Source organism: Hyaena hyaena, unplaced genomic scaffold (genome assembly GCF_003009895.1).
Source record: "Hyaena hyaena isolate Hyena2069 unplaced genomic scaffold, ASM300989v1 scaffold_467, whole genome shotgun sequence".
NCBI classification, from domain to species: domain Eukaryota; kingdom Metazoa; phylum Chordata; class Mammalia; order Carnivora; family Hyaenidae; genus Hyaena; species Hyaena hyaena.
This window is the reverse complement of record NW_024081100.1, coordinates 1-143,265: the sequence shown is the minus strand read 5'-3', so window position 1 is coordinate 143,265 and position 143,265 is coordinate 1. Positions and strand designations below refer to the sequence as shown.

The following is a 143,265-nucleotide window of genomic DNA, read 5'->3' as shown; positions in this document are numbered from 1 at the left end:
GAGAGAGAGAGAGAGAGAGAGAGAGAGAGAGAATCTCAAGCAGGCTCCACACTCAGTGTGGAGCTAGACACAGGGCTTGATCTCATGACCTGAACCAAAATCAAGAGCCAGATGCTCTATGTTTTCACTCACATGTGGATCATGAGAAACTGAACAGAAGACCATGGGGGGAAGGGCAGGGAGGAAAATAGATACAAACAGAGAGGGAGGGAGGCAAACCATAAGAGACTATTAAATATAGCGATCAAACTAAGGGTGGATGGGGGCATGGGGGAGAGGGGAAAATGGGTGATGGGCATTGAGGAGGGCACTTATTGGGATGAGCAGTGGGTGTTGTATGGAAGCCAGTATGATGATAACTTATATTCATAAAAATAATAAAAATAAATATTTGCCCAAACCTATAAAATGAAAAAAAAAAGAAAAAGAAAAAGAGCCAGATGCTCAACTGGCTGAACCACCCAGGTGCCCCAAGGAACTCTGAAATATTTTGACAGATATTTCAAACTACACAAAAGAAAAATAACTTAATTACAACTAGTCCTGTGCTTCTTACATTTCTTCACCCGAAAAATCACACGTATAAGAGGTAGAGTAGCTTTGCATATATTTGATGGCTGCATGCACAGTACTTTGTAGGAACGTCTCCCTTGCCCCAAGTAGGGGAGAGGGCATGAAATAAGGAATTAGAAGGCCCGCTGCCTACCAGTTGTGTACAAAGCTTGGGCAAAGCTACTCACCGTCAGGACTTCCATTTACATCTACATAAAACACAGATAGTAACTTGCCTCATGGAGTAATTCGTGAGCATGACACGAAACGTAATAAAGTGAGGGACCTTTATAACGACAAAGTGTTATACAATTGTAAAAGTTGGTTTTTATACATTAATAAAGATTAATGCTGTGGACCACTGAGCATTCCATCTTTAGTTTGAAAGAAACTTCAATGGATTGTTTTCAGTTCCCTCTTGCAGGGTCAGGAGAGAAAGCCAATGACAGAGAGAGGCTTCTGCTTGATCCCAACACAACCCAAGGGCAACAGGTCTGCGCTCCTGTTGGCCAGTTAACGCGGTTGGTGTAGACAGACCCATGTCCTAGCTAGGGCCCTCTAAGATTATTTTGTGGGCTTAACTGATGCAAATAGGCTCCACACATGGATCAAACTGACTGAGTAATTACCAAGTGCCCAGTTTAGGATTCCAGTTGTGTGGAGAGACCGTTGAAGGCGGTCTGGTTTCCCAAATGGTGCCTGGTTGCACATTCGGTGCATTTCTGCAACGTCACTTCCATACGTAGCAGGCATTCTTCGATGACCTGCTTGAGCACAGCATCCGTGACAAAGATGTGGCCACTGCCCCCCAGGGCCTCACACCTGAGCCTGGGGGTCAGACAGGTGACTTAACGCTGTGGTAGACAGCAGAGTAGACTAAAAAGGCGATAGGGAAACTGAGCAGGGAGAGATCAATTCTAACAGGCAGTTTAGGAAGCTTCTTTGAGAAGGAGATATCAAGTCAAACTGGGTGGCTAAGAAGGAAAAGAATTCAAGGAGAGGAATAATCTGATGCAAGACACCAGGAGCCCACGAGGCAGTTCCTGTGCAGGCTACACGGGACTGGAGATCAGGGAAGGGTGAGAGAGCTTTGAATGCCAGCCAGGAGCTGAGGAAGCAGGGAGATCCTAAAGGCCTCCAAGCAGGAAAGCAACGCCTCAAAGTCACACAAACCACGACGGAGGTCAATTCTCTAATTTAAGGGTGGGGGGCGGGGAGATAAAGGAGCCTTTCACTCGGCAGTGATACAGGAGCCCTGAAATGCAGACATCCTTCAAAGGAGATACTTTGGTAGCGTCCCCTCCCTTAGGAAAAAAACAAAATTAAAACTTCCAGGCAACCCTCATGACCTTGCAACAGGAGACGACTTAATTAGACTATATGTTTGTGTGTTATCACATATGGGAGACAAAGAATATATATATATATATAAGAACTACACCACCTGCCGTTCGGGGCTCGGTTCTTTGGGTACGAACCCAGCTGAGCAGCGCGGGCAGGAATAAAGTCGCTTCCTAGAAAGAAAAGCCTGAGTGTCAGGAATCTCTGCCGAGAATCCTGCTACAATACACTGACCTAAACTGTAAGTTCCCTGAAGGCAGGGTCAGGGGCTTAGTCATTTTTGATTCCTTGTCAGGCACAGTGGGTGGTGATTACAAAGGAAAGAGACAGAGGCGCCTGGGTGGCTCAGTTAGTTGAGCGCTGGACTTCCACTCAGGTCATGATCTCACGGTTCATAAGTTCGAGCCGGGCACCGGGCTTAAACGGAATGAGCCACCCAGGTGAACGGTGGGGTTTTTAAAAGCTGCGCCCCTAGTCGGGGCGGGGGGGGGGCTCCCCTCCAGCCGGGAGAGGGGGGGTCCGGGCCAGGGCCGCCTCGCAGCCTCGAGTCACTCTCAGAAGGAGGGAACAGCGCCTACCTCAGCTCTGCCGGAAGAACTGAACGTGACGACCCAGGCACAGGGCTCACAGTCCAGGCAGCCGCACGAAGCTGCCGCTGAGTGAAGTCTGGGGGAAACCTGCGTCCTACGGGGTGGCCGACTCACAAAGCCACAGAAGGCACTTCTAGGGCGGCTGGGGGGCCAGGAGGGCGCAGCGTCTGCGGAGCAGGAGTCTCGGGTTGGCCGCCGCCACGCCCCTGCGCACAGCCCCCGCCCCCGCTCGCCCCGCCCCCGCTCGCCCCGCCCCCGCTCGCCCCGCCCCCGCTCGCCCCGCCCCCGCTCGCCCCGCCCCCGCTCGCCCCGCCCCCGCTCGCCCCCGCGGACTCCGTGGGGCGGGGCCCGACACGCTGGGGGCTCTCCGGGGGCGGTGTCTCTTCCTCACCCCGCCCCCCGCCCCGCCCCACCTCCCCCGGCGGCCTGCGCAGCTGGAGGGCGTCCGCCGGGCGGGAGGGGTCCGCGCGGAAGGAGGCGCGCTCCCGGGGCCGCGTTCCAGGCCCGCCCGGTCCCAGCCAGCGCGCCCTGCTTTCGCGGTTGCTGCGGCGGCCGTTTGCGGTGCTGCGGGTTGCGAAGGGGGCACCGAGAAGGCAGAGGGCTCCGACCGGAGCCGGCGCCCTTTCCAGCCTGCCCTCGACCGCCCCCGCCGTCCCGAGTTCAGTCCCCTCGTCTGCGCCACCGCAGCCGCGCAGCCTGGGCCGCTGTCCCCGGAGACCCTCCTTTCTGTCCCCTAGAAAGCGGACGGGAGGGGGCTGAGCGGGGGATACCGACCCCCACCGCACCCCGGAGAGTGTCTGCTGCCCGCAGGGCCCGAGCTACGCCCGGAGGCGCCAGTGGTGGCGCAGCGGGGTCGGTGGTCCGGGGAGGGGACCGCGCGTGGGGCGCCTGCCAGCGCACGCCCCAGGGGTTCGCTCAACCCTAAGAACGGGCCTGGCAGGAGAGGGTGACTGCAAGAAAGGAATTAATCTGCAGGTAGCTGCGTTCTTTTTATATTAAGCAAATCACTGCGTTTCCCTCTGAATAAATCAGAGAAAGTCAAGTTTGACGGAGAGTTAGATCCTGCTTAAGAAACCTTTTCTACCGCCTCCCCAGCTGTTTCTGTGTTCTCAAAACAAAACCTACTGTGTGCCTCTCTACACAGCTCCCGGAAGGTTAGGATACTTAAACAGATCATTTCCTTGCCAGGATTCTCCTAGCATCCCATGTTCTTTGCAATTCCACATAAATTTTAGAATCAGTTTGTCAATTTCTGCCCCCAAACGAGCTTGCAGAGACTTTGATCAGAGTTGCATTGGATCTGTTTTGTCAAATTTATTCCTAAATATTTCATGTATTTGGTCCTATTGTAAATGTTATTTCTTAATTCATTTTCCCAAGTGTTTATTGCCAGTAGATAGAAATACAGTTGGGAGAGCCTGGGTGGCCCAGTCGGTTGAGCATCCTGCTTTGGCTCAGGTCATGGTCTACCGGGTTTGTGGGCGGAGCCCTGCCTCGGGCTCTGTGTTGACAGCTCTGTCTCTCTGTTTCTCTCTTAGAGATAAATAAACATTTAAAACTTAAAAAAAAAAAAGAAAAGAAATACAGGTAATTTTTGTACACTGATCTTTTATTCTGCCAAATCTTGATACTGGATTTTTAGCTCCCAGAACTGTGACAGAATATAGTTCTGTTGTGTTAAAATACCCAGTTTGTGTAAATTTGTTACAGCTGCCCTAGGAAATGAATACAGAGATATTGCAATCTCTAGCTCTAATTGTGGATTTGTCTATTTCTCCTCGCAATCATATCAATTTTTGTTTCATGTATCTTAAAGCGCTGTTTTTAGAAAAACATACAAAATTGTTATGTGCTCTTGAGACACCAACCCCTTTCTCCTTATAAAATGATCTTTTTCACTCCTGATAACCTTCTCTCTGTTACAGCTTTTTCTATCTTTTTATTTTTTAATCTATTCGTGTCTTATGTTTACAGTGCATTTCTTGTGGCAGGGACATACTTGGGTCTCGCTTGCTTTTCCCATATGACAGTGACTGCTTTGACTTCATTATTTTTGCCTACTATTTTGAGACTTCACTTGTATGCCTTTTTAAAAGTAGGGAGACCCCTCCTTTGTTTCCCCTTAGTGTACTATTGCCAGGTTTTTAGTAAAAATTAGAGACCTGAATAGGTACTATTTTGAGAATAGCTACATGTGATCTCCCCCTAGTGGCTATATTGAATAATGTTATGAAATTCAAACATGTTATTCCAGAGCACAACTTCTCCATGGCAAGCTATGTATATTTAACAGCTGTGGCAATTCCTTATTAAGTTGACCTTAGTGCTTCCCATAGCAGTGAGTAAACTGCCTCATGGTCCCAAGAGATGTCCAGAGCCTAATTAAGCCAAGAAAGGGAACTTGGCAATCTTGAAACCTGACAAAATCACAGCCACCCCAAATAATTAATAACAGTTACTGTGTTTGAATACATTAATAATTAATTAAGAAACATATAATGGTTGACATAGGATAGTCATGGAAAGTACGTAATGTGAATGATGACTTTCAAAAACAATCAGAAGGAAGACAAATAGAAAGCATCAAATAAAGTGACAGAAATAAACATTTTAAATATGTATAGTAGTTCCTTTGCAATTTCCTTTGAATCCATAATTATTTCAACATAAAATTTAAAACATATTAGTGGTCATGGTAAATGGAAATGGATCCAAACTCTTTAGCTAAAAGAATAAAACTTTTAATTTTTATTTAAAAAAAGGAAAAAATAAAATATGGAGTTTACAGGGAACATACATAAAACACACAGAATGGTTAAAAGTAAAGGGTTAGAAAAAAATAAACCGGGAAAATACAGACTAAATGACGGTAGGCTTTGCTCTGTTCCTTTATGTGGAGAAGACTTTATGGCAAGAATTACTGCAGATAAAGAAGACCACAACTTAATGATAAAAAGTTAAATTTACCAGAAAGATATAACAATTCAAATATTGTATTCCTTTGAAATTAAAGTCTAAAATGTTTAAAGGAAAATTTAATAGAGCTACAAGGAGAGATCGAAAAAACAACCATTAAAGTGGCTGAATTTTATATGGCACACAATTATTACAATCGTATTTCTGCTGTATAATTATATTTCTGAGTATATAATTACTCCTACTTTATACAATGAAATTCCATATGCCTATATTTCATAACGCTCCAGAAAAATTATGGTTGGGTTACATGTGCTCCATTATTGGAAAAAGTTGAGAACTATTGCACTAGAAATTGAGGCACGTCATTTTCTATTCATTCATTCAACATCATTTACTGAGCAACTATTATGTTTAACTTATCCTGGAATGTCTATGCTAAAAGAGTAAGTTGTACTTATTTAGTTTAGCCATTTAAATAAGGCATAAGCTGGAGTTTCATAGAACTTTAAAGGGAAATCTGTAGTTTTCTATAACTATGATTATAGCCCTGAAGTCCCTTCACCACCATTCTCTCTCTCTCTCTGTGTCAATTAAGTCTGTATCTACTTCTTAAATAAATGTGCTTGATGGAACAAACAGCTGTAAAGAATTTCCAAAATTATCATATGTCTTCAATATATTTTCTTTTAAAACTAAGAAAATACTATAGCAAGTAAGTACAAATACTGGCCTAGCAACTCAACTGTATGAGGTACCTTAATCTCTATTAAGAGATTCCATTCTGCCAAGTAGGGAGAACGATTTGGGTCCTTTACTTTCTCCCCTTTTTGCAATGATTTACATCTAAAATCCAGGGATTGCTGTAGTACTAAGGGTAGGTACCACCGATCCATGTCGGCATCAGAGGCCAGGTCCTTATTGCCTCTGTTCTTCAGTCCCTGCTCCATCAAGGTCACTCAACATTTGCCTCATTTACAACCATGAAGCTCTTCAGGTCTGGCTTGTTTTCAGCCAACCTTGACCTTAGTCTGCAGCTCCCACACCACCTGGGCCCGGAGAAACTTCATGGAGGCTATCTGGAGTCCTTCACACTGGGAGACTAACCTATAAGTGCTGGAATTTGTTCACCACCTCCCTTATTCTACTTGGATGGATTCTGTAAGGCTGTCTCTGACCTGTGTACTAAAACTTCACCAGCCTTTTCTCTCCTGGCTTCTTGCTGCCTCTCTGAGCCAGGGGGAGAGTATAGGGCCCCTGTTTCTCAAAGACCCCCACTAACGTCTCTCTCCTTGCTTTCTCTCTCACATACTTCCTTTCTCTCCAGGCTTGGGAAAACTTGATATAATCTTTAGAAGGATGAGGTGGGCACGAACATTCACTTTCCTTCAGGCGTTCCACCAAATCTACTGTTTATACTTGAAATCCTTCTCTTCTTTTGGAAATTGTAATGCCAAGAATTGTTTTTATTTTCTCTGCTTCCTGAGTGTTTTCTTTTTCTGAGGCAATGACACAGAATATCTACCTATCTGCATGAGAAAGGGGTCACAGGCTACAAGCAAACATATAGGAGAAAAAAACCTCGTGCATTAAAATAGCAAAATATTATTACTACCCAAAGCAATCTACACATTCAATGCAATTCCAATCAAAATTGCACCAGCATACTTCTCAAAACTAGAACAAACTATCCTCAAATTTGTATGGAACCACAAAAGACCCCGAATAGCCAAAGTCATACTGAAGAAGAAAACTAAAAGGGGAGGTATCACCATCCCAGACTTTAGCCTCTACTACAAAGCTGTCATCCTCAAGACAGTATGGTATTGGCACAAAAACAGACACATTGACCAATGGAACAGAAATGAGAACTCAGAAGTGGACCCAAAGGTGTACAGCCAACTGATCTTTGACAAAGCAGGAAAGAATATCCAATGGAAAAAAGACAGCCTTTTTAACGGATGGTGTTGGGAGAACTGGACAGCAACATGCAGAAGAATGAAACTAGATCATTTTCTCACACCATGCACAAAAATCAACTCAAAATGGATAAAGGACCTGAACGTGAGACAGGAAACTATCAACACCCTAGAGGAGAAAGCAGGAAACAACCTCCTTGACCTCCACCGCAGCAACTTCTTACTTGACACATCCCCAAAAGCAAGGGAATCAAGAGCAAAAATAAACTGTTGGGACCTCATCAAGATTAAAAGCTTCTGCACAGCCAAGGAAACAACCCAGAAAATTAATAGGCAACCAACGGAATGGGAAAAGATAGTTGCAAATGACATATCAGATAAAGGGTTAATATCCAGAATCTATAAGGAACTCACCAAACTACACGCCCGAAAAACAAACAACCCAGTGAAGAAATGGGCAGAAGACATGAACAGACACTTCTCCAAAGAGGACATCCAGATGGCCAACAGACACATGAAACGATGCTCAGCATCCCTCCTCATCAGGGAAATACAAATCAAAACCACACTGAGATACCACCTCACGCCAGTCAGAGTGGCTAAAATGAGCAAATCAGAGAACTCTAGATGCTGGCGAGGATGTGGAGAAACGGGCACCCTCCTACACTGTTGGTGGGAATGTAAACTGGTACAGCCCCTCTGGAAAACAGTGTGGAGGTTCCTCAGGAAACTAACAATAGAACTCCCTTATGACCCAGCAATAGCACTGCTAGGAATTTACCCAAGGGATACAGAAATGCTGAGGCATAGGAGCACATGTACCCCAATGTTCATAGCAGCACTCTCCACAATAGCTAAAACATGGAAAGAGCCTAAGTGTCCATCAACAGATGAATGGATCAAGAAGATGTGGTTTATCTATACCATGGAATACTCCATGGCAATGAGAAACAATGAAATCTGGCCATGTGTAGCAACATGGATGGACCTTGAGGGTGTTATGCTAAGCGAAATAAGTCAGGCAGAGAAGGACAAATATCATGTGTTTGCACGTATAGGAGGGTTAGGAGGAACTTAACTGAGGAACAAGGGGGAGAAGAAGGGGGGAAATGGTGGGGGAAAGGGGGAGAGGCAAACCATGAGAGACTCTTGAATGCTGACAAAAACTGAGGACTGATGGATGTGGGTGGAAGGGGGGATGGGCATGGAGGAGGGCACTTGTGGGGATGAGCACTGGGTGTTATGTGGAAACTAATTTGACAATAAACTATTTGTAAATAAATAAATAAATAAATAAAAATAAAATAAAATAAAATAAAATAGCAAAATATTGTTATTCACCAGTACAGAGCAAAAATGGTCTCTCTGATAACACTTACTAAACATTGATTTTGATATTAACAGGGATTATCCTGTTGATGAAATGAAAACGGAGGAGCCCCTGAATCATAAAAAAGATGGTGTGGTGGTTTAGTATACAAGTCAGAGACAGACTTACAGAGTTCACTGAAGTGTTTTTAAAATGATTGGTAGCGGGGATGCCTGGCTGGCTCTGTAAAAATAGTGTGTGACTCTTGATCTTGGAGTCATGAGTTCAAGCCCCATGTTGGGTATGGGGATTACTTAAATAAAAACTTTAAAAAACACAGTTGGTAGGTTGTATGAAACACTAACTACTAGGGAAGCCAGTTCAAAATGTACTTAAAAATCAATCAAGTCAACTCCAGGTGAGTAATGGCTTTATTTATAGAGAATGCAAGTCAGAAACGAGAAGCGTCCACATGGAAGGTAGATAGATAGTTCTAGTCGGAGGTGTTATTTTATCCGTAAAATTAAGCTTACTTGTGCCATAAAATACTGAATATGCTTGTTGGAGTCTTGGAAAAAGTAAGGAGGGGTGCTAAGATTATGAATGGCAGAGAAGTTACAGAACTTTCTTTAGGAAGGGGGGAATCTGCCTGTGTTAGTTTAGTTGGGGGGTGGGCCGCCAGGCTCCCCTGCCTCCAGCAACCCATTGAGCAAATTGCTCCAGGGATAAGGGCTTTCCAGGAAAAGGAGACCCTCTGACTATTTATTTATTTATTTATTTATTTATTTATTTATTTAATGATTCAGGGGCTCCTCTGCCCCCCAGAAATCACATCCTTAAAATAATGGTGTTTAAAATCTTTCTAACAAAACTTGTTTCATAAGCATTCATACAATGTTAAAAATGTAACCTCTGGGGTGCCTGGGTGGCTCAGTGGGCTAAGCGTCCGACTTCGGCTCAGTCATGATCTCACGGTCCGTGGGTTCGAGCCCCGCGTCGGGCTTTGTGCTGACTGCCAGCTCAGAGCCTGGAGCCTGTTTCAGATTCTGTATCTCCCTCTCTCTCTGACCCTCCCCTGCTCACGCTGTCTTTCTCTCTCTCTCAGAAATAAATAAAACATTAAAAAAAAATTTTTTTTTAAAAATGTAAACTCTGAGGTACCACACTGAAGGTCATTCCCCTGGGAAGACAGCAAGGGCCCCAGTTGGACCCTGTCACCCCCTGCACGGGAATGGCCTTGTACACACCACAGGCGTGTCTGTTCCTGCCACGTGAGCTTCTCCGGGCGACAATCTTACCTTTCTGATTTTCACATCACCAGTACTCTGCAGAGTGTTCGTGCCTGAAGCGAGGATCTGATAATGCTTGTTGAGAGATGAAAAAGAAAAAAAGTAAATGAATGAATGAATGCATTGGGCGTTAATGGTTCAGATCATTTCTGTTTTGATGTGGAAGAGTAGGAGGAAAACACAAACCCTAAGGGGTTGATCACTAAAGGATAAGAAGCTTCTAGAATGAACAATGGGTTTAAAAAAGACACATTTTTGGGCGCCTGGGTGGCTCAGTCGGTTGGGTATCCGACTTCAGGTCAGGTCATGGTCTCACACTTTGTGGGTTCGAGCCTTGCGTCGGGCTCTGTGCTGACAGCTCAGAGCCTGGAGCCTGTTTCAGATTCTGTGTCTCCCTCTCTCTCTGACCCTCCCCCACTCATGTTCTGTCTCTCTCTGTCTCAAAAATAAATAAACTATAAAAAATTTTTTTAAAAAAGACACGTTTTGTAGTTTCATACTTTTTCTTGGCATTAGCTAAAATAGGGACTGGTGGTTGAAGCCTTTTGTAGGAAACCTCACTACTTACGAAGGTATGTGGTGTACATGTGCACTTTGATAAGGACTTCACTATAATGGCACCTGATTATAAAGAATTTGTTAATCAAGATACTGCTCTTAAGAGATAAGCTAATGAGCAACAGTTGTAGAGAAATATTGCATGTATTTTGTTTTACCTTTTTGAAAGCAATGCATCAATGTGAATATTTTTAATGAAATTCAGAAACTCATATGTGGTCTTAGGTTATCAAAAAATACATTTTCAGAATTCATTCCTCTTTGCTTAATGGTGAAATTTACCATGTGAACAAATAGTTTGGTATGTTCTAATCACTTACTGTTTTAGATACATACTTATACACAGCCTCTGCATTATCACCACAATCAACAAACCCTTAAATATTTTTCTTTATTTCTTGTACCTTTCACTCTTTAGCAGAACCCATTCTCTATTCCTAGTTTGGTAAAAGATCAAAGATTCTTTAAAGTTTCCACTAAAAATAAAAAAGATGGGGCGCCTGGGTGGCTCAGTTGGTAAGCATCCGCCGCTTACTTTTGGCTCAGGCCATGATCTCACAGTTGGTGAGATCAAGCTCCACATCGGGCTCTACGCTGATGATGCAGAATCTGCCTGGGATTCTCTCTCTCCCCCTCTCTCTGCCCCTCTCCTGCTCTCTCTCTCTCTCAAAATAAAAGAAATAAACATAAATTTAAAAATTAAAATAAAAAAAAGACTAGCTCAATACCTTGCTCTCATTTCTATATTGCCCTCCCCCCCCCCCCCCCCCCCCCCCCCCCCCCCCCCCCCCCCCCCCCCCCCCCCCCCCCCCCCNTCCAGCCTCCAGGACTCTACGCCACATTTGAGAGCAAAGTTGTCTCTCTTATCTCCTAGGTACCTTGTCCATTCTTGTGCTGGCAGAAAGCCACCAAGTGCTGAGACTGGCAGGTGGACACATATTCTGCTGAGCGCCATTCTCTGCCCTGCCTGTGTAAGTGATACCGGGATCTTGTGACCGCAGGCAGCTCATGCTCCTGAGGGCATCTGAGGCCTCTCTTTTCTGAGAAAGCCCATGGAGGGCGAGGACAGTGTATGAATTTCCGTGGAAAAACTCATGTCAAGGATTCCAGCTATCGGTCACCCGACACGACAGGACAATTGGACAGAAGCCAAGGAGAAATACGATATCCTCCACTTAGAGAATATAAAAAATTGTGATTAGTAAAATCAAGTGCAAAAAAATTATAATACTTCCTGAATTAATATGTTAATATTTAATTTTAACGTCTATTAAAATCATCTAGTGATATTTAAATAATTGGACAACTTGATAGTAAAGACAAATCCAGACATATTAGGCAGACAAAAGTTTTTCTTTATTAAGCGGTTGTAGAATCACATACAAGTTGTTTTATTTTTTTAACGATCAATGATCAGATAAATGTCATGATGTGATTTCACTTATTAAAACTACTTAAGAACTTCATATATGGCAAACTGGGATTAGTAATCTAAGACAAATAATGGAGAGAAGGAAGGATCTACTTAAGAGTTAGTGTTGAGAATGGTATGGTATGAAATGAGGTCAAAGAAGTAGAAGGAAATGAGCTAGGAGGACAAATAGACTAAAATATCTGCAAAAGAGATACATTTATATCAGAACATGAAGTATATCATCTAACAGAGATTGTATTTAAATATATAGCACTATTAGATCAATGTAATAAAAAGTATCAAAAGAAAAAAATTTTTTTTTTTAAATATAAATTGGGGCGCCTGGGTGACTCAGGCGGTTAAGTGTCCCCCTTCAGCTCAGGTCATGATCTCCTAGTTCATGGGTTCAAGCCCCACGTCGGGCTCCGTGCTGACAGCTCAGAGCCTGGAGCCTGCTAGGGATTCTGTGTCTCCCTCTCTCTCTGCCCCTCTCCTTCCTCATGCTCTGTCCCTCTCAAAAATAAATAAACGTTAAAAAAATTTTTTTAAGTATCAAAAGAAAAATAATGTGAAAACCGCTCAACACATATTTATTGCTCCAAATATATAAAGAATTATAGATACAGAGAAATACTCTGCTTTCATGCCATAGGGAGTCACTGAAGATTAAAAATTTATACAAAAGGGAAGCAACAATAATATAAAAACAGGAAGGGGGACAAAACATAAGAGACAAACACAGAGAACAAACAGAGGGTTGCTGGAGGGGTTGTGGGAGGGGGGATGGGCTAAGTGGGTAAAGGACATTAAGGAATCTACTCCTGAAATCATTATTGCACTATATGCTAACTTGGATATAAATTTAAATAAGTAAGTAAATAAATAAATAAAGTAAAATAAATAAAAATTAAAAAATTTTAAATTCAAAAGAAATTTATGCAAAAGGAAAACCCTGACAAGCTAAATGGAATCACATGGACTATGTACAGTTCCGTAGCAATTAAAGAGGGGCAAATTAGAGCTCATTAAGCTGCACATATAACTAAAAGATGCTTTGTTTTTAAGGCAGTGGTGCAGAAGGATCCATAACCCATTGACCCTGCTGGGGGGCTGCATTCTATCTTTTTTTTTTTTTAATTTTTTTTATGTTTCATTTTTTTCTGAGAGAGAGATAGAGAGAGAGAGCATGAACAGGGGAGGGTCAGAGAGAGAGGGAGATACAGAATCTGAAACAAGCTCCAGGCTCTGAGCTAGCTGTCAGCACAGAGCCTAATGCAGGGTTCAAACCCACGAACCGTGAGACCATGACCTGAGCCGAAACTGAGCCACCCAGGCGCCCTGGGCTGCATTATTTCTGAAGAACAATTTTTCAATATGTAGCAAAAGCTAAAAATCTTTTAAAACATTTAATTGATTCCATTTTAGGAAGGAGAAAAGAGAAGGAAAAAATCACAAAGGGGAAAATGAACTTTGTACAAGTATGTAGCAGAATTATTTTTCATAGTAAAAATAAGAAACATCTCTAACGCACAAATGAAAATGGTTTAGGTAATGCTCAATATTAGCAGAATGGAATACAGTAGACTATTATGTGCACTATGTTGATCCATGAAAATCTATAGGTGAAGCTGTAATAAAGCTGAAGAAAGGATAAATATGTCCATTGCCAAACTTTGTTCCTTGCGTTATTGAACCATCTCTTTTTTGAATCCACAGGGTCAAACTTTGTTCCTGGTGCACAATAAATGCTCAAGTGATTGGTGAATGAACGCATAGATGGCTTTTCTGTTTATGCTGAATTCTTGATCTTCTGCCTGCTCTGACCTTGGTAAACGTGCATTTGCCAGCTTTTGTACTGCTCACCTAGATTTCTGGACTGTAGCCTGCCCAACCTCAGATAAATGCATACCCTTTGTGGTCCTGGCACCCAACTGGTGACCTTTCTCTACTGAAGTTTCCATACCCAGGGCGTCAGACATCTGCAGTTCAATTAACACCAACGTGATGTCTGCATTCATCAGCAAGCTTGTGAAAACGTGCATAAACTTTGTCAAGTTTTCAAACACTGGAAGAAACCTGAGTGAAGAGTTTAGAGTTAAAAACCAATTGCAATCATTCTAGGGGAAGGAAGAGCTGTATTTGAAATCCTGCATGATTGTATGAACTGCCTACAAAAAAAAAGTTAAGAAAAATCAAAGTTCATAGTAACGCATTAAAAAACAACACCACCACCCAACTCAAAGTTGCATTCAATTTCCTAAGACTAGATAGCCTATGTCCCAGGTGCCTATTGAAGAGGCAAATAACAGCCGGGGATTTGACCTTCTCTTCCTTGATATCCCAGTCACCCAGCAACTCTAATGGAAAGGCTAACAGCAGTGACCCTCAAGAAGCCTACAGCTGCCTGAGAACATCCTGCCCAAAATATGTCCTGAGATTCCGTCGACAGCAAAGTGGCACATTTAGACCTTAAGGGATTTTCAAAAGAAGTGTCCTGCACGGCCCCCTTGCGCTCGACCTTGCCTAGTGGCACTGAATGCCAGGACTTAAGTATTTCATGGTAGAATCAACGAGTCAATGACTGAATGGAGGGAAGAGGGGATTTGGCAGGTTGCCAGATTACGAGGCAATCACAGCATCAAGTGACGTTAGTATTTATTTTGGAGGATCCTGATTTATTTTCGAGAGCACGCAACTCTGAAGGGGCCCAAATCCAAGCAGTGAGCCTGGTGAGGGACACCGTTACAAGGAAGGGCGGGGGACAAAAAACGCAGCCTGAAATCCCTTGGCTTGGAGCGGTCGCGTGCAGGCCCGAGGTTAACGCAAGCCCTGCTTGAGGCATCGGTCCCGTGTCTGTCCCCAGGTCGGCCCCAGCCTAAGCCTCCTTGTGCTATAAATACAGCGGCCCACATGCTGCGGAGACATGGTGTTCCCTCGGCTCGCCGGGACAGATAACATGAATTTGCCCTTTAAACGTCCCAAGCTGAAGGCACAGCCCCCGGCCCACCCCTGCCTCCCGGAAGCGCCTTCGCCCCGGTTGCCCTCTGCGGAGGAGGGGGACGGCGAGGGGGTGTCCAGGCACCTGCCCAGCCAATGCGCACTGCGCGCACGGCCCCGGGGTCCCTCCTCCTCTCGCGAGAGAGCGGGCGGGGGATATAAGGAGGGCTGCGGGGCGAAGCGAGCGGCCCCTTCGCGTCGCGCAGGGACGGAGAGCTGGTGGCCGTGCCTGGCCGGGCGGAGGCGAGAGCGAGAGCGCGGCTCCCGGAGGCTGTGTGCGCCCGGCTGTCAGCATGACCGATCAAGCCTTGAGCTTCCTGAAGGATTTCCTGGCCGGCGGCGTCGCCGCTGCCGTGTCCAAGACCGCGGTCGCCCCGATCGATAGGGTCAAACTGCTGCTGCAGGTAAGGACGGCGCGGGCGCGGGCGCGGCGAGCCTGGTGCGGGCCCGGCGGGGCGCGCGGGGCGCGCGGGGCGCGGGCGAGCTGCAGCGGCTCGGGGGAGCGGGGCGGGCGCGCCGCCGCCAATCTGTGCTAGGCCACAGGCCCCGCCGCCTGGCCTGCTGGAAGGGGAAGGTGCCCTCTGCGTAGAGACAGGTCCCGCGTCAGTAGCAGATTCCTGGTGTCGGGTGGCGCCCTGCGTTCGGGTGTCTATATATGGAAAGCCACCCCGAGTGGGTTACCGCCAGCCAGATCCTGCTCCTGGGACAGCCCTGACACTCCGCTAGGCCTCGTAGGTCGGCCTCACCTTTTGATTTTCAGTGTTCTTGCATCTTTTTTTTTCCCCCTACGCATCCACTTTTTACAATAAAAACCTCAATGTAATTATTACTCAGAAACTAGCTTACAGTGACCCATGCACTGTGCTGTAGGCTGACATATATATTATTTATCTTTGCATAAGCTCTGTAAGATAGGTATTATTCCCTCCATTTTGCAACGGAAGAAACAGGTTTTGAGAGATTGAGTAACAATTTTTAGAATAAATTCGGATTGTCTCACCTTGTCCCCAGATCTTTTCCTCTGCAGCCTGATCTCTGGTTTATCATCATCTCCGTTGTGTTTTTCTCTACTTGCCCCAAAGGCGAGGGGCCCTCAGTGAGAAACTGGGTCTCCTCAGTTTGGGGGTCAAAATTATCATAAAAACCCCCAGCGAATTGCTCACTTACAGACAGCAAGGAATCCCTCAATAATTAATTACTGGGATAATCTGCTTGAAAATTTTCAGGCTCTGATGTCTAGTGGATTTATTCTCCTTCTGTTAGAGACCATTTTTTAGATCCTGGTCCGCAGGGAGACTCCATCATGAGACTGAGGAATCATTAGCTCCTGCCCATCCTGTCTTTTAAATTAGAGCAAGTGCCCTTCAGGGCAGGGACCTTTACCTCCCTTTAAGCCCCTAATACGGTTCTGGAAGCTAGGGGAAATGCAGCGCATGCATGACTCTCTTTACAATTAAATCTTTTCAGTTTATTTGGGGAAGAACCGTTTGTCTCAAATGCAAACTTGATAACTGAGGCAAAATTGGATTGATTGTTTTGGCTTGTTATGCAAGTAGCCGACATACTTATTTAGATTTAATATCTGATTTCCCCATTTATTTAAGAAAGAAAATCAGGGAATGGTAAGCGTTCATTTTCTCCTATCCTGTTTCGTTCTCCCCCTGCTCTTGGCCATCGTCACCCAATTTCTTCTGCCCTCCCGCCCCCCCTCCCCCCAGGTCCAGCATGCCAGCAAACAGATCACTGCTGAGAAGCAGTACAAAGGGATCATTGATTGTGTGGTGAGAATCCCCAAGGAGCAGGGCTTTCTCTCCTTCTGGAGGGGTAACCTGGCCAACGTGATCCGTTACTTCCCCACCCAAGCTCTCAACTTCGCCTTCAAGGACAAGTACAAGCAGATCTTCCTGGGGGGCGTGGACCGGCATAAGCAATTCTGGCGCTACTTTGCTGGTAACCTGGCTTCCGGCGGGGCAGCTGGGGCCACCTCCCTCTGCTTTGTCTACCCGCTGGACTTTGCGAGGACCAGGTTGGCTGCCGACGTGGGCAAGGGTGCCGCCCAGCGTGAGTTCAGTGGTCTGGGTAACTGTCTCACCAAGATCTTCAAGTCTGACGGCCTGAGGGGTCTTTACCAGGGCTTCAGCGTCTCTGTCCAGGGCATCATTATCTACAGAGCTGCCTACTTCGGAGTTTATGATACCGCCAAGGGTGAGAGAGGGGCCTCGGGGTGCAGAGTGGGGAGGAAGAAGGTGCCTAGGGGTCTGTAACTCACAAAGGACCTCATATTTATTAATCTTGTTTTCTTTCCTAGCCCCTGGGCTAAAGTGAAGCTTGTGACGAGGTGGTGGCACAAAGGATTCTCCTTGTCCTCTACTGAAATGAACTCTAGCCTGGAGTTATTCAGAGAGGAAGAAGGGGAGCCTGCTTCCCCCCTGCCCCAGCTCTGTCAGTTACCGAGTTGAACTTGGGAACCTCTTTAACATGCCCTGTACCCTGGGCAAAACTCTGGGTTCCCTGGATCCCGAGGGCATCCCCCAGCTTTGGCTGGCTGCCTGGTTATTTATGAGGCACCCCACAAAGGTCAGGTTCTTCCGGAAGGGTGGGGCATGGAGTTGGAGGTTACAGCGGCCTCTTCTCCATCCCTTCTTGCTTTTTGCTGAGCTGCTGAGAGAAATCACTTCATAGCCATTTGGCTTCTTGCCTCTGCACACAGGGATGTTGCCTGACCCCAAGAATGTGCACATTATTGTGAGCTGGATGATTGCCCAGAGCGTGACAGCGGTCGCGGGGCTGGTGTCCTACCCCTTTGACACTGTCCGCCGTAGGATGATGATGCAGTCTGGCCGGAAAGGGGGTAAGCCTGACACCTACGGATCTAACTCTTTATTTCTCTGCCCAACGAGAACGCCAGTCAGCGCTCTTTCCAGTTTTCACTATTCTGGTTGTTAACATTTTTATAATTAGTCCCCCTTCTTACTGTCAATGGGTCCTTTAGAGAAGAGAATTTGCTTCTATTAAAGGGGTAAGGACATCAAAAATGAGATGTTGAGAGGTGAACTGAACTATCTAGTGTTTTAGAGACCTTAAGCCCTTTTCCCTTAGGGCCTGGGTACAGAAACACAGAAAACTAACTAGCTAGTTTATTTAAAAATAATTCTTGCTTTTGGTATCTAGCTACGACAGGTGTCAGTGGGAGAGGATGCTTTTGTTGGGTGAGATGGCCTGAAGTTCTGGCTTCCAGAGGTTGAAACATGAAATTGGCCATTTTAAAGTTAAAAAGTCAAATCTTAGTTCCATATGGTTCAACTTACTAGTTGTGTCTCTCTTAACCATGTCATCTTGGGCAGTAGAATCTGAGACTCCACCTGTCTTCTCCCTCATCAAAAGGGGGACCATCCAGCTTAATACCTCTTCACCCCATCCCCCGATTGCACAACTTGACCACGTGTGGGTTAGCTGGTTAACTACCCCAGTTACTTGATTTTGGGTTGAACGTGTAGGATTGACAAAAGACACTGCCTGACAGTTATGCAAGGAAGGGGGTGTTTAGCTAGATGCCTAGAGCCGGGGCCTGGAACTGAAGCAACTGACTTTTCTAACACCGTGTAGATGTCTTTCAGAGTAAAAGCCTCTTTCCTCCAGAATTCTGGAGCCCTTACCAACATTTGTTTCCACAGCGGATATTATGTACACGGGGACGGTGGACTGCTGGAGGAAGATTGCAAAAGATGAAGGAGCCAAGGCTTTCTTCAAAGGTGCCTGGTCCAATGTGTTGAGGGGCATGGGCGGAGCTTTTGTATTGGTATTGTACGATGAGATCAAAAAATTCGTCTAATGTAATCGAAACTCAAGTTCATTGGTTCCAGATCCATCGTGTGGTTTAATAGACTTTTCCTACGGGAAGTAAAAAGATAGATCTGGGATAAAACCAGACTGAAAGGAATACCTCAGAAAAAAATGCTTCGTTGAGTGTTCATTAAACCACAGATGTATTTTGTATTTATTTTACATTTAAATTCCACGTGAGATATAATAACTTATCATACTTGTACGATTAACTGAAGAACTGATCATGAAGAAAACCTAATGTGACACCCCAATAAAGACCACTTAACACACCTTGTTTTCTTGAGTTCTTACTAACTGCTACGTGGATTTAAAAATAAGACCAGCAATGCAGATCTTGCTGCATGACTCATTTATAACTCTGTGGTCCAGCTCCTGAATGTCAGATGTCATACTATGTATCCTTTGAGTACCTACAATGCTTCTGGTTGGGCCTTCACACTTCAACATCCTATGCGCTTTCTGTCTTACCTCATACCATGGTGCTTGAGGCTCCAACATGGTGGCATGGATCATAGCTTTCAGCATCCCACCTGATTGTATGCACTTTCTTGCAATCTGCAGGGACTCTGAGGTTTCACTGAGCAATTTCAAGAATTTTGTGAGATTAGCGAATGTTCTGTCTTCGTGCCTTTAGAGAACTGTGATACTTCGATCTGACCAGCAGACAGCATTCACTGAAAATCAGTTAGCAGCTAGTATTTAATATGTTAGGCTCTGTGGAAGATACAAACAGACGGGGACTCATCCTGAAAGAAGTTTACATGAGGTTAGGGATAGGAGTGAAATGGCCATTGTTAAATAATGTAATGTTTAATATAATCTTGGTTGAGTAGGACTAGAAGGGGTTAGATGAACTGTGGGCAGTGGTGGGAGGTGTGGGTCTGAAAGAAAACAGCCAGAGTTAGAGACGTGGGCATAGGAAGGACCTGCCAGCAGTCTTCTCTGTGACGACTTATCAAGACCTGGAGGCAAAGACAGTTTTTTGCATTTGACTCTCATAAATTTGTGAACAAGAGAAAATGACAATTTCTAGTTGTAAATTACCTTTGGTTCAGAAGACCAAATAGTTGATGTAGCTCTAGCTTGTTAGTCATTGATTGGACACGAGTCCCTCTATCCTAGGCCAAGCTTGAAAGGCAGACAGGTCTTGTGTGTTTTTCCTGGTGGGCAGTTTGAGGGGTGCATGACTGTGTACCTTCTGTTCTGTTCTTTACCCTCCTTCCCAAGCCCTTCTGCCTACTCTTACCTCCACAGGAAAAAAAAAATCCGCTGCTTTGTTTTGCCACAATAACCAAGGTTACATCTGTCCTAATGTAGTGGATAGCGATGCCGATGGAAACAGGCTAAGGAACTGAAAAGAAAGTCTCTCAATCCCATCTCCAGGCTGGGTCACAAATATGTGGTGTTAGGGGCCTTCTGGATACATTATCCTCATGTTGCTTTTCATCCTAAGGATGATATGAACGGTCCAAATTCTGTTGCTGACGGAGAGGAAAGAAAAGCAGGGCAGGCTAGTAGGGCAGATACGTTTGTGGAGTTACCTTAAAGTAAGGCCAGCAGCCCTTGCAGTATTTTGAAACCTAAGAGGTGACGGAGGAGTCATGAAAAACAGCCAGGAACTGAAAGCAATGAATGAATAGTGAGTCTTCCCAGACCAACCGAGAGCTAAAATTGTTTTCTACTCTTTAACTGGGTCTTCCCTGGCCTGGGGCAGGAAATGGAGAAGAGGAATCGATGTTTATTACACAGTAACACATCTGCCTTCGGCTCGTGGCCCACAGGTCGGCCTCCCCATTTTGCTAGCGTTACCCCTGCTGCCCTGGGGGAATGGAGATTTGCCAGCCTGAGTCCCTTCCTCCTTCCAGCGACTCCATTCACCAGGAACTCCCAGAGCTGAGCCTCTGTCAGAATTGCCTGTCATGTGGCCGGGGACATCCTGTCTCTACAAATCCTCTCACTGCACTGTCACTGGACAAAGCTGTCACACTTGAATGTCTGGGAAGATGAGAGGGGTTTAAACTAACAACTCAGAATTGAGTGTCCTGCCCCCAGGTATGTCTTGCAAGCCCCCTTTCCTGCAAAACTACCTCCCTCAATGCACCCCTCCTTTTGCCACCCATGCCCCAGTGTGGAAAAAAAAACCCAAAACCTTTCCCTTTATATTTTCTCCCTTATAGCCTCACCTATAGGTATCTTCTTTTTAGCCACCTTATTTTATATTTTGAGTCTATGAGAAAAACCATGGAGGATGATAGAGTTTAGCCCATAATGGTAACAACATTTACAAACTTGCCTCAACTGTCTCCTTCCCATTTTGCTTTGTGTAAAATACGCAGCACACCTTGTGCTGAGGCAACACGCAGGGCCAAGAGGGGAAGGAAGCTCTCCAAGGGCAGTCATCCTTATTTCACTGCCATGTGCCTGGAACCCGAAAGGGTGCCTGGGAACAGATGCTCTGTAGTGTTTGCTGAATGCAAGAATAAATGAGGAAAACATGCACCTAAAACTCACAGCACCAGGAGACTATCTGGGGAAGAGCAAGTCCTCCAGTCTGGGGGGAATCCTGAACATGCATAGCGAAGGGACAAGCATGTTGGGGGCATATAATGGATGGAAATTTCTGGTTGCCTTACATTCAATTTTCAAGTTTAAAAAAACATACAGTTTTACAAAGTCCATCATGCCATGAATTCCTTTTAAGTTTTCTCTTGAGTGTCAGTTTTTTAAAAAATTTTTAAAATATTTTTGAGAGAAAGAAAAAGAGATAGCTGGGAAGAGGCAAAGAGAGAGGACGACACAGAATCCAAAGCAGGCCACAGGCTCTGAGCTGTCAGCACAGAGCCCCATACGGGACTCAAACCCACAAACTGCAAGATCATGACCTGAGCCGAAGTTGGATGCTCAACCTACTGAGCCACCTAGGCGCCCCTTGAGTGTCAGTTTTTAATCAATCCATGATAAAGTACAGTGGACCTTCACTGAAGATCGCGTATTTGCAAACTGGCCTCCTCTTTAACCCCTGTGTGTTCATTCTTGGGTATGCAGAGGGGCGAAAAACAGGTCAAACAAGGCCAGTCTTGTTTCAGCTCATACTCTTAAGAAAGAGACCTTTACATGGGGGGCCTGGGTGGCTCAATCGGTTGGGCAGCCGACTACGGCTCAGGTCATGATCTTACAGTTCGTGGGTTTGAGCCTGTTTCAGATTCTGTGTCTCCCTCTCTCTCTCAGAAATAAATAAAACATTTAAAAAGAAAAGAAAGAGACCTTTATATTTTTGTGTTTTGTTGATAATTTCATTGTTTAAAATGCCCCCCCAGCATAGTGCTAAAGTGATGTCTTGGGTCCTAAGTACGAGAAGGCAGTGATGTTCCTTCTGGAGAAAATATGTGTGTGAGATAAGCTTCCTTCAAGCATGAGATGTATACAACAAACTATAAAGAGCCACTGAAGTGGGGGGGGCACCTGGGTGGCTCAGGTGGTAAGCACGTGACACAATCTCAGGGTCTCGAGTTGAAGTGTCATGTGGGACATGGAGCCTACTTAAAAAAAAAAAAAAAAGCTGCTGAACTTTTTAGGCAGGGAAGCGGCATGATCAAATTCCCACCTCAGCGCTTTGGCAGCAGGGTGGAGAATGACTGGAGGCAAGGAGACAGCAGTGGAGACAGAGCAGTAGCCGTGGGACTGAAGGAGCTGGAGTACCAGATAAGCGGGATAGGGCAGGAGTGAGGGAAGAGGCTGGGCTTACCCTCAGGCTCTGTCACAGGTGTGAGAAAAGACAAGCAAAGACAAGCGGATCCTGTTAAATCACCATCCCCCACCCTGGAAAGGACAAGGTGGGGGGAAGGAAAATTGGGCTGCTTCATTTGACAGTTGCCCAAACACCTTCAGTTTCCAACTGGCATAACTCATTTGGCAATTTCACTGTAAGATCTAAGAATTCTCTTCAAAAACAAAGTGTATTTGTGGCTTATTAAAGATGCCCATATTGGCAGACTAGGTAAATGCAAACCAGTGCTCCCTCTGAAAACTACTAGAAAAGGGATTCAAACTAATATTTGTAATAAAAATCTGCTTGAAGGCCCTGGAGAACTAATAAGGCATGTGACACTATGGGGCCAAGGCCACGATCTGAACCCACAGAAGCGAGCCTAGTATTTGGGGGTGTTTTCCCCATGGAGTATCTTCAAATTGTGGAAAACACAGCTGCAGGGCTAAGGAACCAGAAACAGTTTGAACAACCTCTTGGGGCAAAAGGGACAAAAAGCAGAATCCAGGTCCTCCCATGAAAGGGGAGCCTTGGTAAACACCCATTTGAACTGGACTCCAAAAGGTGACACTGTGACAATAAGAGAATGGGAATAGAGCCCCTGCAGAGACTGACGACCGTTCAATCTGTTTTAATGTGATCCAAGATTTCACGCACCCCTGCTGCCTGCCAGAAGCAAAAGTAAATCCTGTCTGCAAGAAAACACCATCCAGAGCAGTGTCAACAAACTCCTTCTCTGAAAGACAAGGCAGTAAATATTTTAGGCTTTGTTGGCCAGATGGTCTTTGACACATTGGCTTTGCCATATTGCAAAAGTGGTTTGGACGAGGAAAACGAGTAAGCATGGCTGTGTTCCATAAACCTTATGTACACACTGAAATGTGAATTGAACATTCACATTACAAATATTCTTCTGACTTAAAGAAAAAACACTGAAGAAGGCAAAACCCACAAAACCAAATACTAGGCTGCTTGAGGGCTCATGGGCTTTAAACTTGCAGACCCATGATCTAGAGTTTCCAAGATTTTTCTATTTTTCATATGAACCAAAAACACAAACCTATCTTTAAACCATCCTATTAGAGGGGTGCCTGGGTGGCTCAGTTGGTTAAGCGTCCGACTTCAGCTCAGGTCATGATCTCACGGTTCATGGGTTTGAGCCCTGCCATCGGGCTCTGTGCTGACAGCTAGCTCAGAGCCTGGAGTCTGTTTCAGAGTCTGTGTCTCCCTCTCTCTCTGACCCTCCCCTGCTCACGCTGTCTCTCTCTCTCTCAAAAATAAATTTAAAAAACATTAAAAAAATTAAACATAACATAAAACATCCTATTAAAAGTATATTCTAGGGTGCCTGGGTGGCTCAGTCAGTTAGGCAATTGACTCTTGATTTTGGCTCAGGTTATGATCTCATGGTTCGTGAGATGGAGCCCCGTCATATGTCCGTCTCTGGGCTGGGCATGGAGCCTTCTAAAGATTCTCAATCTCTCTCTCTCTCTCTCTCTCTCTCCCCCACCTCCGTCCCTCCTCCACTTGTTTACCTATGCACTAACATAAAATAAATAAAGTAAAATAAATAACATTTTAAAAGAGCACCAACTACAAAAGACTGATAAAGTGGACTGAAGTAAAATTAAGCATTTCTGTTCACAGACATCATTTATAGTGAAAAAGCAAGCCAGACTGGGAGAAAATATTTGCAGCATAACTCACACTGGGACTGTATTTTGTTCAGAAGACATAACTCCTGCAAACCAACAAGAAAATGACATCCAACCAACAGGAAAATAGGCAAAAAACTATGAAAAGGGACTTCACAAAACATATAGGTCATCAAAGGAGTGCGAGTAGGTCACAAGCTAACACTACATACCCACCTAACTAGTTATATTGGTGAGGCTGTGGAACAACAGCAATTAATATACTTCTGCTGGAAAGTAAACTGGTTCACTCACTCTCGAAAACTCTACATCTGTAGACTCTATCACCCAGCAACTCCGCTCCGAAGTATATGCCAACCAAATGCATGCACATGTAATCAAGGTATGTCTACAAAAAATCTTCATATTAGCATGATTTGTAATAGCCAAAAACCTGGAAACTACCTCAAGTGTCCATCAACCACCTTACAGTCATATGCTGGAATATTATACGGAAATGAGAACAAATGAATTATAGCTACATGAAACAATATGAAAGAATGTCAGAAACATAAATACATTCAGCAAAAGCAGGCAGACACAAAAGAATCTAATTCCATTCATAGGACATTCAAAAACAGGCAAAACTACACAATAGTCTTAAAAGGTAACATAGTAGTTCCCTTTTGGCAGGCAAAGAGTGTCATGACGGGTAGGGAGCCCCAAGGGAACTCCCAAGTTCCGGCAATATTCCAAGTCTGGATCTGGTTATGGGTGACACAGGTGTTTGCAATCTAACAATATATGAGGTGCACATTTATGTTTTGTGCCCCTTTCTGTACTTCTGTAGTATTTACATAAATGGTTAACAACAAAAATCTTTATATCCCTCTCACATTCCCCAAAATATTATTAAAAATTAAATCTTCCTAAATTAATGGTAAAATTTGGTTTTTCTAGTTGGTATACATAACTACATGCGAAGACGATATATTTACCTAATACTAGATATTTTCTTCATGAAATAAAAAATTCTCAGAGTGAAATAAAACAAAGCTTCCTTCAAGCTTGGAGATCAGCTATAATTACCAAACACATGAAATGAATGTGTGATTTTTGGTGAAGACTATCATTATAATATAAATACTCTAAGAATTCAGAACCATAGTTTTTAATAGTTTTTTTGGTGGCTATCTAAATTCTTTTACCATAGTGGATGTCAAATTAGGTTCATAGCAAAAAAAAAACACAAAAAATCCAAAAAAAAAAACCCTGTGTCTCATTATAGTAAATTAATGACAGGTTACCTGGTGAGTTTACTTTGTAAAACAATAAAACCTTAAGAACATCATCTAGAACAAAGCATGCAACTTACCTGAACTTAGAGAGGCATAGAACATTAAGACTGTTATCATGGAGGCTCCAGAAATCTCTCTCAGTGGCTTAAAAAACCATCACCAGAATTTTTAAATCAAATAAAACTTTCTATTACGATGTAATCTTATTTGCTGTAAGTATCCTTGAACTTTGTAGTTGTGAGCTCACATTTACTATTGCGAGAACTACTCAGTGATTTATTCCAATGGCATCATTATTATTAACCCCTCTTCAAAAAAATTCCTAAATTGAAGTTTTAGCAGCAAGTTTTAAAAAGGGAATTTCTTATCATTCATAATGCATGTGAAATGTTGCTGTGGACACTTTAAAAAAAAATTCTATGAGGCTATAAGGGTGTCTGTTGCAGCATCTTAACAATTTTACAGAACAAATTAGATGATGTGGTTTAAAGAGATGGTGACCAGCAAGATAATTTTAAGCAAACCCTTTCCCACATAAATGTCATGTTATCAAATATATAAATAACTAATACACTCCTTCCAACCTCATTCTAATTCTTAGACTTGTAAGGTGCATCAAAGTTATTATTCTAATTTTTAAAATGGGAACAAGAAAATGCATTTGCCACCTATGAACTTATGGAGGGGAAAAGAAAATATATTTGAGAGATGGGTACAGGATCAAAACTCAGTTATCTTTTGTTCTTGTATTTCTTTCTTCACTATGTTAAATTCTTCAGGCCTAAAACCCATAACAGATCGGGAAATTTAAAAAAGATGTTGATTTTTTTTAAGTCTATTATTAATCTTTATTCATGGAAATAAAGTAGCCATTAGCATTAAGTACATTTCCTAGGATGGTATACAATCATTTATAGGTTAAGATTTTGGCATTTAAGATATTAAACATTTTATAAATTTAATTATTAAAATATAATAATTCCAACTTGTGTCTTCAACTTTATATCGGCCATAATACTCTGCACAGCATGCAGTACCTGAATCCAAAGCAGGGAAGTGCACAAGCATCATGATAGCTTCTTTCTAAAGTTGCTCTCATACCCATTTTTGGACACTGAGTTAATGGTTTGAGAACTGCATTACACTGCATTTATAAGCAAACCTGAAGACTTTTATTTAGAGTAGCAGCTATGAATGCAGCTTTTTGATGGAGACTGAACAAAGTAGGGAAAGTTTAAGATAAAACAGTTATCTCTTAGGAAACAATTTTAATAGTTCAAAATCTCTCATAAAATCTTATTAAAATGGAGGCAACATTAGTTGAACATTTGACTGGTATGAAAATAACTCTCAGTAAGAATCTTGCCTAATAATTTGAGGTCCTGTATTATAATTTCTAGTTGCAGATGTAAATTTTGAAAGTATATGTATTAGGTCCAAGTGAACCAAATATGTAGTAGTTAGTGAGCGCTAGGTGATGCTTCACCTTTAAGTTCTTGAAAATGGAAAGAGTATACTTATGATTCCTTCATAAAAGTGTCCCTTAACCCTTCAAAGTAGCTTGGCTTATATCAGAAAGTTGCATATTCTTCAACTCCTATCCTTGTATTTTTACTTATCGTATCTAAGTAATCATGATGACAGTACTGTCAATTCTGCTTTGAAAAGATGAATATTGCTGCTCTTTGCAACTTTTACCTCAAGTTGAATCCTAGCTATCAGCAATACTTAGATGAACCCCCTCCCCGTCAAAGCAGTAAAAACTGAAGGCATTAAATTAGTATCTAAAATCAAAGTATAGCTTGATCTATAAAAATGATGTGTTGTAATCCTGACCTATGACAGCAAAGGTCGTATAAAACATATTCAGAGACTAATGTTATTATGAACATAAAAGGTTTAAAAGTTTCATATATATATATTTTTCCCTAATAACTTAAAAATCAATTTCTAAAAACTGGCTTACAATATCAGGCAGGTATCCAAATGCTGAGTTTTAAATTCAGCATTACCTTATCTCTTTTAAAGATAAGTTGTTATATAAACATTAAAAGTGCAATAAGCTAACCACAAAAGAAAACAAAACACCCTTGGTTTAGTATAACTAAAGTTAATAAATAAAGCAGAGCACTAAATGATGTAAAAACAGTCACCAGAATAGAGCTTCAAATAACAATGAATGAAGATTATACTGTAGCCCAAAGAAAGCAGCAGAAAAATCTCAGTAGGTTGTGTTCAGAGAATTTTTTTTTAACACCACTGTTCCACACTTCACAGGCCCTATCCTTTGACGAAAATCTATCAATACTAACTTAAGACCAAGAAACTCTGAATAGGAATTTAGCAAATGCTGTTTGGCTTAAGCCCAAGGTGATTAGGAAAGAAAATTCAGCCCACATGCTACAAAGCTTGAGTTAACTTGGAAAAATAAACACAATTATTATTGTGGCTACAGATCAAGAATTCACATTAAAAAAAGAAAGATTTGGCATTTAATATGGAAAGTTCCCTGTACATTCTAAAGGTATACTGAAAAGGCCAGTAAAGACAAAGTGATAATGACACAGTGATGGCTACAACAGCAGAAGCGGCGGTGACCAAGATGTACTCAGCTGTATGACATGACAGTCCACAGATGGACAGAGAAATATTCTGATTTCAAGAGTCAACTATATGACACCCTATTTGCCATCAGTCATTCAATTAAGATCACCAGGAAGTGCAAAGTGGGACTGGCAAAAACAGTTCTGCCAGGATTCAACTCTAAAGTCTTGACCAAACAAGAAAATTAGCTGACATTTTAAGTAGCCTCAACAAAGTGAAATGTAGGGTATTTCTCCTCTACCATTCATATTTTAACTTGCTTTCTCAGTCCTTAAATATAGTAGCTGGAATTTCTAAAGCTTCAAGACCATGCATTTCTTATTTACCTCCTCTCTGAATACAGTAAATACTAAACGTAACACAACTTGTAACAGTATCCCTTAAAACACTGTTCTGACACAACTCAGGATCTGCTTCTTGGCTTTTCAAACTGGTGGTGCTTCCGTGCTCGACACATACCTGCTTTTGCTTGTGGTGATCCGGTCCTTGGACAACCTATTCACAATGTAGTGGACTGTAGCTCTAAAGTCTACCTCATTTCTTAGCATCATTAGTGGTACTTTACCTGAATGTGGAAGAGGAGCTTCCAAGATGAACTTCCTAATAATACTCACAGCTGGAAATGGTTTGGAATGGTTGCTCACATTTTTAAGATCTAACTCAGCATACTTACTTACACAGAGGTAGTAGATGCCTTTGGTGAATCACAAGGACCACCCTAGTACAAGCTTCTCACAATGTGCTCACCAAATCTGAATCCGCTCCACCAATGAAAACAAATTGCAAGTTTGTTTCATAATAAATATACAATCAAATCTTACAATCAAATTATGAGTTATACCACCTAAATTCTGGAACAAAGATTTTGAAAACAAAGTTATATTTAGGAGCTATGTTCATGGTTTAAAAGTCATAAAAAATTTTAAAAACACATGAAAGAACAACAATGTAGTTAACATCTTGGTCCAACATACAGTGATATTATCACAACTCTTTTGTCACTGTAAGATCTGAATCAATTTCTATGTTGAGAAAACATGCATGCATCTACCATTTCTCTATCAAATACATACACACCTCATAGAAATACATCCTCATAGGAAACACTGATTTTACATTAAACTGTCTTTTTGAAGAAATTTTGCACTGAATTACAATAAAATTGGAACTCACTGTTAAAAACCTTAAATTACAGATGTTTATACAGAGAATTATAGTAATATACAAGAGCACTTCAATAAGACCTGGATGAACAATGTTTGAAGTAAAAGAGTTTTTATAACCAAGCTGTACGAACATTAGGGGGTTTAGGTCTTAGTAGCAGGCCACTGGATGTGTCAAAAACTGGTCGCTCGCTCTTACAACTGAGACCACTGGTGGCACTGGATGTTCTAGAAGCTCCTCCTGAAATATATGAAGAATAAGAAAGAATTTTATTTAAACTAAATACATCCATCATCACCTGATAAACTTCCTCTCCTAATTTAAGTCCAGAATAAATTTTTCTTCCCTATCTCATATGAATTCTTAATAGTTCAGTATGATTCTCAACCAGGAATGCATGTCAGAATTCCCTGTGGAAATTAAAAATATAATAATAAACATGCCCGGACTCTACACTAGACGGTTTGGTTTAGATTTGGGATGGACACGTGTTTTAAAAAGCTGCTCAAGGGGCACTTGGGTGGCTCAGTCGGTTAAGCATCCGACTTCGGCTCAGGTCATGATCTCATGGTTCGAGGGTTCAAGCCCCGCGTCGGGCTCTGTGCTGACGGCTAGCTCAGAGCCTGGAGCCTGTTTCCGGTTCTGTGTCTCCCTCTCTCTCTGACCCTCCCCTGTTCATGCTGTCTCTCTCTCTCTCAGAAATAAATAAAACATAAAAAAAAAAAAAAAGCTGCTAAAATGATTCAAGCAAAAAACCAAAACACTTTATATAATGATTTATACGTTTATGTAGGAAATAATTTACCACATTCAAGGCATAATACCAAGTATGAATTATTGGATTAAGACCCTATCTTAGTCACTGACTATACCATGGAAGTGATGCTTGAAGAATGAAATGAATGAATGAACTCACTAGTCATTTGAGTGTTTAAGACTCACAAGAGCACTGGAAGTTGGGACATCACAGGTGGTTCCAGTTTTCTTCTAATATTGGCTTCTGTTTTTTATAGTTTAGAACGTACACATGGAACATCAGCACAGACTTGCTGTGTCACACACCTTAGCACTAAATGGCCGTTCCATGCTACATTCTGTGGGACACACCACCAGCTGGATGTGTGTTGACCACAGATCAAGCATTAGGAGGGCCTGTGTCTGATGGCTCTACAGACTGCTGATTCATTGGTTTTAACCAGTGAGGAAGACAAAGCACATATAGGGTCTAGAAGATATTACCAATAATTAGCTCATTAGGGGGAATGTTCTGGCAACTATTCAACAGCATTATCTATTCATTCTTCCTTTTAATAAATGTAATAAAATGCCTATTACCGAAGACAGTACTGATATTTTCCATTATTCTATCTTCTTGTTTTTTTTCCTATGCTACCATTACATGCTGTGAGTGAAACCTGAAGTTGAGTGAACACGAGACAAAGCGCACTGGTGAAAAATAAAAGAATGCATTCCAGAAGTCAGCTATTTTAAACTCTATCCAAGTACCTAAGTTATTTATTTTTTAAAAAGGATGAAATACACAAGTACAAATCAATTCTGAATATGCTTACTTAGTGGGGTATACTGGCCAAGAGTTGATCTCACTCGTCTGGAGGATGGAGATGAGCTGAGATAACCCATATTGCGATGGTAGTCCATCAGTTGTTCAGAGCGTTTCATACCAACTGTTGGTTTCACAGATTCAAGCCTTTTCAATAAAGCCTTCATTTAAAGACAATCAATTTGAAAGTCAATGTTAGATAAGAATAAGTTCTAGCAAGAACTCAGCAAAACCTCAGTTTTTAACAAGACAAATACTTAAAATTTTTCATTCCAGTACACTTAACCATAAAGTGTTCTATTAGTTTCAGGTGTACAATATAGTGATTCACCTATTCTACATGTTATTTAGTGTTCATCATGATAAACGTACTATTAATCCCCTTCACCTATTTCACCCGTCCCCCAACCTCCCCTCAGGCAACCATCAATTTGTTCTCTATAATTAAGAGTCTGTTTTTTGCTTGTCTCTTTTTTCCCTTTGTTTGTTTGGTTTCTTAAATTCCACGCAGGAATGAAATCATATGGTATTTGTCTTTATGTGACAGACTTAGCATAATACTCCCTAGCTCCATCCATGTTGCAAATGGCAAGATTTCATTATTTTTAATGGCTAAGTAATATTCCATTGTACATATAACACACCTTTCTTATCCATTCATCTATTTGATGGGCCCTTGAGCTGCTTCCATAGTTTGGCTATTGTAAATAATGCTGCAATAAACACAGGGGTACAGATATCTCTTCAAATTAGTGTTAAATCAGTAAATATTTGAAATTTAGGAAATAAAGATTTTTAAAACACTTTTGAAATACTGTATGAAAAATATTTCAAATAATATACTTTCAGAAAAATCCAAGGGTTTGGGGCACCTGGGTGGTTCAGTCGGTTTAGTCTCTCTGACTCCAGCTCAGGTCATGATCTCATAGTTTGTGAGTTTGAGTGCTGCATTAGGCTGTGTAATGAAAGCTCAGAGCCTGGAGCCTGCTTCGGATTCTGTGTCTCCCTCTCCCTCTTCAAAATAAATAAACATCAAAAAAATTTTTTTAAGAAAAATCTAAGGATTTCACCTATCCGATAAAAACAGTATGGTTTTAACGACTGACCACAGGCACATCTCTTTTTTACGTCAGGTTACAATCTTCAGAAAGGTACTATAAGTGAAAATACATTCAACCTGATTTTCTCAGAGAATGGACCTATATTTACTAATATAATGCTAAAAGCCCAGTGTGTTCAACCGTGGGTTCAAGCACAAACCTATCCAAGCTACTATAAGCTCTATATATGAATACAGAGCACTGGCTTTCAAGCTGTTTACTTTCCAGCTGTGCCCCAGCTGGACACTGAGAGAGGTCAAGTGGGCAGGCCTCTCAGGTCCCTGCTCCCAGTTTCTACCAGTCCATCTATGCTTTCCATGTTTCCTGTTTCATATACTAAAGATTCTTCATAAAATCTAGTTTGGAAAAAAAAAAAGTTTTTACTCTTAAGAAATCTGAAAATCACCTATTGTAACTTTTATTTTATTAAAAAAATTTTTTTAAATTTATTTATTTTGAGAGACAGAGAGAAGTGAGGAGGAGAAATCCCAGGCAGGTTCCATGCTGACAGCACCGAGCCTGATGTGGGGCTTGAACTCATGAACTGTGAGACCATGACCTGAGCTGAAACCAAGAGTCGGGCACTTAACCAAGTGAGCCACCCAGGCGCCCCTACTATAACTTTTAAATGGATATATAAACCAACTAGCCAAGACAACATAATACCCAATAACATGGTGTTTTCTTTAATATGATTCCCTAACAGAATCTAATGTGTAACATTCCTAATTTTATTTTCTTTCCTCATATATTTGAAGATAGGAAGTTTCTTGTTTCATTTTCACAGGCATTGTTGAGAAGGGAATATTTAAGCAGACCAAATGGATCAAGGAATTGATCCATGGATGTTTTATTATCTCCTTATTGAGTTTAACTATCTCTGTAGCAAGTCGATCTTCATTTGAAAAGAGAATGCTTGTTCAGCACTCAGATTCCCATTAAAAAATCAGCCTCCTGAATTCAGTCACAAGACAAATTTTTTCTGCACAATCTTTTTTTTCCTTCTGCCTCAACTTAGTTTTCTTTTTATTATGGCAAAGTATCCATAAAATTCACCATTTTAGGCATACAATTCAGTGGCGTTTAGTATATTCACATCACTGTGAACCATCACCACCAACCAAATCCAGAACTTATTTTCAACTTTGTGTTTGCTCTAATCAGTTTCACCCGCACCCTTCTATTCTGACTGGTGTCCCGATTAATTCCAGAGAAGTGATAGATGGTAGAAGAACAAGTCAAAATACTGCAGAGAGCTGTTAAGAAAAGGGAGAAGGAAGGTGTCACAGAAATAAAGGGAGCCTGGAGACAAATGGCAGTAGTCTAGAGCACATGAAGCAGGACACTGACCGAGATCTCAGCCTGCCAGCTCTTTTCTGCATGAAATGACCTTTCTCAGTTTTTACCTTCCAAGGCCACAGCAGACCTAATTCCCTCAGAAAGCCAGACTCAACTAGAGTTAATGCAAATTTTCTTTGCTAAGCTGACACTTATGATTTAAACATAGTTCCATCTGTAAAGTCTATGGTCTTGCCATCAGAGCATGTGGTCTTTCTCTCACTGTACATAGAGAAGCTGTATAATTTAGGGGCAACCCCCCCTAAGATTTTATCTTTTCTACCTACAGTCTGTAACTGCTCTGAGCTAATGTAAAACACTGGAAGGATAGAAGAAAACATAAAATACTGCCCTGTAATTTATAGTTTGGATAAGAAGATAATACTACTGCATGCCTGAGTGAGAGATTTATAACTGAGTAAGAAATTTCCTATGCATCACACTGTGTATTTTGCTAGGAAGGTATCATTTGCTGTCATCTGATTATCCTATTAACTACCCTCTGAGCTATGGAGGGGGAGGGGGGAGTAGACAGGACAGAAAATTTGATATTTTCAGTTAACTACTAATTCTGTTTTTTGATAGTAGAAGCCTATCTTTTAGATAAATTAATTTCCTAAATTTATTTATTTGGCTAGATGTTTCTTTTTAAAATTTTAATAAAATTGCAGTGCTTATCCACCAGATGTAAAACATAAAGTAATATGATCACAATCAATTTTGAATTTGACAATAAGGCAAAGAATAAACCCATTCTGTTGTCCTGATATGTCACTTATCAAGTTTACATGCAGAAATTTTGGGTCTTCGAGAGAGAAAGAGAGAGAGAGAGAGAGAGAGAGGGAGGGAGGGAGGGGAGTGGGTCAGCTTTCCAATCACATGGAGCCATACCACTGGTGTGTCATGAATATAACAAGCTAAGCAGAAGCTACAGGGATGATTTTAAATAGAAATAGCTCTTGCTTTTAGAAACTATGAAAATATGAAGTACTGATAACTGTAAACTGTAAAATCAAAAGTAGATTCATTTTAATATAGTAAACAATTGAGAACTTCTGGGTAAAACTTAAAAATGACAATTCAAAATATTCTGACATTCGTATCAGAATGAACAAATATGTAAGCTATCTAATCAGAAAAACCTGGATTTAAATCCTGGCTCTGCCCCCGATTATATGACCATATGACTTGATTTGGGTATTAACAATGAAATAATCTCTAAGAGTCAGTTTTAAGCAGTAAATGAAATAATGTGTATAGAATGCTCACAGCAGTACCTGGCATTTGGTACAGATATATTAAACATTAATGCTATCATTGACATTGCTTTGTATTATTTTCTAGTTTTCTAACATGCAATAGTATTATCTTCCTAAATTATAAAGTATATGACATGGCAGTATTTTTAGATATTTTTATATTCCTTCCAGTGTCTTATAGATCATAGCAGACATTAAACATGTTTCACGAATTGAGAAATGGTAAGAATGGCTACTTATATTCCAATTTGTGTTTACAAAACCTTAGAACTTTCAATCTTAGAATCTACTACTCAAATCAGATTCTTTTTTTTCTTTTGTAATTTATTGTCAAGTTGATTTCCATATAACACCTAGTGCTCATCCCAAGAAGTGCCCTCCTTCATACCCATCACTTGCTTTCCCCTCTCCCCCACCCCCATCAACTCTCAGTTTGTTCTTAGTATTTAAGAGTCTCTTAATGTTTGCCTCCCTCCCCTCCCCCATGGTCGTCTGTTAAGTTTCTCCTATTACACATATGAGTGAAAACATAGTATCTGTCCTTCTCTGCCTGACTTATTTCACTTAGCATAACACACTCGAGTTCCATTCACGTTGCTACAAATGGGCAGATTTCATTCTTTCTCATTGCCGTGTAGTATTCCATTATATAGATAAACCACATCTTCTTGATCCATTCATCAGTGGATGGACATATAGGCTCTTTCCATGATTCAGATATTGTTGAAGTTGCCACTATGAACACTGGGGTACATGTGCTCCTATGCATCAGCACTCCTGTATCCCTTGGATAAATTCCTAGCAGTGCTACTGCTGGGTCATAGGGGAGTTCTATTGTTAATTTGAGGAACCTCCACACTATTTTCCAGAGGGGCTGCACCCGTTTACATTCCCACCAACAGTGTAGGAGGGTGCCCATTTCTCCACATCCTCGCCAACATCTAGAATCTCCTGATTTGTTCATTTTAGCCACTCTGACTGGTGTGGTTATCTCAGTGTGGTTTTGATTTGTATTTCCCTGATGATGAGGGATGCTGAGCATCGTTTCATGGGTTTGTTGGCCATCTGGATGTCCTCTTTGGAGAACTGTCTGTTCATGTCTTCTGCCCATTTCTTCACTGGATTATTTGTTTTTTGGGTGTGGAGTTTGGTGAGTTCCTTATAGATTTTGGATACTGGCCCTTTATCTGATATGTCATTTGCAACTATCTTTTCCCATTCTGTTAGTTGCCTAATAGTTTTATGGATTGTTTCCTTTGCCGTGCAAAAGCTGTTTATCTTGATGAGGTCCCAATAGTTCATTTTTGCTCTTGATTCCCTTGCCTTTGGGGATGTGTACAGTAAGAAACTGCTGTGGTTGAGGTCAAGGAGATTGTTTCCTGCTTTCTCCTCTAGGGTTTTGATGGTTTCCTGTCTCACTTTCAGGTCCTTCATCCATTTTGAGTTTATTTTTGTGTATGGTGTGAGAAAGTGGCCTAGTTTCATTCTTTTGCATGTTGCTGTCCAGTTCTCCCAGCACCATCTGTTAAAGAGGCTGTCTTTTTTCCACTGAATACTCTTTCCTGCTTTGTCAAAGATTAATTGGCCATACATTTGTGGGTCCAATTCTGAGTTCTCTATTCTATTCCATTGGTCTATGTGTCTGTTTCTGTGCCCATACCATACTGTCTTGATAATTACAGCTTTGAGGCAGAGGCGAAAGTCTGGGATTGTGATGCCTCCCAGTTTGGTTTTTTTCTTCAATATTACTTTGACTATCCGGAGTCTTTTGTGGTTCCACACAAATTTAGGACTGTTTGTTTTAGCTTACTCAAATCAGATTCTAATAATGAATCCCAAAATAGTTTGTCCAAATATTTTTTTCTATTTCGGAAGTATCATTCTTTTTGGAAAGAAAACTAACCCAGCCTGAATCCTGTCCATCTCTGGAAATAGAAAAGTTAAAACAAATGAATGAATAACGTGTTAATGATTTCTGCAGTTGTCAGCAGACTGGAAGTGCTTCATTATTTCTAAAGTGATAAAGCAAAGACCTTGAAGGACATTAAAGAGTAACAAACATCCTATAGTCTCTTTTGCCACTTGTGCATGAATTAGTTTTTGATTTAGAGCTGAAATGTCCAAGGCTACTATCCACTGAGGCTACACAGCATTTGAAATATAGCCAGTCCAGACCGTGATAAGCTCTAAATGGAAAATGTACGACAGATTTCAAAGACTTAGTACCCCTCCAAAATAATTTCATCATTAATTTTTTTATATTGGTTACACTTTAAAATGTAGTATTTTGAATTTATTCAGTAAATAAAATAGTTTATCGGAATTTCATTAAAAAAATTTTTTTAATGTTTATTTCTGAGAGACAGAGCACAAGCAGGGGAGAGGCAGAGAGAGAGGGGGACACAGAATCCAAAGCAGGCTTTGGGCCCTAAGCTGTCAGCACAGAGCCCAATGCAGCGCTCGAACTCATGAACCGTGAGACCATGACTTGAGCCAAAGTCATGGTCCTAACTGAGTGAGCCACCCAGGTGCCCCAAAATCTCATCTTTCCTTTTGACCTCTATTACTAGAAAATTTTTAATTATACATGTGACTCACATTATATTTCTACTGTTCTCAAGTATACTAAGTAAGATCTTCCTATGAAATGGGACAAAAATACTGCTCACATATACAAACTACTATGTATACAAAGTAAAAACAGTAAAACAATGGTAATTTTCCATTGTTTATTAAAATAGCTAAAATGTACAACTGATTTCAGGGATGACAGAAGCTGTAAAAAGAGGCTGCTAATAGTTTTCATCCTAATCATATACAGAATAGTCACTATACACTAATGGTTTCAACTGTTCAAAAGTAAACCCAGGTTCTGCAAAAAGATATACATAGAATTGCCTTATGATCCAGCAATTCCACTCTTAGGTATATGCTCAAAGGAACTGAAAGCTGACACTTGAAAAGATATTTACAATATCAGTATTCATTACAAAATTACTCACAAACAGCCAAAAGGTGGAACTAACCCAAGTTCCCATCAACAGATGAATGGATATTCAAAAGGTGATGCATACATATAAGGGAATATTATTCAGCCAGAAAAAGGAATGAAGCTCTGGTACATGCTACACATGAATGAACCTTAAAAACATTATTTGGAGTGAAATAAGCCAGACATAAAACCACAAATTATTGTCTTATTCCAATTATATGAAGCCTAAATTAGGCAAATTCAGAGAGACAGAAGGTAGATTAGAGGTTTCTTGAAGGGAAGGGGGGAAAAGAAGGTTATTAATAGGTACAGGGTTTCTGCATGGGTGACGATAAAAGTTTTGGAAATAGTGCCACTGAAGTGACCACTTAAATCAGGTAAAATGGCAAATTTTACATTATATCTGTTTTACTGTAACTTAAAAAAATTAACAAGACACCAGAACCCTAAATGATTATGGTATGTGCACTGTATCTCGAAAAGCTGTTAAAAAAAAGGTAACCCCAAAGCTAGGTAACTTGCATATGACTCTGCTACCTGCTAGCTGTCTGACCTTGAGCACTCCCTGTGTCCCACTGTCTCATTTGTTCCTCCATGACAACAGCAATTACGTCATTAGGTTGCTATGAGGATTAAATGACCTAAACTTTGTAAAATAGTATGTACTATGAACTACTGTTAAATAAAATGGGCTCCAGAGTCATGTGGGAGAGTAAAAATAAACAAAAAAGGTAAACCCAAATGTTCATGACATAATTTCAAAATTTCCTAAGTCATGAATGAATCTTAAACAATTGCCACAGTCCTGTGCAGAAAGCTACCATGTAGCTCACTGCCCACAGCCTCATTTCAGCTTGCTCTGTTGCTACCTACTCGCTGCCACACGCAGGGTAACCCTCCCCAAGGGTTTAAGACTTTACCGGTCCTTGTAAATACACCATCCCAGCTCCCCAGCTCTTGGGATTAGTGATGGAAGTAAAAATTTTTACCAGGGTTGGTACAAGTTCAAGTAAGCACATGGTCAAATAGGACTTTATGGGTGACAAAATATAATGAGGCTGAATTCTGCAAACCGTTTTAGTAATTTTAATAATAGCTTTATTAATTATTTTAGCTCTGAATTTATGACACCACTACGGTCTAATTTTGGTTTAGGACACCACCTGTATTTAAAGTCTTTAAAGTCTTGGCTCAGCCATTTACTCAGTAGCTCTGTGTCCCTGGGCTAGTTATTTAATCCCTTTAGGTCTCAGTTATGTCATCAGTAAAATGTGGATAAAAACAGTACCTACCTGAAAGAATTATTGTCAGAATTCAATACGCTAACATTTGGAGACACTTAGAACAATGCCTGGCATTTAGTTAAATGCCCAGTAAACACCTGCAATTGTTATGAATGGAGTTTTATGAAGAAAATGGTATGTTATGAATAATAGTTTTAGTATGAAGATTTTCAACAGTCCATATACTCCTCACAAAATCACAGTTTAGTTAATGATTTTTAATAATCAATGTCTTTCATACATTCAAGTAGCAGATTACCAAAATTTGACCTCTTTGAGATGTATTTATCCTTTAAAATAAATAATATGTAAATTATTTTGACTTCCAAGGCTACAATAAAGTGAAATAGATTTAGATTGTGACTTAATACTTCACAAAAGATACATGTATCTGATCACTGAAATACCATTTCCTATGCTACTGCAGAGATTTAACACACCTAGCCAAATATATATAAATACAGCTTTTCAATAATTTCATCTAACATTCCCTCAAAATCTAGCTTGATGACCAAAAGAAACCCACAGAAAAACCAAAAACCCAACCACCTACTGTATCTTCCAGCTCGTGGCTCATTATGTATTTCACTCCATATATATCCATGCTTACCTGTATATAATTAAGTATGAAAATGTGGCTGTATCTGGTTTCCTGTAAGTTGGTCTTATAAATCATTACCATTTATTTTCTTTGATGACTAAAAAATTTTAGTTACTTACCAAATTTTCTCTTTCAATCCTTTGCTGTTCCCTCTGCCTGTTGAGGGCACTGTGATATAACTTAGGGGGATGAACAATCGATCTTCTAGGTATTGTACTTCTGCTTCCTGACTTTTCAGCCTGTCTTGAGAGTTCTTTCAAAAGCCTCTGATTTTCCCTATCAATTTGTCTCACCTCCTCTCTTGTGAAAGAGTAGTTTTTCCTTGGTGCTACTGAAGGCTGATCAAAGTGGTGTCTCTGTGGTCCTTTTTTATCTAATTGCAGAAAAGCTAAAGTGAACAAGGAAAGAGAACTGAACAAGGCACACGGCAACATGATGGCACATACTATACACTAAAGCTGTAACTCTCAGAAATGGAAACTATGTTAAGTCATGAAAAGGTATGTATGAAATAGTGTTAATGATATCCACACTACAATTATGTAGAAAAAAAAATCACAGGCAGTCTAGAGTTTCACATTCTGATGGTTCTTTGGAAATAAAACCTATACATTCAACTGTGAAAATATTTTAATAAGAACTGTAGATGGCATGAGTTTTAAGGAAGGTATAATTTATGGACAATGCCCTTGTCATGTCCATTTTATGTTTCCCTAAAGCAGCTTAGTAGTTGGGGAGGTCAGAAACCTCTGGTTGAGTGCACCAAATACACTGTAATACAGTACTTCAATTGAGGCAGTTTGTGGATTACAGGGCACACTTAGAAAATAAAATGTCCTCAGGGTTCCTGGCTGGCTCAATAGGTAGAGGGGATTATGACTCTTGATCTTGGGATCAAGCCCCACACTGGGTGCAGAGATTATTTAAATAAATAAATAATCTTAAAAGTAAATAAATAAATAATAGATAAGATAGGTAGACTGTGTACTCAGCAATGACTGACGGGAAACAATGGTTAAAAACTGGGGAAAAACAAACCCAGAATATTCTGAAACTTTCAACTTAATGTGAAAATACTTTATGATCTTGATATTAAGACAAATACAGTAAGTCAAGTATTTCATTCATAATTAAACACATGCCAAAATAAACACATTATATAAAAGGAGTTTTAAACCAATAAAAATATTTTGCACAGTACTGTTACCAAGTGAAATTTTATCAACATGTTAAATTTCCATATTTTAACAATTTTCTGTAAGTGACAATTGTTACTAAACATTTGTTATAAGTTTCTAAAAATATTAAGCTTGCTAAATGTTTCGGCTTAACTCTGTACTAGCCATGAGTAAATTATATCAGATTAACTGACTGGAACCTTTGATTTTTTTTTTTTACAGTATTTTTTTAAAGTAGCTGTTATTTATTTTTACTTGAGTACCTTTAATTCTTTAACTTCCTCAGCATTTTACACTGTTAAATGCACAGTGCTATAAGAGGAAAAGATATTTTTTTAACACATTTTAAAATGTATCTGGTGCAGAAAAGTCAAATTATTTGAACATGGTCAAAAGAACTAGAAGTCTACTTCCTACATTTTAACTAAAGACTATCAAAGATTACAGAAACTTTAAAAAAAAAGATTAACAGTGGCTTTCTGATAGGAAAAAATTGTTGAAAATCAATCATACCAAGTTAATGGCAAACCTTGAACATATTTAGAAAGATATAGGTACACTGTACATATTATCTTGCTTCCAAGAAATGTACATTTTTTAGAATTGAATAAGGTTTCTAGATTAAATATGCCACACATGAAAGCTTTTAAAATTAAATGTGAAAGGGAATTAAAAGCTATTGTCTGAATGGCATTTAAGAAAGTTGTTAGGGGGCACCTGGGTGGCTCAATCCGTTAGGCCTCTGACTTCTTGCTTTTGGCTCAGGTCATAATCTCGCAATTTCATGAGTTCGAGCCCTGCCATGGGCTCTGTGCAGGCAGCATGGAGCCTGACTGGTATTCTCTTTCACTTGCTCTCTGCCCCTTCCCCACTTGTACTGTCTCCGTCTCTCTCAAAATAAGTAAAACTTTAAAAAAAAAAAAAAACTCTTAAAAGTTTTTTAGAAGTAAAATAAGGTAATAGCAAAACAATAAGTAGAAGAAAGGAAGTTCAATCTAATGCATTAAAAACAATTGTGCTGTAATGCTCCATGATGGGAAAAGTATTTATGGAGTGCTCATAGCTCATATACTCATACTAGTTATCACTAGTACATTTTTTTAAAGTGGCTATATATGCTTTACTATGAGACAAACTCAAATACTTGATCCTTTTTCTTTTTTTAAAATTTGTTTAATGTTTTATTTATTTCTGAGAGAGAGAGAGAGAGAGAGAGAGAGAGGCAGGCAGCATGAGCAGGGGAGGGTCAGAGAGAGAGGGAGATACAGAATCTGAAGCAGGCTCCAGGCTCTGAGCTAGCTGTCAGCACAGAGCCCGACATACGGCTCAAACCCACGAACCGTGAGATCATGACCTGAGCTGAAGTGGGATGCTTAACTGACTGAGCCACCCAGGTGCCCCCAAACAGCATTTTTTAAAATTTTACATGTGATGCTATCACTGGAAATTTTATTCCAACCATATTAAGTCTTTACTCATATAATATTAGTTCTTTAAAAAAAAAATCCTGTGGGCATATTCATGACCCCTATTAAAAAAAAATGGTATTTTCTTTTTAAAGTTATTTTTTAGGAGTGCCTGGGTGGCTCAGTCTGTTAAGCATCCAACTTTGGCTCAGGTCATGTTCTCAACAGTTCGTGAGTTCAAGCCCCACATCAGGTTCCACACTGATAGTGTGGAGGAGGCTTTATATTCTCTCTCTCTCTCTCCCCCCCCCCACCACATGCATGCAATCTTTCTCTCAAAATAAATAAACTTAAAAAGATAAAAGTTATTTTTTAAAGGTTTAAAGAAAAATCCAACACTTGTAGCTGAGAGGTCACAATTCAAAGAATAAAAACTGAATTTACTAAATTTCTTTGTCTTCTTCATGAACTTGTCAGATGAGAAATTCTGTGACATTCTTCCAGTCCCCTTCTTTTGAATCTAGGCAGGCTTGTGACTGTGTGGACCAGAACAATACAGCCAAAAGTGTGGCTTCCAAGGCTAGGCAAAGGAAGAGATGTACCCCCATCAAACCCCCAACCTGGTTTGCTGGGACACTTTTACTTGGGGCCCTGAACCACCCTCTGTGTCTAACTAGCCTGAAGCTGCCATGTTGTGAGGAAGTCAAACCACATAAAGGGGCCACATAAATGTGTAGGCATTATGATCCTAGTCTTTTAACTCATCCTAGGTTACTGCTTTTACACATCTAAGTTTTGTGTTTCATTAGCAGAGCAATAGTAACTAATACAACATTTAGTACCAGGAATGGGAGTACTACTACAACAAAAACCTAAAATACTAGCTTTGAGACCAGCTGGCATTAGAGCTGGAAGAGTTTGGAGATTGTTTTAGCAATACTGTTGCCTGTGATGACAAGGAAAATGGAAAAAATACCTGCCACTGGTGGATTTGGCTAAGTAGATCCCCACACAGGATGCTGAAAGTTATCAATGGCTTATCTTATCCATAATAATGAAAAAGGAGAGAGATGAGCTAAAAACAAGGAACCAATCAGTTTGGAGTTAAAACATACAATATAGGGGCGCCTGGGTGGCTTAGTCAGTTGAGCGTCCGACGTCGGCTCAGGTCATGATCTCATGGTTCGTGGGTTCGAGCTCCGCGTCGGGCTCTGTGCTAACAGCCAGATCAGACCTGGAGCCTGCTTCTGATTCTGGGTCTCCCTCTCTCTCTCTGACCCTCCCCTGCTCTCGTTGTCTCTCTCTGACTCTCAAAACAAACATACAATATAGAAGAACTAGGCCTTATGGGATTCAAAAATACAACTACCACTCCTTCCTAATCTCTCCTGGCAGAATACCATCCCAGTACTCAAAGAGCTATGACTAAGGAACCACGAGTGAGGTTCAGCTGCACCTAGACCTGATTTAGACCCTCGAAGTCAAGGTTGGGCATGGAGGATCTTTGAAAAGGGGGAATGTATTTTTTTATGTTTAAAGTAATGTAAATCAACGTGTTGGATTGAAGAGGTTTTCAAACATGTCCATAGGCTACCTGACAGTCCTCCCATTAGGAAAGAGGGTATATGTCCCTCCCTCTTAAATCTGGGAAGGTTTATAACCATTTAAACTAATGGAATATGGAAGAAATGATGCTGTATAAATAGTATGATCACATTCTGAGGCTAGGTCATAAAACGTGATGAGGTTTCTGCTTTGTTTCTTTCAACACCATACTTGGAGCCTTGAGTCACTGTGTTAAGAAGAAGAAATCTAGCTACACTGAGGCTGTCATATGTGAAGAAGCCAGGACATTTGCAAAAGCTACACAGGGGCCTGGTCTTTCAGTCACTGCCTAGCACTCAGCTGATTCTAGTCCCCAGCACTGCCTTTGAGTCTCTCCACACCCCAAGTGCTGGGGTAATTTGTTATGCAGCAACAGTACCTCGTATTTCATCACTTTAAATATTGTGTAATAGGCAAGATACATGTGGACCATGTTTAGCCCATAAGCAGGCAGTTATGTTTTTTGTGTGCAGGATGTAATTAATCGATCAGTCTTTCACAGCGATTATGGCTCTGTCCATTTCATGATTCAGTTCTGTTTTGCTTTTTTATCAATGTTTTTGGTATATTTGATCAGTTTATTAATGTAAAACACTTTTCTGTCCCTGTAGTGCTTTTCATGTGTTGAGTTCTATTTTGTATACTGTTAGGATTGATACTTCTTTCATTCTCCTTGTCAATACTGCCTTGACTTTCATTCTTCCTAATATTTAAACTGTCTTTTTACGTTGTATTTGATTTAAATTCTTAAAGATATTCTGAAAATATCTTCTGGTAAGTTAAAGCCATCTACTTATACTGATTGATCTCTTCCTACAATCTTTCTTTTTTGTTTTTTTTAAAGTTTATTTTGAGAGAGTGTGCAACTGAGCAAGGGAAGGGCAGAGAGAGGGAGAGAGAACCCGAAGCGGCTCCACACTGTCAGCACAGAGCTCAACGCGGGACCTGATGTCATAAACCACAAGATCATGACCTGAGACAAAATCAAGAGTCCAATGCTTAAGTGACCAAGCCACACAGGTACCCCATCTTCCTTTTTTTAAATGCTTTGTTATTTTTTCCCATTGTTTCCCCTTTAGAAACATTGACTATGTTAGGTTTTTTTTCCTCTAATGTACCGCAAACCATATATTCTAATTACATCCTTTTAGAATAAAAGTTATGTTTTTTGGTTTCAGGACCCCTTTACACACCTAAAGATTATTGAGGACCCCAAAGAACGTTTATGTGAGCTACATCTATCAATATTTACTATGTTAGAAATTAAAAGTAGGGGGCACCTGGGTGGCTAAGTCGGTTAAGTGACGCTTGATTTCAGCTCAGTTCATGATCCCAGGGTCGTGGATCAAGCACTGCATCGGGCTTGGCACTGACAGGGTAGAGCCTGCTTGGCATTCGTTCCCTCTCTCTCTCTGCCCCTTCCTGACTCACAGCTGCTCTCTCAGTAAATAAATAAACAAACAAACATTTAAAAATATTAAAAGCAGGGATGCCTGGGTGGCTCATTCGGTTGAGGGCCCCAACTCTTGATTTTGGCTCAGGTCATGACATAACAGGCATGAGACAGAACCCTGCATGGGGCTCCGCACGTAGTGTCCAGCCTGCTTGAGAGTCTCTCTGCTCCCTCCCCTTCAGTCTCTCTCAAAATACACTTAAAAAGAAGAAATTAAAAATAAAAAATGTAAAGATATTAATTTATCTGAAAATAATAAATCAGCGATAGGTTAATACCTAGTCTTTTATTTTAAAAAAATGAAAAAACATTAGCAAGGAGAGTGGAAGATTTAGTTCTCCTATTTTAACGCCTGCCTTAATGGGAAACCACTGGATCCACATGTCTGCTTCTGCACTCACTGCAGGGCGCAATCACTGTAGTGCAGCCCCTGCAACAGCCATTGTGCACACGAGACGGAAGAGCAGGTATAAAAGGCAAATCATGCCTTCGTTTTATTAGAGGAAATAGTGTTGTCCTTGCAGCTCCTCTCTAAAAAATCACTGAGCTCTGTTTCAAGTATTATGCCCTTCATCTAGGAGTCTGGTGCCTCTCGCTGATTTTAGCTTTTCTCCAAAGTTCAGTAATGGCAGTGATCCGAGGATGTCTGAGATTTCCTGCTCACCTATCTGAACCCTGCTTGCTGCAGCCGGCCAGGAAAGGGATGAGCGGTGCTGCCAGGGAGGATGGTCGGCCAGGAGCTAATCTCAGGAAGGGCAGCCCCTTCCTCAGGGAGTGTACCAGGGCCACGCCCTCCCCTACAGTTAAGGCACTTCTTCATTCCCACCTGTGGTGCTATCAGCTGAACAGTGTCACCACTTTCTGTACTCATCAGTGCCACCTTAATCTCATTTCTTTCTCTTTCATTAGTTTTTCCTCTCAGGATACATCCTCTAATGATGTATCTAATTATTTCACATAGAATATAGGCAGTAAAATTTGAGGTGGTGCATTTCTAAAATGTGTCTATTCTGCCCGCCAGATTCTTCCTAAACTGACCTAATTTCACCTGTACAAAGTATGAAAAATACCTTCAAATGTGGTCATATCAACTTATTCACTGTTCTCCAAACATGAGAGATTCATGCCAAAACTCAACGCATAAACTTTTGTTTACTCCACTTTAAAAATGTTCTGCCTGCCTATTCAGTGCTTTACAGCCCAATGTCAAAGAACTAATTCCAACCACATCTTTTCAACATTTAAATAGCCAAGGCAGGCTTGGGGTGGGGTGGGAAGTCCCCGCCAAATCAGACACGTAACAGAGCTAAAAGAGGCTGGAATATTTAGAAATCCTACTAAACTTTCCAGGTCTACCATAAAGATATATAAAATAAACAAATAAGAAAATAAAGTCAGACATCTAATAATGCGAGTCCACACTAATCTTCCCTTCTCATAGTTCTCAAAGAACCCCAGAACTCTGAACTTAGAATACACCTTAGCAACCTATGTCAATGACCTCATCCTATAAATGAAGAAACTGGGGCACAGAATAGTTAACTTTTTATCTATTGTCATGTGGATAAAACCCAGAAGCTAAAAATCTTCTGATTCCACTTCTAGAATTTTCTTCACCTCACTTTGTAAGTTCAATATTTTATCACTGTTCTCTGGCCTATAACTGGGATATTTGATTTTACATTCTTCAATTAAGCTTTGTTTCACAGGCTTAATATTTTATAGTTCAAATTTACAAACTTGTTAACAAGTTTATTTTAAACCAATAAATAACATTAACACTGTTAGCTCTGCAGGCATCCCTCACTATCTGAACTCTGGCCCAAGAGTTGTTCTAATAGCTCACTAACTTTTTTACTGAAAACAATAAACTATTTGAATGTAATGTTTACACCGAAAGGGTGTAGAGTATGCTGTGTTCCCATCTCAGCTGTTCTCTGATAGCATCACATCTCTTGCTCACAATTTCTAAGATGTGGTATGCACGACCACTATTGTCTTCTTCACTTGAAGTGGAAAAAGTTAAGAAGAAATTAGCTGAGCCAAAGAGACCTAGAAGAACCCATACAGTGTAAATTGAGTGATAAAGTGTATTGAGAAATGAATGCAGAAAAGGCATAAGCTGGCCATGCACACATCTCTATCTTACCAGTTCCAATGTTTTAGTTTTATGGGGAAAAATCAAGAAATCTTATGAAAATATTCTTGGATCTGAAAAACAGTGGATCAATGGAGCATGAACAATAATTTTAAAAGACAGAAGAAGTACTTCATGCAATAGGCTGTTAGCCATAATTAGTGTTTAAAATCTTTTTCTGTTAAAGGGGTGCTTGGGTGGCTCAGTCATTTAAGTTCCGACTCTTGATTTAAGCGCAGGTCATGATCTCACAACGTGAGATCAAGGCTGGCATCAGACTCTGTACTGACAGCTCAGATCCTGGAGCCTGCTTAGGATTCTGTGTCTCCCTCTCTCTCTGCCCCTTCCCTGCTCACATGCTCTCTCTCAAAATAAGTTAATAAATGTCAAAGAAAATTTAAAAGAAATAAATAAAATCTTTTACTGTTATAAAGGAACCCTTGTGTATTAAGGGCTCCAGTAACAGATGTACCAAGTGGCAAAATGCCACCTTCGTTCCTGTACCTCTAAAAGCTCTGAGCACTACTATAATCAGGTTACTCAGATCAGGATTCCCTACTGTGTAGCAGTATGAATAAATTTTCCTTCTACATTTAGCTCAGTTTCTGTGTTTAAACAGTATTTCAGTGCTTCAATTCTATTTAGAGGAACTGTTTAGGGATTTGTGGTGGGAAAAATGTTTAGGCTTTCCATATCCAACTAAGTTTAAAAAATGAATTAGAAAGGAATAATGATAGATACCTGTATTGTTTTTCAATGAAACCAAATAGTTTTTTTGTGTCTTGAATCTCAACACTATGGTCCTTGGATCAGCACTAGTATCACCACCAAGCTGACGAGAAAGTTTCTACTCCAGGGGTGCCTGGTGGCTCAGTTGGTTAAGCGTCTGACTTCAGCTCAGGTCATGATCTCTGGTTCATGGGTTCGAGCCCCGCATCCAGCTCTGTGCTGACAGCTCTGAGCCTGGAACTTGTTTCAGATTCTGTGTCTCCTTCTGTCTCTGACCCTCCCCAACTCGTGCTGTCTCTCTGTCTCAAAAAGTAAAATATTAAAAAAAAAAAAAAAGGTTCTACTCTAGATTTAATGAACCAGAATCTGCATTTTAAGAGGTTCCCAAGGACTTGTATGCATAGTGAAGTTTGAGAAACCTTGGCCTAGCAGATAAAGTTGGATGCCCAATTAGCATACATTTCTACTTTCCTACTTTAAAAAAAAAAAAAAAGTATTTATTTTGAGATAGAGAGAGCAGGTGTGCGCGAGCATGAGTGAGTAGGGGAGAGGGGAAGAGAGAATCCCAAGCCAGCTCTGTGCTGTCAGTGCAGGGCCCGACACAGGGCTATATCTCAAGAACTCAACCATGAGATCCTGACCTGAGTGGAAATCAAGAGTCGGCTGGACACTTAATCACCCAAGTATCCCTCCTTCTTTTTACTTCTTAACAAGTCTTCTCACCCCCACTTCCCTTTGAAAGGCACCTACCTATCCCTTTCCCAGGAAGCCATGTCCTTAAGGGGAAGCTGACTTTCCTTCTGACTCCTACCCCTAACTCCAGGGTGAGTGACTGGCCCACAATAATCCCATTCCTCTTGCCAATGAATGTTTTAGGAATAGGAGTGTTACCCAATTCTGGGCAATAAGACATCAGTGAGTCAGCTGAGAGTGCTTCTTTAAAGTTTCCCCCATCCTGAGAAAGCCAGAGGAAGAAACCGTTTCCCTTTCTCTGGCATCATCATGTCTGGGTATGAATACTAAAAACTGTTGCAGACATCTCCTACTAGCCTTAGAATGAAACCAACACCACACAGCTGGTTAAACACAGTGGTAGAACTTGGGTCTCTGAGGACATTTTTGAGCCAATGAATTGGTCAACTCTCAAGCGTGATTTATTTCTAGAATTCTTGTTAGGTGAGAAATATTGTTTCCAAATTCAACCTAATATAAACAGATAATTAACAGTCGTGAACAAAAAAGCTCAGTCATCACAAACTATTTTCCATTAGATGGGTTTTTAAAATCTGGCAATTCTTAAGAGTCATGGGCCTTCTTCCTAAAAGAAACTTTTTTATTGGATGTGTCCCCCACCCCACCAATTCCTAGGATAGAGTAGTGCTGATAATTTGTGGAATCAAAAAGTACTTATAAAAATAAAAAATGCAACAGTGGGTCCTTAAAATGCAAATTATAACTTAAGCAAACAGTATTTAGAAAACACTATAAAACCTACAAGTTATATTATACATTTTCATTAATCTTCTGTAACATTTCTTTCTAATATACATTCACACTTTTTTTATACCTAACTTTTAAGAAAATTTTATGAGATATTTTATATGCCAAATGTTAGTTTGATACATATAAAAATTTTTTTCTTTAAAAACTTTTAAATGTTTTTTATTTTCAACAGAAACAGACACATGTATGAGTCGGGAAGGGGCAGAGAGAGAGGGAGATACAGAAACCGAAGCAGGCTCTGAGACTACACAGAGCCCAAAGCAGGGCTCAAACTCATGGACCACAGATCATGACCTGAAGCCAAAGTCGGAAGCTTAATCAACTGAGTTACCCGGGTGCCCCTAGTCTGCTACTTTTAAACACACAAATCACATTAGAAATTAAGAATAATGCAGCATTAGGAATAAGACAGAAAAAAAAAGCAAATATACTAAGATGCATGTTATTAATACAAAGCATTAGTGAGCAGTCTGCATTATCTCATCATAGAAATTTTTATGATTTAATTTTAACTACCTTCCAATTTTTGCATTACAAATGTTACTTTTAACTTTTTAAAAATTATTTATCTTTGAGAGAGAGAGACAAGAGCACGAGCAGGGGAGGGGCAGAGAAAGAGGGAGACACAGAATCCAAAGCAGGCTTCAGGCTCTGAGCTGTCAGCACAGAGCCTGATGTGGGGCTTGAACCCACGAACCGTGAGATCATGACCTGAGCCAAAGTCATATGTTTAAGCTTAACCGACTGAGCTACCCAAGTGCCCTTGCATTACAAATGTTAACTTTTAAAAACAATTCTGTGGGGATGCCTGGCTGGCTGAGTAGTCAGTAGAGCATGTAACTCTTGATCTCAGGGTTGTGAGTCTGAGTCCCATCTTGGGTGTAGAGTTTACTTAAAAAATAAAATCTTATAGGGCGCCTGGGTGGCTTAGTCGGTTAAGCGTCCGACTTTCGCTTGGGTCATGATCTCGCGGTTCGTGGGTTTGAGCCCTGCGCCGGGCTCTGTGCTGACTGCCAGCTCAGAGCCTGGAGCCTGTTTCAGAGTCTGTGACTCCCTCTCTCTCTGACCCTCCCCTGCTCACGCTCTCTCTCTCTCTCTCCTAGAAATAAAACATTAAAAAAAATAAAATAAAATAAAATCTTATAAATAAATAAATAAAATTCTGTCAACTTCAGGGAAAACAATTCAGAGTATTTTTTTTGGTGATAATAAAATCTGAAATGTTTTAGTAAAAATTATACTTTTGGTAAATGAGTTTGAAAGTTCTCAAAAGCTTTCTGATTGATGGGGATATTAACAACTATAATTTCTATACAACGTATTCTGAAATATGTCATTTGTAAGATCAGTGAGTGAATATTTTCAAATAATCTATACCTCCTGTTATACAAGGTTAAAAGACACATTCAAGATGTACTATCGATAAATAAATTATAATGTAAAGACTGAATTAGTCTCAAATTTCACACTGCAACTCACACTTAAGAAACTAATACCTGTGGAATTTTAGTATGGTATCAAAGAATATCTAAAATTAATTGAAAAGGCTACTAAAATACTCCTCCATTTTCCAAATAGATCTGTGGGAGACCAGATTTTCTTCACATACTTCAGCCAAAACAACATATCAAAACAGTTGTATGCAGAAACCAATAGGAGAATCCAGGTATCTTCAATAGTCAATCTATGACAAAGATGGCAAGATTACAGAGTGGGGAAAAGACAGACTCTTCAATAAATGGTGTTAGAAAAACTGGACAGCTATACGCAAAAGAATGAAATTGGACTATCTTACACCATATACAAAAATAAACTCAAAATGGATTAAAGATTTGAATGTAAGACCTGTAGAATGTAATTCCTAGAAGAAAACACAAGCAGTAAGCTCTGTGACATCAGTCTTTGCAGTATTTTTTTGGATCAGTCTCCTAAGGCAAGGATAATAAAAGCTAAAATAAACAAACAGGATTACATCAAACTAAGAAGCTTTTACACAGTGAAGAAAACCATCAACATAATGAAAAAGCAGCTTACTGAATGGAAGAAGATATTTGAATCACACACCTGATAAGAAGTTAACTTCCATAACACATGAGAACTTATACTCTCAAAAAACATAAAAAAATAGCTTGATTAAAAAATGGGTAGAGGAGGGGCGCCTGGGTGGCTCAGTCGGTTAGGCATCCAACTTCAGCTCAGGTCATGATCTCACGGTTCATGAATTCGAGCCCCGTGTCGGGCTCTGTGCTGACAGCTAGCTCAGAGCCTGGAGCCTGTTTCGGATTCTGTGTCTCCCTCTCTCTCTGACTCTCCCCTGTTCACGCTGTCTCTCTTTCTCAGAAATAAATAAAACGTAAAAAAAAAAAAAAATTAAAAAAATGGGTAGAGGAACTGAATAGACCCCCAATGAAATATTACTTCATACTTGTCAGAATGGGTAAAATAAAAAAGATAAGCACTATTGGCGGGGATGCAAACTGGTGCAGCCACTGTGGAAAACAGTATGACAGGTTCCTCAAAAAATTAAAAATAGAAATACCATGTAATCCAGTGATTCCAATATTGGATATTTATCCAAAAGAAAATAGAAATCATTAATTTGAAAAGATATATCCACCCCTATGTTTACTGAAATATTACTTACAATAGCCAAGATATGGAAACATCCATAGATAAAGAAAACGTGGTAAGTGTATGAATGTGTCTATATACATATGTATACAATGGAATACTACTTATCCATAAAAAAGAATGAAATTTTGCCATTTACAACAACATGGATGGACCTAGGGGATATAATACTAAATAAGTCAAGAGAAAAACAAATACTATATGATTTCATTCATACGTGCAATTTTAGAAACAAAACAAAGGAAAAAGAGACAAAAAGACTCTTAAATACAAAAGGAACAGTGGTTGCCAGAGGGGGGATGGGTGAAATAAAGGGGATTATGAGTACTTATCATGATGAGCACTGAGTAGTGTACAGACTTACTGAATCATTGCACTGTACACCTGAAACTGATAACCCTGAATATTATACTTTAATTAAAAACTAAAAAAAAAAGTACACAAGACCTGTAGAGCTTTCCAAAGATGACATATAGATGGCCAACAGATACATAAAAAGATTCTCAAGATAACTAACATTAGGGAGATGCAAATCAAAACCACAATGAGATATCACCTTTCAGAATGGCTAAAATCAACAATACAAGAAACAACAAGTGTTGGTGAGAATGTAGAGAAAAGGGAACCGTCTTATACTGTTGGAAACATAAACTGGGTGCAGCCAATACAGGAAACAGGACAGAGGTTCCTCAAAAAACTAAAAACAGAAATGCCCTATGAGCCAGCAATCTACTTTTGGGTATTTATCCAAAGAAAATGAAAACAATTTGAAGAGATAATATACACCCTTATGCTCAATGCAGCATTGTTTGCCACAGCCAAGATATGGAAGCAACCTCAGTGTCCACCAACAGATAATTGGATCAAAAAGATTTGGTATACGTATACAATGGAATATAAAGAGAGAGAGAAATCTTGCCATTTGTGGCAACATGGACCTAGAGGGTATGATGCCAAGTGAAATAAGTCATACAAATACCATACTTGTTTTTCACTTGTATGTGGAATCTAAAAAAACAAATGAACAAACAAAATGAAACAAGACTCTTAGACACAGGAAATAAGTTGTTGCTAGACTTATCATGGGGATCATTTCATAATGTATAAAAGCATCGAATCATTAGGATATACACCTAAAACTAATAGAATATTCTATGTCAATTACACTTCAAAAATTTTTCAATCTTAAAGGAAATGAAACTTGAAGTATGCTTTTTTGTCAACTTGGTAATTTTTTCAAATAATGCTCTTTAACATTTAACTTAAAATCTGAATAGTTCCCTACAGCTCATTCTGAGTTCTTTCTTTTTTTTTTTTTTTAAATTTTTATTTATTTCTAGGAGAGAGAGACAGCGCGAGCAGGGGAGGGTCAGAGAGACAGGGAGTCACAGACTCTGAAACAGGCTCCAGGATCTGAGCTGGCAGTCAGCACAGAGCCCGACGCGGGGCTCAAACCCATGAACCACGAGATCATGACCTAAGCGAAAGTCGGACACTTAACCGACTAAGCCACCCAGGTGCCCCCTGAGTTCTTTCATTTACCAGCATTCTCACCACTTTCTCTGAGGTGAAGACAACAGGTTAGGTTATTTAAACTTTAGTGCTGTTGCCTTTCTAAAAGAAGAAAGTGCACTGTATCTTTTTTTTTTTAATGTTTATTTTTGAGAGACAGAGACAGAGCATGGACAGGGAAGGGGCAGAGAAAGAGAGAGACACAGAATCTGAAGCAGGCTCCAGGCTCTGGGCTGGAACCCATGAACAGTGAGATCATGACCTGAGCCGAAGTCAGACGCTCAACTGACTGAGCGACCCAGACACCCCAAAAGCGCATGGTATCTTATGCCTACATCCCTTTCAAATGTGAAAACATCTGGGTCCACCTCTCCCATTTATCTTATCTAGCTGTTCCCTCTAGGTTTTATGACTTTGTAAGACACTAAAACAAAATTTAGGGTGGAGTAGTTTCTAGAGTGAGTTAATTTAGCTTCTCAGTAGTATAAATGATGTTTGAGATATTTTTATGGTAAAACAAGATAATTCGTAAAGTTACTATACTATCAATTATCCAACAATAAAATATATCTAGAAAAATCTATGCAAATTAAGTGTTTGATATTTAAGCTCAATATACCATGAAGTTTAATAACTAAGTTCAATACATTCAGCTTTTAAAAAGAAAAGAAACTTACCTTTCAAAAGATGATTAAGGTCCATTGTGTCATGTACGACTTTTTGTTTATATCTGTGGTCTAAACTGGAATCTAACACTGAAGATTTTGGAGTGAGATCAGGTCCAGTTTTTTCTTTTCCCTTTCTGGTGGATTTCAAACATTTTGAATTATTTTTTAAATCCTCAACATTTCCATATACTTCTTGACTCACGTTTTCTTGCCTTTTAATTTTTACTTTTTGATCATTTGATGCTCCCAGTTCAAAAGACTGAATAGGGCTGATGTCTGGAGTTGAGAGAGGAGTGACATCTGTCACAGTATCTTCAGATTCCTCAGTGCAGTCACTGACTTTTAGTTTAGTACTTGAAGGCCGTGTTCTTGCTGATTTTATTCCTGATTTATATTTCTGTTTTGGTGACAAGTGGGTTACACCAGACAGTCGTTTCTTTAATGATGGAGATGAATCAGAAATACATTTATCAGACCCTGTATCTGAACAATCTGTACCTGAACTTGAAGATGAGGAGGACAATGAGGAAGAAGAGGAAGAGGAATTACTTTTGGAATACTTTTTACTTATGTTTTTTTTAAGGTTATTTGGTGGTTTAGCTGTCTTGGACCTGACATGCTGCGTTTTCCCATCATCACTGCTTTCCTCTCCATCTGTATAATAATCATCTTCACCTTCTTTTACAATTTTGGGAATTCTACTTGGCATGGGCAAGTGCATTTTATGCCCTGTTGTAGCATCCCACAATTTTTTTGACCTTGAAGTGGTCAATGATAAAGAATTTCTGGTTCGCGTATTATCATTTTCTACGGGGTATTCTTCTGGAGGAATTTTCTTTTTTATTTCATTTTCTTTTCTTTGTATTCCAAATTTCAAGTTTACATTTTCTGTATCTTTATCTATTCTCTCTTTAGGGTCATCATTTTGCATGTCAAAAACTGAGTTACTTTCACATTTCTTTGCTTCTTCAAAATCACTGTCAAAGAAAGAATGGTCCACTTCACCTTCTGATATATCTCCAAACCGATCCATGATGGTAAAAATATATCTGGAAAAAGAGGCCAGTGTTACCATCAGACTAAACAATAATTACTAATGCTTTTCTTATTTTTTTTTTTACAGTAATTGCATGTGTGAAACTGAGAAGTTTGGTTATAGACAAACATGACACAAAACGCCCAAAAAATAGTAACTCAGTGAAATGATAATGGGGCTATAGTAGTAATAACAAATTGTACCAGTGATTTGAAAAATAAATAAGTCAGTCTAATAGTTCAGTTCACAAGTTTTCAAGGCAAGCATATCACAAACATATACCTAGGTGAACCCTAAGGAAAATCTGCCTTCTAGAAGTACAATTAGTTTAGACTAAGAAAGGATGGTATTAAAACCTCCTAAAATCAGCTAAGCCAGCTTGAATTCAGAATTTGACTTTTAATGCTATTCTAAAAAAACAAACAAAAAAAAAACAAACCCAACAACAATCAAAAAACCATAATGACTTGGAAGGTAACTGAGGTAAAGAATTCTGGAGGTAAAGAAAAAATAAGGGCCTAGAGTATCTTACTGTTCTCAGAAGGCACAATATTCAAATATGCCTGATATAATGGTAATATAACAAAGTTTCCAGTTTAAAAGGGCCTCCTCTGTCCAGGTTGGACAATTTAACACTGAAAACCAAAGCACACAAAACTTAAAAATGAAAAAGTTCTTCTGTGGAAAACTATTAGTCCATGACATTCAAAAGAGCAAATAATATGAGCTACATTAAAGGAACGGCACATATAAATTTCTAATAATATACAGCCAACAATCCAATTTTGTGCTGAGTATCAAATTATGATTAATTCTGTTATGTCAAATCAAACAATAAAAGATTATGTAATCTATATTCTAAAGTAATCACAATACTCTGGAGTCTTTAATTGTTGAAGTGATACTGCAAACTATAAAAATAAGTACAAATATGATTTAAAAGTCAACCAAACTTAAGCTATTAATACTAATGCTATAGGTTAATATGATCGATTAGAGGTATATGTGGGAATACATTTTATCATCATGGGTAATTTTCTTTTGCCTTTAAGGTTTTCAAGAATTTAAGAGTCTGACATATTAAACTTATAAAAATTTATTCACAATCAACTTGTACACACTTAAGGGAATCTGATTAAATTAATAAGGTTAAACTTATTAGGTTTATTAAAAATGTCTAAGTGCTTACTAAGACATCCTTTATTAGATATGTCAATATCCCTGGTCAAGAGGTCAAGGTACATAAGAAAATCAAATACACTAAAATTGAATTGTGCTATTAAGCAAGTTTGCAAATGGTATACAATGTTCAGAGAAATTTAAGCTAAGTCCAGATTAATAAAAGTACAAATAAGTTCCAACTTCGGCTCAGGTCATGATCTTGCAGTTGGTGGGTTCAAGCCTGGCATCAGGCTCTGTGCTGACAGCTCGGAGCCTGGGGCCCTCTCAGGATTCTGTATCTCTCTCTCTCTCTCTGCCCCTCCCCTGCTTGTGCTGTCTCTTAAAAAAAAAAAAAAAAAAAAATGAATGTGAAAAAAATTTGTTCTGGGGCGCCTAGGTGGCTTAGTTGGTTAAGCGTCCAACTTTCGCTTAGGTCATGATCTCGCAGTTCGTGGGTTCGAGCCCCGTGTCGGGCTGTGTGCTGACTGCCAGCTCGGAGCCTGGAGCCTGTTTCTGACTCTGTGACTCCCTCTCTCTCTGACCCTCCCCTGCTCACGCTGTCTCTCTCTCTCTCCTAGAAAGAAAAAACATTAAAAAAATTAAAAAAAAAAATTTGTTCAAAAAAAAATTTCTAACATACTGGGGCACCTGGGTGGCTCAGTCAGTTGACTGTTCAACTTCAGCTCAGGTCATAATCTCACAATTCATGGGTTCAAGCCTTGGGTTGGGCTCTGTGCTGGCAGCTAGCTCAGAGTCTGGAGCCTGTCTTCCGATTCTGTATCTCCCTCACTCTCTGACCCTCCCCTGCTCACGCTGTCTCTCTCTCAAAAATAAATAAAACGTTAAAATAAATAAATAAATAAAATACAATTCTTAACATATTATTAGAATTAAATTGATTTAAACTGAGATAAGATGTCTAAGATCTTATAAAGTTAAAAAAATTAGATAACTTATACCTAAATCTTAAATATAAGAAAGATTATTTCCTAAAAAAAGATATTATTTCTCATAGCATAGATCAATGCCCTCTTAAGTTTTAAAACTCAAATCAATAGCCTCCTCCACAAGTCCTCGAATAATATTTAATAAGGTTTTAGATGTCATATTTATCCATTGTGAAATTAAAGTCTATTCTCCTTTTTTTTTACTCTCTTAATTTATAAAAATTGAAACATGTCCTTTAAAGGAATTTGGCAATTAATTTTCAGAGTTGTAAGAAAGCCTTAAGCCTTCTGAATCAGTACCTTCATTTCAGAAATTTATTCTAAGAATATAATACTAAAAATGAGGAATGGAATTCATATTATTTCAGTAATACTGAAAAAACTTCAAAAGAGGAATATTATAATTCCATTAAAATAACTATTAAATCAGGAGTCAGCTAGCTACTGTGCATGAGCCAAATCTAACCTGCCTTTTGTTTCTGTAAATAAAGTTTTACACACGACAGCTGCAAAGTTGAGTAGCTGTGATTGAGACCATATAGCCCACAAAGCCTAAAATATTTACCAACTGATCCTTTACTGAAAAAGTTGTGGATCTCTGATTCAGGTGATATATCAGCACGAAAAATGCACAATACAAAACTGTTAGCCATATTGGGTTAATAATACAATTTACACACTTAAAAACTGGGGCGGGGGGGGAGGGCAAAATTAAGTTTATCCGTTAGAAGAAAAACCAACAACTCCACTGCATTTTTTATATTTCCATTACTGTTATAATGTCCTTGCAATAAACTAAGCAAGTAAGTGATAACTGGGAGTCCGCACAATGAAAAAGAATGACTTGAGTCAGACACACTCTCACTCAAACTTGGTTCTGTGACAACTGTGTATCTGGGTACCTGTACAAAGATGTTCATGACAGCTCTATTGCTTGTAATAGCAACAAGTTAGGGAAAAACTCAATGTCTAATAAGAGGAAAATGGATAAATGAAATGTTGTATGTGATATACTATATGTCAGTCAAAAAGGGTGAGCTGAAAGCTACAAAAATAAAGTTTACTAGAAGAGCAGAATTAAGTGAACAATACAATTATTTAAAACTTAAAACATACACAATACTAAATTCCTCATGGGCACAAAGTTACATAGCATGGACTGGAAGACCATACATTAAACAACTATGACGCTGTGAAGAGAGGCGAGGAATAATGATGAGGAAGCAGACGGTTGTGGGGTGGGGGTGAGGATAAAGAACTTGGCAGAAGCCAGTGATCATGGATTATCACTTAACTAAGGAGTATGATTGAGGGGGTGCCTGGCTTGGCTCAGCTGGTAGAACATGTGAGTCTTAATTTAAGAGTTGTGAGTTTGAGCCCCACAATTGGGCTAGAGCCTACTTTTTTTTAGTGTTTGTTTGTTTGTTTATTTTGAGAGAGTGCAAGCAGGGGACGGACAGACAGAGAGGGAGACAGAAAATCTGAAGCAGGCTCTGCACTGTCAACACAGAGCCTGAGGCAGGGCTCAAACTCAAGAATCGTGAAATCATGCCCTGAGCTGAAATCAAGAGTCAGACACTTAACTGAACCACCAAGGCGCCCCAGGGCCTACTTAATTAGGAAAAAATTAAGGAAGTAGTATGATTGATCATTATCAATCCAATTCTGCCCACCTGAGTTCAGAAAGAAAAACAAAACAGCCACTGAATGGTGAGAAGCTCTTAAAAACATTGTCATTAAATTCTCCCCGAAGTTACCCTCTTTTGTAATGTAATTAACACTTTAACCCAAAATGTCAAAACATGGACTAAAAGGGAGTTATTGTTACTGGTTTTTTTCTTTCTCACTTTGTTACATGGTTAAGAATACTTTTGTGATTGGGACTCCTGGGTGGCTCAGTTGGTTGGGCGTTTGACTTCAGCTTAGGTCATGATCTCACAGTTCCTGGGTTCAGGCCCCGTGCTGGGCTCTTTGCTGACAGCTAGCTCAGAGCCTGGAGCCTGTTTAGGATTCTGTGTCTCCCTCTCTCTCTGCCCCTCCCCTGCTCGTGCTGTCTCTCTCTCTCTCAGAAATAAATAGAACATTAAAATAATTTTTTAAAATACCTTGTGATTAAAACCAAAAATATTTTTTAAGTTTCTTCAAATTTTCAAAACAAATGGTTTCATGGCATAGCCCAAAGCAAAAATTTTCCAGGTCAGTTTAAAAAATAAATCTTTCAGGGGCTTCTGACTCTTGATTTTGGCTCAGGTCATCATTTCACAGTTCTTGAGTCTGAGCCAGGCATGGGGCTCCACACTGACAGTGCAGAGTCCGCTTGGGATCTCTCTCTCTCTCTCTCTCTCTCTCTGTCCCTTCCCCTCCCTCTCTCAAAATAAATAAACATTTTTAAAAAGTCTTTCAAAAACAAATCATCCAAATGATTGTCTTCCATCCCTCAGAAAAATTTATTTACATTTTTCAGGAAATAGACAAAATGAACATAACTAAGTTCCATTTATATTAGTGCTATTATTCTAGTATCTAACAGCTAAAATGTATCTAAGCTTAAGAAGTTTTATTATTCTTATTTACCAATGAGAAAAATGAAGCAGAGCAAGAACTTGCCCAGAGTCACACAATTAGTAAGTGGCACAGCCAGGATTCTAAAGCAGGCTTAGTTTAAGGATCATGTTATTAATCACTGTTCTATTCTGCTTCAAAGTATAGTCTTTCCAAAGGAACTAAGATCTGTTTGTTTGTTTTTTTAACCTTTAAGATACATTGCTGTGATTATCTATGATTTATATGATGGTAAACTGTGGGCAAGATAACAAGATTTTCTTCTCATCATTGGGATTTTTATTTTTTAAGCATTTAAAAAAATTTTTTTTAATTTATATTTGAGAGAGACAGAGTGTGAGCTGGGGAGAGAAAGAGAGACACAGAATGCGAAGCAGGCTCCAGGCTCCTAGTCATCAGCACAGGCCCTGAAGTGAGGCTCAAACTCAGGATCCATTAGATTATCTGAGCCAAAGTCGGAAGCTTAACCGACTGAGCCACCCAGGCGGCCCTGTGATTTTTAAAGCAAAATGGAACCTGTTTAGCAATATGGTTTTAGGAGCAGTTCTCTGCAGGAGAGGGTGGTCTGTACAGTTAAAATTAGATACATATGCCAGTGATTGCCATGCATTTTGCTGGATTTATCTGCCATGTAGCAGTTTTCCTCTAACAAAGTATATTGGAACAAATCTCACTGGCATCACATTTTAAATAAACTAGTAGCCTTAGGTAAATTAAAAAATGTTAATCTAAGTAACAAGAATCCAGAACTTTGTATTAACTTGTGACTCCCTAGAATCCAATATGAGCTTGTGACCAAACCAAACCCCCTTTCCAAAGCGAATAGTGAATGGAATTTCTGGCAAGGAGAGTCACAATTCTGGAAGACACTAAACCTGAAATGTTTCCAGCAAGCCTCCTCTTTGTGTATTTGGCATTTCAAATCAAATCTTGTGATTCCTGATAACCTTGAGGGAGACTTACGTAAAGTTCCTCAAGATGGTACATGGCAAAATAATGCAAATTAGAGCTAATACCCTTCCTGTACCCTCAAAGTTCCCCACAGTCTTGAAAGGAAAAGATTTTACCCCTACATTAGAACTAAGGCCTAGCAAATTTAAACGGCTTGACCAATTATAAGCTATTAGTTTGTTTCAAGTACGCTTCTTGTGATTTCAAGCTTTATCAAATTTGTGAATAAAAAAACCTGAGATGGACATTTGAAAATAAGGATTCAGAAGCTTCTAGGTAAATGGAAAAGAAGCCAACATTCATATAGATTATATACTAAACACTTTCTAAGCACTTTTTCATTAATCAATTCATTTAATGCTGGTAACTACTTTGACGTCAGAGATGAAGAAACTGAAGCACAGAGAGGTTAACTGACATTTTCAACACCACAGGGCTTGAAAGCTTTAGAAAGAGTCAGGATTTGGATCCAGGCGGTCTGGCCAGACAGCAGCCTGACTGATTATGCTGTACTGAAACAACCAGAGGAAGAGTAATAAGCTAAAAATCCAATGGGGAGGTACGCTCTGAAACAGCCAAATAATAACACAATTAATAGCACGGGCATAGAATGAGGGAAGGTGCACAGAGGACCCCCACTTAAAAGGTTCTTTGAAAAAAAGACATGGAGCTTACCAAGTGGCAAAAGCATGACTCAGAAACCAAAAGACTAAAATGCTCTTAAATCATACGGGGATAGCAATATACAGTCTAAGACAACATGCATTATATGCTGCTTATTAAACTACTTCTTGAATGAAGCATTCAGTTTTGGGTGCTATGGGGAAGAGTCTAGAACCTAAGTCATGATCAATGGTTTACAGAACAAGACATTCACAAGCTAGTAAAAAAAATGGCTAAGAGAAAGGGGGGATTCAAATCCTCAAAAGACTGTGATATGAAAAAAAAAAACATTTAGAACTGTTTTCGGTAGTTCTGGAGATAGGACTTGCATCAACAGATGTATAATGTATAAGGAAGCTGTTCTGAAATGAACATAAGAACTGCCCAAATGGAATGGGCTACTTTCTAAGATTATGAGCCACAAGTCACTAGATAATGTTGGAGTAAAAACTGCATGTCCAATTGCTGGGATGCTACAAAAGGAATTCATGCATTAGGAGGATAGGATTTTCCCAACTTTAACATTTTATGAACTAGGTCTAAATTCCAACATCAGTCTGTAAGCCAAATGACTGGAACTTCTCTGAAATCCCTGAATAGACATATAGCTATTTTTCATAGCTAACAGTTTCCTGCCTTATCTCCTTACCAAATGGGGAATTCTTCGCATCTTGCTCATCTTTATACCCCAGTGCCCCAAGTAGGATCTGACAAACATTAGACGTTCCAAGAGTGTTTATCCGATGAGGGAGTCTGGAGTTCGGAGACTTAAGACTGAACTGAGTTCTGCTCTTTGCTCGCTAGCTATGTGAGCTGAAAAATCAATGCTTTTCCAGACAGCTTCCCACAATCGTCCCCCACGAACCGCCACTCCACTCCCCTACACACCAGAATTAACTATCCCCTTATCTGTATTTACGTGGTTCATGGAGTCCTCAACAGTTTTAAGGACTCACCTTCCTAGGTAGTCACAGTTTGCGAGAGGTGGCAGTGCATAAACCATGTGAGATTTTTCAGGCATAATATCCGACAGACAGGGTTATTGTAAGGATTTAAATACTCCAGTGATTTAAACTTAATTTACAGAAAAATTACCCAGTGATCCCATCCATCAAGCAATTTTTCTGATAAACATTTATGTCCAAGTTAATGAGATTCAATTTACATTGGGAAATAAAAATATACATTTAATAACGCGGCAAAGATTCTCTTCACCACATACTGGGAAAGGGTAAAAATTAAAGGGTAGATCACTTAAAAACCCTTCTGCGGCTCAATGAAAACCAGTATTTGTCAAAGCTGACCGGGGGTCCTTGGACCCTCAACCATTTGTCTAGCTCTTACAGAGCCAGCAACAGAAATAATGCTCCTTCAAAGACATCAGGAAAACACACAAGAATATGGCAATTTTTAAACTATCATTTTGCTACTGTGACATTACACTGTTTCTATAATTATATGTATAAAATGGTCTAAAGAAGGTAACCCGTTGGGTACACGAAAATCTCGGCCCCAAGTAAACACCCCTTTTCCAGGAACTCGAGGTTCCGTTCACCACCTCCTTCGAACCACTATCTTCCCCGCCCTCAACACCCCCTCTCCCGTAGAAGAAGATAACTGACAGCCCCTCAGGCCCCGGGGTTCAGGGTCAAGGCCGCGCGGATCAGGGCGGCGGTGACTCGACTCCGGCTCCCGGTTACAACCACTTCTTAACTCCGGGCCGACCCCGGCCCCGACTCCATCCCCGAAAGCGACCGGAGGGCAGGCCGAGCGGTTCCCACAGGGACCAGGTGGGGCTGCGGGCGGCCCCACAGACCAGCCGACCGCGGGCTCGGACGTCTTTGTTGTGGTTACACCCGCCACCTGAGGGGGCGGGCCGGGCCGGAGGGCTGGCGGAGCCGAGGGCTGGGGGTCCCGGCCGGACGGCCTTCCTAACCTCCCGCGCCGGCTTCCTCATACCGACCCTGCGTGCTCGCCGCAGCCGGGGCTCCGGAGAGGGGAAACGGATCCCGAACGGAGGGGAGGGTGGCGGGCGCGGAGCGGGCGGGGCAGCAAGGGTTGCCCGCGCGCCGCTTACCTGGGCTCCTGGGCCGCCGCTGCCACCTCGCGCGCCTCCCGCGGCGTCCCAGGCTCGTGCGCAGGCGCCAGCGCGCGCGCGCGCAGTGCCGGCTCGCGGCTCCCAGCAGCGTGGCCGGAGCTTCCGGAGGCGGAGAGAGTCGAACGGGAAAGGAGGGCGCGGAGCGAACGCTGCGAGTAACGCGGGAACTGGGCCGCGGCGCGGCGGGCGGCGCAGCGGCCTCCTCGAGGCTCCTCGCGGCGGGCGTCACAGAGCGCGGCGGGCTCGCCGGCGGCCTAGAGAGGCTCGACGCGTCGCGCCCTCCTCTGGGTGGCCGGGACTGGGAGGCCGGGCCCGCCACTCTGCAGTGGGAAGGGACACGTGAAGAAACTAATCTTTTAGGTCCTGAGTTGCCCGGTGCAACGTCCAGGTATTACCGCTGTGGCCCCTGCTGTGAACAGCAATGTCGGTGGACCTAGTTGCTAGGGTGGCTACTTTAACTGTGAAAGTGGCTTTAATGGTCTTGCAATTCCTCACAAAAACAACAGGGTAAACATGGGGGCAGCCGTGACTTTGTGATTGTTTATATCCGCAAAGTTCAGATCAAAGAACTAGTTAGTTGTGTGATTCTAGAGCACATTAGAGAGTCTTCTGACTACTGGTACATGAGGTGGGTAATTAAGAGAAAAATGTCTATGGAATATGTTGAATTTCATGGTTTTTTGTTTTTTATTTTTTATTTATTTCTGAGAGGGAGGACAACGTGAGCAGGGCAGGGTTCAGACAGAGAGGGAGACACAGAATCTGAAACAGGCTCCAGGCTCTGAGCTGTCAGCACAGAGCCCGATGCGGGGCTCGAACCCACAGACCGTGAGATCATGACCTGAGCTGAAGTTGGATGCTTAACCGACTGAGCCACCCAGGCGCCCCATGATTTTTCGTGTTTGAACTCACAGGCCTGTAGTAGGTGTGGTAGAGTAATGGTGCTCCAAGTAGGTCCACCTCCTAATACCCAGAACCCGTGAATATGCTGTTTAACGTGGAAAAAGGGACTTGGGCTATGTGACTAAGGATCTTGAGATGGGAAAATTAACTTGGATTATCCAGGTGGGTTCAGTGTAATCAGATGGATTCTTAAAAATGAGAGTCAAGAAGTTTGCAAGTAGTTGGTAGGAGTGGCGGCCATAGAAGCAAGAGGTTATAATGACAGTACTGTGACTATAATTAACACTACTGTGTTGTATATTTGAAAGTTAAGACAGAGCTTAAAAGTTCCCAGTGCACCTGGGTGGCTCAGTCGGTTGGGCACCTCGGGTCATGATCTAGCGGTTGGGTTTGAGCCCCCGCATTGGGTTCTGTGCTGGCAGCTCAGAGCCTGGATCCTGTTTCAGATTCTGTGTCTCCCTCTCTCTCTGCCTCTCCCTCTGCCCGTGCTCTGTCTCTCTCTGTCTCAAAAATCAATGAACATTAAAAAATAGTTTCCATCACAAGAGAAAAAAAACTGTAACTGTGAGGAGATGGTTGTTAACTGGACTTATTGTGGTATTCGTGTCATGACATATACTGTTGTCATCCTAAACATATGCTGTTATATGTCAGTTACATGTCAGTAAAACTGTCAATTTAGGGGCTCCTGGGTGGCTCAGTTGGATAAGTGTGGGACTTGAGCTCAGGTCATGATCTCACGGTTGGGTTCGAGCCCCACATTGGGATCTGTACTGACAGCTCAGAACCTGGAGCCTGCCTCAGATTCTGTTTCTCCCTCTCTGTCCCTCCCCCATTTTTTCTCTCTCTCTCTCTCAAAAAATAAACATTAAAAAAAATTTGTTTTAAACTGTCATTTAAAAATTTTTAATAAAAAAAGGCAGCAGGAGATCAGAGTGACGTAAGCGGCCTTGAGTCAAGGAAAGCAGGTGTCTCTGGAAACTGACAAAGGGAAGAAAAGGTATTCTCCCCTGAAGTTTCTAGAAGGAATGCAGCCCTGTTAATACCTTGATTTTAGACTTCTGAACTCCAGAACAGAAAGAGAATTTGTGTTGTTTTAAAGCACTCAGTGTGTAGTAATTTATTATAGGAGCACCAAAAACCTAATTTAATGGATACTCAATACATTTTTTACAAGTAAGTGCAAAGAAAGCTAGGATCTAAGGGTTATCCATATCCTAGGGAGTGTCGCTAAGGAATTGGCTCTATTTTTGTTCTTCACAATGCATTTTGTACTTTTCAGTTGTAGCTACCAACAAGTGCACAGAATCAGTTTGCTCTTTTTGTAAGCTAAAAGACAGGATTTCACTTAATTCTGTTTGATAAAACTATGCTGGCACCATTTCCCAGGGATGATTGTCTACTCTGTGGTCAAGAATTTCTCCCAAGAATATATGGCCAATAAGCACAGGAAAAGATGCTCAACATCACTAATCATTCAGGAAATGCAAACAAATCATGAGATAGCACTTCACACACATTAGGCTGGTTGTTATAAAAATAAGACAGAAAATAACAAGGATTGGCAAAGGTGTGGAGAGACTGGAGCCCTGTGTTTTGCTCATGGGAATATGAGACGGTATAACTGCTGTGGAAAACCATGGCAGTTCCTCAGTAAATTGAACACAGATTCCACGTGAGCCAGCAATTTTACTTCTGGGAATGTACCCAAAAGAACTGAAAGCAGAGTCTCAAATGGTATTTGTATACTCTGTTCATAGCAGTGTAATTCACCAAAGCCAAAAGACATAAACAACCCAAATGTCCACCAAAGATGGATAAACAAAACGTAAATCCATACGGGAATCTTACTCAGCCTTAAACAAGAATGAAGTTATAATACATGCTACAATATGGATGGATCTTGAAAACATTATGCTAAGTGAAATAAGCCAGATGCAAAAGGACAACTATTCTATGAATCCACTTACATGAGGTACCTAAAATAGGCAAGTCACAGTAACAGGAATTGGAATAGAAGTGGGCACCTGGCTGGCTCAGTCGGTGGAGTGTGCAACTCTTGATTTCAAGGTTGTGGGTTTGAGCCCCACATTGAGTGTGGAGATTGCTTAAAAATAAAATCTTAAAAAAAAAGTAGGTTACCAGGGACTGGGCAGGGGATGGGGAGAGAGGGGGAGGAGAGATTCTTGTTTAATGGGTACAGAGTTTCAGTATAGGATGATGAAACTCATCTGAGGATGGATGCTGGTGATAGTTGTACAACACTGTGAATGTACCTAGTGCCACTGAATTGTATACTTAAAAATGGTTGAAATATTAAATTTTGTGTATGTTTTATGATGAAAAATAAACAGAAAATCATATTATATCTTTAATTTTGGCTTTTTTCCTGGGCTATTAATTTGTAAAATTTTGCCTTCTCTCTGGTTTTCTTTCCCTGCAAAGAGCACATCCTGAGTAGTCTATACAAACAAATGAATCAATGAATGTATGAAGTAGATTGTGAACAAACTTCTTCAGGCCAGAGATTTTGCTTTGTGCCTCTTCATACTTCTGGTCACAGAGGGTCATCACCTCAGAGGTGTAAAAAGGCTCTTTCCCAAATTCATTGAATCTGAACTCTTTTATCAGAAAAGATGTAAATAATATCCCTTGGCCCTCAAAAAAAAATTTTTTTTTACTTCTTATATGCCTCTTGAAATAGAATATAGGCTTGACTATTTCTGTAGAGAGCTATTAAAAGACCTTTGCATAATAGCTGGTGTTTTTTTCATCTATGCTAAACTTTGAGCATATGGAAAACTTGTTTTTAATTTATGAATTAAGTTTTGAAGGATGAAGTCTTTACTGGGTTGAAGTTTATAAACCAAATTGTAATTAAATGTTAAGTTTCATATTTTTTAAGTATCTAAAAGGGGGTAGTTCAAAATATTTAAATGCTGGAATAGTGGAAATTAAGGACGCAAAATGACTTAGATTCACATAGGAATTTCCTGAACTCCCACAAAGCAGAATTAGTACCTCTCTTCTTGCCACCATAGAACTTTGTAATAACTTAGTAATATACATTACATTGCTTTCTGCTTCCTCCCCCTGCACCCCAATAGAATGTGAGCTCTTCAAGGACAGAGACCATATTTTATATTTTAAAATTTATTTTTTAAAGTTTATTTATTTTGAAAGGGAGCATGAGCTTGAGCTGGGAAGGGGCAGAGAGAAGGAGAGAGAAAGAATCCCAAGTAGGCTCCGAGTTGTTGGCATGGAGCCCAATGTGGGACTGGAACCCACGAACCATGAGATCATGACCTGAGCCACAATCCGAAGTCAGACTAACAAACTGAGCCACCCTGCTTCTATACTGTTTTATAAACAAAGCACTTTCCTTATATTTTTGGACTGAAAGAGTGAAGTCATATACTACCTTCCAGAAATTCCCAATCTATTTAAAAGCCAGATGAATGCTATTATTATTGCATTGGTTTTGTAAGGATATTATTTATATAATATAGAAAGCGATTTTGTCCTTTGACATTACTTTTAACTATTGTATTTGAAAGATAGCATAATGGAGCAGAATCCTATAATTTAGTTCCACCACCTACTAGCTGTAATTTTGAGCAAGTCATTTAACTTCTCTGAGGCTCAGTTTCCTCCTCTGGAAAATGGGGTTATAATGCTTACTGTGTCTCCTTTAGAGAGTTATAGGGGGAACATATGTTTTAGAAGGATTTCCAAAAGTTGAAGTTTCCATTAAAATACGATGTTATTTTTTATTACTTGTTTTGGTCTACTCAGTTATCCGGAAGAATGTCAGATTTATTCATTCAAAAATTTATTGAGGGCCTACAATGTGCAGCACCTGTTCAGGACTCATTAAAACTCTAATACTAATCTTGGGGACTTCTGAGTGGCCTAGTTGGTTGAGTGTTCAGCTCTTGATTTCAGCTCCAGTCATAATTTCAAGGTTGTGAGATTGAGCCCCATGTCAGGCTCAGTGCTGACAGAGCAGTTTCTCTCCCTCTCTCTGCTTCTCCCCCATGCTCTATCTCCCAAAATAAATAAACATTAAAAAAACCTCTAATCCTAATTTTTATTTTTCATAAGTATGTTCTCTTTTCCAGAGCAAATAAACAACAAATGAGAGCCACTGGCTTCTTTTTCACAGTGTATTTAAGCTTTATATAATATTAAATACATAGTGTTAATCTGAAAATATTCAAAATTCTTTCCCAATGTATACAATTTGTTTAACCAATATTGTGCTCTGCCTACTTTATATTTTACTCTGCTCATAATATATAACCCTAACCCTAACCCTAACTTATAGATCAGTTCAGAAAGCTTTTTTGGCTCACATGCATTTTGGAGAAATTAGATAAAGAGTAAACACAATTTACATCCTTTCTTTCTAATCTGCTGCCCAATAATAATGGCTATCAAAATCTAAGTGAGTGCAGCTGCACCTGGGTGGTTCAGTCGGTTATAGTCACAGTTATGATTTCACTGCTCATGATCTTATGGATCATGATCTAAAGGCTCATGGGTTCGAGCCCTATGTCGGGCTCTGTGCTGACACCTCAGAGCCTGGAGCCTGCTTCGAATTCTGTCTCCCTCTCTCTCCGCCCCTCTATCTCTTTCTCTCTGAAAAATAAATAAACATTAAAAACATTGTTTAAAATCTGAGTGGTTTTTTTTGCTTTATTTTCATAACTTGGAAATATGAGAGTGAAATAAAGCTAAATGATAAAGCTTTATTACCAAACTCTTGACTGGAAAACAGACTTAAATACTGTCTCTATCCTTACCTATGTCCTTTTCTTTATCTTACAGATAAATGGAATTAGATTATGAAGAACTATTAATTCCAGGGACAAGAAATGTGAGCTTTAACATTTTTGCAGTGATAAGTCACTGGAAACCACTGATTTGGGTGAGCAGCCAGATGATCCATGAGAAACTGATTAGTGTACTCTATAGAGCAAATTGAGGTAGGTTGCTAAAGTAAATCAGCTAATGAATTACAGCTCCCTATATTTAAACCCATGTTTAGACCCTCCCTGTTTAATTACTGTTTGGGCCAGATGTTTGCTTTGGCCAATGAGACATTAGCAAATGTAATGCAAGGAAAAGCTTAAAAAGAACTTGCACAGGGCATCCCTGAAAGTGTCATGTGAAGAAGGCCAAGCTGACCCTTTGGAGGATAAGAACACAGGAAGCAGAGACAAGCCATCTCACCAGACTCCACAGACCAAATAGCCCAGCCTGTGCACCAGGAGACCATAGTTTCATTAGTTACCCAAGGCGAGAGCAGAATTGCCCAATTGCCCCCAATTCAAATCGCTGACCCACAAAATCATAAGCAAATAAAATGGTTATTTGATGGTAGTTTGTTATGCAACAATAGATAATCGACACACCACCATATTTCCAGTATGTCTTCTTTTGGATAATAACCTCTTGGAGTACTTTGTTTTACAAGAATAAACAACTATCTGGAATGTAAATAAACACTTGAGACAATAAATAAATGTTTGGTAGATCTAAAAATCAAATTGCACAGCTCATTGTATGTAAATTATTCTTCATAAAACAATAAATGCTTATGAAAAAGAAAATTAAAAATAGTAAAATCCAAAAAAAGAATATCCGCCAAATATTCTAGTTTGTATGAATGTATTTTTTTCTTTGTTGAAATCATGACAGACGATTCCTTATTGAAAAACAGTATAGTCACAGTAATTTGAAAATATTATTTTAATGCTTATTTTTCTTAACTATGCTCCCTGCGAAGCAGGATATGAGTCATTTTATTGGAGAACAATAATGCTGTTAAACTGTTGAAATTCTTTTTTTTAAATTTTTTTTAATGTTTTATTTATTTCTAGGAGAGAGAGAGAGCGTGAGCAGGGGAGGGTCAGAGAGAGAGGGAGTCACAGACTGAAACAGGCTCCAGGCTCTGACTGGCCGTCAGCACAGAGCCTGATGGAGGCCTCTAACCCATGAACCGCGAGATCATGACCTAAGCGAAAGTCGGACGCTTAACCGACTAAGCCACCCAGGCGCCCCATAAACTGTTGAAATTCTTCAGGACTCCTACACGAAAAAGTTCTGACACTTTTTTTTTTGTTGCTTCTGTCCTTTCTCACTGCTTCTCTGTTTACCTCTCCTTCCCTTTCTTCTCTCTATTCTGGATTCGCCTTCTTTACTGTATCACCCCTCCTTTTAGTTCATTAATCTCTTTAGAATTCCTTCATTTCCTTTCCAATTCTTTTTACTTATTAAAGATATAGCTGCTGCTTTATTGGCCCTAGTAGTAATTTACTAGTATTTATCTAGCATATCACCAGTTTTTTCAGCAAACATTATCTGTATATTAACGATGGGACCATGATAGGGGAATAGGAAACTCTGTTCTCTAAAACTGATTTGGACCACTTTCACTTGCGTGGGTAATAACATTTGTACTGAATCTCTGGTAACAAAAATATAGGGACTTCGAGCCAAAGTGATTATGGCAGCTGTGTACACTCTGGCGCTCGGCCGACTTCTCTGGGCCTTTCCATAACTAGCAATTGCAGGCTTCGTTACTCTTCCACCTTCGTCGATCCCTTCCCTGAGGCGGCTGGGTGGAAAGAGGAAGGTCGCTGAGAGAAACTGTGTTAAAAGTGAGGGTTAGGAATGGTTGCCCATTGATTCTAAACAGCAGGTGAAAACAAGGCAGACATTTGCGGAGCCCTAAACATGGTCAGTGAAGAGCGGAGAGTGAGGATTAAGGGATCACCTGAGCCGGAGAATTACGAGTGCTTCTGACACCTGCAGCAAAATTTTCCATCCACAGACGGTACCCTGGGGGAGGGGAGGGGAGGAGGCGCGCAGGGACCCAGCAGTTTTCCCGGCGATTGGCCGCGCCCCCTCCCTTTGGGGGGCAGCCGCGGTCTGACCCCGCCCCCCGCGCCGCGGGTGGGCGGCAGGGGCCGGGCGCGGCCGGGCACCTCCCACCTGTCACTCAGCGGGCCGCGGTCGCTCTCCGCCCCCCGCCAGACAAGCACCTCCGGGCCGCCCCCGCCCCGACTCCGCCTCGGGCTTCGCCAGCTGAAGTCACAACGCGGTCCGGCCACCTGGGCGCGCCCGGGCGGACGGCTGCGGGGCCGGCGCCGGCTGGCGGCGCTGAGGGGTCGCTGCGAGGAGCTCGGCGGCGTCTGTTGGGCCCGTTCCCTCGGTGGGCCGCCGGCGAGGGCATGAGCGCGGACTGCCGGTGCCTCAGGAGCGGCGGCGGCGGGAGCGGCGAGGGGAGGGGGCGCCGCGCTGAGGCCACCGTCCAGGGCAGCGCCGGGGGACAGCAGGGCAGGAGATGTGCCTGTCCTTAGCGGCACAGGAAGCAGCATGCACCCCGATGCCACCGACAGCAGCGGCGCCGGCCTCAGCCTCGCGCCGGCCGCGGCCACCGGCGGCCGCCCAGCCCTGGGCGCCCAGGGCGCCCCGGGCGAGCGGCGGCCGGACGCCCGGGAAGACGCGGCGGCGCCGGGGAGCCCTGGAGGCTGGAACTGGCGAGTGCCCGTGGCCGTGGCCGCACTCGCCTCCGTGTGCCTCTCCTGCCTGGGGCCCGGTTGCTGGCAGGCGGCCGGAGGCGCGGGGCCGTGCACCGTCCTGCTCCGGCTCAGCCTGTGCCTGGGCTGCGCGGCGGCCGCCTTCCTCCTGGGGACTCTCTTCTCCCTCGTCTGCCGGAGCCGGCGAGCCCGGCTGCCCGACTTCGTCGCCGCCTGGAGACGGCTGGCCGCGGCCGCCCACCGCGGGCCGGGAGTAAGTACTGGTCTCCCCGCTGCCTCGCGCGCTCGGGGCCTCGGCCGGGCCCTCCCCGCTTCCGGCGCCCGCCGCCCCTTCTCGGAGCCCGGGTGGCAGCGGCGTGGCCGGCCCCCTCCGCCCGGGCTCCAGGAGAGAGACGGCGCCGGGGATGGTCTGCCCGGCGGGTAGCTGCGAGCGTTCCCTTGGCCCGCGTGGGGGGGGGGGGCTCCGGGCGCCTCCGGGCGCCTCCGGGCTTGCGGGATGCTCGCCGAGGTGCACGCTGTTCGGCTGTGTGGTTGCTCCACAGCCGTGCTCAGGCACCACACCTTGATAGCCGGAGAATCCAAATCTCGGATGTTGCTCTGCGGTTGGCGAGGGGAGCACCCACGGTACGCACGCGCTGCGCCCTGTGCGGGTCATGGTATTTGCCGCTTCTAGCCGTTTTCTGGGAGAGGTAACTTTATGACCTTTCGCAGATGCGGAAACTTGCTCCGAGAGGCAGCTTGGCTTAGCCGGGACCTCTCTCACCCCAGGCCGCGTACACTTCTTACCGCGGCATCCAGTCTTCCACCATGTTGATAAGTAACGCAGCCCCAGCTAGTTTCTGTGATTTTGAAAGGGGACGTCACCTACCACTTCAGTTTGCAACAAAAGCAAAGGTATCCTCAGGGAGGGGTGGGATAGCAGGGCCGTGGTTAGGAAATCTAGGAAATGAGTGTTTTAAATAAGCTCTCAGTGCCAAACCGCTACTTGCTCAGCCTCCCAGCCTTCCTCTCATACGTAACCCTTTAAATGAAACTTGATTCTGTGGTAGCTTGTTTTGTTCGGGGCACATTATGCCGAGTCTGAGATTTGTTTCTGCCAATAATGCATTTAACACGGGTTTACTACGGGAATTATAACATATTTCATAAGCCATAGGTTACAGGATAATGTCTCTCAGTAATCCGGTGAGGAAATAACATTCTCTGCAAACCCATGATAGGTGAATTATACTTTTGATTCAGGCAGTGGAGTCCAGATTTATTTGAGGTGTGTCTCCCTAGGAGATGGTTCTTGGTAGAGTAAGCCTTTCAACCAAAAGTTGGGTAATAGCTGTTGGGACATGTAGCTAGTGGACGGTGCCTTGGCATTGGACATAGGCAAGGCTGGCTGCTCTGTAGGTTAGTACTTTGGGGACAGGTACACAGCCTGCACCAGTGCCCATGAGAAATCGCTCACCAGGGCAGGAGCAGATGTCCCTTCCCTTCCAAGACTGCTGTATGGTTTAACACCCCTGCTGACCAAGAGTTTGCCTGACCTCAGCGGGAGCAAGTGTGTCAAGATCTTCAGAGAGCTGTGTAGATCAGCAAAGAGGAGCCTTGCCCAGACTGAACACTCTGGGTAGGTCCACACAAACTGCCGGTATTTAAAGCCCATTACATCATACTTACTCCTCCAAATATTCATATGGAAAAGCACTCAGTAGCACAACAGGTCAGCAGATACCATCTTGACATGGTTCCTCAAATTAGATCAAAACAGCTTCACTTAATTCAAGACCATATGGACTTGAAATCACAACAGATCAATACACAACATAATTTGGCACTTGCTGCTTGACTGATAGTGTCATGAAACAGAAATTGCCCGAGCATGTTGGGGTAAGGGAAATGGCAGTGGTTCAACTTCATAAAGGTATTTGTTAGAGGAATCATTGCCCCCTGGGTTTTATATTTGCTTACGATATGATCTGCTTACTCTTTTGTAAAAATCATCCCACTGTTCACCAAAATTACCCTATCCTGAGTCTGTCGGTTCGGAATGTAGCCCTGAGATAATGGCTGGAGGATTGTAGGTAAGGAAGTCAGGCATCCTCACTCTGTAAAAATTTTTTTTAATGTTTTGTTTGTTTCTGAGGGAGAAAGAAGAGACAGCATGAGCAGGGGAGGGTCAGAGAGAGAGAGGGAGATGCAGAATCCAAAACACTCCAGGCTCTGAGCTAGCTGTCAGTACAGAGCCTGACGTGGGGCTCGAACCCATGAACTGTGAGATCATGACCTGAGCTGAAGTTGAACCTTCAACCAACTGAGCCACTCAGGCACCCCTAGGCATCCTCACTCTGTAAATCCATCAGGAATTCAGTATATGAAGGAATAGGAACTTCTGTTTCTCTGGTATTCTAAAAAAATTAGTAATATTTCCTTTAAAAACCTTCATTTAACTATCCATTTTTTTGGTATCTAATTTAGCAAGAGTTGGTAAGCAGATACATGTTTTCTTGTGATTTTTCTCTACAATGATAGAAAAATAAGGACCCAAAGATTTTACTAGTTGGCTTATTGTTTTATAAATGATGTTCCAGTTCTTTTGAGTATTGTAAGAAATTATGATTACGTGTGTGTTTATCGAGTTTGTTTTTTTAATGTTTTACTTATGTTTGAGAAAGCATGAGCATGGGAGGGGCATAGAGAGAGAAGGGAACAGAGGATTTGAAGCTGGCTCTGTGCTGACAGCAGTGAGCTTAATTCCCGGGGCTGCAACTCACAAACCCTGAGATCATGACCTGAGTTGAAGTTGGAAGCTCAACCAACCGAGCCACCCAGGCCACCCGACTGTGTGTTTTGTATGAGCCAGGTATTATTCTGAAAGCTGGGATTGAATCAATGAGACACATAAAAGCCCTACTCTCTGGAGATTATAGTCTTATGGGAGATCAGATAACAAAAGAGACATTTTTTGTTAGTGATAAATGCTTTTGAAACAAAAAATAAGAGTTAAGTGATTAAGAGTGCCTAGTAAGTGGGAGCAGGAAGTTGAGATGGTAAGGTCAGGGTCAAAACCCTGTAGTACTGCGTTCGGCCTCTGAAGGCCTAGAAGCTGCATGTTGTGGGTTAGATGTCATCCTGTTTCCTGGAAAATACGTTTCCCAAACCTCCCAACTCATTCATATTTCTGGATAGATAAAACTTGGATTAGCATCCAGAAAGATGGTTTAGTAGAGGAATTAGTAGATGGTATTTTATTTTTTTAATGTTTATTTTTGAGAGAGACCGAGCTTGAGGTGGGGAGAGATGAGGAGAGAGGGAGAGAGTCTGAAGCAGGTTCCAGGCTCTGAGCTGTCAGCACAGAGCTCAGCGTGAGGCTCGAACTCATGAACTGTGCAATCATGACCTGAACCGAAGTGGGACGCTTAACTGAACCACCCAGGTGCCCTGAGAGAATAGTATTTTATTTTATTTTTTTATTTTTATTTTTTTAAGTTTTTTAATGTTTTATTTATTTCTAGGAGAGAGAGAGAGAGAGAGACAGCGTGAGCAGGGGAGGGTCAGAGAGAGAGGGAGTCACAGACTGAAACAGGCTCCAGGCTCTGAGCTGGCAGTCAGCACAGAGCCCGACGCGGGGCTCGAACCCACGAACCGCGAGATCATGACCTAAGCGAAAGTCGGATGCTTAACCGACTAAGCCACCCAGGCGCCCCGAGAAAATAGTATTTTAAAGGTGACAGAGAACAAAGCAGCATATGTAATCCTGAAGATTGCAGGTACTAGAAGTGAAGTATAATTTAAGGAAAGTAGATTATTGGTCATTTTTTTTGAACTTGGATTCTTCTAATAGTCTTTCATGAGAAAGTAAGTACATTAGAAACTTTACTTTCTAAGCTCTGTATTGTAATTGAAATGCAGATTTTCACATAAAATTTTACATACTTTTTAACAGTACTGGTGCTATTTACTCAAGTCTTCAGTTGTGTTGTGTTTCTAATTCGTGTTTAAGTTTTCTTTCTTTCTTTTTTTTTAATGCTCACTTCTTTATGAATGGAAGCATAAGCATGTGGTGTAGTATAAAATATCTGTCAGTTCTGTCTGGGTAGCAGTTGGACCACACAGGTCATCTAACATATGTGGAGGGGGAGGCTGTTTAGTAGGGAACCAAATGGTGCCTCTTTAAGATACAGTGACTACATTACTACAGAGATTTTGATTCAGCATGAAGGGAAGAATCCTCATTTGTTCTCACACATTTTAGATTCTTCTAAAATGCTATCCTTCTAGGTGACCTTCCGTCCTTCTTTCCTCTTTGTTTTCTTCTTGGTCTCCTATAGAGGAAAAAAAATGGATACATTATTAAAAGTAGGCAGCTAAAAAAGCTGAAACTAAAAATGAAAAGGGGTTTTTGTGTCTGGGAGTGTTTAAAATGGCTTCTGCATGCCTAACAGTGTAGTTACTGGCTGTAAACTCCATGTGATTAGGGCCCATGATTGACACCTTTTGCTATACCAGTACCTAGCAAGGAATGTTGGCAGATGATGATAAAATTGTTCTCACTACTTCATGCTTTCCCCCTCCAGTAGTAGTTAATCCAGTAGTAGTACCTATTGGGCATCTCCTATGTGCAAGAATTTGGATTTTATTTGGGTAGGAGTTACTAATTAAAGTAGTAACAATTTTCAACTGTGGTAGAAATGATATCCAGTGGTATATTCAGGTAGTGAGGAAGCTTTTCTGTAAGGTCAGGAAAGTCTTGACAGTTGCTATCTGGACCCCACTTTAGAAAAACGTGGACTTTGTTACAGCCAGTACACTGGAGCTGTGGTGCTCTGGGGTTAGCCTGTCCCTAGGGTAACTAACACTTAGCCCAGCTTGGCTGAGCAGCTGTCATAGCATGGTGTTCCTGATCCAAGGTTGTGTTTGGTCTTGGCCAGGCCAGCTAACTTACCTGGACCAAGAGCCTCAGATTCACTGGCCGCAGTTAACTTGACCTTAGCACCTCCTCTAACCAAGGCAACAGAGAGAAATATGGCAAAAGTGAATCAGTAGTTTAGAATACTTATTTTCCTTACTGGACCAGCAATACAAAGCACGTCTTTATATAATGGAAAAGAGGAAAATTATTTCTTACATTTTGACAATAGGAAGATAAGAGAATAGCTTGTAACTGTCAGTTATTCATATATAGTATGGGTTTTTCTCTTTTGCACTGTAACTTACTGGATGTTTCTTGATATATGTTCCGTAAGTTCAAAAATAAGCAATTAATGATGATCAGAAGGCTGATAAAAGAATATCCACGAAAGTGAAATGCTTAATAGCATGTGGGAAACCAAAATCCGTTACTATATGAAGAAAACATTAATGAAAGGCTTTTCAAAGTTCAGGCAGATAGAAAAGTTCAAGTGGTTTATCAAATCTAATAACAAGCATTTATTGAATACCTGCTATATAGCTGCTATTATGATCTTGTTAGATTCGCTTTTTGCCTAGTTAGTTGCTCAGTGCCTGTGCCAGGCACATAGTAGGCTCTCAGTAGATAAGTTTTACCTGAGTAAATGGGTTATTGTTTGAGACGATAGCTCATTTAAGTATCCTACTGACATTTTTATTTTTTAATTTTATTTTCTTATTAAAATTTTTTTTAAATGTTTATTTTTGCGAGGAGAGAGAGGGGGGAGCAGGAGGGGGAGGGGCAGAGAGAGGAAGACAGAATCCAAAGCAAGCTCCAGGCTCTAAGCTGTCAGCACAGAGCCTGAGGCTGGACTCGAACTCTCAAACTGTGAGATCATAACCTGAACCGAAGACAGAAATTGGACGCTTAACAGGCTGAGCCACCTAGTTGCCCTTCCTGACATTTTTAGATTTGAAATTTTAACCCCAGCATCCTAGAGAGGGGTCAGAGCCTTGCAGTAAGCTCATTAAGAGCTTGGGAACTGGCTTTCTGGATATGCAGGGCAATGTTTTCAGTGTTGGGGAGGATTCACAGATGAACAAGCATCTCCCTGTCCCTGTGCTCCCATGCTGAGTAGATTGGACTGATAGAGAAGACTGGATGGGAGGGCAGATGTTTATAGAGACAGTAAAATATTCACACAGCAGTCCATGGTGCCAGTTGGCTTGGGTAGGACTTCTAGAATTCCTAAATGAGTTCTTTTACGAATACAAAAGTTCTTTGAGTAAAACAAACTTAAGTTACTTGAGGGGAAAAAGGAAAAGAAACAGGAATTAGGGAGATCATACACAGCCTCTTTGTGACTTTTCTTTATTATGCTAATGTGATAAAGTAATCCTCAATTTGATAATGGGTAATGGTATAATATACTTAGTGTTTTCAGAATTTTTACTAAAGTTTTAACTAGGGGACTTAAGTCATGGTGGCTAGTGTGAAAAATGTTTCTGAGGAAGATGGCTTTTTGAGAACCCCTTAAATCACAGGGTCCTCCCTGACTCTCCCTCTGGTATAAAGGTGGTTTTCCTTAAAATTCACACTATTCATAATTTTTAAATTTCATTTTTTATTCAGATGATAACGTTCACATTTTTTTAAAAAAACACGTGAAAGGGTATACAGTGAAGTTTTCTCTTCCCTGTAGCCAGTTTCTATTAATAGTTCTTTATTCTTATAGATACATTATGCATATACCAGCAAACACCTATGTATTCAAAGAGAGAAGTTTTTGATACCTATAACCTCTTGATACAAAAACAGTGATTACATGTATAAGACAATTTTTTATTTAATTTTATTTTTTTAACATTTTAAAAATTTATTTCTCAGAGAGAGACAGTGTGAGCTGGGGAGGGTCAGAGAGAGGGAGGCACAGAATCTGAAGCAGGCTTCAGGCTCTGAGCTAGCTGTCAGCACAGAGCCGGACACGGGGCTTGAACCCACGAACTGTGAGATCGTGACCTGAGTCGAAGCCGGATGCTTAACCAGCTAAGCCACCCAAGTGCCCCAGGACAGTTATTTTTTAGATCTTCGTTATGAAGGCACTACTCGTTAAAGCTAGGAAACATAAGTTATTTATGAATGATAATTTCAAAGTAGGAAGATACAAGATTAAACCTAGAACATAAAACTAATGCTCCTCAAAAACAACACGAACGCTAAGAAGTGAAGAGTTTATTTGAATTTAGCAGAACTTTCTACAGGAAACAATTTTTATTTTTGTAATTTATACAAAAAGTAAACAAAGCAAACTGTTGCTAGAGTACATGTACCATTTAGGATTTGAGTTGCCCCTGAGTATATATAGAGATGAATCACAGAAGCTAGGATTGGGAAGGTAGTTTGGGCCATGTTGTAGAAGTCTTTAGTCGAGAGTAAAACTGGATTTTAGTCTGTAGGCATGGCAGCCGTTGACATTTCCTGAGCACAGGAGTGATGACCTCAGTGCTGGGCTTTACAGATGTTAAAAGGAAAGTGATTGGGATGAACTCAGGAGGAGAAATACCATGTTAAATGCAGTGGTAAAAAGTGAGAGTTAAGCTGTGTGAATGGAGGCAAGAGGTGATAAATTTGAGTGAGCTTTTTCTTTGATGTAAAATATCACTAGTTATCATTACAGATAGGTTTAAGATTCTTTTCCAGAGTGTCCTAACATTCTTTGTAATCAGTAAATTCAGGGGCACCTGGGTGGCTCTGTCAGTTGGGCATTGACTCTTGATTTCGGCCCAGGTCATGATCTCAGGGTCGTGGGATCGAGCCCCATGTTGGGCTCTGCCCTGAGCGTGGAGCCTCTCTCTCTCTCTCTCTCTCTCTCTCTCTCTCTCTCCCTCTCCCTCTCCCTCTCTCTCTCCCCCCCTCCCTCCTTCCCTCATCCCCTCTCCCCCACTAACACATTATACCCCCTCCCATAAACAAACAAAACAGTAAATTCAGACCCAAAACAAAGGGTCGCCCTGTTCACAAAATAAATTGTTTCCAAGCTTGAATGTGCTACTTGGAGCCTAACTTCTGGTCATTTCCTGGGAGGTTTATTTCTCGCTCTCCTGAATCTCAAGCTGCTTTTGTTTTGGGAGCATGCTGTGGTGTCACTTTCATAATTGAATGTTGCCTTCTTGAAAATCTCATAGGTTTCATTTCCCAACCTTATAGTTTTGGGAGTAGAGAGTACCCCCAGATTCCTGAAAATGTGAGTTCTTGTAGTCAGAATGGTGCACACAATTGTACTAAAAGGTGATTCAACAGGTTTGGTACTGAAGACTCAGGCTTCAATAATGAAAATTGTCTGTAGAAGGCTTTAAATATAAACAAACTTGTGTAAAAAAATTTGTACCTTTGCTTTTGGAAGAAAAAAAATGCAAACTTGGAACTTATTTTTTTTTACCCTTCACTGTTAGGTCACTTTTTTTCTTTTTTTAAACAATTTTTAGATGTTTTATTGAGAGAGAGAGAGAGAGAGAGAGAGAGAGAAAGAGAATGAGTGGGGGAGGGTCAGAGAGTGAGGGAGACACAGAATCTGAAGCAGGCTCCAGGCTCTGAGCTGTCAGCACAGAGCCATATCTGGGGCTCAAACCCGCAAACTGAGTTCATGACCTGAGCGAAAGTTGGATGCTTAACCGAATGAGCCACTCAGGCGCCCCTAGGTCACTTTCTAAACTAGGGGTAGGGGCATGAGTGGGAATGATTGGAGTGATGGACAGCCTTGCTCAAGGGCTCTTCCTGGGTACCCTGAGTCCAGAGCCAGGGCTTATACCCAGTTACTCATTTTCACATCCTGTGTCAGTCCTGTGTGCTTGTATAGTTTCTCTAAACACAGTGGAGCTTTCCAGAAAGCCCAGTGAACCGGTTTGGTTGTATTTTCGTGGGTTTCCCAGCTCAGATTCTGCTTTGGGAGAATGCAGTTAGGAGTGTGAGGCGTGCCTGCTCTGCCCGTGGGGCTGACCTGTACTACTCAGTTACTACAGGCACTGGCCAGTCCTGGTACATGTGTCAGCCAGCCTGGGGTTTCCATGTCTGAATAGCCACAAGCTGGATGTGAAGAAAAATGAGTATGGTAACTCCAGATAAAATGCCTCTGACGCCAAGGAGGAAAAGGAATGAATTGTGCATGTTTAGGGTAAGAAACATGAACTTGTTTAGGCCACTGGAATCTATTTAGTAAGCTTTCAGTTTTAGTGTAGAATACAGCTCTTGGAAGATTAGTTAAGATTTTACGAATACTTCTTTTTTTTTTAAATAATTTTTTAATGTTTTTATTTGAGAGAGAGAGAGGGAGACCATGCGAGTGGGAAGGAGGCAGAGACAGAGGGAGAGAGAGAGAGAGAAAAAAAAGAATCCCACACAGGCTCCATGCTGCCAGCACAGAGCCAGACGTGAAGCTTGAACCCACGGAACTGCGAGATCATGACCTGAGCCGAAGCCAAGAGTAGGATGCTTAACTGACCAGGTGCCCCTACAAATACTTACTTCTAAAGTAACCTGGATTTCTGTAGTTCTCAGCCATCTGTATGTATAAGTGACTTTATATTAATGGCAGGAGCTAAAATTTTAGAGGTGTTGTCTCCTGCCTGTCCATGCAGGACCTTGGTCTGCAGTGTCCCTAGCTGCCCCTCCCCCAGATTTTAGAGGCCATAGGCAGTATCTTCTGTATTTGTGAATAAGCTCATTTATATCCCTCCATTCCTGGTGCCTGCAAAGCATTTGAGAGGAGCTTCTCTGCCATCACCACTGTCAGTCTGTGAAAAAGCACATTCCTTGTTGAGCTACTAGGGTCTCAATCCCCCAAAGCTGGATATCCAGGGGTGCTTAGTCCTTTTTTTTTTTTCTTCCCTCTGAGCCAAAGCCACATCATGTACTTCATAGCAGCTGAAGTGTAGCCCTGTTTCTCTAGGATATGCTTCTCAAAATTTTTTGCACTTTGTTATAGAAGCTGAGGAACTTAAGCTGCTGTTTGCATTTCCTGTGAAGACAGCCCCTCCCTTTTGTCCACCTTGCCAGGAGCAGCCAGAGTTTTCTTTCCTAGCTCCAAAGCTTTCTGTCTCTAGCTTTGAGCCCATAGCTATAAGCCACCTCCCAAAAGGTCTCATTACCCTGTGCAAGTCAGCTCTTAAAATAGGTACCTGAGGGCCGCAAGTAGGCTTTGCCAACTTGTTAGACATATTAACATCTTAAGTATTGCAGAAATTTCACTGTGCTTTCTGAGACACATCTAATCTCCTCTTTTTCCTTCTGATTTTTTTTTCGTGTTTCATTAAACCTTTCTGAGTTTATAATAATCTGTAGATAAACTCAGGAAGTTGCTTTGTTTTCCAGATTTGAATTACGGTTGTTTTCGAGGTCTCGTTTTTATTATCTCACTCTTAGACAGTCTCATCCTTGAGCCCCTGTAATAACTACACTCAGGATTAGAGATTTAGTCTTCTCTTTTTTTGGGCCTCAGACTCATTTATTCAACTGCTTGACTTGACATTTCCACTTGGCATTTGTGGTGCCTGAAATTCAGCTAGTCCGAGTGTCCCCATCCCTCTTCCGTTGCCCTTTATGTCCATTACTAGCACCTCCAAAAGTCAGATCCCATGGCCAGAAGCCTTTGAGTTCCCTGGACATCTCCTTCTCACTCTGCATATGCTGTCCATCATCAGGTCCTGCCTTCTTCCCTCTCGAGTGTCTTACACCCATCCACTTCTTTCCCTCTCTCCTTCTTTGTCCCAATTGCTGTCATGTCTCACCAGGATGACTGCAGTAGCTTCTCAACTCCTCTCTCTGCCTGCTCATTGGCATTTTATTTATTTTTTATTTAAAAAATATTTTTAATCTTTATTTTTGAAAGGGAGAGTGTGAGCAGGGGAGGGGCAGAGAGAGAGGGAGACATAGAATCTGAGGCAGGCTCCAAGCTCTGAGCTGTCAACACAGAGCCCAGCTCGGGGCTTGAACTCACAGAGTGTGAGATCATGACCTGAGCTGAAGTCAGACCCTTAACCGACTGAGTCACCCAGGCACCCTGACCTTGTTGGCATTTTAAAAATGAAAACCTAATTCAATCCATCTTCAACAACATGTGTAATTAAAATCCTCTAGTGGCTTCCTGTTCTTCTAGCTCTTCAGCCTCGTCTGTCTTCATTCTCATACTCCATTCTCAAAGGGCCATGCTCCCTCCCTCACTGGTGACTTTGCACATTGCTCCCTCAGCCTGGAGCAGCCCACGGCCTCCTTACCTAGTTAACTTCTTCCCCAGACCTCAGTCATCATTTGTGCACAGAAGGTCTCCCTCTCTGCCATGTGTATTCTTCGGGCACCATGTACCTTTTCCTCATTGTACCTACCAGTGGCTGTAATTTTATACTCCCTTGGGTGATTCTGTGTCTGTCTTGATCTCCACAAAGGTAGAAACTCTCCTGTATCTTTAACAGCATGATTTAGTACGTAAGCAATAAATCTTTTTTGACCAAATAATTGGGAATTAATAGAGCATTAAGATAATGGTTTTGGAGCCACTCTTCTGAATTTGAATCATGGCTCTGCCCTAATAACTGTGACTATGGGCAACCTGCTTAAGATTTCTAGACCTCATGCCTTGGTGGCTCAGTCTGTTAAGTGTCTGAATTTGGCTCAGGTCATGATCTCCCAGTTTGTGGGTTCGAGCCCCACGTTGGGCTCTGTGCGGACAGATTCGGATTCTTTGTCTCCCTCTCTCTCTGATCCTCTCCTGTTCACACTCTCTTCTCTCTCTCTCTCTCTCAGAAATAAATAAAACATTAAAAAAATTTTAAAAAAAGGAATGAATGCCTTAGTAATTGCTGTAACTAAACTTAATGTTTATTGTATTTACTGTATGCAGGTGGATGTATTACGTAATTTACCACGTGAGCTAGGGCTGTTCATCTCATTTTACAGAGGGGAATACTCAGGTTTAGAGCAGCTGAATAATGTACCCAGGCCACGTAACAAGTGAAGGAACTAAGAATTAAACCCAGTCTCTTTAGGAGCATCTGGGTTGCTTAGTCAGTTAAGTGCCCGATTTCAGCCCAGGTCATGATCCTGCACTTCCTGGGTTCGAGCCGGATGTTGGGCTCTGTGCCGACAGCTCAGAGCCTGGAGCCAGCTTCAGATTCTGTGTCTTCCTCTCTCTCCGCTCCTCCCCTGCTGGTGCTCTGTCTCTCTTTCTCCCCAAAATAAATATTAAAAAACAGAAAAACCCAGGTCTCTCTTACCCTGGGTTCTATACACTTAACCATTTTATTACCCTTTTAATTATTAAAGATTAAACTCAATTGATTAAGGTTTAAAAAAAAACTTGAAATTTTTTGGGAAGGTACTAGGATCTGTTTAGGAATTGATGTCACTTTAGAAGTCTCAGGGTGAACTACAGTGATGTCCCAACTGCCCCTTCTATGCTCATAATCATTTCTAATTGAGAAAGGCTGTTTTTGTTTTTCTGCTGAATCTGGATGAGGCCTCAGAATCCCTTTTAATATAGTATTCCGGGCAACCAGTAAATATTTACTAGAGTTGTCACATGATGTGAAACCCTTCTGCCATTCTGAGTGAGAACCTCCCAGAAGGGCAGTGATCCCTCTGAATTCATGTAGCACATTTCTGTGCCTGTATTGCTGTCATCATTGTACTGTATCATAAGTCCGTCACCCACTCTTCTCATCTGCTCTGCTAAAAATCAGTTTCTAAAGTATGACCCATAAATACTGAATTCTTGGGGATACTTTTAGGTACACTGCAAAAACAAGAGGCAGGATGAGAGGCTTGTTTTGTCACGTAAATTTGAAAAACTAAGTTCTTGAAGCTATGTACTGTGCATTATGTTAACATTCTGAGAAATCCTATAATAAAGGTATCTTTTAAACTGTTTTTAACCCTGTGTTTTTGGGGTGCTTGGGTGGCTCAGTGGGTTAAATGCCCCACTTTTGATTTCAGCTCAGGTCTTCATCTCACAGTTGGTGAGACTGGGCCCCATGTTGGGCTCTGCTCACAGCATAGAGCCTGCTTGGGATTTTCTCTCTCCGTCTCTCTGCCCTTCCTCTTCCTGCCCCCCTTCCCTGCATGGTCTCTTTCTCTCTTGCAAAATAAATAAACACTAAAAAAACTTAGTCCCCGTGTGTTTTCTACATGTGACCAATCCCTATATCTCCCCCCCCCATTTTTAAACAATAAAGAGATCTATTAAGGAATAATACATAATCTAAAGGTCTAGAGGTAGGACAGGTCCCTTGTGGTCAAGCCTCCATCACCATTTCTTGTATTTTTTCTGTCCTCTCGTGAGGTGTATTTACTCTCAGACTAGTGGCCAGGTGAGGGTAGCAGTCTCAGGTACCACAGCCACATCAGAGGATATCCAGAGGAAGAAAGTCCCTTTTCGTAACAAGGAAGAAGTTACTACAAATGCCTCTTTCAATCTTCGCCTCACATCCTATTGGCTAGGCTTGGGCAGGTGTTTGTTCCTAATGAATTGTTGGCAAGGGGACAGGATTTCTGTGGTTGACCTGGGTCAACCTTTAGAAAGGAAAGAAGTTATAGAGTCAAAACAGTGAGTACTTCATAGTCTTCATGACTAGGCCTAACCTGTCTTTTTAGCCTGTCTTCCACATGTCTGCTCATTCTTTACTTAAATCTACCTTCTGGGGCACCTGGGTGGCTCAGTCTATTAAGCTTCATTTTGGCTCAGGTCATGATCTTATGGTTTGTGAGAGATTGAGCCCCAATTCAGCACAGAACCCACTTTGGATCCTTTCTCACCTCTCTCTCCCCCTCTCCCTCTCATTCTGTCTCTCTCTCAAAATAAATAAAAATTACAAAAACTAAATCTACCTTCTATTCCTGAATACCCTCATGTGGTGGATGTGTGAGCACCCACATACCCCTGGGAAGGCCACTGTCCCTGTTTCTACCCATTCAGTTCTGCTTGTTAAAGGTTCATTTCAATTGTCCTTCCGTCCAGTCAGCTTTATTACCTGCTCTTTGGTTCTGCTCAGTAAGTGTTTCTTGTGGTGAAGAGAGGGGAAAGTCTCGGTTAATTCCAGGGTCTGGCATGGGTGTATGAATGGCTTCAGGAACCATTTGTGCAGGTTGGGAACAGTGGTGGGTAGTGGGTTTTTGCCGTGTAGATTTTGCGAGGCCTACGGACACATTCAGCCTGCAGTTAGGTGTGCAGATCTGCAATTTGAGGGAGATGCCAGCATGAAGGGAGTAGATCTGTTGGTGGCTGGGTACAATGTGGTAGTCAGAACTACAGGGTTGATGAGACCGCCCAGGACAGCCAGGGAGCCGAAGGGCAGGCCGAGGAGGAGCCGTCCACTGAGCTGTGAGGGGAAACAATGCCCAGACAGTGCAGGAGGGAAAAGCCCAGAGAAGACCAGAGGGAAGCAGGGAATACGTGGGAAGTAGTGTCAGATGTAGCAGAGAGGTCCAGAAGGAGGACCAAGAAGTGTCCCCTGTGTCTGACAACTGGGAAGGTCTTGGGAGGCTTGTGATAGTGGTGTTTGGGGAGCTGAGGATGGACGTGGGGGCAGAACTGATATCTGTGTGGGTGAAGAGTGAGCAGGAGGTGAGGAAGAAGAGACCATGTGTGGACAGTGCTCTCTAGAAGTTGGGCTAAGGAGGAAAGAAGAGAACGCAGCATTTGTAGGAGAGGGAGGGAGAGAGAGAGTGTGTGTGTGGGCAGCTTTTGTTTGGAGAAATGTAAACACATTTCTGGGTTAAAGGGGAATCTTGGAAAGGAGACAGGCAGGGCCTAGAGGTCTCAGAGCTAGAGAGTGATTGATAGGGCGGGGTCTGGGCACGCAGGGCCAGAGGGTCCTGTGGAGGGTTTAGGCTTGAGACAAGTGGGAAAGACTTACAGAGGGGTGGGTAGAGAGAGAACCTCTTAGGAGGTTGGCAGGGAATTCAGATGGTTCAAGCTGGCCCCTACTTTCTCGGTAAGTAGGAAGTAAACTTAATTGCTGATGGTTAAGGGGATGCCCTGTATAGAGGGTGATTTTAAGATCGGTGGTAAAAAGTTTGGGAGAAAAATAACTATTGGAGAAAATACCAGCAAAATCATTTATTGAGCCTTCACTATTGTACTGGGCCCTATAGTAAGTACATTCTCATTTAGTCCTCACGGGGGCCCCATGGGATAGTCACTGTTAGCCCCATTCTGTGGACCAGGAAACAGTTTTGAAGAGGTTAAGTGACTTGCCAAAGGTGTCAGGTTGTGCACCAGGGATCCAGGCTTTTTTTTGACACTGGAGCCAGCCTCTCAGACTTTATGCTGTATGGCCACACAGAGGGAGGAAGCCTAGCAAGCATAAGCGGGCAGACTGCTTTATTTATTTTAGTTTAGTTTTTTAAGATAGGCTCACAGGAGTTGCAGTCTTATTTTTTTTATATATTTTGAGACACACACACAGCACAGCTGGGGAGGAGTAGAGAGGGGTAGGGGAGAATCCTAAGCAGGCTCCGCACTGCCAGCACAGAGTCTGACTTGGGGCTTGAATTCACAAACTGTGAGATCCTGACCCAAGCTGAAATCAAGAGATGACACTTAACTGGGTCACTAGGGTGCCCCGGGCAGATTGTTTTAGAGTTAAGTGCAGTTTGTGGGTTGGAGGCCAGGAGAACGTGGTGACAGCTGTTGGCATGGTTGTGATATTTTGGTAGGAGGAGCACTCACCTCTCGAGGTGGAGCCGAGAAAGAGCCAGGCTGTGGGACCGACCAGGTTGCAGGAATCCTGCTGGGGGTCGCTCAGGTGTCCGCTAAACCGAGGAAGGAACCAGGACCAGAAGGGAGCTTAGAGGAAGGGAAAGGGTAGAAGAGATTGTAAGTCTCCTAGCAAAGCCTTTGGTGTGGCCATGAGGAAGGGGGAGAGGAGAGGAGGGTCCTGGAGCTGAGGAGCCAAGGCACAGTGTTGCAGATGCGATGTGCCCTGATGTTCCACCTTGTTCATCTTCCTGTTTCTTTTGTGACTGACGGAGTTGCGTCCAGAAGCTCTCTGGTAAACTGATGGCTGAGAAGAAAGCTTGCATTATACATTATGAAATGAGAGGCAGGGGGAGAGGCTAAGGGTGCATGGAGTGGGGTTGCTATCTCTTGACTGGCCTGAGGCCAGCTCTGGCAATTCCAGTGTCCTTTATGGCTTGGAACTGTACTCAGGTGATTTTTGTTACCAATTAAATGCAATGGCAGTTGGGTAATAGAGTGGTGGTTTTTCTTTAGAGGAGTTTCATTCAGTGCCTGTACTCTGTGCAAGCTGTTCTAGGAATAGAAATAAGTTTTGATTCAAGCACTACATTTAAAACTATCTTTTGGGGTTCCCCGGGGGACTCAATCAGTTAAGCATCCCACTTTGGCTCAGGTCATGATCTCATGGTTCATGAGTTCGAGCCCTGCATCGGAGGCTGACAGCTCACAGCCTGGAGCCTGCTTTGGATTCTGTGTCTCCGTCTCTCTCTGCCCACCTAGGCACCCCAGAAGTTTTATTCTTTGAATTTTAACAATTTTTGATGGAAACGGTGGGAATAATTTTTTATGAAGTACATCTAGGCTGGGACAGTTAACTTTTTACCCATCAGTTAGAAGGGATGTAAAAGTCAACTTCTTTGAGTAGTTTCCATTGAATTGTGTTTTTGATTGTATACAACTACTATTTTTATGGCAGTGAAGCATCTCCCACATTTCAGTATCTTGTGTATCTGTGTGTTGCCTGGGCCACTGTACAAGGAGCTCGGCTTGTTGTGCTTTCAGGGGACTGTGGAAGTAGACATACTACTGAATCAGATTACCAATGTAATATTTTTTCTAACTTAGTATGTATTAAATAATCACTAGTTTTTATTTATTAAAAAAAAATTTTATGTCTTTATTTTATTTTGAGAGACAGAGACAGAGATCAAGCAGGGGAGGGGCAGAGAGAGGGAGACACAGAATCTGAAGCAGGCACCAGGCTCTGAGCTGTCAGCAAAGAGCCTGACGTGGGGCTCGAACCTACGGACTATGAAATCATGACCTGAACTGAAGTCAACGCTTAACCGACTGAACCACCCAGGTGCCCCTCACTAGTTTTTATTTAAAAGCTAGCCAGCAAATTAATAACAGTATTATGGTATTTCAGGACAGCAGTGGAATATTAAAAAAAAAAAACACAACAGTGATTGTTTTTGTTACTAAAGGACTCTGTGTAAAAAGCAATTCTATTGTGACTCCTCTGTTGAGTTACGTGAAACCCTTGAAGCAGAGGTAACCACTCTGGCTCCTTTATCATTTGTGTTGAGTGGTTTCAGTGAGAACTCTGATGAAATGAGAATAATTCTTTTAATATACTTCAAATATGTATGAACTTAAATTCTTATGAAATGATCTCTTGTGTTGACTGTATACTGAGTAACGTTTCTTCCATGCCCTGGGCTGAAGATCAAAATGTAGAGAAGATTCCAGAATAAGGAAGACTATTAGAATTCCTAATTCCTAATATTCTTAATATGAGAATTCCTAATTCCTTCCTCAGTGGTATGGCTAGCCTAACTTAACTTCTTTAAAACTGTTTCCTGATCCATAAAATGGGGATAACACTATCTCATGGAGTCAATGAGGATTAAATTAGAATGTACTTAGCATATGGCCCAGTACAACATTAAGGGCTCAAGAAATGTTTTTGTTGTTATTTTCTCCAAGAGTTCTTTTTCCAAACCATTTGTCACCTCTTTTACTTGATAAGCTTCCGTCAAGAATAGATTAAGGCCCTTGAGCACAGAGAATGTAATTTATTTACCTTTGTCTCTGTGGTACCCAACTAAGTGGCAGACACAGAGTCCTCAGTAAATGTTAGTTGATTGAATGAATGGATGGAAACGTGATTCATATCATGGAAGCCTTTGATTTCTCTCATGGACTCAAAATTACAATGGAAGCCAGCAACAAAATGGTTATAGAATTTTTATTACATGAACTTTTTCAGGAATGCACAAAGCTGATGGCAGTTTTCAATTATCCTTCCTGAGCCAATTTGCTTTTCCTCATTTTCCTCCTTCACCCCTAGTATCTGTTCTACCCTTGCCAATTTAGGCAAACTGCTGTCTGCCTCTGTATTTCAAGTGCATGTTACTATTTGTTTCCAAACCTGTGTCTGATTTGAAATACCCTTAAATTTCTCTTATAATCAAGTGATGTGTGTTTTCTGAGGATCTTCAGATTTGAGTCCTTGACATTAGAAATGAAACACATTTCCCTTCCCATTAGTCTGTTTCTTCCAACTGAGTGGAAAAACAATCCTAAGTATATTAACCTACCTCAAAATCTACCACTGTCGATCAATTAATAGAGAACTATTCATTTTTCTCCTGGAAAGTAGTATATTAACGAAGAAATCTGCTTGTGACAGTAAGACCTGAAAGCATGAAAGTCATAATACTAATCACATGTAATAGAGTTATAATCATTTTTTGGGAAGGAAATTATTGTAAAAAAATTAGACTGTGACCCTTGGAGCCATAATAAGAACCTCTCTTTGTAAACTGCTTTGTAATTTTAAAGCACTTTTACTGCATTATGCTTCTTGAAATGCAGACTAATCCTTTAATAGAGCAAAAATTATTTAAATTGAATTGAATCTCAGAGAGGTGAATATGTTGACTATAACTCAGCAAGAAAATGGCAAAGAACCAACTACAGCCTACTTTTCTGGGTCTTAATTTAGTGTTCTTGCCACTATAATGTCATATGCTTTTTCCATTGTAATAATAGAGGGATTGTGCTCCAGCATAAAGCACATTTGATTTTCATATTCAGAGAAAAGGTCTGATTTCATACTCTTTCATGGGATCTAGTCTTAGATCTATCCCAGCTAAAGAATATCTTTCATTATAGAAATAAAAACAGAACCTTGATTCCTATATTTGATGCATGCAGGCAGGGTTGGCCTTTAGCCCGAACACAACAATACTTTGATAAATGGTGTAATAAGTTACGGGAGCTACTGATGATCTAATCTACCATTCATCTCTTGCCAAGTTCATTTTAGGTAGAATCACGCATGATAGAGATTTATATTTCTGGAGGCCAAGTTGGCTTCACTGCCCAAGTATTCCTTAGGCTAGAGAAGGCCCTGACTTGCTCCTGCCTCTGTGTCCCTTACTCATTTCCCTGTCTGAAAGGACCCTGCGGTATTGGGCTTTCCAGGTCCATAGTTTAGGGTTGGCTGAAGGGGCTAGAAGGGATTTTTCCAGTTCAGCTTTGCATATTGTGTGCTTTAGAGCATCTCCTACACCTTCCTACCATGCCCCATTTAATTCCTTCAGTTTCTTCTCAGCTGTTAAGACTCCATGAAGCACAAAATTCTTGAGGTACACAGTCCTTTGAATGAAGTCAAGAGTCCAAATCCAACTATATATTTAATAGACACACAGTACTTTTTAAAGAATATTTCTGGTGGTCCTACACTTAGATCAATAGCATAGAAATGAAAGACCTTTATCATTTACAAGAAGAGAGGCACCTGGGTGGCTCAGTTGGTTAAGCGCCCGACTTTGGCTCAGGTCATGATCTTATGGTCCAAGAGTTCGAGTCCCACGTCAGGCTCTGTGCTGACAGCTCAGTGCCTGGAGCCTGCTTTGACTCTGTGTCTCTCTGTCTGCCTCTCCCCCACTCATGCTGTCTCTTTCTTTTCCAAAAAATAAACATTAAAACATTTTTAAAAATAGGAATGTTTAAAAACATTTAAAAAATGTGGAGACAAAGTAAATGCATAGTAATAAAAGAATAGTTACATTGTGGTAGATGTCATTCAAAACAATATATTCCAAATCTTAGAAAAGATGCTCATAATATTGAGTATGAAAAGCTAGCTGCAGGGACGCCTGGGTGGCTCAGTTGGTTAAGCTTCCAACTTCGCCTCAGGTCATGGGTTTGTAGGTTCAAGCCCTGTATTGGGCTCTGTGCTAATAGCTCGGAGCCTGGAGCCTACTTTGATTTCTATGTCTCACTCTTTGTCTGCTCCTTGCCTGTTCACGTGCTCTCTCTCAAAAATTAAAAATAATAAAAACATTTAATATTTGAAATGAAAAAGAAAAAAGCAGAGCTGTGTGAATACTATGATGTTAATTTCTTTAAAAAAGTAAGAAAATAATAAAAGAAGCAATAATAATCTGAATTATTGTGTTACCAGGCACTGTTGCAAGTGTGTATTGACTCATTTTGATGCAATAATTTGAATTATTGTGTCACCAGGCACTGTTGCTTGATGTGTATTGACTCATTTGATGCTTTTATCCACCCAAAGAGGTAGGTACTATTGTTATCTTAGAGATGAAGAAACTGAGATACAGAAAAATAGGTTCAGTTCCCAAAGTTACATAGTAAGTGTTGGAGTCACTGGCTGAGAGGAAATACCCCAAGATGTCAATAATGATTATTTCTGGATTAATGGTGTTATGGGTCAATTTAACTTTTTATTACGTAGAATGTGTTTCTGCTCTTTATATTATTGGAAATGGCATTTAAAAAAGAAAGCATGTTTGGAATCTAGGGAAAAAAACCCTAAGAGAACATTTAGATGTTTGAATTTCAAAGAAACTTTTTTTCTTAAATCTGAAGTAGAAATTATACTTTTTTTTTTTTTTAAGGTTTACTTATTTTGAGAGACAAAGCAGAGGAGGGGCAGAGAGAGAGCGGGAGAGAGAGAATTCCAGGCAGGCTCTGTGCTGTCAGCATGGAGCCTGCTGCCGGGCTCGAACTCACAAACTGTGAGGTCATGACCTGAGCCGAAACCAAGAATTGGACACTCAACCAACGAAGCCACCCAGGCACCCCCAAATTATACTTGATTAAGAGGGGAAAATAGATGCAAATACTACCACTTTCTATCAGTACAATCTCCCTAAATGATAACCTCTCAGTATATGTGTTTGACGGTTTTCTTTTATCAATAAAGAAAATGAGACCTTTTTAAGTTCATGATTAAACACATGAACAACTAAAGCTGTAAAGCACAGTCCAGGAAACTGGCTTCTGATCAAACTGGGATTTGTTTGAACATTCACGTACTTCACCAGCAATAGAAAGTGTAAATAAAGGCACGTACACTGGAGAACATCTCCGGGAAATGTATACTTTCCTCCGTATAAAGTGTAGCTTCAAAGGCAAAAATATTTCAAGAACAATGTTTTATTATCTTGGGTCTTATTTTCTGGTTACTTAACTTTTCAGCCCTTCTTTCTTGTGTTCATTTCCACCATTTCTTTCCTTTCAGAAAACCAACCAGCTAGCCATCCAACCAACCCACTGATGAGCCTCAGTTTTGTTGAAAGTTGGTAACATTTGGAGTTTTATCAGTGATAATAGTCCTATTTGTTACTAGGTGCCAGGCATTCTGTTAACAAACACTTTCTGTGAGCCATGTTTTGAATGTGGCTCACGGTTTGGTCCAAACAACATAAACCCACAGTGTTGGAAATGAAATTGAATTACTTGTAGATAACATCTGAAATTTTTGATATCTGTGTTTTTGTTTTGTTTTGTTTCATTTTGTTTTGTTTTGTAGAAGAGAGTTGGAACATCTAGCAGGTACAATAGTGGCCACCCTGTTAACTCACTTACATTCCTTACCGGGCTCCTGCTGTGTTTTTTCATTTTGGGACCCCTGATGTTAGTTATTTAATCCTCTGAGGTATTATAAGCCCTCTTAAGCTAGAGAGGGAAGTGGCTGGGTCAAGGATCTGCCATTAGTAAAAAACGCTGTTGGACTTGAGAGCCCGTGTTCTTTGTACTCTGTGCTGCCCCTGTAGCTCTGTTATGTGGCTACTCAGCTTCCACAGTGGGCATGGTGTTTATTACTCATGTCACAATCTTCTGTCAGTGTCTTAGTCAAATGAGATGAATTTTCAATTCTTTTAGTCCTTTCCTATATTCCTGAGATAGCCTTTCAAGTTTCTTAGTCCCTTATCTTCTGAGGAAGGCTCTGTGTGATTCTTGCACTTCTTTGGTTTTGGAGAAACTATTTTCTGACTCTGAGACAGAATATGATTGGCTTGAAAGGAGCCATGATTGTGAGAATAACATAGTTTGAGAATGAGAATATTAGTCACGGGATCCCAGTACTTGTCAGGTGCTGGGAATATTTGGAAAGACTCCACCATGTGACAGCTCCATGTGGTTAATGGTGGTGATCAGGCCTTTGTGTTTGTTTTCCTAAGATAAATCACTGTTTCAGTAACTGATAAGAAATTACACCCATCAGTCTTTCAACTTGGTGCAACTGTTTTTCTTTTGAAAATAGACCAAAATACATGAAAAAAAATTTTTTTTCACTGTATAAGTATATAACGAAGGAGAGTGGCATTTTAAGGAGCCCAGGTATTGGGCATGAAAGCAGTTCCAAGTCATGGTTGGCTGTCCTGGCCCATCTGTGCTCCCACAGGAAACAGCACAGTAAGCAATGTCATGCTTATAAACAATGGACTATGAGGTACATGTCTTGGCTGAATTCCAGGTGCTTCCTGGTTGATGAGTTGCTAATGATGTCAGAGTATCCAGGTTTCTCCGCATGGGTTTTCTCTGGATGTTGCTTCCTCAGGAGAGGGTGTCTTTAGCTCTGACACAAAGACAATTTGAGTATATTTTGGCTATAGACTAAAAGCTGATATTTCAGGAGTGCACAGAAAGCTGATCTGTATTCAGCAAAGGGTTTATTGATACGGTATCTGCTCCTTGATGCTGAAGGATTTAGTTACATATATTAGAGAAAAACTTTCTGGTTTTGCTCTTTTTGGAAAGCATTTTTAAAATTAGCAGTTCTATGTTGAGACGTCATTTTCTCTCCAGAGAACTCACTGAGTGATTAAAATGATCTCAAGTTAGTTTTAAGCTAGATTTAAATCTTAAAATGAAGACAGAATTCGTTTTTATTTAAATAAAAAACAAGGTGTATTTTTTACATGACAGGGGTACTGGTTAACCAAAAGCTTTTGAATTAACAGTGTGATACAGATACTAAAAACTTTAGTGAGAGCTGAGTAGTTGGACTACATTCAAAGTCCTAATTTCCAGATTTGAAATTTGACTGAAAATTTTTATCACTTATTCTTTGTTACAGTGGGAAGAATACAGACATTTTTATTTCCTCTTGTCTAATACTGGCATTTTAGAAAAGGGATTGTCAGGAAGAGGTAGGCTGTTTTTGAGAAATGAGGCCTGTGCCGGTGCAGATGGGGCAAGTTAGCATTTGCCTTAAAGAGCAAGTCTTTTGGGGAAGTCTCTGCCATGTGGCTTTTCTTTTTTCAACCCTATAAATAGAAGGAAAATGAAGACAATTTTGGCTCAACTGCCCTGAGCCACAGGAATTTATTCAAATTTTGCATTTGTTGCAGCTAGCTAGCTTTCTCCCCTTCCGCTCCCTTCTTCCCTTTCCTTCCTTTTCTTTCTCCACCTTGGGGTAAAGTTAGTAAATTCCATTTTTGTGATCTAAAAGCAATAGAGTATGAGTGGTAGTGACTAACTTACACTCTGTATAGTCATTTAGATGTGAGATTCTGGCTCCATAAATACTAAATCCTTAAAAAAGGATTTTTCATGCATGATTCCCTAGTTATTTTGAGCCCATGATTTTTTTTTTTTTTTAATCTTCCTGTTCCTATTACTTAGAGATTCTCCATCAGGCTGTGGGGATGGGATAGGGATGATGAACTTTTTTCTTTCCGGTAAGGGCCAGTGACCTCTGGGGGACAGTGTGTGGGAAATCCAGAACCCCAGATTGGAAAAACAGATTAAAAAAATAATAGAACTTTTATTTGAAGAGCCAAAATAGGACCATTACTCTCATAAGGTTTTTATTTTTTTATTAAAAATTTTTTTTTAACATTTATTCATTTTTTGAGAGAGAGAGAGAGATTGAGCACGTGGGGAAGGAGCAGAGAGAGAGAAAGAGAGAGAGAGAGACACAGAATCTGAAGCAGGCTCCAGGCTCTGAGCTGTCAGCACAGAACCTGACACACGGAGCTCGAACCCATGAACTGTGAGATCATGACCTGAACTGAAGTGGACGCTTAACCGACTGAGCCACCCAGGTGCCCCTCATAAGCTTTTTAGATTAAAGAGCGTAAAGGACTTCGATATAGTCAGTAGTGACAGATTTATGTTTATGTATGTATTACATCTCAGTACGAAGCAGAGAGAGAGAAGAAGCAGGTAGACAGATGGCAAGAAGTAGTAGAGCCATAACTAGGAAGACAAAACACAGTAAAAGGTAAGAATGGAAACATTACGTTTTGGAGGAAGTTGTGAAGATAGACACATAAGCACAGAATATGCTTAAATATCCATGTGCTGCCTGTCAGTCACATTCATAACTGCTTCTCTCCCACCCCTTACAGGCAGTTTCTGTTCTAAGAACCCAAAATTAGGACCATCTCAAATAAATGTTGTTTGGTTGTGGTTTCTCATCCAGCTAGTATTATGTACTAAAACTACCTATCTAGATTTGGGAAGCCAAAAAGCCTGAGAAATTATGATTAAAATGATTTATTAGAATGGCGCTGTAAAAGTGTTCAAAACAACTGTCTAAAAATACCTTTTTAAATACCTGTCTGGTGTTTTAGGCATCCCTAAAGTTTGGGGTGCTTGGGTGGTTCAGTCGGTTAAGCATCTGACTCTTGGTTTCGGCTGAGGAGTGATCTCACTGTTCGTGGGTTTGAGCTCTGCTTCAGGCTCTGCACTACCAATGCAGAGGTTGCTTCGGATTCTCTCTCTTTCCCTCTTTCTTTGCCCCTTCCCTACCCTTCCGACTCCCCCCACCCTCGTGTGGCGGCACATGTACACTCTCTCAAAATACATAAGCTTAAAAAAAAATTGGCAGAATTTTGAAATTTCTCTCGTTTCCTCAATTTTTCTCACAAACTAAATTTAAAAGTTACAATAAAATATACTTACATTTAATTTTATAGCAAGCTACTGAGAAACTGAAAAATTAGTTTTAAGTGGTTGAGAGTATATTTTATGCAATAATGACTTGTTTCTATAGGTAATAAGTGTTTTTTTGAGGGGACAGCTCCTTGGGAGAGTGTTGAATTTTATGTTAATTTGTAGCATAAAAGGATTCTTTTATTTCACGAGTATAACACATTCATCTTAAGGCTTTTAAAAGTATTTCAACTAAGGAATCTGAAGACTATGGGTTTTTGTTTTTAATAACCAAAAAAATGGATGACACTTTGGCACTCTGCCCATGGATAGTATGGGAACTAAGCTAAGGGCTAGAAATTTTCCACTCCAGGTTGGGTGGCCTGGGGCCGTGGGGTTGATTGCAGTTGTGTTGGGGTGGCCCTGCCTGGAAAACAGAGTTGTTTCCGCATGTTTGGTTGTTGGTTGAGCATGCTAGTGATACTAGCCATTTGCATCTCCGTAGTGACGTGGCAATGCTGGTCAAGCACGTGTAATATTTCCCATGCGCAGGGAAGTATCCTACATTTTATTAATATTGCTTAGTTTCTTTTTATCTTCCAAAACCAGTAAGTGGCCCAATCACATAATACCTGTTTTTGATCACTTTGGTACGTGACCAGGTAAAACAATTTCTTCTTTATTTTATTTATTTATTTTTTTAATATTTTTATTTATTTCTAGGAGAGAGAGAGAGAGAGACAGCGTGAGCAGGGGAGGGTCAGAGAGAGAGGGAGTCACAGACTGAAACAGGCTCCAGGCTCTGAGCTGGCAGTCAGCACAGAGCCCGACGCGGGGCTCGAACCCACGAACCGCGAGATCATGACCTAAGCGAAAGTCGGACGCTTAACCGACTAAGCCACCCAGGCGCCCCAAACAATTTCTTCTTTAAATTAGCCTTACTGGGAGCGCCTGGGTGGCTCAGTTGGTTAAGCGTCCAACTTCGGCTCAGGTCATGATCTTACGGTTTATGGGTTCGAGCCCCGCATCGGGCTCTGTGCTGACAGCTAGCTCAGAGCCTGGAGCCTGCTTCAGATTCTGTGTCTCCCTCTCTCTCTGACCCTCCCCTGCTCACGCTGCCTCTCTCTCTCTCTCTCTCAGAAATAAATAAAATATTAAAAAAATAAAAAAGAAATAGCCTTACTAGCCAGATAATAGGATTTTAATTTTTTACCTTGTCTCTTCTGCCCCGTTTTTTGCCAAGTAGTATCTTTTGTACAATTAAATATTTTAAAACTTACTGTCATATAGATATATGTGGAGTAGGAAGTTAAAATCTTAGGCCCCTGCCTAGAAGAAATTACTTTTAATAGTTTGGTGTATATGCTCCCAAACATTTCCCATCGTGGAAAACTTTTCATGAAGATATATGTATCCCTAATTCATTCTTTTTGTTTTTTTTTTAAATGGAATGCTTCGTGAATTTGCATGTCATCCTTGCAAAGGGGCCATGCTAATCTTTATTGTTGAAGCCAGTTCTTTGTTTTTAATGTCTGCGTAATATTCTCAAATATGGGTGTACCATAATTTAACTCTGTTGATATACATTTGGGTTTTTTCTTTTTCTTAAATTTTTTAACATTTATTCAGTTTTGAGAGACAGAGAGACAGACCAAGAGCAGGGGAGGGGCAGAGAGTGAGGGAGGCACAGAATTTGAAGCAGGCTCCAGGCTCTTAGCCTTCAGCACAGAGCCCAACGTGGGGCTCAAACCCATGTACCGTGAGATAATGACCTAAGCCAAAGTCCGACACCTAACTGATTGAGCCATCTAGGTGCCCCATGGGTTTTTCCCTAATTTTTTGCCCTAAAAGTCAACAGAGCAGGGAAATCCTTGTATACTTTTTTGCATATGTGCACGTATTTTTGTTGGTTGGATTCCTAGGAGTAGAATTGCTAAATGAAATTGTGGCTCATAGAAATAGACATTTCCCAGTGATGTATGAAAATGAGTTATTTCTGTGTATCTTTGCCAATATTTGAGAGTAGGTACCTTTCCCCCTGCTTTGGCAGTTTGAGATGTCATTGCTCTAGTTTGTGTTTTTTTAACTAAAAGGGAGGTTGCATATTTTTTTCCTTATTATCTATTTGTATTTGTTTATCTTTCATGATTGCCCTTTTAATTTCTTTGCTTGGCTTTCTTTTTAAGTTATTTTTCTTAGGAGCTTTGTATATATTAATTAATAGTTCTTTGTTACATATGTTGCAGATAGAGTCTCCTACTCTATCTTTTATATTTTATAGTATCTTTTGCCACACAGCAGTTGTCTAATTTAGGTAGTTGTGTTTGTCACGTTTTTTTTCTTTAAAACTTTTGGATGTTGTGTCTTATTTTTAGGGAGGCCTTCTCCATCTCAGGATTATCAACAACTCCTCTCTTATTTCCTTTGAATTCATTTTTAGTTTAATAAAATATTTGGTTTATCAATTTGGAATTAAGTATTTGGAATTATTTATGTTTAAAGTATGAGGTAAAAATCTAACGTTTTTTCACACATGAATATCCAGTTATCCCAATGCTATTTATTGAATAATCTGTTTACCTCACTGATTTCAAATTTTCTTATGTTCTTATGTCTTGTATGTAGAAACATTTGTTTTTGTACTTCTGCTATTATGTTGATTTATTTATTCTCTGGCATTATGTTTTGATATCTGGTAGGGGAAATCCTTTCTTTCTTTTTGAAAAATGTCTTAACTAACCTGAAGCATTTATTTACCTTTTCCAGAAGAACTTTTTAATCTATTAATATCTAAATATCTTGTTTAAATGGTATTTTATACTTCAGTTTTATTTTATGTATGATTTATTCATTCAGTAATCTGAATCTTTTTTTTTTTCTTCCTTTTTTCTTAAATTTCAGAATCCTGTGTATGGAAACTCGCCTGAGTCAGTTCAGTCTAGAAGGGTAGTAATTTCTCATAATATGGACAAAGCTCTAAAAGAAGGTAAGGATTAAATGAGAGTATGTAATTACCATGTAAAGCAAATCATTATGTTCTAAAGGGAAAATTGTAACCTCTAACAAATTTATCTTCCTTGTCTGTTTGTAGCCTTAGGAATTTTTATTTACGAGTTTTTAAGATAACTGAAAAAATGTATCCATAGTTTAGTTGAGTGGATGGGATTTAAATATTAAGTAGGATTTACAGGTCATGAAGCTAACTGGCCATGTGGAGCTGGCTCCCCAATGTGAAACGAGGATCTGTTCTCTGCTGTCTGTTCTCTGGAAATATATTTTCTTCCAGATGTAACCTAGAGAAGATGTGTTGGGAATGAGTGCACTCAGGCTCACTCATTGACAACCAATTAAGGGTAGCAGTTAGCCTTCTGAAAGAGTGAAGGCGATGCCAGGAAGAGTGGTATTGAAGAAGGTTGAAGGCAGGGTGCCAAGGACACAGTATTGTTTATTGTTGTATATAGAAGTGGAAATATGTAAGCATAATTACAAATATTGAAATTGAGAAGATATATTTTGATCAAATTAAAAGCTCAAATAATATTTTAAAAATCAAATTTCTAAAAACTGAGTTTCACTTATAAGTGCAGGAAAAAAGTCTTCAGTTTTTCAAGTGAATACATGGTGTTAGATACGAAGTTGAGAGAACCGAGTGATACATAAGCAAGTATGTTTACTTTCATAGTCACAGAAATCACTATATTAAAATTTGAAGGTGAGTACTATGTAAGTGTAGAGACAGTATGAAATTGTGTGTATTCATAGAATTCTACAACTTTGGGAACTAATTAAAATTTTTAAGATATTTCTATTAGTAAAGTATGATGACTTTGATAAAAGCCAAATTTAAAATTCAGTAATTTTTAATAATGAAAATCTCAACGTCATGGTTTAAAAATAATTCTTAATTGCTCTTTTTGAAGTAAAATTTACGTACTTTGAAACGCACAAATCTTAAGTGTACATATAATACAGTAATTTTCATAAATGTATATAGCCATGTAATCAGTACCTTTTGCAAACTAAAATGTTTTCTTCTTTAAATGTTTGTTTGTTTATTTTTGAGAGAGAGTGAGAGCATTCATGCAAGCAAGGGAAGGGCAGAGAGAGAGTGGGAGACAGAGATTCTTAAGCAGGCTTCACAAGCTGACAGTGCAGAGCCTGACATGGGGCTTGTACTCAAGAACTTCGAGATAAAGACCTGATCTTAAAATCAGGAGTTGGATGCTTAACCACCTGAGCCACCCAGGAGCCCCTCAACATTTCTGTCATTACAGAAAGTTTGCTTCTTGTCCCCCTCTAATGAAACTCACTTTCCCTTGTTCTAATTTTATCACTGTAGATTAGTTTTCCCTATTCTTAAACCTCATAGAAGTTTGTATGGAATAATACAGTATGTAATGTCCTCTGTCTGGCTTCTTAGCGTTAAAAAAAAATTGTTTTTTAACATTTATTCATTTTGGAGAGATAGAGTGTGAGTGGGGTAGGGGCAGAGAGAGAGGGAAACACAGAATCCAAAGCAGGCTCCAGGCTCTGAGCTGTCAGCACAGACCCCGATGCGGGGCTCAAACTCACAAACCATCAAATCACGACCTGAGCCTTTTATCAGTTCATTCTTTGTTATTACTGAGTGTAGTTTTCCTTTATATTAATATAACTGTGTCACAATATATATCCTTTCTCTTTGTGGATGTTTGGGTTGTTTCTAACTTTTTGAAACATACTGAATAAACTTGCTATAAACAAGTATTTTTGTGGACATATGTTTTTCATTTGTTTTGGACAAATTCCTAGGAGTAGAATTGCAGGGCCAAGGGTAGTTGTGTGTTTAACTTTATGGGAAATTGCCAAATAATCTAAAGCGGTTATGTCTTTATTTCGACTCTAACGATGTCTGACTGTTCCAGTTGTTTTACATTATCACCAACATTTACTGTTGCCATTCTTTCTATTTTAACTATGCTGATAAATGTAAAACAGAGTCTTACTGTGACCTTAAATTGCATATCTGTGGTGACTGATGATGTTGAATATCCTTTCATGTGATTTTTGACCATTTCCATATCTTCATTTGTGATGTGTCTGTTCAAGTCTTTTCAAATTAAATTTATTTAACTTAGAATTGTAGGAGTATTTTTATTTTATTTTTTTTTTTTTAAATATTTTTTATTTATTTCTAGGAGAGAGAGAGAGAGAGCGTGAGCAGAGGAGGGTCAGAGAGAGAGGGAGTCACAGACTGAAACAGGCTCCAGGCTCTGAGCTGGCAGTCAGCACAGAGCCCGATGCGGGGCTCGAACCCACGAACCGCGAGATCATGACCTAAGCGAAAGTCGGACGCTCAACCGACTAAGCCACCCAGGCGCCCCTGTAGGAGTATTTTTAAAGCTCTATTGTGGTTTCACATTCCTTCTTAAATATAGATATAGTGAATACTTTCTACCAGTTTGTAAATTGTCTTTTATTTTTTAAATGTTGTCTTTGAGCAGAAAGTTTTAATTGTGATGACATTTAATTTACCAGTTCTTTTTTTCTCTCTGTTCTATTGATAGGATAATTTTGGTCCTCTGTCTTCAAGTTCATTGACCATTTTTGTTACATTTTTAGTCTGTAGTTAAGTGTATCCAGTGAATTGTTTTATTTAAATATTGGTTTTCTCATGTCTAGAATTTCTATTTGATTTTTTTTTTTTTTTTTTTTTTTTTTTTTTTTTTTTTTTTTTTTTTTTTTTGCAGCTTTGGGTTCTCTACTGAGATTTCCCCATGTCACTTACTATGACCATCTTTATCTTTAATTCCTTGAACATACTTATATAGCTGCTTTAAAGCCTCCTTGTGTGAAGTCCAAAACCTGGGCCATTTTGGATTTGGTTTCTATCGATTGATTTTTTTGCTCTTAAGTATGTGTTACTTGTGTTTGTTTCTTCTCAGGTCTTCTTTTTTTGATCGTGTCCTGAACAGTGTGGGTGCTACTTTTTAGACATTTTAGTTTCTGTTACTGTCCCCTGAAGAGTGTCAGTTTTTGTTCTAGCATGCAGCTTAATTTTTGACTGTTCACCTTGGGGATACTTGGCTTTACACATATTTTTAGGGCAGGTTTGCTTGGATTTTGTCCTTAGTCTGTGATGAATTTCTCAGTCCTGGGCCATAGGCTTAACTCTTCTAGTTAATGTTCATGTTCTCTACATAGTTTTAATGGAAAGTCCATGGTCTCATCTCTAGCTGGGCAGGATTCCAGCTCTGTGGTGTACAAGTATCTGCTCAGCTAAATCAGTGTTCCAGCTGGTGCTTTGAACTGGTCTCCTTGCAGTCGTACTTTTTATACCTGTGTAGGACAGTCAGCAATGGGTTTGAGAGTTTGTAATCCAGACTTTGGGGCTCCATCCTGTTTTGGATTTCCTGCATTTATTTTCAGCTGCTTTGGCAGTGCCTAACTCTGTTTCTGATGTCTTAGATTAAAATAAAAAATACACGGATGTTCAGTCTAAGTTTGAACTGCCTTGGGGCACCTGGTGGCTCAGACGGTTAAGCGTCCTATTTCGTCTTAGGTCATGATCTCACAGTTCGTGGGTTTGAGCCCCACGTCGGGCTCTGTGCTGACAGCTCAGAACCTGGAGCCTGCTTCGGATTCTGTGTCTCCCTCTCTCTCTGTCCCTTTCTGGCTCACACTCTGTCTCTCTTTCTCTCTCAAAAATAAATAAACATTTAAAAAAAAAGTTGTAACTGCCTTGTGTCTCTAGGACTGTTGAGTGCCTCAGGGGAGAGTTAAATAAACATGACTCGTACCAGTTCTAGTTCCTTCCATTCAGGGCTGATTTTCCCTTCAGTTTCTCTGACTTTTATTTCCTTTATTTTTAAAAAATTTTTTAATGTTTTATTTATTTTTGAGAGATAGAGGCAGCGTGAGCAGGGGAGGGTCAGAGAGACAGGGAGACACAGAATCTAAAACAGGTTCTGTGAGATCATGACCTGAGAGCCGAAGTTGGACGCTTAACTGACTGAGCCACCCAACCGCCCCTAAGATTTTATTTTTTTTAAGTAAGCTCTCCACCCAATGTGAACTGATGACCCTACGACCAGGAGTCACCTGCTCTCCCGACAGAGCCAGCCAGGCACCTCCTATAACCACATTTTCTTTATCCATTCATTCATCAGTGGCCATCTGGGTTGTGTCCAGCTTTTTGTTATAGTGAATATGCTGCTATGAACATGAGTGTCTCTTTAATTTTTTAAGACTGGAAAGTTTCTCTGCACTTAAACATGGCATATTTATCTACCATGGACCAATTTGTTTCAGAATATTTACGGAACAGAAAAGACCAGGACAGAGGCCTAGTTGACAAAAACCAAAACAGAATGAAACCAAAAAACCCCACAACCACATTATCCTCAGGCTACTTTCTGCACAATAATTTATTTCGAAAGAACAATATTATCCAAAGCCTCTGGGGGACGAGCTTTAGTTAATTACACTTTGGTGCAGGAATTTTTCCTTCCCCCCCCCCCCCACTATATTCTTAATGTTTACAATTTCCTCTCCTTTCTTTTAAGCAAAATGATTTTCAGTGACGTTGAACATGATATTATTTACCAAAAGAAGAGCTAAAGGCTGCTATCAAGTTGGTTATGAGAGTAAAATGTATGTATTTGGCAGTCCTTAAAAGCAGCAGTAAACCAGGGGCGCCTGAGTGGCTCATTCAGTTAAATGCCTGACTCTAGATTTCAGCTCAGGCTGTGATCTCCTGTGGGTTTGAGCCCCATGTAGGCTTGCTTCTAGATTTACCCTACTTTGTTACCCTAAATTCTCCTTTTACGTTAATCTAACTAAAGTTCCAATCATGTTATTCCATTTTATGTAATCTTCAGTGATTCCTCTTTAGCTGCTTATTTCTTTGAGAAATAATTTTTGTTGACTACTATTATGTGTTTAGAAGAAAGACTCTTTGCTTGGCAGTGAGGATAAGTGTTTTTCTCATTGTGGTTTGTTACATTTATGGTTATTTCTTTTTTTAAATTATTTTTTACTTGAGAGAGAGAGGGTGTGTGTGTGCATGAGGAGAGGAGAAGGGAGAGAGAGAATCTTAAACAGTCTCCATACTCAGCGTGGAGCTCAATGCGGGGCTTGATCCCATAACCCTGGGATCATGCATGACCTGAGTTGAAATCAAGACTTAGATGCTGAACCAACTGAGCCACTCAGGTGCCCCTATGCTTATTTCTTAATAGAGACCATAAAATAATTTTATCATGAATTTCTGTATCTCTTCGAATTGACCCATAGAGTATCTTTGAAAATAATTCATATATGTACTTGTGTAAATGAGTATGTGTGGCTGTGTATATATTCTTAGAATCATGGCTTTGTTAAATGCTTTTTTTTTTTTTTTTTTTTTTTGCCTAACACGGGGCTCAAACTTATGACCCTGAGGTTAAGAGTCATATGCTTGACTGAGCCAGCCAAGTGCCCTTGTTTCATACTTTTTATATTTGTTATATTTTTATAATACTTAGCTTAAAGGGGTATTGATAAGCTGTTGATAGAGATTTGTTAGTGTGACAGGTATATGTTCTATTACTGAGTTCAGATTTTTGTCAATACTCATTTTTATCAATTCCTAACCAAAACGTATTATCGGAAGAGTATTTTAGAGCTTTATTAGTTAGCATGTGCGATGTGGTTAACACACGTAATAGGACATTATGTAGATGAATAAGCCATTCACAGAAATCCTTTAGCATACTAAGAAGATTTTATTTTAAAGATACTAAGTCTCTTACAATGGCTTTTAATTTCCTTCTATAATTGAGAGTAAATTTTAACAAAAGGAAAAATCCTCCTATTTTCTAAATGTTTTGGGTTGTAGATTTATTTGCTACTAGTTAAAAATTCTGTGGCATGGAAACTTTGTTTAATGAAAAACTTAGGGAGAAAGAATTGCAAAGGAACAAATTAATGTTTTGTTGTCAGGGTGGCTCTTAACATGCTCTGATTGCTTGGCATTGAGATGTCCAGGAGAAGGATGTAAAGGACTTAAAGACAAGGGCCTGTGGAGGTTACATGGTTCAGCCCAGCATCTCAGGAACTAATTTTTTCCTTATGCATTGGATATCCAGCTTGTTTAGAAGTTCCCTCTGGTGGAATATTCACCATCTAATGTGAATCTTGAACAGCTTTAATGCTTTTATTTAAATCCTCCTTAATGTTGAACAGAATAAACAACTTGTGACTTTGACCTGTTTGGTTCTATTAATGCCTTCTAGGGCAGTGTTTAAAGATATAGCCATTTGCATATTTTTCCATATAAATATGTTTTAAACAAGCTGGATATTCACTGGGCAAGGAAACTATTTCAGATGTCTCATGTCTTGTACTCCTGTGACTTATTTTGTTCCAATTTCATGTGCGACTATTGTGTGCTGAGTACAAAGAGTGTTTGCAGGTAGGATCCTTGGCTTTGCCACCTATTTAACTTTGAGCAAGTTATTTCACTTCTTGGAGTCTCAGTTTCTGAGACAATGTAGCTCAATTACTGTGTAGGAACAATGATCTATTTGTTGCCAATAAATGAGATTATAGGATTGACCTATTCCTGTTTTTGCCGTAATTTCTTAAATATCTGGGTCAGAAACCTTTCCTCTTTTCTCCTAAATGGAATAGTCAGTTAGGAATGAGGTGTGTTTGAGGTGCCTGGGTGGCTCAGTTGGTTAAGCATCTGACTTCAGCTCAGGTCATGATCTCGTGGTTTGTGAGTCTGAGCCCCGTGTTGGGATCTGTGCTGATAGCTCAGAGCCTGGAGCCTGCTTCAGATTCTGTGTCTCCCTATTTCTCTGCCCCTCCCCTGCTCCTGCTCTGTCTCTCTCTCAAAAATAAACACTTAATTTTTTTTTAAAAAAAGGAATGAGATGTGACTACTTTTTGTAAAACCTAGAAAACCTAGCCATTTTTTAAAAATGTTTATTTTTGAGAGAGAGAGTGCATGTATGGAAGGGTCAGAGAGAGAGAAGGAGAGAGAAAATCTCAAGCAGGCTCCACACTGTCAGCGCAGAGCCTGATGTGGGGCTCAAACTCCCGAATCGTGAGATCATGACATGAGCCAAAATCAAGAGGGTCAGATGTTTAACTGACTGAGCAACCCAGGTACCCTAGAACACATAACAGCCATTAGTTCAAATTAATATCTGAAAGTGAGCAGAAAATAGTCAAAAGGTTTAGGAGATGATTAATTTGTTGGATTTGTTTTTGTTTTGCCTTTTCTTTTGTGTTCAGTGGATATTTGTCTATTTTACCTTCCATGCTGGAAGTTTTACAGTAGTAGAATTAAATACTTACTTAATGAAAAACGAAAGATTGAGGTAGTATCTTTTTTTCTTTTTAATGCCTCCCCATTAGTCTTTGGCAGGTAATGGTTCTCAGCTTTAAGGCTTAGCTGTCTTAAATATCCTATCCCACTACTGAGGCCAGTGGAATCACTTTGAGAATTTAGCTAACCCTTTGTACATACATGTCTGTGAACAAAATTCTTGGTGCTCTCTGTATGTTTTTGATCTATGAGACTTAAGATGCTATTTTGTAAATTATTATAAAGCTATAATGCAGACATTCTGGAAATGTGGAAAAGCATTGGATACACTTCTACAATTGATACTCTGAGAAAAAAAGCTGTCACAGATTATTAAAACAAGAATCTTTTTTTTCCTTGACTTGGGAGCTGTGGCACATACATGGAGTCCTCACACAAGATGAATACCCATCCTGAGCTGGAGGTTCAATTTGTGACCCAGGTTTCTAGGAAATAGGACTCCCCCCCACCAAGTGCATTTAAAATTGGTATGAATAAAATGAGCAACAAATCCTGGACTGCACAGGTATTTGAGAATTATAGGTTAGACCAGCTGTGAGGTCAGTCAGGATCCCAAGTTACATTTTGTTTCATAGGATTCCTGAGGACAAAGCAAAGCAAGAGAATAAACTATTGATCTGAGCTGATGTATGGTCATATCAAAATTAAGCCAAACAAGTGGTATTTGAAGAAGGAAAGAAGAAAAACCTTGAGAAATAAGCAGTGCTTAAAAAATAGTACAGGTATCCTTGAGCTGGAACACGAGTATGTGGCTAAGTGTTTTTCTCCCTTAGGGGAATCACCATTTAAACCTTTTCCTCCTCTATGGACTTGAGCTGCCCTGAGCAATACAGTGACCACTGTACAGAAGTGGGGATTGAGTAATGTGGCTAATGCAAATTAAGATGTGCTAAAAGTATAAAATATATACCAGATTGTGAAGACTTAGTATGGAAAAAAAATTTCATGAATTTTAGTATTGAATAGGTATTGAAACCCTAATATTTTGGATATATTAGTTGAAATATATTACTGAAATTTAACCTGTTTCTTTTTTCCCTTTTTAACGTGGCTACTAGACACTTAAGATTACATATGTGACTTTCCTTTTTCTGTTGGATGTCACTGGTCTAGAGCTCAGGTTTTTTATTTCTAAGGCATAAAATTGGTCCAGAATTAAGAAAAGAGAGACTGGAAATCTTGAGAGAAAGTGATCAGCTACAGATGCTGAGCCTGGTGTGATACCTGACTCATGGGATTCTCATTGTGTTAGTTGGGGTCTCACTAAGACACAGAAACCACATAGTACCTGAACAAGAAAGTTTAATATAAAGTTTTATCAACTTGTAAAGGGACTTAGCTACTGAGAGAGAACTCCAAAGAATACTGGAAGAGCAGATAATGGGAGTGATCACTACCCCTGGTGGTGGCCAAGCAGAGCACATTAAGGAGCACACAGTGGGAGAGGGTTCTTTCTTTACCCTGGAGCTGAGATCCGGGCCTGACTGGGGAGGGCATAGCTGTGGTCCATGTGATGGTAGAGTGGTTTGGGGAGACACCATAGGTGACAGGAAGCCACCACCAGGGTGCTAGCACAATTCTCTGGGAAGCTGCCCTCTGCGTGCCATTGGAATCTGCTGGGGGTGAGTGCCATCTGCTGCCCCACATGCTGCTGTGTGCAGCACACGTCAGGGACAGTCAGAGAGGAGCACACGGCAACCAGGAGAGAAGCCCCTTCCTCTTTTAGAGTCTCTCCAGCACCCTCTCCTGACAAACTTTGACATGATCTGGGTTGGCAAAGAAGAAACGTTTATGGGGTCCATCTCCAGTATCCTAAAGCAGGACAGAAAATGGTGCATTTGGAGCAGAGAGGCAATAAACTGATGACTGGCACACTCCATAAGGATATTGCCACTGCATAAGATGCTCTGTTGTTTTGATAAACTTAGATAGTTTGGCACCAAGATAGAATATTTAAAAATTGGCCCGTCTATGAATTTTGAGGACATATGGTCACCACACTCGTAGAATTTTAGTTAGAGGAGAATCTTTTATTTTGAAATATTTTAGGAAAGATTATGTCTTCTCTTATTTTGTTATCTCCTGTCTTTATATTTTAAACAGTGAATGTTAAGTAGTAGCTTCTGGTAGAAATGCTGTCTTGGTGTTTTATCAAAGTTTTATTCCTTGCTCTGTTTCTTCCTGGTAGTGTTTGACTACAGTTACAGAGATTATGTTCTGTCCTGGTATGGAAATCTCAGCAGAGACGAGGGGCAGCTTTACCATCTGCTCTTAGAAGACTTTTGGGAAATTGCCAGACAACTGCGCCACAGACTGAGCCACGTGGATGTGGTTAAAGTCGTCTGCAATGATGTTGTAAGAACTTTACTTGCTCATTTCTGTGACCTGAAAGCTGCAAATGCCAGGTAACTGTTTGAATATAAACAACTTCCCTCGCTTTTTTTTTTCACATTAAAATATTTTTCTTTTGTAGAAAGGGGTCAGAGTCCAGTCTAGAATTTTCTGCCTCTCACTGGTACTTGGCTTGAGATGTACATATATTGAGATGTAATAATTATAGTGTGCTGATAGAGAATTTTTTTTTTTTTAAGTGTTAGGAGTACTGTGAAGAGTGTATGTGAATTTACAATTTTTGGAAAAGTTTAGAATTCATGATTTTTTTTTGTAAGTCCTGTGTTAAGAGCTCTGTTTCATCATAGTATCCTGAAAATTGACTATTTATTTAATTATTATTATTACAATTACTACTTTTATTCTGAAATACCATTTTCCTTATTTTAGCCTAATTTCTATTTTTTTTTACATTTTCTTTTTTTAAAATTTGCATCCAAGTTAGTTAGCACATAGTGCAATAATGATTTCAGGAGTATAATTCAGTGATTCATCCCCTACATAAACAGCCAGTGCTCATCCCAACAAGTGTCCTTCTTAATGCCCCTCACCCAACCCTCAGTTTGTTCTCTGTATTTAGGAGTCTCCTATGGTTTGTCCTCTGCCCTATTTATATATTATTTTTGCTTCCCTTTCCTTAAGTTCATCTGTTTTGTTTCTTAAATTTCACATAGGAGTGAAGTCATATGATATTTGTCTTTTTCTAATTTCACTTAGCATAATACATTCTAGTTCCATCCACGTTGTTGCAAATGGCAAGATTTCACTCTTTTGGATAGGTAATATTCCGTTACATACATACATACATACATACATACATATATATATATACATACACATATGCATACATATGTATACATATACACACATATACGCACACACACCACATCTTCTTTATCCATTCATCAGTTGATGGACTTTTGGGTTCTTTCTATACATTAGCTATGATCAGTAGCACTGCTGTAAATATTGGGTTGCATGTGCCCCTCCGAAGCAGCACTCCTGCATCCTTTGAATGAATACCTAGTAGTACAGTTGCTGGGTTGTAGGGTAGTTCTATTTTTAATGTTTTGAAGAACCTCCGTACTGTTGTCCAGAGTGGCTACACCAGTTTGCATTCCCACCAGCAGTGCAAAAGGGTTCCTCTTTGTCTGCATCCTCGCAAACAACTGTTGTTTCCTGAGTTGTTAATGTTGGTCATTCTGACAGGTGTGAGGTGGTTCTCATTGTGGTTTTGATTTGTATTTCCCTGATGGTGAGTGATGTCGAACATGTTTTCATGTGTCTGTTAACCATCTGGATGTCGTCTTTGGAAAAGTGTCTGTTCATGTCTTTTGCTCATTTCTTCACTGGGTTATTTATTTTTTGGGTGTTCAGTTTGATAAGTGCTTTATAAATTTTAGATACTAACCGTTTATCGATATGTACTTTGCAGATATCTTCTCCCATTCCATTGGTTGCCTTTTAGTTTTGCTGTTTCCTTCACCTTGCAGAAGCTTTTTTTTTTTTTTAAATGTTTTATTTATTTCTAGGAGAGAGAGAGAGAGACAGCGTGAGCAGGGGAGGGTCAGAGAGAGAGGGAGTCACAGACTGAAACAGGCTCCAGGCTCTGAGCTGGCAGTCAGCACAGAGCCCGATGCGGGGCTCGAACCCACAAACTGCGAGATTATGACCTAAGCGAAAGTCGGACGCTTAACCGACTAAGCCACCCAGGTGCCCCAGAAGCTTTTTATTTTGATGAGGCCCCAATAGTTCATTTTTGCTTTTGTTTCCCTTGCCTCGGGAGACATGTTGAGTAAGAAGTTGCTCTGGCTGAGGTCAAAGAGGTTTTTCCCTGCTTTCTCCTTTAGGATTTTAATGGCTTCCTGTGTTACATTTCAGTCTTTCATCCATTTTGAGTTTATTTTTTCATATGGTGTAAGAAAGTGGTCCAGGTTCATTCTTCTGCATGTTACTGTCCACAGTTTTCCCAACACCATTCCCAGGTGCCCCGAATGTCCTGCTCCTGAATGCTGAATTACAGCATTTCTAACTTGCACGTAAAAGTCGTCTTATTGAAAGGAGTGGCCTTCTTCCTGTTTGGATATGGACTCAGTAGGAGAGGGGCTCCTTACAGTTAATGTGGCCTATTCTCACTGATAACTATTTGATCTCTACTTTCAGGGAAGAGAGAACGTATCTGACAGACACACAGGAGCATGAATAAGCATTGGCATCCTTGTTGGGCAGGTGGTAACTGCTGTTCTCTCCTAGGAAGTCCTGCTGTGTGACTTTACCAGTGAGCAGTTCTGTTCTGCCCTGTGCTGTTGCTCAGTGGGGCCCAGCTGCCAAATGTCATTGTCCAGCAGCAGCTCCCTGTCCCCGGCTAGATTGCCGCTTTCTAGGAATCCTTTTCTCTCCCTGAGTCTACCTAGCACAAGCTTATGAGACCAACGTTTACAGAGCCATCTCATGCCTAGTATTTTCCAGCTTTCTGCCCGCACTGCGTTGCAATTAATGCAGTTTTGCATTTTAAAAAACCATGCATGTTTAAAAAACCATGACCCATAGTAAGAAATACATTTTCTATTGTGACCTAATTTCAAAAAACTGTACTCTCATTACCTGTGATAATTGATACCTTTTGTTAACAGGTTTTTAAATGGTGTTGGAGACTAACTAAATTTCATTTTATTCCTTGTGGGTCACAACCTAGATTTGAAAAAAACTACTGTAGAGCAGTGGTTCTCAGATTTTTTTGGTCTCAGGACCTGTCTGTACTCTAAAAAGTCATGTGGGCCCTATCTCATGGGGAGCTGGAACCAGCTTGTACTCGTTTGCAAGAGCTGACTGTGCACGTCTCTTCGTCTCTTCCCTACTTGGAAATCAGTAACATCACCTTGTTAGCTTGTAATTGGCCATGGTGGGAGTATTTACACCGTGCAATGGGCAAGTGCTACAAATCAGAGCTGTTTTTCCCCTTGGGGAGCCACTTGTTAAACCTAATACCTTCTCACCTCTCGTTATACTACTGATATTTACCATGTCAGATATTAGAAGTAAGAAAGTTTTGAAGTGCATGAATACACAACACACTTCCCATTAGCCAGCAGAGTGATGTCAGCACACATCGGGTAGCCTCTGGAAGCTCTCCTGTGCTTGTGAGAACAGGAGTGAAACAGAAGAGTGATGTTTTGTACTGCACATAGGGGTCCCCAGACCAGCCTTTGCAAACAGTTGTTGCTAGAGAAAGCAGCTTCTGGTAAGGGAGTATGTGAACTAATAAGGAAAGTGAGAGTATGAGTACTCTTGGCTTCTATCCCTGGTGTTTCAAAACCTCCAGCCTCTACTTTTGAGTGTCTAGCAATCCCTTGGAGCACCTGCTGGCTGGCTGTGGTATCTGTTGTATACAGTGCTCCTTCATTCTGCCTGGCAGATACTGTCCAAGACTTGTTTGAACTCCATGAAAGGTCATTAAAAAAATTTTTTTTTAAATGTTTTCTTTATTTCTGAGAGAGAGAGAGAGAGGGAGAGAGACAAAGACAGAGACAGCAGGGGAGAGTCAGAGAGAGAGGGAGACACAGAATCTGTAACAAGCTCCAGGTTCTGAGCTGTCAGCACAGAGCCCGACGTGGGGCTCGAACCCACAAACTGTGAGATCATGACCTGAGCTGAAGTCAGACTCTTAACCAACTGAGCCACTCAGACATCTCTGGATGGTCATTTTAAAGTAGTTAAATTATGGTCCAACAGAGGACAGTATTTTAAATCCATGGATTATTCCAGTTAGAAGACTGATGGATTTAGGTTTGGGAGAAGAGCAAGTGGTTAGAGAAATTTTAGTATTTTTATGATTATCTAATTTGAACATGAATATCTATTTTTCATGGAGACATTTGCCAGCTTCTGAAATTACTGCTTTTTTGACTAATCTAAAGGTATGGGTAAAGCATTGCAATAATAGAAACAGAGAATTGATTCCATTTTAGAAACGCATTCTCCTTGGGCTTCTAGTTGTCTTATACCAATGGTAGATTTATTTTGCTGATATCTGGGCTATGCCCAGAAGCTCTAGTTGATGATTTTTATTAAAGAAAAAAAAATCCACTCTGTCCTGGTATTACAATCATTTGGAAGAGTGCCAGTAGGTTACGGGTGTTTTTCATATAGATGATGGTGCCCTGGAAGTGAACCCCAGAGAACTCCTATCTGATTGTGCATTATCTTCTACAGATCACACAGTGAGACTGGCAGACAGCGTGTTTGATGGCTGTGTCTACACTTGCCTGCTCTGGGTTAACAGTGCCCTCATCCTAGAAATCTCTATTGGTGTGCCGGTATCTGTTGACTTTGTAAAATGACTTTGGCATCCTGGAAGCACCCAATTGAATTGGCCACTGTCAGACAAGCGAATAATAAATTGCATTAATAAAAACAGCACAATAGCTGTTAGGCAGTTGTGTGGAGGCAGCTTTCCAGTCAGCTCGTATTTATTTGCAGGCCGACATTCTGTTGCTGCTGTAAACCCATCCAGATCACACTCACTTCTTGCCTCTGCTTCTTCTTCCTTTGTCCCATCTGTCTTGTTCCAGCATGTTTCAGGAAAATCTAAAACTGATTCTTTGTATGCTGTTTAATCAATAACCTTTTGAATTTCACATTCTTTTTATAGCCTCTTTATGTTTTGTTTACTTGTCAAGCACAGGCATGCTGTTTAAGGGAGAAAGTAATTTTTACTAATGTATTCTGTCTTTATATCTGAAATGTCCCCTCCCCTTTTAATCTTTGCGATCTTTGATTAGAGAGCAGTGTGAAGAGTCTGGACTTGAGAGTCAGGCAGAACAGGAGGGTTTATTTCTACCATTTATTACTTCTAGCTTTAGACTATTCACGTAACCACTCACATCCTCAGTATTCTCATCTGTGAAGTGGTGGTGATGATATCTGCTTCTTGGTGTGGGTGGGATGATTAAGTAATGTTGTACATAGGAAATTTATAAAAGGCTAATGTTCGTCTGGTCACTCAAGGAATGAGAACCCACACGGAAGTAGTAGGAATTGCAGTAAACAAATGATTGATCTGCACTGGGACAGGAGGTTGCTGCCTGGATGAAGAAGGCACACGGACACCTCCTGACCCAGCAGTAGCCACGTGCCTCATGGGTTCTCAAGCAATACCTGATGTCCACGGACTAGAGGGCGTGATGGGAGTATCCTGCTTGAGTTGTTGAACAGAGGGATTCCAGCGAAGCCTTTGCCTCTCTTTTTTCCATAGATCGAACTGTTTTGACCAGTGTCTGGCCTTTGGCTCATTTGGAAAGTTTTCCCCTAAATCCGTTCTAGGAGGCAGATGAATTTGTAGAGTCTGAGGGCCAGGCTGTTTTTTATGATCTGCCTTTCATGGGAACAGAGAGGGGATTGTTTACTCTTTGAGACTGATTAAAGAAGCCTCACTTGTTAGTTTTTTTGGGGGGATCAGCTTTTCCCAATAATCATTAACCAAATACACATTGTAAAGTAAAATTTTACCCTTAAAAGTGCTTGACATGACAAAAATAGCATCTAGATCTTACTATATTAAAATAACAACTCTAGCTGGCAGCATAGTTAGTTTAAAATAGTTGAGGATGCCATTTTAAATATAACATTGTAATTTTTTTAAGGTAAACTCTACCCTCAATGGTTCAAACTCCTGAACCTAAAACCAGGAGTCCCATGCTCTACCAGCTGAGCCAGCTAGGCACACCTGAAGGTGCCATTTTTAAAAAAGTCAACATATATCAGTACATATGCAAAGGCTTATTCTTAAAATCTGTTTCTTTTGTTGGCTTTGTACCTTAGTATTGAGTTTCTCTTGCTTGTCATAGAAGACAAAGAGGAAATCTTTATTTTTTAGAATACCTACTCTGGAAACTAGTCTTCATTTTCTAGTGCAAAAAGCAAGTGCAGTGAACTCCCAGGAGATCTAGTTGTAAAGGTGCCAATATGCATTTGTTTCATTTCCTGTGAAATCCCATTAGGATTGCTCTCCTGTGTGGTGACCTCCACCCCATCCCCAGGATTGACCACTAGTTATTGTGAGAAGTCCTAAACTTTGCATCTTACCTGGTATTAGTTATTAGATATTAGAAAAATTAGCTTCCCAGTCTTTTTTGGTCACTACTGCTATCAAGATACTCTGGGAAAAGGAGGTATAGAAAGTTCTAGTTTCCACTCCTCTTCACTCAGATCCTCCAAATTAGTGGTGCTGGGATAAGGATAGGTCAGTACTGAGAGGGAAACCTCTGACCAGGGTGGGCAAGACTATTGAGAATATACTTGGTGGGGGTATGGGGGGGTGCCTGGGTGGCTCCCACATCATTTGAGTGTCTGACTCTTCATTTCAGCTCAGGTCATGATCCCAGGGTCATAGGATGAAACCCTGTGTTGAACTCTGCACCAAGTGTGGAGCTTGCTTAAGATTCCCCCTCTCAGGTCATGATCCCAGGGTCGTAGGATTGAACCCTGTGTTGAACTCTGCACTGAGTGTGGAGCCTGCTTAAGATTCCCTCTCTCTCTCTCTCTCTCTCTCTCTGACACACACACACACACACTCTCTCTCTCTCTCTCTCTCTCTCTCTCTGCCCCTTCCCTCCCTTCCCAACTCAATCTCTGTCTCTTTGTGTCTCAAATAAAACAAATTAAAAAAAGAAAACAACCTTGGAGCCTCACAGAAGGCAATTTGCCACCAATTCATGTGATATTAAGTCATGGACCCTCTCCTCAGGAGGAGAACCACAGAACTTTTATCTCATGATGACCTTTTCAGGAAAGCTGGCTAGTGACCCTGGCTTATGCTTTCTTAGGTTTTTTTGTTTTGTTTTGTTTCGTTTTTTAATGAAGTTGTAGATCACATTTAAGAAGACATCTAGGAGACTTAAAAATAATCCAGTTAAAGTACCCAGAAGGATTAAATTCCTACTTTCCTGGATTGTTGCTATGATTTAGGAGTCGTGTGTAATTGTTGATGCTACTTAAGGTTTTAAACCCCAAAAAGCTATGCATTTGCATTTTTCATGTGATTGAGAAAATTATTGGCTATTGATATTTTTGAGGAGTGGACACAGTTATTAAAACAGATATTTTGTCCATTTGAGATATTTTATACTTAATGATCCATAACCAGTTTGTTTCCGGAGATTTCTTTCCTTCCTCTTCCCTCTCTTCATTGATTTTTTTTTTTAGACATGAAGAACAGCCACGGCCTTTTGTGCTGCGTGCATGCTTGAGGAACTCCCATGATGAAGTGAGATTCCTACAAATGTGTTCTCGGGTTCTGGTGTTCTGTCTGCTCCCCTCAAAGGATGTCCAGTCTCTCAGTTTACGTATAATGCTTGCAGAAATTCTCACAACAAAAGGTACTTTTTTTTTTTAATAGTTTATAGTCAAGTTGGTTTCCATATAACACCCAGTGCTCATCCCAACAAGTGCCCTCCTCCATGCCCATCACAAAAGGTACTTGTATAAATACTTCCTATTACTAATGTGATGGTTGTGTGAACAAATGTGCTACACACTAATGGGATAACACTTTGTATACACCAATGCAGACCTTGTATATTGTGGGACGTAGGGGAGCTAAAATCTTTTCAAATTTTCAGACTTTAAGTGTCACTCAAAGAGAGCATTTTTTGGCCATCCATGATAATCAAGTTTTTATGTAACATGTTGCCAAGTGCATAGTTCATTCTGTTGTTTATTTTGACAGAGGATAATCAGTCCTTACGCTCTTCACAGGGGTACATCCATTTGGGATAGGTTTTGAGTTACCCAGGTCAATAATATATACATCAAGGAAAGAATATACTCCAGTGTGCATTTACTTAAAACACTTTTAAGATAGAAGATTCATTGATAATGCTTATACATAATTTTGTGAACATGGAATAAATAAAAAAGGATCTGTACTATAATATAATGAATTACTACAGAAAGTATATTGAGGAGACGCTTGACCAGAATAAGAAAAGTGGAAGAAAATAGAACCTAAGAGAAATTTCTCTTGACTCAAAATCTCAAATAACACTGCCTTTGATGTGCATTTATGGAATATTTCATTTATTATCTGTGGCTGTTAGTGGATACCAACCACAGAGAAAAGGGAACTTTTTAACCGAAAGTTGGTAGGGTGGATTGGTAGTAGTATCATTGGCTTTTTAACAGCTTCTTCCCTGAGGTCTGCTTTCACCAGTTGAGAGCATGTTCAATTTCCTGTTTTGGCACACAGCACATAACAAACTTTATAAAAGAAATAAAAGAAAAAATAATCTGTGTACTTAATTTTGATGTGTTTGTTAGGAACTTGGGTTCCAAATGACTTTGTTTCATTATTCCTTTAAAGTTAACTCATTTGTTAAGACAGCCACTGGCTTGCAGCCCTAGCTGGTAGCATACCTAGAGGGATGGGCAGCTGTCTGTTCATGCACACATGTTTTGAATATTCGAGTTGTTCGTATGTTCCCCACTTGGGTAGTTTAAACACATCTCCTGAGTGTTGTGTCAGTTCTGTAAAGGGAAAACAGTTCCTCCATAGGACAGTACCATTTTCAGTGGTGCTTTCTTTTCTGTCCCGCAGTCTTGAAGCCGGTAGTGGAGTTACTTAGTAATCCAGATTACATCAACCAGATGCTGCTTGCCCAGCTGGAGCGCAGAGAACAGATGAATGAACATCACAAAAGAGCCTACACCTATGCTCCTTCTTATGAAGAGTTCATCAAGCTTATTAACAGCAACTCAGATGTTGAGTTCTTGAAGCAACTAAGGTATTTTGCCTTTAATTATAGCTAAATTATAATAGCTGCTAATTATCTTCCTCTCCCTTGTTAGGTTAAAATAAAATGTGGTTGTCAGGGAGGCACAAGGAAGCCTATATTCAGTGACCAGTAAATTTATCCAGCTTCTCCTTTAGCAGAGGAATTAGTCTTTTTTTTTTTTTTTTTTTAAAGTATCGTGTTTTTCAAGTAATTAGGTTCTAATAGATTGAAAGCTGTGTCATTGTAGAAGGACCTGCTTAGCCGGATAAGCAGATGCTTACCTTAGAAAAGCATTGGAAGGAGATGATGTGTTTTTAAAATTACATAGTAGAACATTGGTTGATTTTCATGTTTCTTAGAAAATGTAGGCCCAGGTTTGGGAATCATGGGTTCTTGACTAATTGCTTTGAAAAAATATGTTTCAAATGTACCACAGGAGTCTCTTTTATAGGGGAGTTCAGTCTTCCTTACTGTATTTGAGATATCTTAGAGGCATTGAATGTGTTTTTGTGTATTTATATTTTATTTCTCTAAAACGTGCATATACAGTATGCTAATATTGTAATGTACAGTTTGTGGATTTTCTAGGCTTCTGTAGTTTCTCCTCTATTTTAGTGTCCCCAAAAAATAATACATAGGGAAGAAAGGCAAGTCTGATGTGTCAGTTTTGCTTCTGGTAAGTAATTTGCTTTTTGATCATTGTGGCAATTGACCTGATAGAGAACCCAAGATCCCATATCCCAGATTTGTGCTCGGAGGTTTACAGGTTATGCCCACTCAAAGATCATCCTTTCCATGGCTTTCTTTGACTCCTTTTAAAGTGTCATTCCGTAGAATGTGAAAGAGCTCACAATGACAGGACATCTTTGTTGCCTCCTCTTCCCCTTAAAATTGCCAACACACACACACACACACACACACACCCCTCAAGTGCTGGAGATGCTGTTCAGAGGAGTATTTCAATATTTCTCTACCTGATGCTCCTACACCTATTGTCCCCAGATGTATCGCATGTGGTGTGACAAAGGTGTCATGACCACCCTCTGTGAAATTGGAGTTTTCTCTTAAGACATTGTTTGTGAGCAGATGGTACTTCGTGTTGATAAATTGTGGAGGCATGGCATTCCTAAGTACTTTTTCCCTGTTAAGTAGTCTTTTCACAATACAGTCAGATGGGGACCATTTGGTAAGTCCAAGGGAGTTTAAGATAACAACTTAGATCAATGATGACAGATACTTAACTGAATCAGTATTCATTCTACTTCCAGACTTATAAGTGAGTGTTTTCTGTTTTGTGTACCAAACAAAAAAATCCCAGCACTGCACACATGTTGACCTAGATAACCATATAACAAAAAGGTACCAAAAGGCTTTTTAAAATCAGAAGTAATTGTTTTGAATGGTCAACCATTGGTTTGCTAGCACAGTTCTGTATTATAATATGAATGGATCTTGATTAAAATTAATAGTCCACCTTTTTCAAAATGTGCTAATCAAAGGCTCAGAACTATTTGAAATGCTATAGATATCTTAATGTTGGGCAGTTCCTCATCTCATAGGTAAAAAACTAACTCAGCAAGAATTGACCTTTAAAAAACAAAAGCCCCAGGATGATGAGACAGCTTGGTTTTGTCACAGTAGGAGCATTTTGGACTGCCTCCACCTGAGTGACCAAAGAGTACACTAGAAATTCTGATTTGACATTTTCCCTTTATAATGATGAAACAAAATTGGCATGAGCTCTTAACTCTTCTGGAAGACCACTTCCTCCTGATGTCATAAATAGGGCAATACTAAAGGCTAACACACCGGGTGTGTTGAGAGGCAGACCCTCTGTTGATCACTGACAGGCTTAAGGGGCAGTAGAAATGCTGAACTAAAGAGTGTTTTATTTTGTTTGTTCATTTTTTGTTTCTTTCAAAACCTTGAGATACAGTGTACAGCCCATTAAATTCACCATTTTAAAGTGTATAATTCAGTAAGTTTTAGTGTTTTCAGACTGTGCAACCATTACCTCTAATTCCAGAATATTTTCATCATTCTAAAAAGAAATGCTATGCCCATTTGCAGTCACTCTCCATTGCCCCTCCCCCCAGCCCTTGACAACCCCTAATCTCCTTTCTGCCTCTGTGGATCTGCCTATTGTGGACATGTGATACAAATGGAATCATGCTACATGTGGCCTTTTGTGTCTGGCTTCTCTACTCAGCATCTTATTTCCAAGGGTCATCCATGCTGTGGTATGAATCAATACTCATTTCTTTTGTTGGCTGAATAATATTCTGTTGTATGAATATACCACATTTTGTTCACTTATTCATCAGTTGATGGACAATTTGGGCTGTTCGCACTTTAAAGAATGCCTTTTTGGGTTACCGTTGGGAATTTTTGGAAGTAGCATCAGTGACTTGATAGAGTAAAATAAAATGTGGATTCCTTACCTCTTCCTATCTCCATCTCTCCCTACTGAATACCTGCCCTCAACAAGGAGTGATAGAGTACAAGACACCAGCAAGGGATCTTCCTTCTGTGCATTATTCCAATCCCATATATATTCCTATGCTCATTTGTGCCCTCCACTTCACTGTTGGGGCCTGTTTCCAACAAAGTTCAGAGTCCATGTGGAGGACCCTTGGAAGCATCATCAAATTCTTAAAGTGCCCATTCTATTAGAAACAAAAAGAATACGTTTTCAGATTGAATTATGTTTATGTAATGACTGAGTGCAACTGGAATGACCTATTTTTCTGCCCCCCCCCCCCCCCCCCCCCCCCCCGCCCCGTCTCTTTATAAGCTTTCAGTTCCTCATGTAAATCTTGGGAAATATGTTGATGACTTCTCTTTGAAGGGCTGCAGAATTCTTGCAGTAGGCAGTGTCAATTATGGGATCCTGAAGCATATATAGCCCCCTCAACAAGCGAGGCCCCTCAAGAACTTTGGGGAAAAATACTGTGAAGGCATTTTTCTCAATGAGAGATGTGTACATCCAGAGTTAGTTTCTGAACACTCTTATAAATACTGTATTATCCTGAGGCATCTTGCCCTGACCTAGAACTATGAGACAGTTCCTTGGGCTTTGCTCTATGAGAAAATGTGTGGCAGTTGTGTTTGGTATGGCACTGGTGTATCTTTTATCCAAGGGGCAGTGTCCCTATTCACTGTATGTGAGGGTAACCCAGAGGGGAACCTATGTTTTCTGCTTCTTGCACAGATTGAACTAGAAAGGCTACCAGGAACAACTCTCCAGTGGCAGAGTTATCTTTTTGCTCAAAAAAGGTGATGTTGCACAAATAATCTGGCTACTTGGCTACTCATTATTTATCTGATGGAAAATTTGCTCTCTATTAGAGGGTCAGGTCTGCTTACCGTTACTGATAGTCAAACTTGCTTTCCATCCGACTCCTGTCTAAAGACAGCATCGATGAAGCTTATCAGCTGCCCAGCACTAATGGAGCTGGTTTCTTCAGTCATAGTCTGAACTATTCTGTTGTTTTTCTTCTGCAATTAGAATACTCTGCTGTCTGATTTTATTAGCATTTTAGGTTACTATCTGCACATTGCTCTCAGTAAGATTTTGAGATAGACTGCCTAAGGTGGAGAATGTGTCTTACTTAGACTAAGTAGTTGATGGAATTGTGCACTTTTATTTCATACATATTTGGGAGATGTATATTTTCTAAAGGAAGTCAAGTCATTAAACTCTGTTGGGTTGAAATGCATCAAAAAACAAACAACCAAGCGAAAAAACCTCGATAGTGATATTTGTAGTTCTGTGGTTGTTTTTTTTCTGAGTCAGCAAGAGCTGCTTTTACAGTAGGATTGATTATAGAGCTCGAAGTGCTCCCTTTAGGAGCACCAAACTAGTGGGTTTTGACCTTGGCTGTATATTAGGATCACCTGGGCTTTTAAAAAGTTAACAACTGGATATCTCACTGTCCTTTGTAGCTATTTGTTTTTTCTTTTCTGGCATCCAAGATGTTGAAGTGAGGATGTGGTGGCTGGACTGGTAGAACATTTTGAGTTTTCCAGTGTCTTCTAGTAGAAGCAGGGATCCACTTTGCTAACGAAAACAGAAGCCAGGAATCGAAATGTCATGTTGATGGAGGATTTTCAAGGACAACTGACCAGATTTCCCACTGCCCATCTGGGTGGTGGGATGACTTTTAGTCTAATAATCTATGTTGTACAGTTCTAGCAAGGCAGGATAGTGTACATCATACATATAGATTGGACAAATATGATTTTCCAGGACTGGACATTTGTCGGATAGAGAACCCAAGATCCCATATCCCAGATTTGTTCTCGGAGGTTTACAGGTTATGCCCACTACTCTCATTTTATAGTTGAAGGAAGTAGAGTGACTTGTCCCGGATCACTTAGCTAGTGAGTAATAGCTAGGATTCGAACTCAGGTCTATCTGACTTGAAATCTCACATGTAAGGGTGGGTAGCCTACTAGCCAGGTGGGCAGAAAACAGCAGTGACACTCAGCCCAACCCTGTGGGATTTCCCACAAGGGTGAGATAACCCTCTTCTGTCTAGGAGCCTTTGCAGGCACTAGCCCTTGGCACAGAGAAAAGTCCCATCAGAAGTACCATCATTTGTTACTGAGATGGTGATAGACTGCCAGAGAGGCAGGAGTGATAAAGAAAATCAGAGTGGCCTGTGACTGCTGTAATTTCATTTGCTTCCAGGCCAACTAATCAACTGATCTAATCAACTTCATTAGATTTTTCAGTTTCTGGATTTGTTTATTTCTGACCCCTTATTTAAAGAGCAACATGGTGAATCTAAATATAGTAGAGAGGCAATTATAACAATAAAAGGTTTAAAATTAAAAAGGCTAAGTGTTATTTAGCTTGGAGAAATGAAGGAAACCTTTTTGTTGAGTGTGGACCGAGATCGATGTGTTTTCTGTTGTACTAGGATAAAGCAAGAGGCGGTGCGCATAAGAGATTAATTTTAAGAGATAGTAACGACCAGTGAAGTGAGAGACTGAGGGGGTTTGCTAAATATTTTTTTTCTTCAAATATTAAGGGGATGGATTTTCATCTCCGAATTAGTTTAGGTGCATTTGCACATGAAGATAATAGACTAAAAAATTAAAATTAAAATTTCATGCTTCTGTATAGAAGAATTGAAAGTATTTGAATGGTGTTTTGAACAGTGATTCTGAAGATACATTGTGATTCCTGAGCAGTAAAACTGGATTATGTTACAGAGGAACCTGGGAAAAGAAATCAAGCATACCCTCAGACAAACTGGTACACCATGTCAGAAATCAGTTAAGCACATATAAACTGCGAAGGAAAGGTTAATGTGGGCGGACAAGGAGATGAGAAATCACGAAGTGTAAAACAAAGAGAAACTTGGCAAATTTTTATGAAAAGAATATAAATTTAGTTTTAAAAAATGCATTAGAATGCGAGGCTGCTGATGGAAAACGTTCAAAACGATCTTTCAGTTTTATAAAAAGTAAAAGTACATTGACTGCAGAAAATGATTCCTTCTGTTTGTGTCTGAGAAATAGCAGAGGGCACAGAGGTGGTAGTTAAACATATCAGAAAATAAAATAACTTCATTTGGGAGGAAAGATTGACAGCAATGGAAAATTTGATACAAGGGGAAATTTTGGTATAAGGAAGTTTAAGATCTCTCTGAAATTAAAGAATTCATGATGCGCTTATAATTGGAGCAACCTTGGCTTACTCTGAGTAAGGTCTGTCTGCTTTATGAATGACAGTGAGGACCATGAGTCAGTTCATGTAAAGCTTTTTAGCCCAGGATCTGCATATTCCTAATTGTTAGGTGCTACTGTTGTTGTTACAATCATCAGACCAAGGACTGCAAATAGATTTAACTTCATTGTGAACACTTATCAGTTGCTTGCGGCCCACTAGAATGCAGTGTCTTATTTGGAGGTTTGAGGATGCCCAATAAATAGGAAGGTTCCTCTCTCCAGCCTGAGGTCTGAACCACTTTAGGTCCAAGGGATAAAGCCAATTGAAGGCAAAAAAGTGTGCTCGTGTTACTGATAAGATGATGGAGAAGGTAGCTTATATATGCAAACAGTGATTCTCTAAAACTGAGTCTCAGAATCAGACATTCTTTCCCACCTGGCTTTGTCTCTGATTTCCCATCTTTCTGGCGGGTGCCGAGTCCACTTGCTGGCCGCCATTGGAGGCAGAGAACACATGCTCTTAAGAGGAAGGAGAACAGAAGGGCTGTGCTCAATGTGCCCAGCTTTTCCTTCCCTGTGGTCAGATTAAAGACCTCTTCGTTCTCTAGGGCATGGAAGAGAGAGTGAGGGAGAGGTGGAGGGAGGCCCAGGATGGAGCCTCTTCTATTTAGAATGAAACATCAAGAGGTGGCAGTGAGGTGGATGAGTAGTGCTCTTTTCTTTAAAACAAACAAAAGTTGTGGTGCTAGGTCTCTACTCAAGAGAAAAGAATTTTATGATTCACAAGGAGCCCTGAAGGAAGGTAGTGAATAGTGTAGAAGTGGTGTGCTGGTAATGTTAACAATTTGCTTTTCCTGGGAGGGGGAAGAAACTCTGACTTGGAACATTTGCTGATTTCTGAATTACTAAGCATGACACCATTGGGAAGAGAGTTGCAGTTGCACGCCATTTTATACATAATGTTTCCATCATGCTCATACAATTGATGTAAATAACCTTGAACACAGATTATAGAAAAATGAAATTGTTAGGAAATGATGAATTTTAAGTACTTTTACCTTTTGAAAAGTGTAAATTAGGGGTGCCTAATTTCAGTCAGAAAGAGTACATGACTCTTGATCTTGGGGTCATGATTTTAGCTCCACATTGGGTGTAGAGATTACTTAAATAAATAAACTTTTTAAAAAAAATTTAAAAAATAAGAAGTATAATTTAATTGGAAGTTTGTGTAATTTTAATAATGGTAGATTCTAATTCCTGAAGTTAACAGCCAGCTCTCATGAGCCAACACGAGCCTTGTGAGTAGAGGCCACACAAGTTCTGTCTTTGAGGACCCTGCACTAGACAGCACCACAGTTCTCCTAGAGGTAGATGAGGGTTAGCAACATAAGAAGTCAGCCTACAGCGACCAGTCCAGCATCCAAAGTGGACTCTACCTGCAAACATGGGCTCGAGTCAGATAGGCCTGGATTTCACAGACGTGGTTTGCACCCGGCTTTTCTGCTTCTAGGCTGCATGGCTCTGGTGAGTCATGTAAACTCTGAGCCTTAGTTTTAACTGTGAAATAGGGAAAATAGTTCCTATTTCCTAAGGCTGTTGTGATAATTAAGTGAGATAATGCATGTAATGCATCAGCACAGTTCTCAGGGCATGCTAGGTCCTAGTAACACCTAAAGATAAAACAGTGATCCGGAGAAGGCAACAGAATTCTCAGATTGTCACTTGAATAGGGTTAAGGCACCAGAGGAGGAGGCTACACAGTCTTCTTTCAGAAAAATTCACTTAAGGGGCGCCTGGGTGGCTTAGTCGGTTAAGCGTCCGACTTTTGCTTAGGTCATGATCTCACGGTTCGTGGGTTCGAGCGCCGCGTCGGGCTCTGTGCTGACTGCCAGCTCAGAGCCTGGAGCCTGTTTCAGTCTGTGACTCCCTCTCTCTCTGACCCTCCCCTGCTCACGCTGTCTCTCTCTCTCTCCTAGAAATAAATAAAACATAAAAAAAAAAAAGAAAAAGAATTCACTTAAAGTGTATAAGAAAGTCATTAAGATATTTTCAATACAGAGCATAAAACTAGGCAACTTAAGAGGATATTCAGTAAACATGCTGAATGAAAATGCTTTATGCAGAAATTGAGAATGGACTGTAACAGCAGTGGTGCTATACGTTGGTCTATAAATAAGCACTTTATAGTGACATTAATAGCTAATCTAAAAATATGAGGAACACTAGTAAAAACAAGGTACAGGTGGCGGACAGAAAAGTTTTGGCTTTCTTGAGGTTAACTGAAAGACACCAGCTAGTCTGTGGTGACATAGCTTTGCTTGCTTTTTGTAACATGTAATTTCCATAGACTTCGGGAACTAGAAAATGAATATATGGTTACCTGTTATTTTAGGAAAATTTATACAAGATGAAGAAAATAGAAGTCACATTGCCAACAGATGACAACTGTTAATAACGGTATAGATATTTCCAGGTTATTCTCTGTACATATAACATGAATTGTGGATGTGTGTTTACGTAAGTTCAGGCTACCTCAGGCTGCTGAGGTCCAGAACTTTTTAACTGGTGTGACGCGTGCAAAGGCATGTGGAGATAAAGGTTTCCTCAGCCCTCCAGGTGTCTGGGTAGGGCCTGGGATGGCTGATTACCTCGGTGTTCTGTTCAAATCTTATCATTTGCCACGCGTGCCACAAAAAGGTTAGGAAGCGTGCCTTAGTCTTTCTGTGGAATCAGCTGCCTTCTACACACAAGTAAGATGGGAAAACGGTTTAAAAGCCCCTGTAGTGAAAAGCGCCTTTCACTCCTCTGAGTCCTGACTGAAAACATTTCCCCTCTCTGTGCTCCAGCTCCCTGGCACGTTCTCTCTATCCCATTAAACACACTGAGTGAAAAGAGCTCAGAACCTTGTTATCCTCATTAGTACTCAAACATAAAAACTGAATTGCAGTAGTTTTCCTTGTTCGTGATACCGGTGAAGATTACACAAATTTAACACCTGGCGTCGGCAGGGATGTAGAAAAACAGACAACTTCATGTCTTGCTGGTAGGAGTCTGAATTCTTGCCTTTGTGCACATCGTTTTATAATATGAAAAGCAGGTCACAAAATGCATTCTTTTTGATAGTTATTATTCATCATAAGAATTTATCTTCAAGAAATAATCACAGATGTGTGAAACAATTTCTCCAAGAATGTTTCTTGCAATTTTATTTAAAATAGAGAAAAGCTTGAAATAACTAAAATGCCTGACAGTTAGTGTTGGGTTAAGAAAATGTTGACATATCTGTATGATGGATTACCATATAACAATGGTATCTTATCAGAGTATTTAATACTTTTGGAAGATAGTTTAAATCGATAAAATGAAAAGGCTCCAAGGCCTTTTATAGCATAAATCTAGTCTTATAAGACAAAAAAATGTTTGAATAGAAGTCTGGAAATACATACCAAATGTTAATTGTGATTGATGTTGAATGTCATGCTTTGTGTATTTTCCCATTTTCTTCATGAATTCATGTTACTTTGGAGAAAGTAAAAATGGGCTCAGACTGACGAAGTAAAATCTCCCCAGCCATTTATCAGGTTGGAATAACAGATACTAAAGCCAGCCACAAAGTTCACAGGGAGCAATATTGTTTTCCAAGTATACACAGCAGCTGTAAAATGTCATAATGATAACCTTCTCTGAAAGACTACTGCTTTCTGACTCACTGAGAAACTTTGCTCTCTCAAATCTCAGACATTGCCATTTGAAATGATATCTGTAAGAGTGACACACCCTATTCTTGCCTGGAGGGTTTCAGTCACTTTGACAGAGAGGCACCCTCATTTCTAACTCAGGTTTACAGCTACAGATAAGGGTTTTCTGGACTAACCATTCCATGTTTACCATAACTTTGGAGGTTCCAGGGAACAGGGACCCTCGGTCCATGTGAAGGTGATGATTCACGAAGCTCTGCTTTGAACCTGTCACAGTGCTGCTTCATTTCACTTTCATTGACACTGCACACTTCCCCCAGAATCCCCGAGAACTGTCTTTTCCTTTGTTTGGAGAGCTATCCCATGGTTCTTCTTGCTTATTAAAATGAGTCAGTAAACCTGATTTTGTTGCACTTCAGTGACCTTGGTGGCCTTAAATTGATGAGGCTGAAACATTTAGAATCATGAAAAAAGCACGGCTATTTAAAAATTTTTTAGTATATATTTTACAAACATGCACATACATCATCTCCCTTGAATACTGCATCTCTAAAGAGTCAACCAATGGCAGCGTTAAGGGACAAAAGTAATGGTTAATATTTATTGAACTCTAACTGTGGGTCAGACACTATTCCATATATTTTAAAGGTGTTATCTCATTTAATCTTCATTAATATTCTTTTCTATGATGAAAAATACTGTTACTCTTCTTTTTATAAATGAGGACTCTTGAGAGAAAGCTTAAATAATTTTTTCAGGGCGACACAGTGTCGGAAGCAGGATTTGAACACAGGCCACCTGGCGTCAGAGCTTGTGTGATTAACTACTTCTGATACACTAAGTGGGAAATAGCTTCAGCGCAGTCGCTGAAATCACCATGCCTTTCTTTCTTCTCAAATGCTTTAACTGAAGTCCCTCTCAATGAAAACATTATCCCTAGCTTAGGACAAAGTAACCTGTAGCAACTTGAAAAACATTTATGGGTGCCTGGGTGGCTCAGTCGGTTAAGCATCTGACTTCAGTTCAGGTCATGATCTTGTGGTTTGTGAGTTCGAGTCCCGCATCGGCTAAGCAGGAGCCCCAGTTCAGGTTAGCTCTGCTTCTCTCTCTCTCTCACTCTCTCTCTCTGTGCCCCTCACTCACTCGCACCCTCTCCTTCTCTCTCAAAAGACCAAAAAAATATTATTTTCAGGTTTTAGTTTTTTTAAAAAAAACACTTTTATGTATATGGTTTTCTAATCTAATTCTAATAAGTCATTGCTAATTTTAGTATAAAGTTTATTTTAAACCAGTTACCAAATTGTATACCCAAGACTAGGATTTGTTCAGCCGTTGACCCTCCTGTGCATGCCCAAGACAGCTCTAAGATAATGTTTTATTTTGTTTTGTTTTTTTAAATAGAAAAAAAAATTTTAATATATATTTATTATTGAGAGACAGAGCATGAGCATGGGAGGGGCAGAGAGTGGGGAGGACAAAGAATCTGAAGCAGGCTCCAGGCTCTGAGCTGTTAGCACAGAGCCTGATGCAGGGCTCGAAATCACAAACTGCAAGATTATGATCTGAGCCAAGATTGGACGTTTAACAGACTCAGCCATCCGGGTCTTCTCTCCCTTTTCCCCCCATTTTTTAGAGAAAGAATGCAAGTGGGGGAGGGGGCAGAGGGAGAGAAAGAAGAAATCTTAAGCAGACTCCATGCTTAGTGCAGAGCCTGACATGAGGCTCAGTCTCACGACCCTGGGATCATGACCTGAGCTGAAATCAAGAGTTGGACACTCGACTGAGCCTCCTAGGCGCCCCAAGTTTTAAAAAATCTGGGTAAAGTGTGTGTAATGAAATGAGACTTGATATTTGGGTGTGTGTAAATAAGATATTAATTTTATTTATTTATTTATTTTTAATTTATTTCTAGGAGAGAGAGAGAGAGAGAGAGCGTGAACAGGGGAGGGTCAGAGAGAGAGGAAGTCACAGACTGAAACAGGCTCCAGGCTCCGAGCTGGCAGTCAGCACAGAGCCCGACGCAGGGCTTGAACCCACGAACCATGAGATCATGACCTAAGCGAAAGTCGGACGCTTAACCGACTAAGCCACCCAGGCGCCCCAATAAGATATTAATTTTAAAAGAATTCTAAAACTATTGTGAACAACTGACAGTAAAATGCAATAAATGTTTATTTTTCTAAGGTTATTTTGAAGGTGAATTTTGTAGCATTTCAGGGGAGTTTGAGACAGTGGGAAGAAATGAAAAATAAAAACCTGTTCTGAGTCTTTATTAATGTAGCCAAATGTTCAGAACTAAAGAGAGGTGGGTGTCTGGGTGGTTCAGTTGTCTAAGCTTCCGACTGTTGATTTTGGCTCAGGTCGTGATCTCACGGTGCTGAGATGGAGCCCCGTGTAGAGCGCTGCACTAACAGTGTGGAGCCTGCTTGGGATTTTCTCTCTCACTCTCCCTGTGTCTCCCCTCTGCCCCTAATAAAAACTAAAGAGAGGTGAACTGATAACTTGTGTAGGGATGACTCTCTTCATGTGACTTTTTTCTTGTCCCTGGGACAAGAGATACTGGAAGTAAAATTTTGCTGTAGCTGGGAAAGAGCCAAATCTTGTTAGTAGTGGCTTATTCCTTTTTATCTATCTATCTATCTATCTATCTATCTATCTATCCATCTATTTTTTAATAGTTTATTGTCAAGTTAGTTTCCATATGACACCTGGTGCTCATCCCCCCCAAGTGCCCCCCTCCATGCCCATCATCCCCCTTCCCCTCTCCCCCACCCCCATCAGCCCTCCATTTGTTTTCAGCATTCAAGAGTCTCTCATGGTTTGCCTTCCTCCCTCTCTCCCACTATTTTTCCCCTTCTCCCCCATGGTTCTCTGTTAACTTCCTCCTAATCCACCTATATGTGCAAACATACAGTATCTGTCCTCCTCTGACTGACTTATTTTGCTGAGCCTAACACCCTCAAGTTCCATCCATGTTGCTACACACGGCCAGATTTCATTCTTTCTCATTGCCATGTAGTATTCCATTGATAGATAAACCACATCTTCTTGACCCATTTGTCAGTGGATGGACAGTTAGGCTCTTTCCATGATTTGGCTATTGTTGAGAGTATTGCTGTGAACATTGGGGTACATGTGCCCCTATGCATCAGCACTCCTGTATCCCTTGGGTAAATTCCTAGGAGAGCTATTGCTGGGTCTTAGGGGAGTTCTATTGTTCATGTTTTGAGGAACCTCCACACTGTTTTCCAGAGGGTTTGCACCAGTTTACATTCCCACCAACAGTGTAGGAGGGTGCCCGTTTCTCCACATCCTCGCCAGCATCTAGAGTCTTCTGATTTGTTCATTTTAGTAGTGGTTTACTCTTAATAGTGGAGTTCATAGTATCATATTGGGAAAACACATATTATAGCTCTGCACTTCGAATCAAGAGAATGTTCACAAATATCGGTCCTCCAGATTCTTGAACTAAACTTGGCACCAGCAAGGCCATGTGCTCCTCCAGATGAAGAAAGCCAGGTGAGGGTGGATAATCCCTGAAGAGCTGGCTTCCAGACCAGGAAGCTGTGCCATCAAGGATAGCCAGCATTTAGATGTACAGTTGATGCTTGAAAAACATAGGGTTGGGACGCCAGTCTCCCCCATGCAGTCAAAAATCCACATATGACTTTAGACTTTCCCTGGATTTAACTACTAATAGTCTGCTGTTGATTGGCAGCCTTACTGATAGCATGTACACTCCATCAACACGTATTTTGTATTTTATGTGTATTACATACTGTGTTACAATAAGCTAAAGAGAAGAAAATGTTAAGAAAATATAAGGAAATGTGGGGCACCTCCGTGACTTAGTTGGTTGTGTCCAACTTCAGCTCAGGTTATGATTTCATGGTTTGTAAGTTTGAGCCCCACCTTGGGCTCTCTGCTGTCAGTGCAGAGCCTGCTTTGGATCCTCTGTCTCCTTTCTCTGCCCCTCCCCTCCTTGTTTTCTTTCAAAATCTCTCTCTTTCAAAATAAACAAACAAAAAAGAAAATATAAAGAAAAGAAAATACATTTGTAGTACTGTACTATATTGAAAAAACCCTGCATATAAGTAGACCCACATACTTCAAACCCATGTTGTTCAAAGGTCAACTATGTATGTTGTGTGCAAGTCACTCAATACCCACTTTTTCTTTCGGTATCAAGTGAGGATGAATTTTACAAATTCAGTAATCATCTTCATTTTTTAAAAATGTCTAATTTTGAGAGAGAGACGGACAGAGCATGAGGAGGGTTAGGGGCAGTGAGAGGGAGCACAGAGCCGGATGTGGGTCTTGAACTTGTGAACCACGAGGTTGTGACCTTAGCTAAAGTTGGAGGCTTAACCAACTGAGCCACCTAGGTGCCCCTCAGTAATCATCTTCAAATGCCTATTATGTGTGAGGAGGGTTTGGTGTACATAAAGATAAATTGGTTGTGCGTCCTTGGATTTATTTCCCTGCCATCAAGGTGTTAATAGTCTGGCATAGGAGACCCATGTGGGTACAAATCGCTAAATGTGAAGCAAGATATTAAGACCAGAGTGGAGGGCAAAGTGCTAAAGAAGTGAGTAGGAGCTTATCCCCTAGGGGAGAGAAATCAGAGGGCCTCAGAGAGGAATGCTGTGAACTAAGTGTTTTAGAACAAATAGGATTTCAGCAGATAAAGGGGAGAGGTTGTGTGCAAGAGGGGGAAAAGAAAAACAGAGCAAAGGCTGGGAGTCAGGAAAGAGCCAAATGTGTTGGAGTATGGCACATGGTCAAGTTTGGCAGGAAAACGGTAGCCACGAGGGATATAGAAGGCAGTGAGGCTACAAAGAAGACCTGGCATTGGCCACGCTTTTATCCTTGGAAAGGACTGAGATGAATAAACATGAACCCACATTGAGTTTTAGGGTAGCAGGAAGTGGTTAAGAACATGGGCTTTGGAATCGGACAGGGCCCCAGGTTATAATTGTGGTTCTAGTACATAAAAGCAGTGAGGCCTTGAATGACTTTCTTAATCCATCTGAACAAATTCTTCCTCTCTAATGTGGGGATAATTACAATACTTATTATGAGGATTACATGAGATAAAGTATCTAAACAGGTACCTGGTACCTAATGAGAGGAATCTATAAATGTTAGCTGGTATTACATAATAATTTTATGGATTCATTTAAGAAATTTAACTCTTCAAATAGAATATATTTCTTCAGTTTCGTTGATGACTCATTTGTTCCAGAGCATGAATCACAAGAATATCAAAAGAACAGATTGTTCAGAATATTATTTGTACCTGTTTAGTTTTACAGATGTTAACGCATATTAATTTAGCTTCTTGTCTTAGTTTGGGGTGCTATAACAAAAATACCATAGGCTGGTTGGCTTAAACAACAGACACTTTTCATAGTTCTGAGGCCAGGAAGTCCAAGATTGAGGGGCTGGATATTGGGTGTCTGGTGAGGGCCCCCTTCCTGGTTTATAGAGGGCTGCCTTCTCATTGTAACCTCACAAAATGGAAAGAGCTCTCGGGGGTCTGTTTTTATTATAGGCACACATCTCATTTATGTGGCTCACAGGGGCTAATCACCTTCCAAAGGTCCCACCTCCAGATACCATCACATTGGGGATTAGGCTACAACATATGAATTTGAGGGGAACAAAACATTCCGTCCATAGTGTTCATTGATACTTAAGGAGTGCCTGTCCGATGTTTAGTGCCAAGCTAGGTCATTTTGGAGAATACAAGACACAATCCATGTTTTGAAGAGGCTCATGATTTATTTAGTTAGGGAGATAAACGGTAGCCTATCTTTCCTATAGACAAAACCGCAATTTTATCGTAGGCTCAGGTGTGTTATTTCTTAGAGAAGTGTTAGGCCTTGAAAGGACTGGCCATACCATTTCTTTTTTTTTTTTTTTTTTTTNAGGGTCAGAGAGAGAGGGAGACACAGAATCTGAAACAGCCTCCAGGCTCTGAGCTGTCAGCACAGAGCCCGATGTGGGGCTCGAACCCACAAACCGTGAGATCATGACCTGAGCCGAAGTCGGACGCTTAACCAACTGAGCCACCCAGGCGCCCCTGGCCATACCATTTCTTAAGTTCATAGCACTCTTTGTAGAAATGTGACTCTTTAAAACAGCAATATAAAATAGTAGATAAATAGGAACTATTATAGAGAAGTAATCTAGGATTTCAGAGAAATATTAATTTAAGTGAATTTAATATATAATGTATAATATAAGAAGTATTAATATTAAGAGAAATATTAATGTGAACTAGAAGGAAGTAGTCATATATGTAAGATGTAATTAGGTGGACAAGTAAGGAGATTGTTTCTAGAAGGAAACCACATGAGCAAAAGCCTGGAAAGTGAGTATAGTTCTGGTTGAATGGCTAAAGTTAGCAACTCAGGAAACCACAGGTGTTGGTGAGGATGCAGAGAAAAGAGAACCCTCTTGTACCGTTGGTTGGAATGCAAACTGGTGTAGCCACTCTGGAAAACAGTGTGGTGGTTCCTCAGACTGTTAAAAATAGGACTACCCTGTGATCTGGCAATTGTACTAATAGTTATTTACCCAGAGGATACAAAAGTACAGATTTGAAAGGGCACATGCACCCTGATGTTTATAGGAGCATTATAAACAATAGCCAAATTATGTAAAGAGTCCAACTGTCCACTGATGGATGGATAAAGAAGATACGGTATATATGGTATATACGTACAGTGGAATATTACTCAGCCATTAAAAAGAATGAAATCTTGGCATTTGCAATGACATGGTTGGAGCTAGGACAATTAGGCTAAGTGAAATAAGTTAGAGAAAGATAAATACCATATAATTTGACTTATATGTGGAATTTAAGAAACAAAACAAATGAACATAGGGGGTAAAAGAGAGGCAAGCCAAGAAATAGACCCTTATCTATAGAAAACAAACTAATAGTTACTGGAGCGTGGGGCAGGGGGAGGGCGCGTAGTGGTGGTGGTGAAATAGGCAATGGAGATTAAGGAGGGCACTTATGATAAGTACTATTGTATGTAAGGGTGATACACTAAGTTCTACACCTGAAACTAATATTATACTGTGTTAATTAATCAGAATTTAAATAAAAACTTGGGGAGGAAAAAAAGGAAACTGCCTTGGTTGAGTCCAGGTCTATATGGAGGGGAAAAAGAAGCTGGGTTGGACGAGAGGGTTGGTGCCAAGGTGCAGAGCAAATGCAGGCTGGATGTACAGTTATTGCTTAGGGGAGGTCACTGGAGGTGTTGAGCAAGGGAGGGAGGAGATGAGAGTGGTCTTTTAGGAATGTTTTGATGGGAGGTGCTCAAGATGGTTTGGATGGGAGAAAGGATTGAAATCAAGAAGACAATTAGACTAGTTTGTGTAGTGACCCACATGTGAAAAGGCCTGAGATAGGGTGGTGACAAATGGAAGAATAAGAAAGGAACTTGTTTAAAGATTCAAAGGACAAGTTAGTAGAGCTTTGAGACTGATACTTACTGTTCAGGAAGACCTCTAAGATTCTGAGCCTGGAAGGAGAGATGCTGGTGCAGGACTGGAGAGGTGAAGAAAGCTTACTGTGCAGTACAGAAGGCAGGTTTTGTTTGAACAGGCTGTTAGGTAGGCAGGCATGTAGATAGGTAGATAGAGATAGATAAACAGTTTGGAAATTTTTTTTTTCTTTAATTTATTTCTGAGAGAGAGACAGACAGACAGACAGCATGAGCAGGGGAGGGTCAGAGAGAGAGGGAGACACAGAATCTGAAACAGCCTCCAGGCTCTGAGCTAGCTGTCAGCACAGAGCCCGATGCAGGGCTCGAACCCATGAACCGTGAGATCATGACCTGAGCCGAAGTCGGACGCTCAACCGACGGAGCCACCCGGGTGCCCCTGGAAAATGTTTTAAAATGACTTACAATACTACCATTTTGATACAATTGCCCTACATATTCCTTTATTTCTCTTTTGGATTACAGCCCCGGTTCATATACCATATATTCATATTTGAACTCATGAATGTACATACCATTTTGCATTTTAGAATTAGTGTCATTAAAATCTATTTTTCGTAGTTTTTATAATTATACATACTATTGGCTGAAGTTTTCCCCCTTAGTCTGACACATCCCCAGAGCTTCCTGAAAGAAGGGACCATATTGGTACTGTTCATTCCTAAGTGGCTAGAACATAGGCCTATGGATCACCTAGATTATCTCTTTTCTTTATAGAAGTTGCATAATCATGCATATTATTTTTTTTCTCTTTGTTTCTGTTAAAATATTTCCTTATGATAAGTTTGTAAGATTGGGATTGCTGTATGAAAGGACATTATCTATTTGTAGGTCATCCAGATGGCAGTGCACAAGAATGAGTTTGGGGAAACATGCTGCCGTTGAGTGAAAAGTCAATGCTTTCCAGTCATAGAACCCAATTCCAAGGTTACATTTAAGACTCCATAGGGAGAGTTAAACTTTGCTGGCTCCAGGTTTGTGTATGCTTCTTACAGGCTGTTTCCTCACCCATTCAGTAACTTGAGGGAAAAAGCACATAGGAGTTTTGTTGTGCTTCACCATTATTTGGAGGAATGAAGGCAATTTCATCAGAAATCTTTAATTTTTTAAATTATTTTTTAATGTTTTATTTATTTCTGAGAGAGAGAGAGACAGCATGAGTAGGGAGGGTCAGAGAGAGGGAGATACAGAATCCGAAGCAGGCTCCAGGTTCCAAGCTGTCAGCACAGAGCCCAGCGTGGGGCTCGAACCCACGAACTGTGAGATCATGACCTGAGTCGAATCTGGATGCTTAACCGACTGAGCCACCCAGGCGCCCCCAGAAATCTTTTTTGATCATTAATTTCCTACCTAGACTCCCATTTGGAAAACACTGCTGAGTGTGTATTTAGCCATCCTCTGCTTATGGGGTCTTCAGGGAGTTGCCTATCAGTTGGGGTGGCATTTGGCTGTGAGACAAGTTGACTTACAGTGACTTAAACAAGTTAGGGATTGATTTTCCTCATGTAACAAGATGTCCTCGGATGGGTAGTCTGGGCGCTGTTATGACTGGGTGATGTCACTGGAGATCCAAACTCCTTCTGTCTGATGTCACCATCTTCACCTGTGGCTTTCATCCTCATGGCTGCTGTGCCTTCATCCAGTTGCATCCTTGTTTAATGTGGGGAAAATGGAGGGAGGGCAAGGACGAAAGATTGAAATGGCTTTTCTGTGGAGCCTGTCCCTTTCAAAAGCTTTCCTGGAATCCCCACTCAGCAACTTCTGCTCTTACCTCATACGCTAGAACTACAGTTGACCCTTGAACGACACCCGTCTGAACTGTTCAGGTTTCTTTTTTTGTTTTTATAAATGCAGAACAATATTGTAAACGTATTTTCTTAACATTTTCTTTTCTCTAGCTTTATTATAAGAATACAGTATATAATCCATCCAGTATATAATACTGTATATGTGTTAATCAACTGCTTAAGTCATTAGTAAGGCTTCTCGTCCACAGTAGACTATTACTAGTTAAATTTGTAAGGAGTCAAAAGTTGTATGTGGATTTTCAAGTGCTTGGGGCATTGGTACTTTTAACCTCCATGTTGTTCAAGGGTCAGCTGTATATTGAGTGGCCATTCCTAAATGCCAGGGAGAAGTTTAGTATTTTTAGCTGGGTGCCTTGCTTTCCCTGATGAAACTGGTTTGGTTAGTGAAGAAGAAAAAGAGGAAGAATGTTGATAACCAGCAGTGATGGCCACAGTCTCCAGGTGACGTGCTGACAGTGCTCCTAACAGCTTCTTCTTTGAGGTGGTGAAAGGCAAGCATCGATATTTTTACCATACAAGTGAAGGAAAAAAGTGTGAATTTGTGAGGAGTCCATGAGTAGCTATGACTAGGATGAATTTATGTCTGTCATCTGGGTTTGAGCTGAAAAGCCAAAGGACGTATGAAGCCAGCCAAATGTGACATTAATCTTTGGATGCTGCGAGTTTTATATTCAGAGTGAGGATTAATGTTAAATAGCTTTATTATGAGCAGACTCACAGTCAATATAATTAAGGGCTAAGAAACACTCAGGCTAGAGGATTTTTATTAGGTCAGTACTTGGTAACCATTGTATAGTAATTAAGAACTTGGGTTCATAAAGGCCTGCTGCATGTGCTCAAAATAGCCACAGCTCTAGGGTTATGCCCAGCGCTTACAGCATGAACTTTTATTTTTCAGTTATACATACATATACCTGGTGCTCTATTCCAGTGGTTCCTAACTCTTTCTGTGTATGAGACTTCCCCGGGGAGCTCAAACAATATCGATGTCGCCGATACTCTGGTTCTCTTGGTCTGGAATAGTCTTCATTAGTGAGAAATAATGAGGGAAATTGCTAAGGGAGTGGGAGTGGCACTGGAGGCAGAGGATGGCTTTGAGAAGCATGTCAGACAGTCCCATCCAATAGAACTTTCTGCAAGGATGAAAATGTTCTGTTTGTACTGTTCAGTGTGGTCTGTGAGGTACGTTTGACTATTGAGCACTTCACATGGGGGTGTGCAGCTGAGGAACTAAAATTTTAATCAGGTGGTGGCCACATGTGGCTCAGGGCCACATTACTGGATAGCACAGATTCGGAAGGTAGAGTCCACAGGCTACAGTTACCATGTAGGGAAAGGGGGGTATTGGTGGGGGTGAAAGAGGAGGAGCTGAGTGTAATCTCAAAGTTTCTGTCTGCAGAGAGGGGACAGGTGGTTATACTTCTGGTATCGGGAACAGCGTTGGGGGTGAGTTCATGCTTTTACATGAAGGTCTCCGCACATGGCCCAGCACCTGGCCTGTTGTAGGCGCTTAATCCACAATGGACAGTTTTCATAGTATTCGGGCAGAATTCATGGCTCCTGCGTTTTATTTGATGAGTACAAAATACAGTTTAAAAGTGTCTCTGAAAATAGTATTTTCTTCCTATTCAATCTTTTTCTCTCTTTTTAAACATCAGGTATCAGATTGTAGTGGAAATAATACAAGCGACTACGATTAGCAGCTTTCCCCAGCTGAAGAGACACAAGGGTAAGAACCATTTGTTTTTTTAAGCTGTACATTTTGAAAGTTCTGGATCTTCCCCAGACTCTTCTTCTGTCAGAATATCAGCAAGTATGAGCACTTTTCTGACTTATATTTATATATTTCCAATTTATTAAAGTAATAGTATAATCAGCAACGTTAGAGAAAGTATAATTTCATGGTAACAAGAACCTTTGTATTTCTGTGTTTCTTTAAACTTTCTTCATCTGTAGTCATAATGTTTCAGACTGAAATCATTGGGTGTGTAGTGCTTCTGTTCTGATTTTAAAGTAAGCATGATTTCATGATTTTTTTCTCATTAAAATTTAACCTTAATATTCATTATTATTTTTAATTTGAAACATAATCTTAATAGTTATTTAAATGACTCCAGTGAGTTGATAATTTGCAATTTTCCTTAAATTTTTTCTTTAGTTATTATTTGTATCTTGTATTCTTGTATTCTTTCCTCCTTCTGTGTTTAAAAAAAGAAAACACAAGGGCACCTGGGTAGCTCAGTCGGTTGAGTGTCTGACTTCCGCTCAGGTCATGATATCACAGTCTGTGGGTTCGAGCCCCACATTGGGCTGTGTGCTGGCATTTCAGAGCCTGGAGCCTGCTTCAGATTCTGTGTCTCCCTCTCTCTCTGCCCCTTCCCCTCTTTCTCTCTGCCTCTCTCTCTTTCAAAAATAAGTAAACATTAAGAAAATTAAAAAACAAACACAAAACTACTTTTCTCCCATTTGTTTCCCTTCAAATGAAGAGATTTTTACCCAGGCATGATAGTGAGGAATAATTAAGGTGTGAAGCTGGCTTTCAACTCTTTTTATCCTTGGCCTGGGGCTAGCATATATATATATATCCTCCTCTCATAGACCTGTCACTGCCTGGAGTGCAGGTGTTGATCCATAGCTAAGCAAACGCCACTGCCTTGTAGGCTAGCCTTCCCATGAAAATCTCAAGGCCTGCTCGAGTCTGGGGACTTTTCCTTGTGTGTGAGTAACTGACCGAGGTAGGAGCTGGGTAAAAATGAGACGAAGGGACAGACTAGGAAGAGGCATAGATTCTTAATCTCTGTCCACAAAGAAGATTGTACAAATTTGTTCAGTCAAAAAATGCTTACTGAACACCAACTAGGTGATGATGATACAGTAGTGGGAAAAAACAAAGTCTCTGCATTAAGCTCTTAAATGAGGCTGGGAGGCAATCAGAAAACGAGCAAATCAAGTAAGCAGCATTTTATTTTATTTTTAAAGTTTTACTTGTTTAAGAGAGAGAGTTGCATACGCAAGTCATAGGGGATGGAGGAGACAGAGAAAGAGAGAGAGACAGAGAGAGACAGAGAATCCCAAGCAGGCACCCCACTGTTAGTGCAGAGCGCGATGTGGAGTTTGATCTCTTGAATCATGAGATCATGACCTGAGCGGAAATCAAGCATCAGATGCTTAAGTGACAGCCACTCGGGAGCCCAAATAAGCAGTATCTTAGATGTGCTGTGTGCCTTGGAGAAAAAGCTGTGAGTGGGTGTGTGTGGCAGAGCAGTCTGGCTTAGCTGGAGGGGAGGCAGATTTGCATTCACATGGGTCATCTGGGAAGACCTCCCCTACACGGTGACCTGGGAGCAAAGACCTGGGGACCTGAGGGTGTCTGGGGAAGGACAGGAGCAAAACTGAGGCAGAAGCATGTGGGGCTTGCTTGAGTCACCTGTGTGGCTGGAAAGGGGTTGAACTGGGGGGAGAGAAGCCAAACATGAGATGGGAGAGGTGGCACGGGACCCCATTCCGTAGGGCCTTACTGGTACTGCTGAGACTTTGGCTTTTGGTTGGCACGAGGAAGAAAGGAAGTGTTTGGGGGCTTTTGAGCAAAGGAGGTGTGATCTGATTGATCCCTACGAGGCTGTGGGCTCTGTTCCTCTCCTTTTTTCTTACCGTTCCTGCAGAGAAGATGCTTCATTTCAGACGGTTATTTTTAAGAGGATAGTAGAGAAGGAATTCTGGTTGCCACCATTATTTTTCCTCAGTGTTCTTCCTTGATATGTGAGTTTATTAGTCAGCGACCCTGTCCTTATTCTTTGGTGTTGTATTAGTTTACTAGGGCTGCCATCACAAAGTAGCCCAAACTGCTTGGCTTTGACAACAGAACTGTATTTTGGCAGTTCTGGAGCCTGGAAGTCTGAGATCAAGGCGTCAAAAGTGTTGGCAGGGTGGTCCTTTCTGAGGACTGTGGGGGAAGAGTCTGTTTCAGCCTCTTGTTTGTAGTTGGCTTGTAGTTGGCTGTCTCCTCTCTATGCCTTCACGCCGTCTTCCCTCTGCTCAGGACTTTGTCTAAATTTCCTGTTCTTGCAGGGACACCAGTCATATTGGATGAGGGCCGACCCCATTGGCCCCATTTTAACCTAATCACCACTGTAAAGACCTTCTCCAAATGTGGTCACTCTGAGGTACTGGGGGTTAGTACTCATAAATCTGAGGGTGGGAGTGGGAACACAGAGAAGCCCAGACAGTTATGTTACTAGACATTCTCAGTGATGCTTCTTCCTTTCATGCCTCATTTTCTGTCTGAGCTGCTCTCAGAACTGTCTTGCTCTCAAAATGTCTCTTCCTATTCAAGCCCTCGAGAGAAGGCAAGCAGGCTGAGCCCGCTGGGGCCATGGAGCTGTGTTGCCTTGGGACAGAAAACACAGGAGACTGGTTCACCTCTCTAGGGTCACAGAGGAGCAGTGATTATCGTCATGCCCAGATAGTATGATACTCAAGTGGATTTTGGTCTTCTTGCTTTTTCCAGAGGTAAACTCTCAAGATTAGCCTTTTGTTACATACTTAGTGTTTAACATGAATGTTGAACGTGAACGTGTATGCATATTTTAGGTCTGTAAGGACAAATTAACTGCTAAGGAATTATTCTGAATTTGATGTATTATGGTTGAATTTTAATTAAAAAAAGTATTCGGTTTATGATATGCATTAGTTTCCCAAGGCTGTGAGAGCAGAGTACCACAGACTGGGTGGCTTAAATAAGAACATGTATTCTGTCCCCGTTCAGGAGACTTGAAGTCCCACGTCACGGTGTGAGCAGAGCCATGCTGTCTCTGAGTGCTCTGGGAAGGGTCTCTTCCACACTCGTCTCTTAGCTCTTGGCGTAACTGGCAGGCCTTTGGATCGAAGGCCTGTTGTTCCAGTCCCTGCCTCTTTCACTACATGGCATTCTCCTTGTGTCACCACCTCTTTTCTTATAAAGATACCAGTCATATTGGATTAGGACCCATGTTAATTAAAATGAGCTCATCTGAACTTGAGTACATCTGTAAAGACCCTATTTCCAAATAAGGTCACATTCCTAGGTGCCAGTGTTTAGGACCTCAACATATCTTTTGGGGGGACACAATTCAACCCATAGCATTATAACTGATATGTTCAAGATAGCATTGTAGTGGTGCCTGGGTGGCTTAGTTGGTTAAGTGTTTGACTCTTGATTTTGGCTCATGTCATGATCTTTAGGGTCATTAGATGTCTGGCTCTGTGCTGAGTGTGGAGCCGGCTTAGGATTTTCTTTCTCCCTCTCTCTCTCTCCCTACCCACTGTGTGGGCATGCACATGCTTTCTCTCTCTCAAAAAGAAAGAAATAAAAGCATTGTAGTGACTTTCTTGTGAAAATGCTAGAAACATTTATTTTCAGTAAGCTCTCTAATTACAGTAAGATTTGCTGCATTACTCTTCTTTTGAGTTAATTCTGTTTTCAGTAGTTAGCTTTTGTAAATTAGTCTCTTCTAAGTCTATTATAGGGTTCAAAGTAAGAAACAAAGTCTCAACAAAAAGCAGGATAGCTAAAACCATTAGGTGATTTCTGCCACAGTGTGTCTTCATGTCCAGAACAAAGCCAGGTTCATGGAGTCAGCACTCTGGCAAAATGTGTGGGTCTGTATAAGAAGGAGGGGAAGCATAATAGGGAGAGGAGGGAGGTAAATTGGATTTCATCAAAAGTTAAACTCTTGCGTGTGTTACAAGAAAGTAAAAGGACAACCCATAGAATGGGAGAAATATTTGCAAATCATATATCTGATTGTGTCCAGAATGTATCAGGAATTCCTGCAACTCATTAATCAAAAGACAGTGCAATTGAAACATGGGCCAAGGATCCACATAGATATTTCCCCAGACAATGTGTACAAATGGCTAACAAGCACACGAAAATGTGCACGGTATCATTTGATATGAAGGAAATACCAATTAAAGCTAATATGGCATCCCAGTTCACACCAACTAGAGTGCCTAAAATAAAAAACTGATAATATGTGTTGGTAAGGATGTGGAGAAACCGGAACTTGTCTGTGTTGCTGGAGGAAATGGAAAACAGTCTGGCAGTTCTCTAAAATGTTAAAAAGAGAATTACCGGGGCTCGGGGCAAGATGGCGGAGAAGTAAGGAGCTCCGTACTTGCACTCGCGCCCATACATCACACAAAAAAGATCTGAAGCCATTGGAAACCTTACAAA

At 40.7% G+C, this 143,265-nt stretch overlaps 3 protein-coding genes across 5 annotated transcripts; 2 read left to right on the top strand and 1 right to left on the bottom strand.

Annotated features, from left to right (window-relative positions):
- Positions 1-15,060: 15,060 nt before the first annotated feature.
- On the top strand, positions 15,061-19,001 carry SLC25A4 (solute carrier family 25 member 4). The gene is made up of 4 exons (XM_039253865.1): positions 15,061-15,289; positions 16,604-17,090; positions 17,596-17,736; positions 18,560-19,001. Exons 1-4 carry the CDS (start codon positions 15,179-15,181, stop codon positions 18,715-18,717), a joined length of 897 nt encoding a protein of 298 aa, XP_039109796.1. The 5' UTR covers positions 15,061-15,178; the 3' UTR covers positions 18,718-19,001.
- Positions 19,002-27,892: 8,891 nt separating this feature from the next.
- Positions 27,893-63,615, bottom strand: CFAP97 (cilia and flagella associated protein 97). Of its 3 annotated transcripts, none has more exons than XM_039253855.1 (5): positions 63,551-63,615; positions 54,163-55,202; positions 39,451-39,719; positions 30,769-30,919; positions 27,893-29,437 (listed from the first exon to the last, which is right to left on the bottom strand). In XM_039253855.1, the coding sequence occupies exons 2-5, from the start codon at positions 55,184-55,186 to the stop codon at positions 29,310-29,312; spliced, it is 1,572 nt and encodes a 523-aa protein (XP_039109786.1). In that variant the 5' UTR covers positions 55,187-55,202; positions 63,551-63,615; the 3' UTR covers positions 27,893-29,309. The 3 variants fall into 3 exon arrangements, with proteins under 3 accessions (XP_039109786.1, XP_039109787.1, XP_039109788.1); XM_039253856.1 differs by having other exon boundaries at positions 63,437-63,592; XM_039253857.1 differs by lacking the exon at positions 63,551-63,615 and adding an exon at positions 63,290-63,307.
- An 8,181-nt stretch (positions 63,616-71,796) lies between these two features.
- On the top strand, positions 71,797-141,516 carry LOC120246380 (the record flags this gene model as incomplete). The annotated part of the gene is made up of 8 exons (XM_039253858.1): positions 71,797-72,274; positions 99,732-99,816; positions 109,373-109,589; positions 116,779-116,951; positions 118,169-118,355; positions 138,710-138,780; positions 141,120-141,214; positions 141,385-141,516. Coding segments are annotated over exons 1-8 (1,377 nt in total), but the record flags the coding sequence as incomplete, so codon positions are not given.
- Between the last annotated feature and the right edge of the window lie 1,749 nt (positions 141,517-143,265).

Excerpts from the sequence above, each read along its gene's own strand:
- SLC25A4 (XM_039253865.1), top strand. The coding sequence starts at position 15,179 with ATGACCGATCAAGCCTTGAGCTTCCTGAAGGATTTCCTGGCCGGCGGC. Across the intron at positions 15,290-16,603 it reads GGGTCAAACTGCTGCTGCAG|GTCCAGCATGCCAGCAAACA; the intron begins GTAAGGACGGCG and ends CCCTCCCCCCAG. Across the intron at positions 17,091-17,595 it reads AGTTTATGATACCGCCAAGG|GGATGTTGCCTGACCCCAAG; the intron begins GTGAGAGAGGGG and ends CTCTGCACACAG.
- CFAP97 (XM_039253855.1), bottom strand. The coding sequence starts at position 55,186 with ATGGATCGGTTTGGAGATATATCAGAAGGTGAAGTGGACCATTCTTTC. Across the intron at positions 39,720-54,162 it reads CCTTAATCATCTTTTGAAAG|CTTTTCTGCAATTAGATAAA; the intron begins GTAAGTTTCTTT and ends TGTTCACTTTAG. Across the intron at positions 30,920-39,450 it reads GGATTGAAAGAGAAAATTTG|GCTTTATTGAAAAGGCTTGA; the intron begins GTAAGTAACTAA and ends CTTTAAATGAAG.